Genomic DNA, 144,179 nt, shown 5'->3' with positions numbered 1-144,179 from the left:
TACCTTAATGACCTCTCCCAGTACCTTGCTCTTGAGGGGTGACGGGACAGACACCTCCCACAGGACTACCCTCCTACGGACAGAAAACGAACGAATGAATCAATGGGATGGACGAATGAATGAAATGACAGGTAACTGCCAAAATAAAGGAAACACCAACACAACTTTGGCATAGATTCTACAAGTTTCTGGAATTCTATTGGAGGGATGCGATGTCATTCTTCCATGAGAAATGACATAATTTGATGTTTTGTTGATGATGGTGGAAACCGCTGTCTCAGGCACCGCTACCGAATCCCCCATAAATGCTCAATTGGGTTGGGATCTGGTGACTGAGAAGGCCATGGCATGTGGTTTATATGGTTTTCATGCTCATCAACCCATTCAGTGACCACTCGTGCCCTGTGGATAGGGCCATTGTCATCGTATTGTGTTCCCATAGCCATGGTAGCCAAAATAATGGCCTGCCCAGCATTTTTATACATGACCCTAAGCATGATGGGATGTTAATTGCTTAATTAACTCAGGGACCACACCTGTATGGAAGCACTGGCTGTAACACTAGTAATAACACAAGGGCATCTACTTGGTAAATATTTTCTTGAACTGCACTGTTGGTTAAAGGCTTGTAAGTAAGCATTTCACGGTAAAGTCTGCACTTATTGTATTGGGCCCATGTGACAAATAAAGTTTGATTTGAAGGGTGAATTAAAATGGTAGAAAAAGAATAGAAACAGTTGGAGAAGTCTGAGTATCACCTGTGACAGGCTGGTATGGTAACATAGAGAGCGATGAAGACAATGGCCACCAGTATACTGATGAAGACGTAGAGGAAGGTGGTGATGGACCAGGAAGCTACCAGGAGACATGGACAAAAGATGCATATGTAAGAGTGGAAAATGTAGTTGATGATCATCGATGAGAAATTGATTAGTGTCTGGATATTCCTGTCTGTCATGTGAACTGATTGAGATGGTCGTTGGTTCAAGAGAACAAAGTCACATTTTATCAGCTCCTGTATGCTGCCTTCATCAAGTCTAGTCTTAATTTCTTCTTATTTCACTCACCGAACCCTCCAAACGGCGTGTTCAACACATTTCAATATTATTTTCTCATTTTTTTATTCTCTCATTTTTCACATGAAAGCAAATATCGTGGCTGCACATAGGACTGACACATGGAAGCAAAAAAAAACACTCTTTAATACATAATGAAGGTCTTTACATTTGTTTTTGAAAACATTCTCCAAGGGATATGAACTTTGGTGCTTTTTCGTTCAGCATCTCATGAATAGATAATCATATTATCGTTTTTAGAGCTCCGCTATATTGACTCGCATGGCTGGCACGACTAGATGAATTGTAAATAATAAAATATGGTTCACATCCCCCCATTTGTTCTTGTTTCAGTGCAGACTGGTTATCTCTGATGATAAAATATGTTTTCAGAGTTTTTTGAAAAAAATAATAGAATTAGCTTGGTCCAAGTTTGTGCTATTGTCAAGTCCATTGCTGTCATTGTCAAGCATATACAGCAATTGACATGACAATGAGTGACAAGGAGTTGGCATAATAGCAAAAACAGACACTCTCAGGCTATAATAGAATACAACAATGGTTCAGAATACTATTAAAAACCTGCTTCAACCAGGAGATACCTACTAGGTCCATTACCTGGTTGTGTGGTCCACTCCACTGGGTCGGTCCATTCTGAGGGGGCTCCGTCAAAAGTATCACGCTTTCCCGGGACCACCAGGGCTCTCACCTTAACCAGGTAGCACTCAGAGGGGCGCAGGGACACCCCCAGGATGGAGAGCGAGTGGGACCCCTGGGAGACATTGAGGAACGTAATATCCTCCTGAAAAAGAGAAGGTTGGACAGAACCAAGTGAGACACAGTAGAATTATCAGTCATTGTCAAATGATCTATTCATGGGATACTTAAAATTGCAACAGTCTATCTCGCTTGATGAGCGTTCTTTACCTGATGAACTAGAGATGATCAAATGTAATACTGAAAATGACAAGACATTGCTTTTGGATCATCCTACCTGAGTCTCATTACTCCAGTATTGCACCTGATAGTACACATGATCGGTCAGATAAAAATGAGGCGGATTCCATTTTAGAATCCAGTTCCCATCTCTCTCTTCTATCTGCACTTTGAGTGGACGGTTTGGACGAACTGTGTGGAGAGAGACATCAAGAATCAGACATCAAGAATCTTTAAAGAGTTGAACGGGATCTTAAGCACTTCCGAATGTATTTATTTTTTGCAGGACGTAACCAATCGTACAAAATTGATGACGTTGTACACAGTTGTGCACAATTTCCCGGGACCCGTTTTGGCTCATGAGCACTAATTTCTAAACTACTGGCTGAAATGATCCCTTCTAGAAAATTGCGCCTGTAATACCACAATATAAACTCCAGGTGGCAGCACTGATACACAATCACTGAGGTAGTATATTTTCTTTCTTTTTTGCATCAAAAAAAATATCATCATAAATTGAGTCTCAGCTATGAGATTTTATTCTCCCCCAAATATCACCCCTGTCTCGGTGTGAAAATGACTCACTGTTCTTGTGTGTTTTAAACATTTTGCTGTTGCGTGTGGGTACAAGCTCCACCTCTAGCTGCTCTAAGTCTTGGACATGGAAGGAGCAGCTGTATTCGAGCACTGGACCCCTGGATGGAACGCTGACCATGGTGTTATCACAGCATTTCTGGGCTCTGCAGAGATGGCGGAAAGGAAGAGAGAAATGGATGGATGGATGGAGAAGAGGGAGGACAATGCTGTGAAAGAGAGTAGTCATCCATGAGACTGAAGTGTAGTCAACTGTTCTGTCTCATCCATGGGCACGTGCACATGAACGCATGCAGCGCGCACAAACACAAAGGCATACACACAGATCTTAACTCACGGTGCAGTGTGGTTGTGTTTGCAGGACAGGTGGAAGGTAAGGAACTGAGCCAGGTCTCTCTTCACCTCCCAACTGCATGTCACCGCAGTCTCATTATCCAACACACACTGCGCATTGGAGGGGCCTGGCACAGGGTCTGAGTGAGGGAGAGAAGGGAGGTGAGGGAGGGAGGGAGCAGGAGGACAGGATGACAGGAGGAAGAGAGACAGAAAGAGATGGAGAGAGAGAGAGAGAGAGAGGGGGAATTAGGGAGGACGGGAGTGAACAAAAGGAAAGAAGATATTGATGCACGACTGAGCAATGCTAACATGACGCGATTACAACTCCCTGGCAAATCACATGCCATCGCAAGTCCCTCATTACAATTTCATTACAAACTCATTACAATGCCATGAAACTAATACATTTCATTGTATGACATTACATTATGGAGAACGGAGGATGTATGTTTACGTATACGTAGGGTTTCCACTCACCCTCCTCAGTCAACCAGGTCACTAGGGGGCTCCACTCGCTCCACAGTCCCGTCTTCCTCCTTGCCCTCACCTTGGCTTCATACTGGAAGCCGGGCACCTGAGCCTCAGCCTTCACACTCAGCTGGGTGTCCTGAACCTCCACTGCCTGCACAGAGAGAAACAGACAAAGAATATGGAGTCCCAAATGGCATAGTGCCCCACAAGGCTTGTGGTCTAAAGTTTACTTTACTACAAAGGCAATAGGATGCCATTTGACACGCACATTATGTGTGCATCTCAATCTACGAAAGTGGCTCTCCATTGGGCACAGACATCAATTCAACATCTATTCCACGTTGGTTCAACATAATTGAACATAAACATCATTGAAATAACATGGAATCAGCATTGATTTAAGTCCCCAGTGGGTTCCTTTCTTTGTTTCCTTCCCTTCATCTGCACTAGTGTGAAGCACCTGGTCTGGACAGGTGAATGTAGACTTCCTGAAAGAATCTTCCAAACTGCTTCCACCTATCCCGTGGCTTGAATCACTGCATTTGAAAGGGTGGAAACCACTTCAGACTATTGAGACAGAGACCTGATCTTTATGTGACTCCCACCGGTGGATTTGTTTTCTATACTATTGCCGTGTGATATCCTCTCAGTCTTAGATAGTGGCGTGAATTTATTTTGTAGTCAACTGAATGCGCCACTTATACTGAACAAAAATATAAACGCAACATGAAACAATTTCACATTTTTTTACTGAGTTACAGTTATAAGGAAATCAGTCAATTATAATAAATTCATTAGGCCCTAATCTATGGATTTCACATGACTGGCCAGGGGCGCAGACATGGGTGGGCATAGGCACACCCCCTTTGGAGCCAGACCCACCCACTGGGGAGCCAGGCCCAGCCAACCAGAATGTATTTTTCCCCACAAAAGGGCTTTATTATAGACATAAATACTCCTCAGTTTCATCAGCTGTCTGGGTGGCTGGTCTCAGACAATCCCGCAGGTGAAGAAGCCAGATGTGGAGGTCCTGGGCTGGCGTGGTTACACGTGGTCTGCGGTTGTGAGGCTGGTTGGACGTACTGCCAAATTCTCTAAAATGATGTTGGAGGCGGCTTATGGTAGAGAAATTAACATTAAATTTTCTGGCAAGTGCTGGTGGACATTTCTGCAGTGGTGGACATTCCTGCAGCCATTTCTCAGAATGGTGCAATGTCTCGCAAGATCACTTAAGGATGAATTAGTATTCTACATAACAAACCAACTATAATCAAATGATAATGGCAGGCTACGGTTATGCCAAAAACACAATGTAATTTCATATGACAATTTTGAAATGCAGCATTTTTTTTCTCATGCGGTTGCTGTGTTTAACTCTATCTGCTCTAAAATGTGATTAGTTCAGCCGGTTAGCCAACCTTACTTACATATTCAAGAAGATCAAAATGCATATTCCCATCAACCTGTTGGGGATCGAACTGTTGGCATGCATGCAGCATGGACGTTTAACCTGTAAAACGTGAATTATCATTCACGATTGACAGTGATGATGGCCTAATTTATAATAAGGTAGGCCTAATTTGGTGTTTTAGGATTTTCTGAATGAAAGGTTTCACGTTGGTACCAACTTTCATTCAGAAATGGCTTAATAATTGATAAAATGGTGCTCTGGTAGGCTACCTAAAACAATAGCACTGGCTATAATAAATGTAAAGCCATTTCCATGTGTGGTCAACTGATCATTCCAGCACCGTTTTGATTGGGACAACGTGGGAACTCATCTTGATAAATCAATCAATGTCCGATTTTTGGTTTTCACTGAATCTCTGTTTGGATATTAGGTTACAATTATGCTAGGTAATGTTAGCTAAGTTGAGTTGAGTGCTCACGATCATTAGTCTAACAGTTAAAAGTAATGCAGCTGTTCTCTACACACACACACACACACACACACACACACACACACACACACACACACATTAGGCCTATATAGCCTACCTGATGAGCTTCCCTGATGTTTTCCTGAACTTTCCAATACTTTTCTGATGCATTTCAGTCCCTTAGCGTACTGATGTGAATACTCATTGTACACTTTTCCTTATAGTCTATGCAAGTAATTTGACATGTTTTTTGTTGTTGTTATTATTTTAAAAAGTCATAAGGCCTACATCGTTTTAATAACAATATAGCTGAAAACCACTATTGGCTTCATTTGATTTACTGAATTTATTCTCTTGTAATTTTAGGCTAGGCTATTTGCTGCTTGATTATTTAAAATATTATCGTAACAGTAGGCCTACCTATACAACAACCTCATATGGGGTTACTGACCACAATCCACTTAATTAATAATAATAAGTGTTGATTTTTTGGCCTTGGGGGGAGCATAGCACATGGAAGAAACCATAGTGCTGCAGGAAGGGGTACTGGAAGTGCTGCAGATAAATTGAAATTAAATTTGACAAGTGATATAATTACTCCTTGTCTCTATAAAAATACATGAAATATTTATATAATTATTTAAAATAATTGCTGTAGAATGTGTTTTGTCACATTGTGGGCGATTACGGCAAATATAAAACAGCTGATTGTTGAGTTGTGGCTGTCAATGTACAGCAGGCAGCAGCTAGAAGGTATTTCACAATATTTAAAAATACACTTGAGGAACAATTCTGATTAAATTAGTGAGTAAACACTGGAAAGTTGGTGGACTATAATTTCCTCCTCATCTTGTAGACCTAAGATCTGAGTATCCACTCTTTTCATTGGCCTATCTTCTTGTTGCATTTAAGACATGGGTTGTTTGTTTTAGCAGCTTGACATTTAGATACTTTGTGTGGTATAAAAAAATATTACTGTAATGTCTCCAGTCATATAAAATGATTTACAGGAAATTACAGGAAGTGATTTTAGAAAAGGCCCTTTTTTTTCTCACCCACAAACCCCTCAGCCCCTGGTCTTCAGGACTGAGCCCCCAAATGTTATGAAACTCTGGTGATACCACTGGGCATTAAGCAAAGGGGTAGTGATGAATGATTTTAAAGAAGTGATTCATGATTTTGTCACCGAGCAAAACTACCCAAAACTTGTGCTTGTTTTCCGGGGGATATCTCATGCCATGATGAAAAATCTTGAGAGTTAGCATGTTTTTTTTTACAAGAGGGTCGGAAAACATAAGCAATGTGTTTACTAATACTCTTAGAAAAAAAGGTGGTATCTAGAACCTAAACAGGTTATTTGGCTGTTCCCAAGGAGAACCCTTTGAATAACACTTTTTGGTTCCAGGCAGAACCCTATTGGGTTCCACGTAGAACCCTTTCCCCTGGAGGGTTCTACATGGAACCCAAAAGAGTTCTAACTGGAACCAAAAAGGGTTCTCCTAAGGGGACAATCGAAGAACCCTTTTGGAACCCATTTTTCTAAGAGTGTATACTCTATTTATGATGATTCAGAAGCACATGTGGTAGATGAATAGGAGTCTTTAAGAGCACGTTGTATGTAACCTGGTCCCAGATTTGTTTGCGCTTTTTGCCTGCTGTCCTTGACAATGAGTTGGCAATATATAGCACAAACAAGATATGGCACTCAAGCTAATTGTTTGTTACTCCAGCACATACTGTCCAGTCATCCTGGTTAGACCTCCTGTAGTTGACCTGGTAGTTGAGAGTGGGGGTCAAGAGGGATGATGGGGGGTAGGGGCTTTCCCAGCTGAGCAAACGGCCCCCTCTCTCTACACGCTGCTGTGATAGGTGGACTGGTGTACGCACCCTCACTGTAATACACACATGTACACACTGTCAAAAACAAATCAACACATACATGAATAGTGAAATACAGATATAGGACCCTATATATATTTGACTGAATTTGGTCATCTGCTAGCTAACTTGTAACTAAAATGAAACATGTAAATGTAAAATAATTGAGAACCAATGACTTATGACAGGTGTCCTGCAATGTTTAAACTCACCATTCTTAGACAGAAGCAGGGCAGGGGGACAGGAGGTATTGAAGAAGAAGACATGGTTGGTATTGATGCCAAAGTATTTAGTGTTGTACTGACACTGGGCAGTGAGCTTGATGTTGTTGGGATTCCGTGCTCGCTGACCATAGGGGTTACACAAGGACTCACTAGAGGGTCGGAGAAAGAGGGAGACATGAGTTCATTGAGTACATTGTTTTTCGGGGTCCACCTCTCCCTCCCTCCCTCCCTTCCTCCCTCTCTCTCTCTCTGTCCTCTCATCACCCCATCAGCTCTATCCTTACCGGTTCTCAGGGCTGTCCCAGTAGTATAGGGTTAACGGCTGTGAGGACGGGTGTGGACTCTCCTCCCAGCTACAGCGGACGTAGGATCTGTAGTCATTGTAGCACTGCAGGGACTCAAGCACAGGGGACACTATGGGAGAGACGGAGTGGGAAGAAGGATATAGACAATATAATTAGAACACATTGTGCTGTATGGTGTACAGTTCTCTCTATATGGGTAGAAAATGTGATCTACAATCACTTCTGGAAAAAACACATTTCCAAGTGGGTGGCAGTGTTGTGCTAGTGTCTGTATCTTAATGAGACTTTCTATAATGTCCACAATGAAACATCTAACCATATGTCTAAATGATACATTTTGTTGTCATCGATATCTGCTAAAAAAATAGTCTTAGACTTTGACCCTACCATGATATTGTGTGTTGTCCTGGATGGTGCAGCATTCTTGTCCATTATTGCAAAGGACCAGGAGAGGGAGAAGTGATCCACAAGACATCCAGAAGAGGAGCATGTTTCCCGGGGAGCGCAGGAGGACAGGTCCCCTGGAGCAGAAGAACATGGGTAAGGTTCAGCAGGTGGGTCTCAGTAATTAACCTTCTAGATCTAGACCATCCTGGGCCCGCATTATGTGGACTGACTGCTATACCTGTCAGAGTTCAGAGAAAAATGGCTCAGATACAAAAAGTCTTACTCACTCACTCTCTCTCTCTCTCTCTCTCTCTCTCTCTCATGAACGTGCCACACACGCAAATATCACAATTCTCGGAAAAAATGACATCATTACCACTCACTTCCCTTACAGTATATTCTTCACTAAGTGACTCTGATGTTCCTCCCACCATCCGCTGTAACCACACATCCGTTCGTGTTCCAAATGGCACCCTATTCCCTATGTAAAGTGCACACTACCCTATGGGACCTAGTCAATAGTATAGAACTTTATATTATGGTGGCATTTTGGACGTAGCCTCTGTTTCTTATGATTGTGTTACTGTCTTCACTGTGATGTCCTTCTATCAGGCACAGACATTTTGGAAGAGAAGCATGAAAACAAAGTGGCAGAGAGTTGTGACTGTAGTGGCGTTGAGAAATCCCCATCAGATACTGTGTGTGCGTGTGTGTGTGTGTGTGTGTGTGTGTGTGTGTGTGTGTGTGTGTGTGTGTGTGTGTGTGTGTGTGTCTGTGTCTCTGTGTCTCTGTGTGTCTGTGTCTGTGCGTGCGTTTCTAAATAAGCATTCTAAGAATACATTGTGGGATAGAGGTTAAAATACAAAGAGATGGTAAGAATCCCACCAAAATTAACACTTGTATATAAGCCAATTGATACAACTTAAGTTGTTCTTGCCTAGTCTCCTATTCAGTGTTCAGTGAATTCTGTTGTTCTATTTCCAAGAAGTTATGATGTGCGAGGAAACGTCAAGACTCATGCCAAATGTGTTCGGTCTGTTGCCTCAACCTTATCTGCTTCCTCTTTTCATTTGGCTGTTTACCATGTGGTCAAAAATGACACTTAATCAACAGTGTGATCCGTACGCTCCCAGTGAGCACAAAAAAAGCATTGAAAAAACACTTTTCAACCACAAATACATAGTTTCAACCAAAAGGGTATCTTTTCAACATTTTCAACAAAAAAGGTGTCTTTTCAACATCATTTCACGTATTGTGCTCAGAGGGCTATAGTATGGAATGAAATGCTGCCCCGAGGGTAGTATAAGTAGCTTGGTCTGTAAAGTATGCATAAATTATGAATATCACTTTCAAACAATTTATCTAAAATAACATATTCCTTTTCTGTCGTCTTATAATTGTCTTGCTGTTACACAAGAGTGAGCTTCTAGCCCAGGCCTTTCATGGGTGATGGGGATTTCCAGTGACGTGCTACTGAACAGTGTGAAGATTGATCAGTGAAGTGTCTTAGTTGGTTCAGGCAGTGTCATGTCAGTACAGTAATTAGCTTAGTCCCAAATGGCACCCTATTCCCTATATAGTACACTACTTTTGACCAAAACCCTATGGTCCCTGGTCAAAAGTAGTGCATTAAATAGGGAATAGTGTGCCATTTGGGACACAAACCATTGATGTCCTTTATGTCCCTTTGGCTTGCCAGGACTGCACTTCAGTAGCAGAGCAAATCCACTGTATAATACACCAGTCCTTAGCTAGCACACAGACAGACAGGGAAACGCCTGAGTCTGGATCCAGTGTCCCAAATGGCACCCCATTCCCTACATAGTGCACTACTTATGAACAGAGGTCTATGGGGTGCCATTCAGGACGGGAGTCTGGAGCTGTGCTGGGCTGCTAGAGCAGCTTATCCTGCTCACTGTGGCGTGAAGGGAGAGGCTCGATATCTGTAGAAGAACTCCTGTCTAGTCCCTAGCAGGGTGACGATTTGACTCCGTTAAGTGTATGTTACTCACATAGACCACTGATGAGGTTTTTAAGCTGACTCAAAGGCCAAAACCTACAATCGAACAACATTACTGCGACACAACACAGAAAGAACAGTGACAATTGAGAATAATGATAAAGCAACACAAGTTCCAAAGAAAACACCGCCATAAATGCAGCAACAGAGATACGCCATCCATAGCCATTTTAATGATGGTGTGTGGTGCTGTCTGTAGATTATGGACTGTGTGGCTGTCTTATTTAAGGCATATTTTGGCATACTGAAGACCGGGGATGGTTGTAACACAGGATAGTTGTAACACTCAATATCTCTCATCAGGAACAAGCTAGAATCATGTGACTCACTGTGCACATGGTCAGTTTAGTCCTCAATCCTCATGTGAAGAAACAAGGCCCTGTGATAGACTTTGCAGATTTTATTGACAGAAATATGATTTTGAGGTAAAAACAACAAATAATCTAATGCCATTACCAAATGTTTGTTGGTGATGGCATCGCCTGCTTTGTTGTTAGAATCACAAAACCTATATCAGGTTTATAACCGGTGTGTGTAGATATATTTGATGTAAGTTAGCAATGCTAAAGTTTGAACTTAGCCTAACTTGAAGATAACTAATGGCTGCAAGGGTCAGGGTTAGTTGTAACAAGCCTAAGGGAATACAAATTATGGGCCCTCCAAGCTTGTACCCCAGTACTACCATACCAAGGTTACAACTGTGACTCTGTGATTCAGTGAGCATGTCCAGCATTCACTCATACACACACACACCAATCACACACAAACATGGAAAGACACATGTGGTTTTGGAAAACTTCCCATGTGACATTTCACATGTCATTTGCTGTGTTTTTAGAACACTTCACATTTCCAAAACGAATGCAATCACTATTCACCAGGGGCAAACTCCTCACACCGGGGCAACCTGTGTCCGATACTCAAATCCCCTCAATATCTCATGTGAGGTGTTCCAAAAACACATTTGCACATTATTTCACATGTGAAATTCCACTTGCACATGATTTCTCATGTGACATTTCACAAATAGTGTAGTTTCGTGGTATCACATGGTATCACATGTTGAAATTTTGCATCCCCACATTTATTTAACATGATTATCATGTTCTCACATATCACATGTGTAGTTTCATGCTATTACATGTTGCTTCGCATGTTGTCACGTTACCACATTAACTTTACATAAAAGCACATGTGATCCCTCAAGATCACACGTGTTTTTTATTTTTATTTTTTATTTCACCTTTATTTAACCAGGTAGGCTAGTTGAGAACAAGTTCTCATTTGCAACTGCGACCTGGCCAAGATAAGGCATAGCAGTGTGAACAGACAACACAGAGTTACACATGGAGTAAACAATTAACAAGTCAATAACACAGTAGAAAAAAGGGGAGTGTATATATACATTGTGTGCAAAAGGCATGAGAAGGTAGGCAAATAATTACAATTATGCAGATTAACACTGGAGTGATAAATGATCAGATGGTTATGTACAGGTAGAGATATTGGTGTGCAAAAGAGCAGAAAAATAAATAAATAAAAACAGTATGGGGATGAGGTAGGTGAAAATGGGTGGGCTATTTACCAATAGACTATGTACAGCTGCAGCGATCGGTTAGCTGCTCAGATAGCAGATGTTTGAAGTTGGTGAGGGAGATAAAAGTCTCCAACTTCAGCGATTTTTGCAATTCGTTCCAGTCACAGGCAGCAGAGAACTGGAACGAAAGGCGGCCAAATGAGGTGTTGGCTTTAGGGATGATCAGTGAGATACACCTGCTGGAGCGCGTGCTACGGATGGGTGTTGCCATCGTAACCAGTGAACTGAGATAAGGCGGAGCTTTACCTAGCATGGACTTGTAGATGACCTGGAGCCAGTGGGTCTGGCGACGAATATGTAGCGAGGGCCAGCCGACTAGAGCATACAAGTCGCAGTGGTGGGTGGTATAAGGTGCTTTAGTGACAAAACGGATGGCACTGTGATAAACTGCATCAAGTTTGCTGAGTAGAGTGTTGGAAGCAATTTTGTAGATGACATCACCGAAGTCGAGGATCGGTAGGATAGTCAGTTTTACTAGGGTAAGTTTGGCAGCGTGAGTGAAGGAGGCTTTGTTGCGGAATAGAAAGCCGACTCTTGATTTGATTTTCGATTGGAGATGTTTGATATGGGTCTGGAAGGAGAGTTTAGAGTCTAGCCAGACACCTAGGTACTTATAGATGTCCACATATTCAAGGTCGGAACCATCCAGGGTGGTGATGCTGGTCAGGCGTGCGGGTGCAGGCAGCGAACGGTTGAAAAGCATGCATTTGGTTTTACTAGCGTTTAAGAGCAGTTGGAGGCCACGGAAGGAGTGCTGTATGGCATTGAAGCTCGTTTGGAGGTTAGATAGCACAGTGTCCAAGGACGGGACGGAAGTATATAGAATGGTGTCGTCTGCGTAGAGGTGGATCAGGGAATCGCCCGCAGCATGAGAAACATCATTGATATATACAGAGAAAAGAGTCGGCCCGAGAATTGAACCCTGTGGCACCCCCATAGAGACTGCCAGAGGACCGGACAGCATGCCCTCCGATTTGACACACTGAACTCTGTCTGCAAAGTAATTGGTGAACCAGGCAAGGCAGTCATCCGAAAAACTGAGGCTACTGAGTCTGCCGATAAGAATACGGTGATTGACAGAGTCGAAAGCCTTGGCAAGGTCTATGAAGACGGCTGCACAGTACTGTCTTTTATCGATGGCGGTTATGATATCGTTTAGTACCTTGAGCGTGGCTGAGGTACACCCGTGACCGGCTCGGAAACCAGATTGCACAGCGGAGAAGGTACGGTGGGATTCAAGATGGTCAGTGACCTGTTTGTTGACTTGGCTTTCGAAGACCTTAGATAGGCAGGGCAGGATGGATATAGGTCTGTAACAGTTTGGGTCCAGGGTGTCGCCCCCTTTGAAGAGGGGGATGACTGCGGCAGCTTTCCAATCCTTGGGGATCTCAGACGATATGAAAGAGAGGTTGAACAGGCTGGTAATAGGGGTTGCGACAATGGCGGCGGATAGTTTCAGGAATAGAGGGTCCAGATTGTCAAGCCCAGCTGATTTGTACGGGTCCAGGTTTTGCAGCTCTTTCAGAACATCTGCTATCTGGATTTGGGTAAAGGAGAACCTGGAGAGGCTTGGGCGAGTAGCTGCGGGGGGGGGGAGCTGTTGGCCGAGGTTGGAGTAGCCAGGCGGAAGGCATGGCCAGCCGTTGAGAAATGCTTGTTGAAGATTTCGATAATCATGGATTTATCGGTGGTGACCGTGTTACCTAGCCTCAGTGCAGTGGGCAGCTGGGAGGAGGTGCTCTTGTTCTCCATGGACTTCACAGTGTCCCAGAACTTTTTGGAGTTGGAGCTACAGGATGCAAACTTCTGCCTGAAGAAGTTGGCTTTAGCTTTCCTGACTGACTGTGTGTATTGGTTCCTGACTTCCCTGAACAGTTGCATATCGCGGGGACTATTCGATGTTAGTGCAGTCCACCACAGGATGTTTTTGTGCTGGTCGAGGGCAGTCAGGTCTGGAGTGAACCAGGGGCTATATCTGTTCTTAGTTCTGCATTTTTTGAACGGAGCATGCTTATCTAAAATGGTGAGGAAGTTACTTTTAAAGAAAGACCAGGCATCCTCAACTGACGGGATGAGGTCAATGTCCTTCCAGGATACCCGGGCCAGGTCGATTAGAAAGGCCTGCTCACAGAAGTGTTTTAGGGAGCGTTTGACAGTGATGAGGGGTGGTCGTTTGACTGCGGCTCCGTAGCGGATACAGGCAATGAGGCAGTGATCGCTGAGATCCTGGTTGTAGACAGCGGAGGTGTATTTGGAGGGCCAGTTGGTCAGGATGACATCAATGAGGGTGCCCTTGTTTACAGAGTTAGGGTTGTACCTGGTGGGTTCCTTGATGATTTGAGTGAGATTGAGGGCATCTAGGTTAGATTGTAGGACTGCCGGGGTGTTAAGCATATCCCAGTTTAGGTCACCTAACAGAACAAACTCTAAAGCTAGATGGGGGGCGATCAATTCACAAATGGTGTCCAGGGCACAGCTGGGAGCTGAGGGGGGTCGGTAGCAGGCGGCAACAGTGAGAGACTTATTTCTGGAGAGAGTAATTTTCAAAATTAGTAGTTCGAACTGTTTGGGTATGGACCTGGAAAGTATGACATTACTTTGCAGGCTATCTCTGCAGTAGACTGCAACTCCTCCCCCTTTGGCAGTTCTATCTTGACGGAAGATGTTATAGTTGGGTATGGAAATCTCAGAATTTTTGGTGGCCTTCCTGAGCCAGGATTCAGACACGGCAAGGACATCAGGGTTAGCAGAGTGTGCTAGAGCAGTGATTAAGACACACTTAGGGAGGAGGCTTCTGATGTTGACATGCATGAAACCAAGGCTTTTTCGATCACAGAAGTCAACAAATGAGGGTGCCTGGGGACATGCAGGGCCTGGGTTTACCTCCACATCACCCGCGGAACAGAGAAGGAGTAGTATGAGGGTGCGGCTGAAGGCTATCAAAACTGGTCGCCTAGGGCGTTGGGGACAGAGAATAAGAGGAGCAGGTTTCTGGGCATGGTAGAATATATTCAGGGCATAATGCGCAAACAGGGGTATGGTGGGGTGCGGGTACAGCGGAGGTAAGCCCAGGCACTGGGTGATGATGAGAGAGGTTGTATCTCTGGACATGCTGGTTGTAATGGGTGAGGTCACCGCATGTGTGGGGGGTGGGACAAAGGAGGTATCAGGGGTATAAAGAGTGGAACTAGGGGCTCCATTGTAAACTAAGACAATGATAACTAACCTGCACAACAGTATACAAGGCATATTGACATTTGAGAGAGACATACAGCGAGGCATACAGTAATCACAGGTGTTGAATTGGGAGAGCTAGCTAAAACAGTAGGTGAGACAACAACAGCTAATCAGCTAGCACAACAACAGCAGGTAGAATGGCGATTGATTAGGCAGAGAGGGTCGGATTAACTACACACAGAGCCTAAGTGCGGCTGGGGCCGACAGATAAAACATAAACAAGCAGAATGGATTACCGTGATTAATGGACAGTCCAGCATGCATCAGCTATGTAGCCAAGTGATCAGTTCACGTGAGGAATTCAAATGTTTAGTCCAAATGTTGTTGATTAGTTGTCAGATGTTGTTTAGTTGAGAAGGGACAGCTAATGGAACGTAAAACGTAGGATTTGTATTATTATTTTATTATTTCTGCCGCACAAAATTTGAAACATGGCAATGTTATTGTAGTATCTGGGATCTACATCTGTTTATATTAGTTACTGTGCTGTTACTAAGCAGTAATGCATTACGGCAGTGTTACATTACTACACCTAATAGGAAATGCACATGCGCACTGGGGTGCCGGGAACTGTAGAGCACGAGGGGTTTTGACTAAACGAAAACGAGCTGTACTCCCGTCTCCTGCCTGGTCATTTCTCCACAACACAAATATTACAGTGGCGACGAGGTGATTAAACTACATAAACGGACATTGCTTGAAGGGAAGAAGGTTGCGTGAGTAATGAAACTCAAAATAATTATGTAATTCGTCAGTTGTTTTTTTTTCTTTCGCCAGTAGAGAAGGCTAAGCACTGCTAGCACTGCTAGTACAGTATGCCAAGTAGCAAGACTATTGGAGTCCAGAATAGCGACACTGCCCTCTGGTGGTTAAATAAATAAAAAACTGTCATTGAACCCATTGAAATTAGGCGATCTCAGTGGAGAAATATTGTCAAAAAAGGAAGAAGGAACGTAACACGGTAATTGCAGAAACTTCGGAAGTGAAGAATTAGATGAAAATTAAGGAATTAACAATTAACTGTGAAAATGGCAACCAGTTTGAGGCTACAAAAGAGGATTTTGATTCCTATTTGGAGCGTTTTGAGCGTTGGCTGGCTGCAAATGAAATCAAAGATGGAAAGAAAGCAGACGTTTTTCTCAGTGTTTTGGGTCCAACTGAGTATGGATTGCTGAAAGGTCTCATTGAACCAATGAAAGCAGTGGAGTTGAACTATGCAGAACTGACTGAAACGCTTTCAAGGTATTTCAAGCCTAAGCCAATTCTCATTGCAGAACGTTTCAGATTTTACCAACGTCACCAGAGTCAAGGGGAAACCGTGGCTGACTACATCCTTGCTTTGAAAAGGCTGGCAACGTGAGTTTGCACGATTTCTTGATGATGCTCTCCGAGACAAGTTTGTATGTGGTCTCACAGGTGAAGCATATCACAGAAGGCTCCTGTCAGAGAAGGACCTGACCTTTAAGAAAGCCTGTGATATAGCACTTGGACTCGAGCTTGCCCACAGGGATACTATTGAGCTATCGGGACATGCAGAACGTCAGAAAGGTGTTCACAAGGTCAGTGATGCACGTGGTGGAAAAAGCTCACAAAAGTCACACTTTTTTCAGTCCCGTCCTCAAGGTTACACAAGAACAAAGCTGCCCACATCTCAAAGGTCTAAGCCAAGTTGCTACAGATGTGGGGGAGATAATCATCAGCACAGTGAATGTCGATTCCAAAATGAAAAGTGCCACAATTGTGGAAAGGTTGGACATTTACAGAGAGTGTGTAAGGCCTCAAAACGCACAGCAAGAGCGCACAAAGTGTCAGACGCAGCACAAGAAGAGGAAGGTACAACTGAAACAGTATTGGAACTGTTCACAGTGTACACAGCTCAACAACTAAAAGATGGAATCTATCTCAACATGGAGTTAGCGGGAAAACCAGTAAAAATGCAGCTGGACACCGGAGCGTCTGTATCTCTGGTTCCAGAGAGACTCTACAAAGAAAAACTGAAAGAGTGCCCTCTTCAGCCCGCGTCTATCCGCCTTTCTTCATACACTGATGACACTATTCCTGTGTTAGGGCAGATCCAGGTACCAGTCCGGTATGAGGGGAAGGAGTGGACGCTACCGCTTGTCATTGTTAAAGGAGAAAAATCAGCCTTGCTAGGCAGAAACTGTCTACAAAAGATCAAGTTGAACTGGGGAGAAATCTTCAGTCTCAGAAATGACAAACCAGTGAGTCAGGCTACACTCCCTAACATGATGGAGACGCACAAAGAACTTTTCAAAGATGGCTACGGTGAAATACAAGACTTCACAGCAAAAGTCAGAGTGCAAGAAGGAACCAAGCCTATCTTTCACAAACCACGTCCGGTTCCCTATGCTCTTAAGGAAGCAGTAGAGAAGGAACTGGACCGCCTACAGAAGAATAACATAATCCCGAAAGTATCGAGGAGCGACTGGGCCGCTCCGATTGTTGTAGTCCTAAAGAAAGACAAGACCGTCAGAATGTGCGGTGACTACAAGGTCACAGTAAATCGCTGCATACAGAGGAATATCCACTACCAAACGCTGAAGATCTGTTTGCCACTCTAGCTGGTGGGAAGGTTTTCAGTAAGCTGGACCTGGCATTCGCTTATCAGCAACTGAAGCTGGATCCAGAGTCAGAACAGTATCTGACCATCAATACACACAAGGGGCTATTCAGATTCAATCGCTTGGCCTATGGAATCTCGACAGCTCCAGCGATATTCCAACAAACAATGGATCAGATCTTGGACGGTATAGACCATGTTGTGTGCTTCATGGATGACATCCTCGTGTCAGCACCAACCATTGGAGAGCACCTTGTAGTGCTGGACAAAGTGATGTCAAGACTGGAGAAATACAGAGTGAGAATGAAACGCAGCAAGTGTGAGTTCCTCCAGGACTCAGTGGAGTATCTCGGATACAAGATTGATGCACACGGTCTGCACCCAACCAACAGCAAGGTGGAAGCAATCGTAAACGCACCAGCACCCACAAATATCTCAGAGCTGAGGTCATTTTTGGGGCTCCTGAACTATTATGGAAGTTTGTGGCAAACTTGTCCACATTGTTGCATCCGCTTCACCAACTGCTGCAGGCCGATACAAAGTGGAATTTGTCCCCACAATGCGAAGAAGCATTCAAGACTTGCAAACAGCGTCTGCTAAAGAGCAAGTGGTTTGCCCACTACAACACAGAGATGAAGCTGAGACTCGCGTGTGATGCATCTCCATACGGAGTAGGAGCCGTCATCTCACATGTTCTACTGTCAGGTGAAGAACACCCTATTGCATTTGCATCACGGACTCTGTCACCAAGTGAGAAAAAGTATGCTCAAGAGAAGGAAGCCCTGAGCATAATATTCGGAGTGAAGAAGTTTCACAAATACCTCTACGGAAGGAAGTTCCAACTGCTGACAGATCACAAGCCTCTGTTGGCCATCCTTGGACCAAAATCAGCTATACCAACCCTTGCTGCACTTCGAATGCAACGTTGGGCTCTGATATTGTTAGCCTACGACTGCGAGATTGAGTACAGACGATCCAGTGATCACGCAAATGCCGATGCACTATCAAGACTACCATGCAATAGTGACTCCGACAGTGAAGATGATAGAGCAGTCTTCCAGATCTCTCTCATTGATGAACTGCCCATATCTGCTTCTGACATAGCAGAGGAAACAAGGAAAGACCCAGTGCTTTCCAAAGTCTTGGACTTAACATTAGGCGGTTGGCCAACCTTCGTAAATGACGATAACCTTTGTCCATTCGTCGACAAGAAAGACCAGTTGTCCACTGATCAAGGGTGTGTTCTGTGGGGATGAAGGGTGGTGGTACCTCACAAATTCCAGAGGAGACTGCTATCTGACCTGCATGAGGGACATCCAGGGATCACTCGAATGAAAGCACTCGCTCGCAGTTATCTGTTGTGGCCTGGACTGGATTAGGACATTCAACAGCATGTAGGCCACTGCTCACCTTGTGAAGCTGTTCGCAACAGCCTGCTGCTGCGCCTCTTCATCCATGGTCCTGGGCTGCTACACCTTGGGAAGGCATCCATGTGGATTACGCCGAAATTGACAAGCAACATTTCCTTGTTGTCGTTGATGTCCATTCCAAGTGGATGGAAGTGTTCCCTACTCAACTGACCACAGCTGAGAAGACCATCAATCTTCTCAGACACCTGTTTGCATCCTTTGGACTAGTCAAGGAGCTCGTATCGGACAATGGCCCTCCGTTCACGTCAAACGATTTTGAAATGTTTCTCAAGAACAATGGAGTAAGGCACATCCTGTCACCACCTTACCATCCGGCATCAAACGGAGCAGCGGAGAGAGCCGTGCAAACCTTTAAGAAGGCCTGGACTAGACTCGAGGTTCAGTCTGTGCCCACCCACCAAAGGCTTCCGCGTTTCCTGTTTACTTACCGTAACACACCACACACAGTAACGGAATGTACACCAGCTGAACTGTTTCTGAAACGCCAACCACGTACCCGCCTGACATTGTTGAAACCAGACTTGTCAAGCACTGTGGCAAAGCACCAGCTACAGCAGAAGAAAGCTCATGACAGACACTCAAAGACTGTCAGAGAATTCAAAGAAGAAGAGAGGGTGATGGTACGCGATTTCAGACACCCTAAGCGCCTGTGGAACTCAGGTGTGATCTTGCAACGCAGAGGACCTTTGACTTACCAAGTCCAAACTGGTAATCGCCAGGTCAACGTTCATGTAGATCATCTGCTACGGTCCAACGCCCCAGCAGAGACATGCCGAGAGAACAAGAACAATAACGACCCCCAGGACTATTCTCCTGACTGTGGACGTACGGGAGAGACAGAGCCTGACCTTCCACCCGAACCTGGCCCACCTCAGGAAGCCCAGGAGGAGCTGAGATATCCTATTCGACAGCGAAGGGCACCTCAAAAGCTTGACCTGTGAGTTGAGCTGGTTAAGGAGGTAACAGACAGTAAAACAAACACTTTAATATGTCCTAGATAAAAGGAAAGAAAAAGGACATTACCTGGGTTAGTTATTAGGACACAAACTCCATCTTCGGGGCAGAATAATCCCCTGGATTTGTGCTGGGCTCTGAAAAGTCTGCTTCAACCCAGTAGTTGAAAAATGTTTAAGAATGCATTGTTCAGATATTGCATTAGTAGTTACCTAACATATTTACCTTGTTCTCTGGGAGTTAAACACTATGGGGGAGGAGTGTAGTATCTGGGATCTACATTTGTTTATATTAGTTACTGTGCTGTTACTAAGCAGTAATGCATTACGGCAGTGTTATGTTACTACACCTAATAGGAAATGCACAATGCGCACTGGGGTGCCGGGAACTGTAGAGCACGAGGGGTTTTGACTAAACGAAAACTAACTGCACTCCCGTCTCCTGCCTGGTCATTTCTCCACAACACAAATATTACAGTTATGATTTTAGAATTTTTTTCCAAACGGTTACGTTTCACTACCAGCCCTGTTACTGCCCCGGGAGGTGGGGTATATTGTAACATTTCACTCCTTGTATTTGAGACAAAGTCACACCTTGTCTGTTTGATTTAGAGAGTTAATGCCAATTTGTAGCAGACAGATGGAAGCTGTTCCTATCGCATTTTGAATGTACTGTAGTAGCTCCAACAATCTCTGAGAACTTTTTCAAATGCTTAAAGTGCTACAACCTTCCCCTGTCTCCCCTACGTTAGCTGACAGTCGTCAAACAGCGCAAAAGTGAAACCAAAACTTACCTTGACGGTTAAGTTTAGGAATTCATTTTGAGACTTCGCGTTGCCCCTAGTGGATGGTAGGACATTGACATTGAAATAAAATGACACCCAGTGCCGTAATTTCCCCATTTCAATTCATATTCCACTAGAGTCTGGCCTGTGATAAAGTCATGGTCTGCATCACAAATGGGACTTAATTCCCTACATTATGCACTGCTTTTACCCAGAAAATGATTTGCGATGCAGCAAGTCCTTATTATGTTGTTTTTACTTCACCTCCATAACTACCACAAATAAGCCATAGTCCTGCGCCATCTGTCCCCGGCTGTAACCTCTTTGAACAACTACTGTTCTACTGTTGTATTCAAATAAAGTTGTTCTATTCAACTCTATTCAATTCAATTCTATTTGATTCCATTCTCTTTCTGTAAGGCCCCTCACCCCTATCCCTCATGAGCAGCAGTCATGCAGTGCCCTTCTAATGACAAACCTGGCAAACCTTGTCTGTATCCAAGCCACACAGACAATTAACCCCCGAGTCACTGAGCTCAGATCAGATACTCTCAGCAAAGCTGTTCACTTCACTCCCACCAGACCCCACCTGGTCACGTACTCAGAAACACCACTCTAGTCAGTCAGACATGGTTGTTGTTTAGCATTTCAGAAAACACCATTTGACTTTTCACAAAAGCGTCACTTTCTGTGGCTTATCAATTATACTATGTTGGACTATGACCTTGTTGTTTAGGTTTAAGCAAGCTGGCATACTCTTAATCTCTACTCAGTCCAATCAGAAGAGGATGGACCACACGTCTGACCTGGGTCTCCTTTCTATGTTTCTTCCCTCTGCTGAGTTTTTTTCTGGCCACTGTGTTCTCACTTCTGCTTTTTGGTGTCTAGGCTGGGTTGGGTTCAACAACTGCTGATGTTTTGTTTGACCATTATTTAACCAGGCAAGTCAGTTAAGAACAAATTCTTATTTTCAATGATGGCCTAGGAACAGTGGGTTAACTGCCTTGTACAGGGGCAGAAAGACAGATTTTGTACCTTGTCAGCTTGGGGATTTGATCTTGCAACCTTTTGGTTACTATTCCAACACTCACACCACTGCCACCCCGAAGGGCTTTGTCAAATAAATGTGATTGATTGGTTGATGAAAGTCAAAGAGTGTGAATGGGATGTAACAGTACATTGCAGTTTGTTTGTGTTCAACTCCCTTTTCCATTCACCATCTGTCTGCCAATTAAATGCTTTAACATTGTGTAACGTACACGCCGTGAGGAACAAACATGCGCCGTATACTGAACCTGAGAGAAAATAATAACACCTAAGGACTGATAACAACTGAGGGCTAAATAAAGGGGGAGTAATCAAGGTAGTGATGAAGTCCAGGTGCGTAATGATGGGGCACAGGTGTGTGTAATAATGGTTGCCAGGTGTGCGCAATGATGGGTTACCATAACGGAGTAGGAGTAAACGTGACACATTGTAACTATCTGTCATCTAGAGACCGGCAGAACTAGGATCAAAGAGTTAGCCAGATAACTTGCCTAAATATTTTTTAAAATTATTTTTATTTTTTAAAGATGAGCTTGACATGGGTATGGTCTTATTGGCTCAACAACCAAAAACACATATCTAAGTTTAGCTTTCTTAATTAACCAGAAAATCAATAGTTATTTATCAAAGTTAGCTGGCTAGATTCTGCTTTGTAGTATAGCCCTCTGAAGTTTCTTAGTGTGTTGTTGTGTCTCACTTGCTTTAACTTCCTGGAAGCAAGTGCCAAACTAAGCAGAAAGTAGTTCCTCTTTCTTTCTCTGAAATAAATGTTCTCTTAGAATTGTCTTGTGGGTATTCGGTGCCTTTCCAAAGAATGAGATATTCTATCATCAAATATAGTAATTGGTTGCACTGTACATCATTTCACACGTTATCACAGTGTTGAGAAAAATGTATACATACAGTAACTAAGGAGGAGGTCCTTACTGTTCTCAACACAAGTTCACAAAGGCCCTCGCCATCCTAGATTATAATAGTGATTGTAATAGTGATACTGTTACGTTTTTGAAAGGTGTTATGTGTAGTATTGTATTTCGCACTCTGCATAATAGGCGTACTTCTATTTCACCCATATGCAGAGTGCGAATTACAATACTACACATAACACCTATGAAAAACCTAACAGTATCACTATATCAATCACTATTATAATCTAGGATGGCGAGGGCCTTTGTGAACTTGTGTTGAGAACAGTAAGGACCTCCTCCTTAGTTACTGTATATATACATTTTTCTGTGCGAATTAAACCATGACATTCAGGGTCTCTGTACTGAAACATTTTTGTGGGCCTAATAATAAAAAAATGCATGACCTTTTAATGTGGCATGAACACAACCAGTCATGATATTTTCATCTGATTGTCAAACAAATCACTTCAAAAAGTAGGCATGTTCGTCCACTCCAAAATGATTCCAGCATCCAAACGGCGTATACCTGCGCCATTTGATGAATGGAAATAGACATCTGTTACAAAACACCAAAAAGTGTGCCTAATGACATTTGCAGATTGCCATTGATTAGGCCTACATGAATTAGTTCTATATTAATTATGCCTACATGAATTAGTTCTATATTGATTAGGCCTACATTAATTGATGCTCTTGCTGACAAATGAACCTTTTTTATAGCCTGAAAAGCTGGGACACCTGAAATGGGGCTGAAACTGGCCCGGGAAATACAGGATGGTCATCCTAACACACATGGTCAATTTACTAGACGAGGCTACAATGTGTATTACCATGAACTTCAAAAAGACCTACCAGTAGCCAGTGATGTATTGTTCAAAAAATATATGTCAGTAAACTCTGATTACCGGTCGCACGAAAAAAAAAGTAATACTCCCCATACTTTCAATGCATAAAAAAAAAAGTGGTTAACAGTGTTTGCTTGTGTTTACCCTCCACTAGGCGTATACCACTTCCACATGAACACACCCGAAATAGGTAGCCTACATTCAATATTATACTAACTCGAGTTGAATCGAAACATGTTTTACACCCTAGGACATGAGTTGTCCGTAGTTCATGTGTTAATGCTTGGAGTCTTCACAGATCGTGTAACATCCCTTTCTTTCTTTACATTAATGACATTTATGGACAGTGCTATTTGTCATTATTAAGCATTTAACAACTGAACTTAAACACTGTACAAATCAAGGATCTTGGAGATCAACAAAAAAATGCACTGCAGGTCTAAGTGTAAACTATGCCTACGTGCAAAATGTCACGCTTCTAACCGAAAGAGTCAACTATAGGCCAACTGTCATTAGTCTATACTTGTTGAATGGATGTGCATTGGTGTCTAGCTGTAGGCTTGCTGTCTAGTACTATTGTCAACCATCATCAGCTGAGACAAGGAAAGAAAACAAATAATGATAGAAAAGAATGAAGAAAGATAAATGGTCTACTTCCTCTGGACAGACGGCACGGAGAACACCAGTACTCGCGCGCACCTGACAAACAAAAGCAAAGAGCTCTCTTAACAGTTGACTGACAAAAGCAAACAATGATAAATCAATGAATAAATCGAATGCATTGGAATAAAGGCTATTATTTTTTTTAAATCAAGGACGCATGGCAAACAAATGGCGAAAATGAGGACACACAAAGGAAAATCTATGTGCAAAGGAGCTCAGCTGAGGCCGAAATTCAGCACTACTGGATGAACAACTCTGCCACATAAAAATAAATGGTCCTCCAAACCATTACAGAGAGGTGGGGGTGTTTGTTTCATTGAAATATTTTATTTTCATATATACCACTGTAAAACATATTTACCACTGCATTTTAAACAGATTGGAGATTGGTTAAATTAGCATTATTTAGATGTTAACGTCTCATCAGGGAAACTGGCTCCCTCGTTAATGCCCTTACGCCTATAGACCTCTGAAAATGCCCCTAGGCAAACGCAATTTATATTAGCCTCACCACTCCCATCTAGTGACCACAAAACTTTACTCTCATCCAGTTGGTCAGAAAAGGAAATGTCATTTTCAGTTGATTTTCAATGTAACTGTACTCGATACCATCTACTGCATATTGCCTATGCCGTTCTGTACCATCACTCATTCATATATCTTTATGTACATATTATTTATCCCTTTACACTTGTGTGTATAAGGTAGCAGTTTTGGAATTGTTAGGTTAGATTACTCGTTGGTTACTACTGCATCGTCGGAACTAGAAGCACAAGCATTTCGCTAACATCTGCTAACCATGTGTATGTGACAAATACATTTGATTTGATTTAATGTTTATTTTTAGAAAACCATTCCATAGTGAGTTCACAATCATATGGACAGTTTTCCTAATAGGCACTCTTTTCAGAAGAAACCTTCATTTTCAGGAGATACTTTTACACGTCTCGTAAAAAAATGGCTTTTCTCCAGGGCTTCTTCACACTCACCTCTCTCTCTCTCTCTCTCTCTCTCTCTCTCTCTCTCTCTCTCTCTCTCTCTCTCTCTCTCTCTCTCTCTCTCTCTCTCTCTCTCTCTCTCTCTCTCTCTCTCTCTCTCTCTCTCTCTCTCTCTCTCTCTCTCTCTCTCTCTCTCTCTCTCTCTCTCTCTCTCTCTCTCTCTCTCTCTCTCTCTCTCTCTCTCTCTCTCTCTCTCTCTCTCTCTCTCTCTCTCTCTCTCTCTCTCTCTCTCTCTCTCTCTCTCTCTCTCTCTCTCTCTCTCTCTCTCTTCTCTCTCTCTCTCTCTCTCTCTCTCTCTCTCTCTCTCTCTCTCTCTCTCTCTCTCTCTCTCTCTCTCTCTCTCTCTCTCTCTCTCTCTCTCTCTCTCTCTCTCTAGAGACAGCAGGAATGGTAGATTATTATTATTTGACCCTGCTGGTCATGTTATAATCTCCACCAGGCACAGCCAGAAGAGGACTGGCCACCCCTCATAACCCCTCATAGCTCCTCCCACCAGCCTCCTCTGATCCCACAGCATGACACACAACATATCATCTGATCGATTCACCCTATTATTTTCCTGTTTTATAGCAGGTTATTATTCAGTCTTCCTATACGGATAATGAGATCATTATTATAAAAAAAACAAATTTATTTCACCTTTATTTAACCAGTTAGGCCAGTTGAGAACAAGTTCTCATTTACAACGGCGACCTGGCCAAGATAGAGCAAAGTAGTGCGACAAAAATAACACAGAGTTACACATGGGTGGCAAAATAATTACAATTTAGCAATTAAACACTGGAGTGATAGATGTGCAGAAGATGAATGTGCAAGTAGGGACATTGGGGTGCAAAGGAGCAAAAAAAGAAATAACAATATGGGGATGAGGTAGTTGGGTGGGCTATTTACAGAAGGGCTATGTACAGGTGCAATGATCGGTAAGCTGCCCTGACAGCTGATGCTTAAAGTTAGTGAGGGAGATAAGTCTCCAGCTTCAGGGATTTTTGCAATTCGTTCCAGTCATTGGCAGCAGAGAACTGAAAGGAAAGGTTGCCAAAGGAGGAGTTGGCTTCGGGGGTGACCAGTGAACTATACCTGCTGGAGCGCGTGCTACGGGTGGGTGCTGCTATGGTGACTAGTGAGCTGAGATAAGGTGGGGCTTTACCTAGCAGAGACTTGTAGATGACCTGGAGCCAGTGGGTTTGGCAACGAATATGTTGCGCCAGCCAACGAGAGCATACAGGTCGCAGCGGTGGGTAGTATTTGGGGCTTTGGTGACAAAACGGATGACACTGGATCAGGATCAAGGATCAGTAGGATGGTCAGTTTTACGAGGGTATGTTTGGCAGCATGAGTGAAGTATGCTTTGTTGCAAAATAGGAAGCCAATTCTAGATTTAATTTTGGATTGGAGATGCTTAATGTGAGTCTGGAAAGAGAGTTCTAACCAGAAACCTAGGTATTTGTAGTTGTCCACATAGAGACTGCCAGAGGTCCGGACAACAGGCCCTCCAATTTGACACACTGAACTCTAGCAGAGAAGTAGTTGGTGAACTAGGCGAGGCAGTCATTTGAGAAACCAAGGCAGTTGAGTCTGCCTATAAGAATGTGGTGATTGACAGAGTCGAAAGCCTTGGCCAGGTCGATGAATACGGCTGCACAGTATTGTCTTTTATCGATGGCGGTTATGATATCGTTTAGGACGTTGAGTGTGGCTGAGGTGCACCCATGACCAGCTTGGGAACCAGATTGCATAGCGGAGAAGGTACGGTGGGATTCGAACTGGTCAGTGATCTATTTGTTAGCTTGGCTTTCAAAGACTTTTGAATGGCAGGGTAGGATAGATATAGGTCTGTAACAGTTTGAGTCTATAGTGTCACCCCCTTTGAAGAGGTGGATGACTGCAACAGCTTTCCAATCTTTAGGGATCTCAGACGATACAAAAGATAGGGGTTGCAACAATTGCGGCGGATAATTTTAGAAAAAGAGGGTCCAGATTGTCTAGCCCAGCTGATTTGTAAGGGTCCAGATTTTGCAGCTCGGCTATCTGGATTTGGGTGAAGGAGAAATGGGGGAGGCTTGGGCAAGTTGCTGTGGGGGGTGCAGAGCTGTTGGCCGGGGTATGGGTAGCCAGTTGGAAAGCATGGCCAGCCGTAGAAAAATGCTTATTGAAATTCTAGATTATAGTAGATTTATCGGTGGTGACAGTGTTTCCTAGCCTCAGTGCAGTGGGCCGCTGGGATGGTGCTCTTATTCTCCATGGACTTTACAGTGTCCCAGAACATTTTTGAGTTTGATCTACAGGATGCAAATTTCTGTTTGAAAATGCCTTCCTAACTTTCCTAACTGCCTGTGGGGCTATTCGATGCTAATGCAGTACGCCACAGGATGTTTTTGTGCTGGTCAAGGGCAGTCAGGTCTAGAGTGAACCAGGGGCTATATCTGTTTTTAGTTCTACATTTTTGGGATGGGGCATGCTTATTTAAAACCTTTCTGATCTCCCCATCCCGGATCCGGGTTCGTGAATACAGACTCAAGCTCATTACCATAACGCAACGTTAACTATTCATGAAAATCGCAAATGAAATGAAATAAATATGCTAGCTCTCAAGCTTAGCCTTTTGTTAACAACACTGTCATCTCAGATTTTCAAAATATGCTTCTCAACCATTGCAAAACAAGCATTTGTGTAACAGTATTGATGGCTAACGTAGCATTTAGCATTAGCATTCAGCTGGCAACATTTACACAAAAAAACAGAAAAGCATTCAAAAAAATCATTTACCTTTGAAGAACTTCAGATGTTTTCAATGAGGAGACTCTCAGATAGCAAATGTTCAGTTTTTCCTGAAAGATTATTTGTTTAGGACAAATCGCTCCGTTTTCTGCGTCACGTTTAGCTATGAAAAAACCCCTGTATCCAGGATTGTGTAAATCTATCAGCAAGCTCATTAGCATAACACAACGTTAACTATTTATGAAAATCGCAAATGAAATGAAATAAATATGCCATCTCTCAAGCTTAGCCTTTTGTAAACAACACTGTCATCTCAGATTTTCAAAATATGCTTCTCAACCATAGGAAAACAATCATTTGTGTAAAAGTAGCTAGCTAGAGTTAGCATTTCGCGTTAGCATTTAGCGTTAGCATTAGCGTTAGCATCCAGCACGCAACATTAACAAAAACATAAAAGCCTTCAAATAAAATCATTTACCTTTGAAGAACTTCTGATGTTTTCAATGAGGATACTCTCAGTTAGATAGCAGATGCTCAGTTTTTCCAAAAAGATTCCTTGTGTATTAGAAATAGCTCCGTTTTATACATCACATTTGGCTACCAAAAAAAATCCATAAATTCAGTCCTCAAAACGCAAACTTTTTTCCAAATTAACTCCATAATATCGACTGAAAACATGGCAAACGTTGTTTAGAATCAATCCTCAAGGTGTTTTTCACATATCTCTTCATTGATACATCGTTCTTGGAAAAATGCTTTCTCTCCTGAATCCCAGGAGAAAATGCCCGCACCTGAAGATTACGCACAAATTTAGACAAAGGACACCGGGCGGACCTCTGGAAAATGTAGTCTCTTATGGCCAATCTTCCAATGATATGCCTACAAATACGTCACAATGCTGCTAAGACCTTGGGCGAACGACAGAAAGTGTAGGCTCATTCGTTGCGCAATCACAGCCATATAAGGAGAGAATGGAAAACAGAGCTTCAGAAATTCTGCTAATTCCTGGGTGATGCATCATCTTGGTTTCGCCTGTAGAATGAGTTCTGGGGCACTTACAGACAAAATCTTTGCAGATTCTGAAACTTCAGAGTGTTTTCTTTCCAAAACTGTCAAGAATATGCATAGTCGAGCATCTTTTCGTGACAAAATATCGCGCTTAAAACGGGAACGTTTTTTATCCAAAAATGAAATAGCGCCCCTAGAGCTCTAAGAGGTTATTAAGATTGTGGGGAAAGCACTTTTAAAGAATAACCAGGCATCCTCTACTGACGGGATGAGGTCAATATCCTTCCAGGATGACCGGGCCAGGTCGGTGAGAAAGGCCTGCTCGCTGAAGTGTTTTAGGGAGCGTTTGACTGTGATGAGGGGTGGTCGTTTGACCGCGGACCCATTACGGACGCAGGCAATGAGGCAGTGATCACTGAGATCCTGGTTGAAGACAGCAGATGTGTATTTAGAGGGCAGGTTGGTCAGGATGATATCTATGAGGGTGCCCGTGTTTACGGGTTTAGGGTTATACCTGGTAGGTTCCATGATAATTTGTGTGAGATTAAGGGCATCTATTTTAGATTGTTGGATGGCCGGGGTGTTAAGCATATCCCAGTTTAGGTCACCTAACAGTACAACCTCTGAAGATAAATGGGGAGCAATTAATTCACATATGGTGTCCAGGTTACAGCTGGGGGCTGAGGGGGGTCTATAACAAGCGGCCATATTGAGAGACTTATTTCTGGAAAGGTGGATTTTTAAAAGTAGAAGCTCGAACTAATGTAATTTTATAGGACCATTTAGACCAATAGATAGAGAGGGATGGATGGGAGAGAGCTGTTAAGTTCGTCCTCCCCTTTATAGATACATTATTATAATTATAAGGCACTTGGGGTTTTAATCTAACTGAAGTGCTTTGGGGAGATATGGCAGCGGACAGGCAGAGCGGAGGAGATACCTCTCTAAAACTGCATTTGAATTAGATATATAGAGGGGAGCGGATGCGCATCCACAGCACATCGTGTCGACTTTGTCTTAAAGCAGCGCCATTTCTCTCTCTCTCTCTCTCTCTCGCTATCTCATATCCACACATGTGCACGCATGCAAGCACGCAAGCACACTCACACACACACACACACGCGCGCACACACACACAGTTAATGACATGTAGCTGTGAGATATCTGTGTTTTTCCTCTCATTTCCTTCAGGTCCCCCTGAGAATAGAAGAAGAAGGAATGAACATGTTTTGATATACAGTGGGGCAAAAAAGTATTTAGTCAGCCACCAATTGTGCAAGCTCTCCCACTTAAAAAGATGAGAGAGGCCTGTAATTTTCATCATAGGTACACTTCAATTATGACACAAAATTTTAAAAAATCCAGAAAATTACATTGTAGGATTTTTAATTAAGTTATTTGCAAATAATGGTGGAAAATAGGTATTTGGTCAATAACAAAAGTTTATCTCAATACTTTGTTATATACCCTTTGTTGGCAATGACAGAGGTCAAACGTTTTCTGTAAGTCTTCACAAGGTTTTCACACACTGTTGCTGGTATTTTGGCCCATTCTTCCATGCAGATCTCCTCTAGAGCAGTGCTGTTTTGGGGCTGTTGCTGGGCAACACGGACTTTCAACTCCCTCCAAAGATTTTCTATGGGGTTGAGATCTGGAGACAGGCTAGGCCACTTCAGGACCTTGAAATGCTTCTTACGAAGCCACTCATTCGTTGCCCGGGCGGTGTGTTTGGGATCATTGTCATGCTGAAAGACCCAGCCACGTTTCATCTTCAATGCCCTTGCTGATGGAAGGAGGTTTTCACTCAAAATCTCACGATACATGGCCCCATTCATTCTTCCCTTTACACGGATCAGTCGTCCTGGTCCCTTTGCAGAAAAACAGCCCCAAAGCATGATGTTTCCACCCCCATGCTTCTCAGTAGGTATGGTGTTCTTTGGATGCAACTCAGTATTCTTTGTCCTCCAAACACGACGAGTTGAGTTTTTAACAAAAAGTTATATTTTGGAGATTATCAGTGGTCTTGTATGTCTTCCATTTCCTAATAATTGCTCCCACAGTTGATTTCTTCAAACCAAGCTGCTTACCTATTGCAGACTCAGTCTTCCCAGCCTGGTGTAGGTCTACAATTTGGTTTCTGGTGTCCTTTGACAGCTCTTTGGTCTTGGCCATAGTGGAGTTTGGAGTGTGACTGTTTGAGGTTGTGGACAGGTGTCTTTTATTCTGATAACAAGTTCAAACAGGTTCCATTAATACAGGTAACGAGTGGAGGACAGAGGAGCCTCTTAAAGAAGAAGTTACAGGTCTGTGAGAGCCAGAAATCTTGCTTGTTTGTAGGTGACCAAATACTTATTTTCCACCATAATTTGCAAATAAATTCATTAAAAATACTACAATGTGATTTTCTGGATTTTTCCCCTCATTTTATCTGTCGTAGTTGAAGTGTACCTATGATGAAAATTACAGGCCTCTCTCATCTTTTTAAGTGGGGGAACTTGCACAATTGGTGGCTGACTAAATACTTTTTTCCCCACTGTACATCTCCGTAGAACCCATCATGACCGTGTGAAAATAAATGTACGCATGTCGTTTCTTTCCACAGAACTAGAGGAAGGATGATGATGCAATCACACTCTCCATTGCTCGGGCAGTGGCTGAATGTGGCTTTCATAATCTGGCTTCTCATAGACAATTCTGTGTTCTTTTATGTCCTATACTGTTGTAGCGAGCAGCACCCTAAAGCCTCTCCAATCGCTAAGGTAGAATCCACTCTGACTTTTCGACATCTCACTCACTGCAAATCAACTAAGAGACCTTCACCTATTCACAAAGCAACTTATGATAGGGTTGCTAATCAAGGATCAGGTCCTCCCTCAATAATTTTGATCTAAAACTCTAAGTTGATCCTAGACCAGCACCTGCTCTGAGACACTTTGTGAATTCCAGAACTAACACTGAGCCAAGGTCTAGAACAGCCAGCCAAATCTTATAGACTAGACATAACATACTAAATGTAAATCTGGGACACTCAAATTAGTATGATATGTTACGTTTGGTATAGTTGCATAAGACAGACAGGCGTATAATGTGAACGTCTAGCAACCCGGCAGTTGCGTGTTTGAATCTCATCACAGACAACTTTAGCATTTTAGCTAATTAGCAACTACTTACTACTTTTTAGCTACTTTCAACTATTTAGTATGTTAGCTAACCTTTCCCTTAACCCTAACCCTTAACTCTTTAACCTAACTCCTAACCTTAACTCTAACTCTAACCTTAACCCCTAAGCCCTAGTCTAGCTAATGTTAGCCACCTAGCTAATGTTAGCATTAGCCACTTACCCACCTAGTTAACATTAGACACAACCAATTGTAATTGTTAACATATAATTTGAATTTGTAACATATCATATAATTGACTTTTACTATGTTACATCTACCCCTGAGTCCAGGTTGTAAAAGGAACTTCTACTGTCTAGAGGCATCTTGTATAAAATAGCCTCAAAATAGCCTGTTCTTTTCTTCCTCTGTCCTCCTCCCCGTAACCTTCCACTCCTAAGTGCACTCACCCCAGGCCCCAGAACAAACTGACATGCTCTCTTATCTATCATTGCCATTCTCTCCATCTCTCCATCAGCACTTCATCAATATGGGGTTCATCCCTCGCTCCACATTGTACTCCTCCTTCACTGTTCCCTTTTCCATCACCTTTTCATTCCTTTTCTCCCTCAAGTTCTTACTTCCCTCCCTCCTCTCTCCACTCTTCTCCATCTACCTAGCGACCCTCCCTCTCCGCATCCCTTCTTCCACTATCTCCCTCCACTGCTGCAATCCCTCCCTCCTCTTAAACATCACAAAATACCCTCCTATCCCAATCCAGCCCTCTCTCCCTCTCTCCCTCCCTCTCCATTTATCTTTCCCTCCCTCTCGCTTTCTCCCCTTCATCTCACCTCCAGCCACTCAGCGCTCCCTCTTCAGCAGCACCGCCCGCTCTCTTTCTACCTTTTTCTCTCTCTCGCTCCCTTTTCTTTCTCTCTCCTTCTCTCTTTGGCTCACAGAAGGTTCCCAGGCTCCTGGTCCGTCCGTCTGTCCTTCTGCCCGTCTGCCTGACCGTCCGACGATCCCAGTGAAGCTCCAGCACCAACCCGGGACACAGACTCTCACAAAGGTAAGAAATAAGGGAAGATGAGAGGGGCTCTGCTTCCCTCAACTATCACTGATGCTGGAGGCAGACAGGATGAGGGAAAGAAAGAGAAAGGGAATGGGGAGAACCAGAAATGAGAAGAGATGAAGTGGAAAAAGAAGAGGGAGAGGGGATTGGAGAGGAGGGGCGGTAATGCAGTGCACTGTTACTTGTGAGAAGAGAGGAATATAGAAAGAGATGTTTAGACTGAAGGTGTCTTGAGGAAACTGTCTGAGAACAGAAAAAGAGAGAACAGTTTGATGCATGCAGCGAGGAGAATTAGAGAAAGGGAGAGAGGGATGGAGAGGGATAGAGAGAATGTCATGAAAATGTTGGTGTATCAGCTGTGCTGCTGCAGAAAGCAGAAAGCAGCGGGCAGCTCTGCCTCTCCGTAAAATCCCATTCACAAATAAGAACTGAACTCTGGCGACTCCGATTGGTCCCCGAGCGGTGTGTGTTTGCTTCAATGTGCGTGTGTACTGTATTAGAGAATGAGATTGAGAAAGGGTGAGAGGGAAGGAGGGAAAGTGGGAAAGTGGGAGGGAGGAGGGGAATAGAAAGTCTATCAGATAGCTGTTCTGTGGGTCTGGTGCTAATGCTGTGCTTGAGCGGCTGCTCCAGCAGCACACACCATGCAGACTAACAGAGAGAGAGAGGTGGGCTGAGTAGGCGTGTACACTTTAATACAATATGTAATGTATTGAGGAAGGGGGGGGGGGGGGTGTCCAAATGGAAATAATGAGTGATGTCGCTGGTGCGGGTGGGTACGCTTGTCATAATGCAGGCTATAGCTACAGAGACGATCAGTGTGACTTTGCGACAGACTTTGGGACACTTTCCCTCTTCAACTCCCCCCCCCCCTTCCTTTCCCCTTCTCCCTGATTGCCTCATCTCTCACTCCAGAATGCTCCCCTTTCATAACATCTGTAGAAACAGAGCTGCACTCCTGACATGCAAACAGCAGCCTGTAAGAGTGACGTTACATTTCTGGGAAACTGTCGTTGGTGCGGCAAAGTACGGGCAACCTGAAGTACATACGGGAGGGAGAGAGAGGGATGGAGAGAGAGGGATAGAGCGATGGGGAGAACTTCAGCAACCACAAGGGAGCTAATGGGACAGAGAGGAGAGACCGGGAGAGGGAGAGAGAGAGAAGAAAGAGTGTGAGAGAGAGAAGAGAGAAAGAATTAACTGACATATGAGGGTCATAATGAGATGGCAGGAAAAAAAGATGAGGAGGGTTGGGCAGACAGAATAAAAGGAGTAGAGAGAGAGAGAGAGAGCGAGAGAGAGAGAGATGTGTGGAGAGGTAGGCGGTAATGCAGTGCACTGTTACTTGTGAGAAGAGAGGAATATAGAAAGAGATGTGTAGATGGAAATGGTGTGTCTTGAGGAAACTGTCTGAGAACAGAGAAAGAGAGAACAGTTTGATGCATGCAGCGGGCAGAAATGCAGAAAGGGAGACAGGGAAAGATAGGGATTGTAAGAGAGAGGGATGGAGAGGGATAGAGAGAATGTCAAGAAAATGTTGATGTATCAGCTGTGCAGCTGCAGAAAGCAGGAAGCAGCGGCAGCTCTGCCTCTCCGTAAAAACCCATTCACAAAAAAGACCTGGAATAGACGTTGAATTGACGTCGGTGCCCAGTGTGTAGAAAGATACTTCTTTCCCCATCCATCCTCCATCTCTTTTTCACTACATATAGTATTTCACACCCCATCACTCCTCTTTCATTAGAAGTGAACGTGAGGGGTGTGATGCATGACTCTAGTCTATATCATCTCGTGAATTTCTAGGGATTCACTGATTTAGAGGCGAGCGGCTCTTTGGAGTGTGAAATACAACCTTGTGAAATATACCGCCGAAGTGTCTGTCGCATTCGTGGCAGCTGGGATCCGCTGGGATACCCAGAACAGCACAGGACAGGAGTGATGGGGATGTGCACGGGAGCGTGGTGGAAGGGTGGGACTCTGGGGAGATTTCAGGGTTGTGTCAGTGCGGGGAACTGAGTTCTTGGTGGGTACGCCTTACGCTTGGTGGCAGCTATGTGTTCAAGGGTTCTGCCTCTGGTATGGTTTGCCGCTGCAGTGTGTGTTAGAGTGACTTTCATCCTCCTTCTTGAGGCGTCTCTCCACAAACCCTGTCTGAAATAAGCATTCAAGCATGTAATTGTGTGTGTGTGTGTGTGTGTGTGTGTGTGTGTGTGTGTGTGTGTGTGTGTGTGTGTGCGTGTGCGTGTGCGCAAACATACTGGACCAGAGCAGGCCTCTTCAGCGCAATGTGGCACCGCAGTTAATGAAGCACATCTCATCCCCGATCCCTGTCTCTGATTCAGGCACGGGCAGATTAATGACACCATGGAACATGGATGGGATTAGAGTACCAATCCAACAGAGATGATCAATCTAGCCTGCTAGTACCACTACCAGTTCAGCAGCCCCACATACATCAAACTACAGATCTACTTATTATCTATATATTCTCTCCAATTCCACATAGACGTGTGTGGGTGCCTTTCTGCGTGTGCAGCGCACGTATGTTTGAGTGAGTTTGAGTGAGTGGGTAGCTAGCTGGGTGCCAGTGGGTGAAATAATAGGAGAATGTCATGATTGCTTGGAAGAAGAGAAATTTGTTGTGTGGGATTGTGTAGGTGAGAGGTTGTTAGATGTTAAGATAGGACCAGCTAATTGTGTGCGGACGGATCCAGAGTGCATGTTTGAATTTTTACGTGGGCAGCCTCAAAACTGAACGGTATGAAACTAAAGCACATCTGCGTTCTATGGTCCGAAAGGCATCACCCACAACTACACTCTTAGAATAAAGGATTCCAAAAGGATTCTTTGGCCGTCCCTATAGGAGAAACCTTTTTGGTTCCATGTAGAACCCTCTGTGGAAAGGGTTCTTCGTGGAACCCAAAAGGGTTCTTCAAAGGGTTCTCCTATGGGGACCGGAAAAGAATCCTTTTCAGTTGTCTTTTTCTAAGAGTGTGCAGGGATGTGACTATAACATGTTGCCTCCCCCACTTAAAAGGCTACTTGCAAGTAGCCACACCCATTATGTGCATTTCTGATAGATGAAATTGAATGAATTTAAACAAAGCTATTCTCAATTTGCGCTGATAGATTTTGACATTAAAAACAGGGAATTGACACGGAGTTTAATCGGCCTCCGGTGCAGAGCGTTAATTAAAAAACAGATCGCCATCATTATAAAGAGGAGAATAAATGGGGGGGGAGAAAGAAGAGAGTATTTTCCTCTCTCTTTGCTAAAGTGGCAGGCTGTAGTTATACTGTAAGGAAGTGGCAGTCGGTGACGTTTAAGATAAGGAAGGGTCTTTTTTTTAATGAGCATGGCCTTATTTCTATTATAGCATATTGGATGACTGTCGTTCATATTCCATTCACTCAGCTCAATATAACATTAATAGGTTCGGTCTAATACATAATACTCAATGTTCCTTATACCCATCATGAGGATGGTACAACCTAGTCTATGAATGAAAGTTTACAATGTAGGTGCACACTGGCGGAGGAAAAAAATTGGAGACGACAGACAGTGACACATGGACAGACAGTGACACATTCAATACCATCTTGCATGCTCTTGCCTGCATCTAGCTAATCTAGGGTGTAATCCTTAGTCCAACAGTTGCAAACGTTTGCATCCGTTTAAGAAACATTTTTTTCAACAGAATCAGCAGAATGAATACACCCCTAATCACGCGTAAACACAGTTCATTTTCATAGCAGCCACGTTGTATTCCTTCTCGCATCCATGAGCTCTCCTCCTGTCACCTTTTCTCTTTGTTTGTGAACTTCAATGCACAACAAATCAGCTGTATGTGACCAGGTGAAAAAACCTTTTCAAGCCAAACCATATCATAACCTCTACACACAGCTTGCATCGATGTCACCATATTAGCTAAAGTAATGTCATAGTCAGCATAGCTAATAGAACTAATGTGTTAGTAAACCCGCTACAATCATGCAGTAACGCTACAGTGCACAGTCAGTAAGCAGCTCACCTTGACGTGGAAGAGTTCCAGTGTTGTGTTGGAAATTCATAGCCAGCTAGCTAAAATAGCATCCCTCTGTTTGAGCAGGGTATTTGAGTAGGCTAAACTAGCTAGCTGCACTTGCTAGCTAAGTAAGTGAAACAGATTATTTTTTAAATTACGAAATCTCTCTCTCTCTCTATCTCTCTTTTGCTTGTCCTTCATTTTGTAATAAATCAATTTGTTCAAAACTGTTCAACTATTGTCTTTCTCTCTCCTTTAGTCAAGTACTCACCACATTGTATGCACTGCAGTGCTAGCTAGCTGTAGCTTATGCTTTCAGTACTAGATTAATTCTCTGATCCTTTGATTGGGTGGGCAACATGTCAGTTCATGCTGTAAGAGTGTCCTCCAGAAGTTGTCTTAATTACTGTGTAAGTCTATGGAAGGGGGTGAGAAACATGAGCCTCCTACAGTAGGTTTTGTATTGAAGTCAATGTACCCAGAGGAGGACGGAAGCTAGCTGTCCTCCGGCAACACCATGAAGCTACCCTACAGAGTGTTGTTGAGGCTACTGTAGACCTTCATTGCAAAAAAAAGTGTGTTTTAAAAGATTATTTGGTGACATTTGAATATATTTAGTAGAGATTGATTTAAAAAGGATAACTTTTAAATGTTTTACAACAACAACAAAAAAATCACTGGGTAGGATGGTTCTCCTCTTCCTCATTTGAGGAACCTCCACTGCTGTAAGGAGTGGGAAACTCAGAAGCTGCTGCCAGCCTGCCTGTCATCATCATGGGGATTGATCCCAATGTAGTTTGACACTCATGACAATTCATTACTGTGTTGAGACACTCTTGCATTAACACACACACACACACACACACACACACACACACACACACACACACACACACACACACACACACACACACACACACACACACACTTATAAACCCATTCACCTAGATGCACACATAGCGAGAGGTCACACACACCGTTCCGGAGGAGGACGTTTAGTTTTTCCATTGCTCAGCAGAACAGCACAATACCATCTCCATCCCTCCATCCCTCCAGCCCCACCTACATGAACTCTCACGGTCAGGTCACCAAAGCAATGCATTCATCTCTTGAGATTTGGCCAACAAAATTCACTTAGACATCATCCTCCAACTCATAATGCCCATAATGCCTTGGGGTTAGGGTTAGGGTAAGGGTAAGGGTTATGTTTATGGTTAGGGGTTATAATAAAATAGGATTTTGAATGGGACTGAATTGTGTGTCCCAACAAGGTTAGTTATATAAGACTGTGTGTATGTGTGCGTGTATGTATGCAGTGTGTGTGTGTGTTACTGATCAGATGAAAGCACATGTGGGACCAAGTGGCATTGCAGGGCTGGAAGTTGGAAGCCAGAAGCTGGAAGGGAGCCATAACTTTGAGTCACCTGCTAATAGAGAATTACGACTGTTGTGCTAATGTAGCCTGGTCCCAGATCTGTTTGTGCTTTTCCCTGCCCCATTGGCATTCCATAAGGAGTTGGCAAGAGAGCAGAAACAGGTTGGCTCCCAGGCTAGTGCTAATGATGCATGGTGCTGGAACATCAGCTGTTGTTCCTCCTACATTTTGCATCTAGATTTCAGACATTCTAGTTTTACAAACTACCTGTGTTATCTTGCAGTACGTGTATTAATGTGCGGAGGGGGTAAACTGTTGTATTGTTTTGATGGAAGAGGGATTTTTTTCTGTTGTTGAATATCCAGGTGCTGATGTAATTGCCACCACACCTGCAATACCCTCCCTTTCTTGTATCTTCTTTCACTCTCTCTCTCTCTCTCTTCCTCTCGTACTCACTCTTTTTCTTACTTTCTCTCTATCACCGGCGCTCTGCCGGTCCAAACGAAGGTGTGAAAAGGGGACACTTCTCAATTTGTGCCAAAGTTCAGTCGATCTATTTTAGAGATTTGGCCATGTATTTTTTTTTTTAAGGCCAATGTATTTTTAAACCGCCCGAGCAACAGAGGTCACTTAGAGCGAATCTAACTTTAGTAGTGACACAGAGGCCACCGCAGCGCTGCAGGAGTCAGGCCGAGCAATTAAAACCTCCACAAACTCCTAAATGAGATCATTAGTGTGATGGGATGGATGGAAGTCATCTGGGAAGAGGCAGGGGAGACGAAAGTGGATTGAGATTTTTATTTTTATGGGTCACGGAGGGAGGGAGTTTTTGGTGAAATAAATGGGATGATAATGTAACATTGTGACCTATTTTGATGCGGTGTGACTTTAAACTCCTTACTCTTTTGGAGTAAGTAGGAGTAAGAGTCAGTGGATGTGGATGATAAATAAACATAGATGTAGACACATACACATGCACCGCACAGCAAATGACGCTTCTTACCCAACATCATTTGCAAAAGTGTACTCCTGCTCTGTGACCTGAAAACAGCATCCCTCTGCACCACGGTTCATCTACGTGAGACAGGGGGCACTGTTTCGCGGACAAGTGGATGAGTCGATGGAGATGCTGCTGCATTCCCTATATGAGGTCTCAAACTCCATCTCCTCCCAAGGTTTCTCATGGTTTCTCACTCACCGGCTACACAATTAGTCCCTTACAGAAGACTGCTGCCTGGTCCCTGGCTGAACAGTTCATTCTTAGAACTACTGTTCTCTACTCCCTGCATAGAGAATAGATGCCAAGAAAGGACAACTTAGTGGGCAAAATGCAAAAGTTACCAAACTCTATTCTATTCCGTTCCAATGGGTTCTATTCTATTCCTAGCGATGACTACGATGACCAGATGTCATTGCATTATCAGTGTGATACAAGAGATAAGCAGATAAGCAGGACTTGGAATAGCATTCGTTGTGACCAATATACATCATATTCCACATCAGCTGTCATATTATCTGAAAATGCGCAAAGAGGATGATGGACGTTTTTCTCCCCTCCTCTCTCCCATTGCTTTGCCGGCCTGCTAATACATTTTAGACGGGAGCTGGGAGCGTTCCGGACTGGCCCCTGATCATCATAGAGATCATCTGAATGCAGGAAACATGCAATCCCGTCTGTGTCCAAAAATCCTCTATGTCCCTACATAGTGCACTGCTTTTTAATAGTTCTCTATGAGCCCTGGTCAGAAGTAGTGTACTATCTAGCAAATAGGGTGCCATTTTGGATGCAATCGTTATGTCAGTGTGAGCAAGGGGCCTGCAGTATAGCCAGCGCTAAATGTCTCTGTTTATCACGTATTACACTGATGAGCTTATTTCACTTGAATGTCATTCTCTATTTGGGAGTGTTAGGTTGAAGCCTTATCTGTGAATGGGCTTTGGTCATGATACTGTAGTACTGTAGATTCGCACGCACGCACGCACGCACGCACACACACACACACACACACACACAATCATGCCGTGTGTGTGTGCCCAGTTGCCAACAGCCACTTTAGCTCTTGTAGATTGTGTTAATCTCTCTCTATTTTCTATCTTTATGAATGACAACGCATATCGTTCCTTTGTAGAACCATGAATGTGTGCATCCTCTTCTCCCTCTTTCCTCTCCATCTCTCTCCCCATCCCTCCCTCTTCTCTGTGTGAGAGCGCTAGCTGGACACACTCAACTCAGATTGCCCCAGGCTCGGCCCCGGCTCCCACCAGCAGAGTGTGAAGACTGTGTCAGAGTAAGAGAGGAGAGCTGTAGAGGAGGAGTGGAAGCCCAGTGCTGGACTGGCTTTTATGGTGAAAGGTCAATGTAGGGTTTATATAGCCGAGCGTGCACACACACACACACACACACACACGCACACGCACACACACACAGACACACACTTCTGCAAGACAAGAGGCGCTGTCAGGCGGCAGAGTTTCTGCTGCCACTACTGCTGACAAGGCAAGCCACTGTCAATGGGACAGGGGCTTCAGCTTCTCTGTTTGAATACACAGACACACTCCGACAATCTACACTGAAACACACACACGGACACACGCACACACACCCTGACTCACTCACACACTCAGTAAAAACATGAGCAGAGGAATGTGCAGATCTGCGTGGATGGTGGTCACCCACCCAGTCACCCACACTGCACGAGGAAACACATCAAGAGCTAATGCAAATACATGAACACATACTCAATATCTGGTTTATATTTAGTCTGATGCAAACAACCACACACAACAAAACATATTTTAGTGACGTAATGTCATGTCAAAGTTCTGACCGATAGGCCACTTATGTAATGTACTACTTATTAGCCGATAATCCCGTAATTACGAAGACTGAATGACAAGTTATTACGATAACAACACCATTATAGGGTTTTGGGCTTTTGTGTTCGCAGCCTGCAGGACCTTTGGGTTAAATCCCAGACGAACAGAGAATGTGCTGACAATGTAACGCCCAAACAAATTGTATGTTCAACAATTTTAAGCAGCCCACGACTGTGGCTTTAAACCTTGTCTCCCTCTTCCTTCATCTCTCTTCTACCCCCCCCCCCCCCCCCCCCTTCTTATCAAAGACTAGCGCAGAATACAAATTGTGTTGCGCTTTAGTTTTTTGGTACCATAAGCCTAGGGCATGAGGAGAATGGGGAATAGAAGTGAATTTGTCCCAGGAAGAGAAAGAAAGGATCCAGCACAATAGAGAGGCTTAGACCAGCCTGATGCAGACAACAAGCTGAGAGGAGAAGAAATGAGAGAAACAGAGAATAAAAGAGCGGGAGAAAATGGGAAGAGGAAGGAGGAGAACCGTCGAAAGGGAGGTGCTGGAGGGCATGCGAGGAAGAAAGAAAGAAAGAAAGAGAGGAAGAAAGAAACAGATAAGAAAAGGAAAACGCAAACCAGAGACAGAGGCGAGGAGCCAGAGGAGCGAGGGATAAAAGACAAGAAAATAAAGGAAGATTAAGGCGTGTGTGATGGATGGACAGGCACTGTTCTGCGGATGTAGGAATCCTCAGCCTCAGCACCATGCTAGTTGGCTAAGTGGTATCACTTACAGGACCCTGATATCCAGCCCCTCCCCATAGTTTCTTTCTCTCTCTTTCTCTCTCGCGCCTCCCCCCAGGATCCTCTGTCACCCTCTACTCCGCACACAGGGCTGTGTGACTCAAGCCTCAGCAGCCATCCAAACCCATCAGACTCATCCTGGACAGGCCTGGCTGCCACTCACACTATACTAAAGGAAACAGGAATCCCCTTCATACACATAGACACACACACGCACACTTAGACACACACACACACTCTCCTGACACCACCATGACCTCTTTTAGCCTCCTTTGTTCACTACAGTGGCCTACCCCTGTGGATACAGCTCTCCTTCTCTCTCTCTCACACACACACACACACACACACACACACACACACACACACACACACACACACACACACACACACACACACACACACACACACACACACACGCTCAATCACAAACACAAACACACAGCATTGGGGGTGACAACATCTGTCTCACTTGATTTAGTGTCTTTCTCTATACACAAAGGAAAATTGGGGAACAGTAGAGTTTTATAGTTCAGAAGGAAAAAAAAGCCCTTACATCACACCGTGTAAAGGCACTCATGCTTGAAAGGGACTGTGGATTTTGTCCTTGCAGATAGTCCTCTTAGGCGTGTACCTATAGGACACTTTTTTGGTGTGAATAGCTATCTGTAAATATCACGACAATCTAACATTGACTAGTGGAAAGCAGTCATATACATATTGTCCATGAAGGTACAGAAGGGGTTCAATACCGAAAGAGCATTTCCCATCCCTGCCCATCTGGCAGTTGTCACTCGAGACTCAATCAAACGCTCTTAGCATATTTGGAGGGGGAGCCAATTTGAACCAGAGGAGGCTGGTGGGTGAATAAATAGGAGGAGGGGCTCATTGTAATGGTTGGAATGGAATGAATGGAACGGTATCAAAAACATGGAAATGTGTTTGATACCTTTCCATCCATTCCATTGCAGCTATTACGATGAGCCCATTTGTTCGGGAGTTGTTCCCATGTGGTGAATTGATGCTCAGTTCAGAGTTGTTCTGAGTACTCCTGCCCCCCTGCTGAGACGAGACTTGTCACATACCGGCTGTCCATAAACCCTTCACTGCCAGGGGATTACTACAGACTTAAACTGTTTACCCATAATCATAGAATATGTATGTTTATATGGGAGATCACATGTCATGATGTCGTTACCAATAAAGGCAAATCAGATGAAGTAGCAGCGGAATAACATCACAGGAGCACCTAAATATAAACAATACCGGCATCCAAAATGAACCTGTTTCAGTCCAAGTCAAGCACTGCATGACAGTGATGGAATGGTCTTGAGTGCTATTGGAAATACTGGCTCTTAAAAAAAAAAGTTTAAATTGTAATTAACATAATGAAAAAAATCCCCACCAAAATCCGTCTGTTTAAGCTAGACAAATCTGTTTTGTCTCAATCCAGCACATCCGCCGAAGTCCGCCTTCCACAACCATGGTGGAAAGTGGCAGAGCTACAGCTTTGTTTGTCAGACCAGGAGACATCCCGAAAATCGATCCTCTCACAAAAATGGGACTCGTCTCATGGGACTCGTCTGAAGTCGGTCCAACTTCTGTCTGTTAGTTTGGCCTAAAGACCAACTATGATCTCACGGGACTGTTCTGAAGGTAACCTGGTACTGGTTTTAAAAAAATACGGAAGTATGTAAGTCGTTTTGTGCAAATATGTTAAATATATGTGTCAAAAAATAATAATAAATAATTCCTGAGCTTTTTTATATCACCTAGATATAAGACATTATGATTTATTTTTGGACTGTCTGTTTTGCCATTTATAAATTGGTTATTCAATACATTTCTATAGGCTATAGCAATAAAGGCCCATTTATATACAGTACCAGTCAAAGGTTTGGACACACCTACTCATTCCAGGGTTTTTATTCATTTTTACTGGTTTCTATATTGTAGAATTATGGTGGACATCAAAACTATGAAATAGCACATATGAAATTAAGTAGTAACCAAAAAAGTGTTAAACAAATCAAAATATATTTTATATTTGAGATTCTTCAAAGTAGCCACCCTTTGCCTTTATGACAGCACTCTTGGCATTCTCTCAACCAGCTTCATGAGGTAGTCACCTGGAATGCATTTAAATTAACAGGTGTGTCTTGTTAAAAGTACATTTGTGGAATTTATTTCCTTCTTAATGCGTTTGAGTCAATCAGTTGTGTTGTAACAATGTTGGGGTGGTGTACTAAATATAACCCTATTTGGTAAAGACCAAGTCCATATTATGGCAAGAACAGCTCAAATAAGCAAAGAGAAACAACAGTCCGTCATTACTTTAAGAGATGAAGGTCAGTCAATGTGGAACATTCCTAGAATTTTGAAAGTTTCTTCAAGTGCAGTCACAAAAACCATCAAGCGTTATGATGAAACTGGCTCTCATATGGACTACCACAGGAAAATAAGAACCAAAGTTACCTCTGCTGCAGAGGATAAGTTCATTAGAGTTACCAGTCTCAGAAATTGTAGCCCAAATAAATGCTTCACATAGTTTAGGTAACAGACACATCCCAACATCAACTGTTCAGAAGAGACTGCATGAATCAGGCTTCATGGTCAATGGATCATCTCCGCATGTGTGGTTCCCACCGTGAATCATGGAGGAAGAGGTGTGATGGTGTGGGGGTGCTTTGCTGAAGACACTGTCTGTGATTTATTTAGAATTCAAGGCACACTTAACCAGCATGGCTACCACAGTGTTCTGCAGCGATCCCCGCTGGTTTGCATTTAGTGTGACTATCATTTGTTTTTCAACAGGACAATGATCCAACACACCTCCAGGTTTTCTAAGGGCTATTTGACCAAGAAGGAGAGTGATTGAGTGCTGCATTAGGTGACCTTGCCTACACAGTCACCCGACCTCAACCCAATTGAGATGGTTTGGGATGAGTTGAGTGAAGAGTGAAGGAAAAGAGTGAAGGACAAGTAGCCAACAAGAACTCTTTCAAGACTGTTGGAAAAGCATTCCAGGTGAAGCTGGTTGAGAGAATGCCAAGAGTGTGCAAAGTGGTCATCAAGGCAAAGGGTGGCTATTTGAAGAATCTAAAATCAAAACTATGTTTTGATTTGTTTAACACTTTTTTGGTTACTACATGATTCCATATGTGTTATTTCATAGTGTTGATGTATTCACTATTATTGTACAATGCAGAAAATAGTAAAAACAAAGAAAAACCCTTGAATGAGTAGGTGTGTCCAAACTTTTGACTGGTACTATATATACCGACAGGGGTCCTACAAATCCGAATCAAATAGCTAAATGAGCCATGGTATGACCATCTTTAAACAAGGGTTATTAAAAGAGAAGATGTATTTATCCATTTGGAAAGAAAGAGAAGAGAGACCGGAGAGAGGGAGCATTCAGAAATAGTGTATCTAGTAACGACTTGGAAGGAAACCCGGGAGTGTTCGTGAGGAATTCACATTTGTCACCCAACTGCCTGGCTTCCACCAAGAGAGGAGGGGGCGGGGGAGAGGGGATGACTAAGCAAGGAGAGAAAAACAAAGCAGAAATTACGTAACATAAAAACCAGGGTCATATTCACTAGATAACAAACTGAAGAAAACAGATGGCAATGGGAAGGGACTGCCTGAACTTATAAGGAACGCTTGTTTTCCCGCTGCAAAACAAAGTGCAATAATCAGTGGCGGATTTAGGCGTTAGCGACATTGGCAGCCGACCAGGGCGGCACGGGGCGCTCTCACCAAAAAATTAAATAAATAATAATAAACAAAACAAATCGTAATGGTGACATGTGCGCAATCATTTTTCTATTGCTCATTTGCATGTCACGTCAATGATATCATGTCACCATATGGGACTGTGGGTCAATTAACCTTATCGGAGTTGGCACCCTGATTCTAGTTTGTGAGCTAGGCAGGCTACTGCCTGGGAAGGTCTCCCACTCAGAAGTACGAGATGGGGAGGGGGGCGGGGGTTGGTTGACCTGAGGTCTCCCCACTGAATGCCCGAGGTAGGGGGAGTTATATCTAACCCACCTAGAACAGAGGGGGCAGGAGCCAAATGATACAGTCATGATAATGGATTGAGAGAGAGTGAGTCAGTGAGTGAGTGAGTGAGTGAGTGAGTGAGTGAGTGAGTGAGTGAGTGAGTGAGTGTGTGAGTGAGTGAGTGAGTGAGTGAGTGTGAGAGTGAGTGTGAGAGTGTGAGAGTGAGTGAGTGAGTGAGTGAGTGTAAGAGTGTGAGAGTGTGAGAGTGAGTGAGTGAGTGAGTGAGTGAGTGAGTGAGTGAGTGAGTGAGTGAGTGTGAGAGTGAGTGTGAGAGTGTGAGAGTGAGTGAGTGAGTGAGTGAGTGAGTGAGACTTTTTGTATGGATTTTATTTATGAGTTTTTATTTATGACTTTATATTTATGAGTCTTATTTTTGTATATATTTTGTATATTTATATAGTTTTAAATGTTATGATGGTTCACCCAGGGAGCCATACAAGTTAGAACCACCACTGGCAATAATGAATACGACCCTGATGTTATGTAATGTAAAGCCACCGACTCTCTGCCAAGGTACATCTGGTCCTCATTGTTATTATTATATCTAACCCACCTGGAACAGAGGGGGCAGGAGCCAAATGATACAGTCATGATAATGGATTGAGAGAGAGAGAGAGAGAGAGAGAGAGAGAGAGAGAGAGAGAGGTTATAGTCAACATGGCTGGCAGACAGTCACATAATTTCTTAATATCTTAATCTCTGCTGTTTCAAGAGGCTCAAGAGAATCTCCTGAGAAGGCATTTGACAAATAGATAAAGAGCAAGCAATCAATAAAGAAAGCTAAAGAGAGAGAGGAAATATGTCAGAAACCGGAGAGAGGGAGCCAAGGACTGGAGAGTTGGATGCAACAAACCAAAAACTATTTGAAGAAGGAGCAGAGCGGAATATATATATATATATCTTTAATAAAGAGTAGCGAATAAGTAGAGTCCTTCAAATGGGCTGATTAAACATGTACTGTAGCTAGCTGAGGCATCTGCGAGAAGAGACTGGTGATTCCATATGCATAACAGGCCCTTGACAGGGAGAGGGCAGGTGAGGTGCCTCCTGTCTGGCAGGTAGAATACTACTGAGCTCCATAGATTTCCACTCCATTTGTACAATAGACAGAAATACAGGGGGCAGAGGAGGAGAGGAGAGTAAAAGAGAGGAAATGCACTCTTGCATTTCATTTGGCGCTGGTTGCATTTGGAGGAGCAGAGCGATGAGGAGAAAACTCAGCCAAGCCAGCAGCATGGCACCTCAATCACACCGTATCTATCTCTGCTCAGAGCAGCATCCACTGGGCTGTTACTGAAGCAGTTTAGCTTATCAGCTCCTCTCCTCCGAGGCTTCCCTCACTTCCATTCCTCCCTCCGGGGCGCTGCCACCTCACAAGCCTCACACGCCTCTCCTAATTATGCCCCCCTGTCTGTCTCCCAGCCTCCCCTTCCTCCCCTCTCCCTCTCCCCCCACTCATCTTGTCACCTCCAATTCTAGTTCAGGTGGCTTATTGGCAGGGCCACTTCAGGTTAAAAACCAATGCTGGCATTCTGAGCAGATTCCAGTATCATCACGGCAACAGTTGGCAACAGGTTGGTATCAGAATGGTAACAACAGTGGCCAAATTCAATAGATTATCATTGCTCTGAACCCTGGTCAGTTCCTTGGGATTACCTTGTTTAATTGGGGGCTGTTTCGAAATGCAAATAGCCAAGGTCATGCGCGAGCACTAAGGCTGAGAACGATTGCCATTTATCAATGGTGATCTCCTACCGGTGTGTTTATGACACTCATACGCGTATGAACATTCTGAATTCCGTTCGTAAATAGTATTTGAGATAAATTGATATATGAGGCCCCAGGTGATCCTTGTCTATGTTCTGTCGACTTACCCACTGCCTATGCTCTGTAAGAGGAAGGAGACATAGAGAAAGTACTGGTTAAAAAGTTTGGCTGCATCAAATGTCCTTACAACCCCCCCAAAAAATATTTGTATTTTGCCCTCAGTCTGATAGTCTTTATCAGGTGTGTCTTTCACCAGTGGAAGAGCTTCTAGCCAAGCCTGGCTACAGATGAACTAGTCCCGTCTTTGTGTTCACATTCAAACCCCTCTGCCGATATCTGTGAGACTAAGATATAGAGAGAGAAATAGTGGAAGACATGAAAAAAAAAAGTGAGGGAGAGCAAGCCGGTGGAAGGATATGAGAGAGAGACAGCTCGTGTGAAAGTGTGGGCATCTAAGTGCCTCGGGAGAAACAGGCAACATTAGTATGTGAGTAACTGAGCTGAGCTCTCGTGGCTCTCTGCTCTAGCGTGATGTCTTTAAAAAGCAGGCTCCTTCTCAAATGCATTGTTGTCCCTCCACTGGCTTGCCTTTTGGCCAGTGAGTACAACCTCCAAGATAACTCATATCCTTTCACCAACCCGTAATTGTGTGGAAAGAGTCACAGTATAGTTTACGACTCAGTTAGTTATTATGAGTCTGTATTATCCAGGGTTGGGGTTAATTCCATTTAATTTCCAGTCAATTCAAGAAGTACAATGACATTCAAATTAACTTCAATGCTTTTCAATTAGGAAACATTTGAACTTGAATTGGAGTTTGGTTCACTTTTTTAGAATTGACTGGAATTTAAATTAAATTGACCCCAACCCTACACTACACTACACTTGTCCCCTCTCTCCTCTCCTCTCCTCTCCTCTCCTCTCCTCTCCTCTCCTCTCCTCTCCTCTCCTCTCCTCTCCTCTCCTCTCCTCTCATCCCTAGGCGACGTGGACCCATCCTACATGTTAACACGACAGTGATCCTCATCCTACACCGACTCACTGACTTCTGACCCGAGGGGCACCAACAGGGCCATGAACCATCCTCATCATTATAGGCAGGCCTATAATGTGAGCCGAAATGGGTCTTCTCTATGACTCCATCTCTCTGTGTAGGCAGAAGAAAACACAATGTACTGGCAGATAGAGAAATATACACGGCAGGCATAAAAAATTGCCTACAGTGGCGCGGTAATCTAAGAGTGAGCACTATCGGGTCCTTGCTCGCTAGCTGCTGACAGTATGGGCGTAATATCAAACCCTAGTCCTTCCTCTGACCGTCAGGCTCTGTGAAGCATGAGAGGGTGTGAGCGGGTTTAAAGCTTGATCAATAGCTCGACCTTTGGGCCGATATGGCTGAATAGTATCCGTTACTCTCCCGGGACTCTGCGTCCGTTCGTTTGTTCAACGGCCAGAATCAAAAAGTTGCGCAGGCCAGGCGAATGTCAATGTTCTTGACTTCCAAAAAGAGTGTGCATGTGTGTGTGCATGTGCACGTGTGTTGTGCACGTTTAATAGTGCTCTCTGTCACCTCCGAGAACAAAGAAAGAGTAATAGAATGCGTAGTAAAAGGACATATGAAGATGGCAGAGAGAAAGAAAAAGAGAGAGAGAGAGAGAGACGGCGATAGAAAGGGAGAATGTGTGAGATATAAAAAGAGAGTTGAAGAGAAACCACATTTTTTAACCATATTATTCAGTTTGTTCAACGGCCAGAATCAGAAAGCTGCGCAAGGCGAATGTCAAATGTTCTTGACTTCCAAAAAGAGTGTTTCAGACCCCTTGACTTTTTTACATTACAGCCTTATTCTAAAATTGATTCAATAAAATAGTGTCCTCATCAATCTACACACAATACCCCTAAATGACAAAGTGAAAACCAAAATAACTTATTTACATAAGTATTCAGACCCTTTACTCTGAGACTCAAAATTGAGCTCAGGTCAATCCTGTTTCCACTGATCATCCTTGAGATGTTTCTACAACTTGATTGGAGTCCACCTGTGGTAAATTCAATTGATTGGACATGATTTGGAAAGGCACACACCTGACTATATCAGGTCCCACAGTTGACAGTGCATATCAGAGCAAAAACAAAGCCATTAGGTCCAAGGAATTGTCCGTAGAGCTCCGAGACAGGATTGTGTCGCGGCACAGATCTGGGGAAGGGTACCAAAAAACAAGATTCTCTGGTCCGATGAAACCAAGATTGAACTCTTTGGCCTGAATGCCAAGCGTCGCGTCTGGAGGAAACCTGGCACCATCACTACGGTGAAGCATAGTGGTGGCGGAGCAAAGTACAGGGAGATCCTTGATGAAAACCTGCTCCAGAGCGCTTAGGACCTCAGACTGGGGCGAAGGTTCACCTTCCAACAGGACATTGACCCTAAGCACAGAGCCAAGACAACCCAGGAGTTGCTTCAGGACAAGTCTCTGAATGGCCTTGAGTGGCCCAGCTAAGAGCCCAGACTTGAACCTGATCTAACATTTCTGGAGAGACCTGAAAATAGCTGTGCAGCGATGCACCCCATCCAACCTGACAGAGCTTGAGAGGATCTGCAGAGAAGAACAGGAGAAACTCCCCAAATACAGGTGTGCCAAGCTTGTACCGCCTTATTCAAGAAGACTTGAGGCTGTAATTGCTGCCAAAGTAGCTTCAACAAAGTACTGTGTAAAGGGTCTGAATAGTTACAGTGCAGTGCCTTGCAAAAGTATCCCCTTGGCATTTCTACTATTTTGTTGCATTACAACCTAATTTAAATAGATTTTTATTTGGATTTTATGTAATGGACATACACAAAATAGTCAAAATTGGTGAAGTGAAATGAAAAAAATTACTTGTTTCATCAAACATTCTGTGAATCATTTTCATTAAGATTCTACCAACTTTTAGGGCAACATACAGTGCCTCCAGAAAGTATTAACACCCCTTGACTTTTTCCAAATTTGTTTTGTTACAGGGTGATTTAAAAATGTATTAAATATAGATTTTTTTTTTACGGACAATAGCCCATATTGTCAAAGTGGAATTATGCTTACTAATGAATTAGAAACGAAAAGCTGAAATGTTTTGAGTCAATAAGTATTCAACCCCTTTGTTATGACAAGCCTAAATAAGTTCAGGAGTAAACATTTGATTAACAAGTCACATATAAGTTGCATGGACTTACTATGTGTGCCGTAATAGTATTTAACATAATTCTTGATCTCATCTCTGTACCCCACACATACAATTATCTCTAAGGTCCCTCAGTCGAGCCGTATATTTCAAACACAGATTCAACCACCAAAAACAGGAAGGTTTTACAATTCTTCGCAAAGAAGGGCACCTATTGGTAGATGAGTACATTTTTAAAAAGAAGACGTTGAATATCCCTTTGAGCATGGTGAAGTTATTACTTACAGTTTGGATGGTGTATCAATACACCCAGTCACTACAAAGATACAGGCGTCCTTCCTAACTCAGTTGTAGGAGAGGAAGGAAACTGGGATTTCACCATGAGGCCAATCGGGATTTTAAAACAGTTACAAAGTTTTATAGCTGTGATAGAAGGAAACTGAAGATGGATCAACCACATTGTAGTTACTCCACAATACTAACCTTATTGATAGAGTGAAAAGAAGAAAGCCTGTACAGAATACAAATATTACAAGACATGCATCCTGTTTGCAACAAGGCACTAAAGTAAGGCTGCAAAAAACGTGGCAAAGCAATTCACTTTTAGTACTGAATACAAAGTGTTATGTTTGGGGGAAATTCAATACAGCATTTTACTGAGTACAACTCTCCATATTTCAAGCATTTTGTTAGCTGCATCATGTTACGGGTATGCATTTAATCGTTAAGGACTGTGGAGTTTTTCAGGATAAAGAATAAATGGAATGGAGCTAAGCAGAGACAAAATCCACAGGGAAAATCTGGTTCTGTCTGCTTTCCACCAGACACTGGGAGATTAATTCACCATTCAGCTGGACAATAACCTAAAACACCAAATATACACTGGAATTGCTTACTATGTTGTTTCTACTGAACATAAAGTATGTACAGTATGTATGTATGTATAGAGCATAATGTATTTACAGTTTTATTCACATGTTTTCAAGTTCTGGTGACAAATCATGCTTTCCGATTATTGCATAGATTGTAATGGACACTTATGATGTGTGTAAAATACTTTTTTGAAGGTTGTACTAATTATAATGAGCTAATATTAATAAATTTGCCAGCCATGTTTGTTGACATTATACAATGCATTCTGGGTGTCACGTAAACGTCTATCAGACCAAAGATGTTGAAGGAATGGTTCACTCATCTTTCTAATAAACTTACGCTATTGAATGAAGGGAAAGGAATGATCGTATACGACACACCCCCTTCAACATGCATTATGCAAACAGACCAAACTTATCTTGTCTCCTTGTATTATCTTTGGTTGACGTGAAAAAATAAACATGGTGGCATGCACAAACTACCCATCATTGGAATCCTTTTGATTTCTAGAAAGTGTTTTACTCAATCATTTTGATCAATGTTGATCTCACCAGTGATGCGATTACTTTTAATAGTAATTGCTATTAGCTAATTCATATTGTAGTTTCTGTCAGCCGAGAGTTCTATAAATATGACCGCTTGTGTTATGTCAATCTTTCCTCAGTTAGCGATAGGATTAATGTGCTCTACATTTTCCGGTTCGGATGATTGTGTATGCTGTCGCTACTTCTGTGAATGTCTGAACATTGCATCCAAAAATAAAGTGGTCACGTCCTGACGGAAAATGTAGAGCACATTACTGTGTTTGTGCAAAAACAGCTAGCTCAAATGCTGGCTGTCGTGTCCATCAAAACTAGATGCTCTAAATAAGCGTTCTAATCACACCGGTTTGAGCGTACGCTCCAGGGACCACTGTAGAATGAACACACCCATTTGTTGGTGCATGTGAAAAGGTTCAATACATTTTAATCCCAGTTTGTAACACAACAAAATGTGGAAAAGTTGAAGGGGTGTGAATACTTTCTGAAGGCACTGTTTTTGTCAAAATTGCTCATTAAAATTATTTGATGAAAAAAGTATTTTTGGCCTGCTATTAGCCCATACAAACTAATTGGATAACATATTCACTACATGGAACCACAGATAGTCCCCCAAAAAATATCAAAAGGAAGTTTGCTCTGAAGTGTCTCTCCTATATCTGAGAGATATAAGAAAGATCAGGAAACATTTATTTGTATTTAACTCCATATTTTTGCCATTAAACAGTCTCCATATATGCTATACTTCCAGACATGTTTTCAACTGGTAGCGGGACCTTCAGACGAGTTTTGTGAGGCCTGTGGGTGTTCGTGAGAGTCTCCCCATTGCACAGAGGAGGGAGTCCAAACGGTATTAGTGGGTAGCCCAAACGGTATTAGTGGGTAGCCCAAACGTAGTCCAAACGGTATTAGTGGGTAGCCCAAGCGTAGTCCAAACGGTATTAGTGGGTAGCCCAAGCGTAGTCCAAACGGTATTAGTGGATAGCCCAAACGTAGTCCAAACGGTATTAGTGGGTAGCCCAAACGTAGTCAAAACGGTATTAGTGGGTAGCCCAAACGTAGTCAAAACGGTATTAGTGGGTAGCCCAAACGTAGTCCAAACGGTATTAGTGGGTAGCCCAAACGTAGTCCAAACGGTATTAGTGGGTAGCCCAAACGTAGTCCAAACGGTATTAGTGGGTAGCCCAAGCGTAGTCCAAACGGTATTAGTGGGTAGCCCAAGCGTAGTCCAAACGGTATTAGTGGGTAGCCCAAACGTAGTCCAAACGGTATTAGTGGGTAGCCCAAACGTAGTCCACACGGTATTAGTGGGTAGCCCAAACGTAGTCCAAACGGTATTAGTGGGTAGCCCAAACGTAGTCCAAACGGTATTAGTGGGTAGCCCAAACGTAGTCCAAATGGTATTAGTGGGTAGCCCAAACGTAGTCCAAACGGTATTAGTGGGTAGCCCAAACGTAGTCCAAACGGTATTAGTGGGTAGCCCAAACGTAGTCCAAACGGTATTAGTGGGTAGCCCAAACGTAGTCCAAACGATATTAGTGGGTAGCCCAAACGTAGTCCAAACGATATTAGTGGGTAGCCCAAACGTAGTCAAAACGGTATTAGTTGGTAGCCCAAACGTAGTCCAAATGGTATTAGTGGGTAGCCCAAACGTAGTCCAAACGGTATTAGTGGGTAGCCCAAACGTAGTCCAAACGGTATTAGTGGGTATCCCAAGTGGTCCGGACGATACAGACAGAAGCTGTGTTAGACTTTCTGTAAGCACTGTATTTTTCCCCCCAGTCACTAGACTACGCTTGACAAGCAGTTCCCTTATTCCACCACTTGGCACTGTGTGTACACATGGTCATGGCTGTGTGTAAATGTACGCACCTTCTCAAGCAAACATTTATATGGATAAATCTCACACTTTGAGTGGAAATGATCTCACCCATGGTTTACACACAGATTTAGGCCTATGCATGACTGAGAAATGAGGTCCCTGGTGTGCAGTCAGCCAATCAGTCAATCTTAAAAGATTAAACTGAAGCTGGGAATATTTACTTTTATTTTGTTTCAAAAAATTTATTTTATCTTTTTTAACCAGTGATCCCTCTATGACTTGTCTCAGATGTAACAGCATGGGTTGGATATTCTATATTTTTGATAAAAGATTCATTGTTTCCGTTTGTTCATACAAATCATGAATGATTCAGAAAGAGAGTTGTTCAAAGACTCTGAGAAATATCACCCGATACCCCAATTAGAAGACAATGGCTTGTGTGTGCATGCGTGCGGTGTGTGTGTGTGCGTGCATGTGTGTGTGTGTGTGTGTGTGTGTGGCCCATTAAATTGGGATTGTGTCGACTGGAATTTCCCAAATAAGTGTGAATAAAAATGAACCAACATTTTGGTTAGTTTCTCCGAAACTGAAATGTGATATTTTGTGAATGTAATTTCTTCTGAGCGAGATAACAACAGTTACTGGGGTAAAGCCCATTCCCTATATTGAGCACATCTGAAAAACCACTTCAAAATCTGCGACACACTTTCAAACCTAAAACGTAACACCGCCTATACTTTACATACAGTATATGTTACTAAATAAATAGCCCAAAGCAATTAATGCTTCTTTAGGTAATTACACTATGGTGCTATTGCGTCGACCATGATAAATATAATGGGTACATCCCAAATGACACCCAATTCCCTATATAGTGCCATTATGGACACACTCTAATGACTGGCACTGCTGAGGGATATTAGAGTATAGTGGATCGATGTGCACGGGGGTGCATTAACTTGGCTTAATTGCTCTATGGTGGCCACTCCTTGGCTCCCATACACTGCCCACACACACACATAAGTACACACACACACACACACACGCTGCCCATACATATACACACACACACACAGAGAGCGAGAGAGAGAGAGAGAGAGAGAGACACACACACACACACAGAGACACACACACCGCCCTCATAGCCCATGTAACAGCTAATTGATTGTGTGAAGTAATAATACAGACCTTCCCAACCAAGCGACTCAAGGCATCCTTCACCTGCGAACAGACTTCGATTTTAACTGCAATGCGGCTGGGTCCCGGGGAAGAACAGGGAGCGTAGAGTTAACGGCAGTGGTTTGTTAAAGGGCCCTTCAAGAAGCCTATTGTATTTGTTCACATGTGAAGAGACTCCAATCCAACATCTTGTCTGTGTTCTAAATGGACGTAACCCTGACTGAGTGGATGTGCGGGCCAGTCGGTCGGTGTTTGATGTTTCAATTTCAAGTGGTGTGTGTTCTGTCTTTGTGAGCGCTGCCGTCTCTTTAATGTTTTTATAATGTGGTACATTTGGCAACACAGACAGAGATAGCATATCCCCCTAAATGGACACGTGTCAGAACCAACGGCAGCCTTTCAAATCTGTTCAACAACAACTATTACTGAACAAAAATATAAACGCTACATGTAAAGACATTTTCCGTACGCACAAAAAGCTTACTTCTGTCAAATGTTGTGCATAAATTTGTTTACATCCCTGTTAGTGATCATTTCTCCTTTGTCAAGATAGTCCAGCCACCTGACAGGTGTGGCATATCAAGAACCTGATTAAACAGCATGATCATTACACAGGTGTACCTTGTGCTGGGGACAATAAAAGGCCACTCTAAAATGTTCAGTTTTGTCACACAACACAATGCCACAGATGTGGAATTGGCATGCTGACTGCAGGAATGTCTACCAGGGTCACGTTGGCATGAAGGGTCGGGAGGCAGATGCAGGAATGCGTAATCATTTTTTAAAATTAAGCCCAAATTACGGCGTGCCGTGTAAAGGCACGGGGACAAAGACCAAACAAACACGGAACAAAACACAGGGTAGAAACAAAAGAGCGAGGAGTATCTTGAATAAATAACACATGAGCACAATGATTAACCCACGGGACGAGACCTGTAATCATCTGCGCAATCCACAAGGGCACGAAAGCACAAAACACACAGCACAGGTACTCACACGCACCAACGGGCATTATAACAATAATCGTCAAAACCATGGAAAACAAAGGGCACATATATACAAATAGTAATCAGTGGGAATAGGGGACAGGTGTGCGTGATGAAAGTTCCAGAAGGATCTGTGACAACCAGAGCTTTTGCCAGATAATTGAATGTTAATTTCTCTACCATAAGCCACCTCCAATTACATTTTAGAGAATTTGTCAGTACATCCAACTGGCCTCATAATCGCAGACTATGTGTAACCACGCCAGATCTCCACATCCGGCTTCTTCACCTGCGGGATCGTCTGAGACCAGCCACCTGGACAGCTGATGAAACTGAGTATTTCTGTCTCTAATAAAGCCCTTTTGTGGGGAAAAACTCATTCTAATTGAAAATCCTGGCTCCCCAGTCTATGCCCTCCCACCCATAGCTGCGAACCTGCCCAGTGAAGTGAAATCCATAGATTAGGACCTAATGAACTGATTTCCTTATATGAACAGTAACAGTAAATTTGTTTAAATTGTTGCATGTTGCGTTTACATTTTTATTCAGTATACATTTAGGGGAATAATGATCATTGTAGTAGTTATTATAATGCTGTGGTGGCCATTTGGGGGTGCAGTTTAAGCCTGACTGCATCTAATGTCAAGTGAACTTTAGTGCTCTTGCTGCCTCAGGCCTCGAGCTGGTGTTGTGCTCTCTGTATATATTAGAGCTACTATTTACAGTCTTATCACAGTTCATTCACACTACATACTGCACCCACACATCTGACACATGTAGCCTAGGACTTCAAGGTCAAACCGATCTTGGTGTGCGTGTGCGTGTTTGTGTGTGTGTGTGTGTGTGTGTGTGTGTGTGTGTATCAACATGCATGCTTGCATTTTTGTGCTTGCGTGGTGGTGTGATTCTCAAGTGACACGGTTATAAATGTCATGTTGTCAGTTGGCCTACAGAGGAAGAGATGGTATCACTGACTCGCTGACATCCTTCCTAAAACAAACAGGAACACACTGATATTAGAACCCAAGGAGAGCTACAAAATGTATGACAAAAATGCAAACTGGCCAGCATCCAACATTAGTTATGACGACATCGCCAGGGATACAGTGTCTGTCTCCCATAAAACATTTGTAGCATCGCCGGGTGCAACTCAACACCTATCTCTTGAGTTGTAAGTCGACAGATGCTCCTGAGGAATCTCCTCACCCCTCTACTCCATCTCCCCCACCTCCCTCCCTCCCTCCCTCTCGCTCACTCGCTCTCCCTCCCTCCTCAAACTCACATTTCCTCACCTTCCTTTCACTTACACCTACCTCTTCAAATCCCCACACCCTTCTACTCTCCCTCTCTTCCCTCTCCTCATATCGCTTTCCCCGTGTTCTTCCTCTTTCCTCATATCTCCCCTTCACAACCTCATATTCTCCCAAAGCCTGTCTCTCTGGTCCCAAGGCACCTGCTGAAGGGATTACACACCTCCCTGTGCCAAGTCCAGTACAGACCAGCTCTGATACTCTCAGCGTCCCAAATGGCACCTTATTCCCTACGTAGTGCACTACTTTTGGCCAGAGCCCTTAGGACCCTGGTCAAAAGGAGTATATTGCATATAGGGTACTAGGGTACCATTTGGGACGTATACTCCGTGTGAATAACCCACCCCATCGTCTATGTTGAGGTTCAGCTTTTCTATTGCGGCCACCGTCATCTCAAAGGGCTTTCAAGACTTATTGAAATTATTTAGTTCAGATTTGTTGGCGCGATTCACATTGGTTGTCCATACTGGTGTGATGAACGGGGTCTGTTAGCCTGCTAAGCTAAAGCCTAAAGCCTAACTTGAGGAGCTGACACAAGTCTTCAGGTCTAAGAAAAGGTTAGGCTACTAATCATGCGAGGGCAGTTCACCGAATCACCTCCATTACACTGTCCATCGTTGGTAATTGATTGAGGTTGACGACAAGACACTGGCATCCATCTTATTTTTTTCCTTATAGATTGAGAAACCTTCCTTCATCACATCCAACCAAAACTCTATTTGACCTCTTTTACTCCCTGCCTCTTCTTTCTCTTTCTTCCTGTCTCTTTCCTCTGTAACTTCTGCACACTACTTCTCTCCTAGCCTCCTGACTGGCCCATCATTCTTCCTGTCTCTTTCCTCTGTATCTTCTGCACACTACTTCTCTCCTAGCCTCCTGACTGGCCCATCATTCTTCCTGTCTCTTTCCTCTGTATCTTCTGCACACTGCTTCTCTCCTAGCCTCCTGACTGGCCCATCATTCTTCCTGTCTCTTTCCTCTGTATCTTCTGCACACTGCTTCTCTCCTAGCCTCCTGACTGGCCCATCATTCTTCCTGTCTCTTTCCTCTGTATCTTCTGCACACTACTTCTCTCCTAGCCTCCTGACTGGCCCATCATTCTTCCTGTCTCTTTCCTCTGTATCTTCTGCACACTACTTCTCTCCTAGCCTCCTGACTGGCCCATCATTCTTCCTGTCTCTTTCCTCTGTATCTTCTGCACACTACTTCTCTTCTAGCCTCCTGACTGGCCCATCATTCTTCCTGTCTCTGTGTGTCTCTTGGTATTCCTCAGCCCTGCAGCATTCTGTCTTTTCTTGCATCAGAAGATGCTCGCGGCGCGAAATAGCGTTACATCATTGCAACGGGACGGCTGATCATGCGGAGTGAGAGAAGAAGCCCAGCCGTCTTCATGTTTCAAATGCAGACTCCTATTTGATAAGGCTAAGGGAGGATCCCTGCAGATGGACGACCCAGTAGCTCCTTTATTAAATAACTAATTAATTTCTGTCCCATGGGCGTCCAGCTCTCATTCTCCTCTCATTCCCTCTGTCAGGACCCATGGATGTCCTTGTCCATCTTGTTCTCTCTCTCTCTGTCTCTCTCTCTCTCTCTGGACAGTATCTCATTCCATTGCCTCTCCATTTCCTACCCTTGGTCTTTCTCTCGCTCCTTACGCCTTTCATGTTCCCTTCATCCATTGTTCCCTTGTTCCCTTCATCCCTGTCAGTGTCATTTTTCGCTCTGCGTCTCCCTGGGAGAAAATGCTGAAGCAGAGAAATGTAATAGTTGAAGGGAGGGCTGTAATGGGTCTGTCATGTGATGTCCCACAGCAGGCCAGACAGACGGTAACAGTCATGCCCCTACATACCCACACCTAATGCCAGGTGGCAAAGACTCAGCACAGCACAGCTAAACAAGTAAACAATGCATTACTTTCAGTGGTTTGTTGAAACAGACTTCACCAGTATTTCACTGGATACTGATGATACAGTAAATAAACCAGGTGGCAAGAAAGAGGTAGTACTCCAAAATGTACATAAAAGAAAAAGAAAAAAATGCTAACGTGTTTATTTAAACTGTGGTTGTTGCAAGCCTTATTAATCGTCCAACTTTTCATCCAGACCCACACTGTTCTGCAAAGATGACATTTGGAGATCCCATTTACCTCTCATCTCACCCTGGACCAGCCGCACAGCCCTGACTTCTGCTTCTTCAAAAAGCTGTCCGTTTCAAAGGGAATGAGATTTTGTCTGTTTTAGCTGAGCTTTTTTTTAGGACTTTTTCAAAGTTTCCCTCCGTCCCAGTCCCCTCTCTTTCTCTCCCTGGAATTCGGCTTCCTCTAAAACGTATTCAGTTTTATTCTCTCACTTTGTCTTCCTCGGAATAACTCTGTCTTTGTTATTCCAGGCAGGGAAACGGGGAAATATCTAAACATGTTTGTGCTTTCTTCAGCCACAGGAAGTGGCTCTCGCTAGGAAGTGTGTTTTAAAGAGAAGGCCACCAGAAATGTAAAAAACTAAATATGTGGTTTGGAAAAAGTGTGTTTCATATTACAACTTTGTTTAAGAGTAGGCCAAGTGTGAACATGTCAGTGTGTTCAACAAACTGGCCGAGACAGACTGAAATCAAACACTCAAAAGACCTTTACTGGAAATGACTTACAACTGAACTCATTACAGTTTGAAATCAAATCAAGTGTTATTTGTCACATGCTTTGTAAAGGACAGGTGTAGACTAACAGTGAACTGCTTACTCACGGGCCCTTCCCAGCAATACAGAGGGGAAAAAAAGAGAAATAGTAGAGAAAAAGATCAAATAATAACAAGCCATATTCTAAAATGTCTTAAATAATTTTTTCCCCTCCTCAATCTACACGCAATACCCCATAATGAAAAAGCTAAAAACAGATTTAAAAAAAAAAAATATGTGCACATTTATTACATTTCCACAACAGCCCGTCGATGTGCATTGTGTGCTTTGTTGGGGATAAACAACAACTCTTTAAACGAACCAACAAGGAACTTTTGATTTCCTCATTAACATGCTAGTCAGAACACATTTTATTGATACATCCATTTTCAAGTCAACCTCAACAAAAACCTTTCAAATGAACAGAAATGTAAATAAAAAGTAATTTTGAATCAAAGAAGCAGATAATTATATCACCTTCCATAAAATCCCTTACAAAACCACGACGTGTCAAAATTTGTTATATTATTTTGCTCGAAAGGTTTTTGATGGTGTCTGGTGGCATGCCTGTTAATAACAGCTAGGGCATTGGGGTAGAGGTTGAGATTTGGAAGAGAACAGATGTCATTTCACCCTCCACCTTCCAGGCCCTGACACCTTGGGGTGAAAAACCCCCGGTCAACACTGATTTCCATTCAACCTGTTTATGTATCTCACCACCTTTCGGCCTGCCTTTCTGCTTCCCGCTTCCCCCTAGCACCACCCCTCCACCTTGGGAAAGTCAGTGACCAGAAACCGGCCGGGCATTTCCTTGAGGTCCCCACACCAACCCATTTTTTCTTTCCAGACCCTTCAATATTAGCCCCCCCAAAAATGTATCATCGACCCACTGAGCTAAAGATGGTCCAGCCTCTCTGTTATTTTCCCGAGCTTCCCTATGGCCAGTCCGTTTCTGCCACCACCCTGGCTTCACCACTGAGCACCACTGTCATCCCTCCCCGAGAGAGACCCAGACAACAAACAAGCACACTGTGGGGTTAAGTCAAGCCTCTTGGCTGCATGGCCCTGAAAGTCAGAGAGAGGAGGATGATACATTTAGTCTAAGGAAGGTTGGAGAGCACACAAGTTTAGTGGAAGAAATGAAGAAAGGGGCTCCTTAAAAGGAGGGTACTGTATATACCTCTTCATGCAGTGAACGGAAGGCGGAAGGGATGCTCTCTTGAAGGGAAAGAGAGGAGAGAAAGAGTTAAAAAAAGATTAAAGTGCTTGAGCGCATTAGAATTGGACGGGGGAATAACGTTCCCATGAGTGGTACCAGAGGGAATAAGGGACAGGAGAAACAGAGGGAGAAATTATAGAGTGGTAAATGATAGTGGTAAATTGTAGAGAAGTACAGATGGGGAGGTGTTCCACATCAAAGTCATTGATTGGAAATATGTCACGATGACTCGACGTCTAATCAAACTGTGTGATTAACCTCGTTTGAGAAATGCATGTCATTCCAGAAACAAAACTTTATCCGTTTTTTTTTTATTTTATTTTTTTAAGTACAGCATCTGCTCCATAAACGGTCCCAATGAGGTAAGGTAAGAAGGTTTAATAGCAACAGTCACTGAGGTCCCCTACAGAGCAGAAAATCCCTCCTCATCACACCATGTCCCAGTACATTTATACATGGGAGCTCAGTGGCCCACACCACCACAACCACCACCATTACACCCCCCCCCCCCCCCCCCCATCCAATAGTAAACCTGTTTCTTGCTCTCTTTATGTACAGTAGAGTTGCACTGCAGCCCACATCACAGTCCCTATCTCTAGCCTTCAAAACCCACCTTTCCAAAGGTCAACGACTAAACACACATGCATGCTTGCGCACACACACACACACACACACTGTACACACACACACACAATCCCCCCCCATCCCCCCCACCCAAACACACACACTTCAATAATATCACAGACATGGAAACAGCTGATGTGTGCAGTCCACTGGTACAGCTATAATCAGTAATACATATCTATATACGACAGGCTTTGGAGATTCCTGACAGGGTGCTGCTTGCGCCAGAGTGACCCAAGCCTCTATGTTTTGTGGTTAATTGATGCCGAGACCCTGTTTGGATTCTCTCCCCACAAATTAATATAGCCTGTGTCCCAAATGACACTCTGTTCCCTATATAGTGCATTACTTTTGACCACACCTACACTGTACACACATAACATCTTAATTTGATCACTCTTTTGTTGCTGAGAATTCACATTTAAACATGTCAACAGTATTGCACTTTTCATGTAGTCTCATTTTTACCAGCGGTATACAGGAAATAGGGTGCCATTTTTTGGACAAACTCATATGAGCATAGCGCATAAGGTAGCCCACGGATATCAGATTTCAGTTACAGTTATGATCATGGACGTAAAAATAAGTCATGATTGTTCAGGATTTACCTCCAGTTTGGCTTTGCCTTGTGTCTGCTAAATATAGATTCATTAGGGACAGACAAAGAAAGGAATAAGATAACGAAGGTGGATATAAAGGGACGGATTAAGGAAGTTGGCTAATGGTTTTAATCCCCCATGAGAAAGAATGGTAGATGAGAGAGACTTTGAGATAGGGATGGGCGTAAATTAGAAATTACAATTAGAAAACAAAACTGCAAAATAACCTAAAGACCAATGTATCAAAATAAAATATAAGATACCTTTGCAAAGTATTGTATCTTATTGAAATACATGTCTTTTGTATTAAAAAATACAGATATACATTTTCAACTAACCGGACAAACAGAAACAACATTCTCAGTAATGGTTACAGAAACGTCTTACTTGCTATGACTGTAATATGTTGTTGTTTATCTACCTTACTTAAATGCACTGTCACTCTGGATAAGAGTGTCTGCTAAATTACCAAAATGTATATATGAAAATTAATAACTGCAAAGCACACTGGGTATTGTAATTGGCCTTGTTTCGGGGTGGTGCTCATTAGAATAATACTCAGCGTGCCTTGCAATTGTTCATTTTTACATATACTGTACATTTATATTAAGTTAATTTAGCAGATAGCCTTATCACTCCATAGTGCCGTCAGACTTTTGATAACAATGTAGGGTGAAAGAGGGCCACAAAATATTTTAACTTCTATAAAGAAATGGTATAGAAAAGTATTTTGTCATTTGAAAATTACAGCTTTTGAAAATATATTGTTACAAAGTACATTGGACTGTATTTCGGCCCAGTGTAATACAACGTACAAAATACTCAGAAGTAGTTCAAATACGTATTTCAAATACATGTAACAGAACTACTACCTATCTCTGCTTTGAGAATGGTTAAGTGTGAGAGACAGGGGATGTTGGCGGACAGAGGGCTTAGGAGATGAAGAGAGTGACAGAGAGAGAGAGAGAGGAGGAAAGAGAGAGATATAACACAGAAAGAGAGAGTTTGTGAGAAAGAGTGACATCAAAGGAGGATTTAAGGACAGAGCCCCCTGAGCGGGAGAAAATAAGGTAAGAAAATCAGATGGGTGGAGGGAAGGCAAGAAAGAGAGAGAGTAAAGAAAAAGGTGTCAGGTGGAATGGGTGCTGGAGACTGAGCAGGTGATTATTAATAGCAGGGGTTTGATTAGTTAAGTGTGGTTTAAAGGAAGCGATAGGGTTTCCATCTTTCCTTCCTAAAATAGGCGGAGGGGAGGAGTATAAAAAAAGAAAGGAGTGGACCCTCGTCTCTTTATCAGACCTCCACCCTACCTCTCTGGCCCATTTCTCCATCTCCTCCATACTACTCCTCACCTTAACTCAGGTAAGGCTGCGTGCTTTGGTCAACAACCAGGATTGGGGTCAATTCCATTTTAATTCAGCCAAATCAGGAAGTAAACATTGGGATTTCAGTTTACTTCCTGTATTGACTGAATTGAAATGGAATTGACCCCAAACCTAGTAATAACATGGAAGAGGTTTCATAAATTGGTCACCACAGTAGAGAATATCTATTATAAGCTCTTGTTTAAGTATGTAGGTAGTTACGTGTTGGAAAATAGCATGAGTAGGTGCAATTTGTGGTATTCGTTGTATAATGGGAATGGCTACTGTATAAAGAATATGAACCAAACGACCAAACCTTTCAATAATGTAGAAGAGGACATTAACTAAGTATGGTGCAAATTGCTGACACTGTGAAATTGTATTTATTAATTACATTTTTGAACTAAGTCGCCTCTCGGGACCATAACCTTCCCTCATTATCATTCTGTATGTGATTACGTTGAGTCGTTGAGTATGATTAGTGCATTTGCATGATACTCATATCTCTATGTTAATGCATATTCATGGAGTCAGTGAACTGTTTTAGTGGCTATAGCCCTTGTTAATTAAACAGAGACAAATAACAACTCAATAGGGCTCTGGTCAAAAGTAGTGCACTATATAGGGAATAGGGTGCCATTAGGGACATTTTTAATGTGTTGTTTGTGTGTCATAATGAAATATGTACAACTTCAAGACTTCAGATTTTGATTTAAATGCTAATGGATAGCTTAAGCGACTTACACATTTCTATTTATTTAATAATATTATATTATTCTGTTTGTGTTTTATGTAAATGTCTCGTGACGTGGTTTCGTTATTGACATGTTTGGAATTTGCATGTAGATTATTGATTGTCCCATTGTCCAACATTTAATTATGAGACGATGTGATTAGTTGATTAGACAAGATTACATTATCGTAGCGGCACCTTTCTGTGCCAGCCAGGAGAGTCCCTACTACTACACAATGCCTATTGTTGTGGCTGCTCAGTCATTGAATTGTGGGTACTTTGGTATCCAGACCTGGGTTTGGATACTATTTTAAATATTTTTATCAGCCTACCTGGACAACAAGATGGGCAAGGTTTGCACTCGGACAGCTCTATTGGTTCCATTGCAACAGTCAAATTTAGTCAAGTACAGATTTTTGAAAGTATTTTAACCCCGGTCTGATTGTTTAGTTGTACTGTGGTGGTACAGCAGGTAGGTAGCTCAGCAGTTATTTTCAGCACCAATGCCGTGAGATAAGATAGTGGACTTTGGTGTTATGTCCAAAGATGATCCCCCACAATCCATCTGGGTGTTGTTATTATGGCCGTGCCACTAGGACCACTGCTCTTTGTGTTTTGGTATTGTTAGCATGACGAGAGTCTGACTCCACTTTTTTTATAATGAAATCAATGACTTGCTGAATCAATAGCATTTGTTCTGATGGACCGTGAATAGCAAACATTAGATTGGATACACTTAGCACAAGATAGCAGCCATAACTAAAGACATCATTACTAAAGCCATAACTAAAGACATCATTACCATTGGAGCTACAGCATTGTATTGTAGCCACCCAGTTGACCTGTTCTCGACACACTTTCAGCTATTCATTTACAAGTTGGCTATTATTCTGAAACAAAATCCTCCAATGAAATGTTTCTGCTGTAAAGTATGCTAAAAACAAGCACAGTCCCCAATTTGTTTAAAATCATTCTGATTCACTTACATAGTGAGTATTTACATGTCAAATCAACTGTAAGTAAGAGCTCTACGAGGTACAGTTGAAGTCGGAAGTTTACATACACTTAGGTTGGAGTCATTAAAACTTGTTTTTCAACAACTCCACAAATGTCTTGTTAGCAAACTATAGTTTTTCCAATGATTGTTTACAGACAGATTATTTCACTTATAATTCACTATATCACAATTCCAGTGGGTCAGAAGTTTACATACACTAAGTTGACTGTGCCTTTAAACAGCTTGGAAAATTCCAGAAAATTATGTCATGGCTTTAGAGGCTTCTGATAGGATAATTGACATAATTTGAGTCAATTGGAGGTGTACCTGTGAATGTATTTCAAGGCCTACCTTCAAACTCAGTGCCTCTTTGCCTGACATCATGGTAAAATCTAAAGAAATCAGCCAAGACCTCAGAAAAAAAATGGTAGACCTCCACAAGTCTGGTTCATCCTTGGGATCAATTTCCAAACGACTGTAGGTACCACGTTCATCTGTAAAAACAATAGGACGCAAGTATAAACACCATGGGACCACGGAGCCGTCATACCACTCAGGAAGGAGACGCGTTCTTTTTCCTAAAGATGAACATAATTTGGTGCGAAAAGTGCAAATCAATCCCAAAACAACAGCAAAGGACCTTGTGAAGATGCTGGAGGAAACAGGTACAAAGTATCTATATCCACAGTAAAACCTGAAAGGCCACTCAGCAGGGAAGAAGCGTCTGGTCTGATGAAACAAAACTGTTTGGCCATAATGACCATCATTATGTTTGGAGGAAAAAGGGGGAGGCTTACAAGCCGAAGAACACCATCCCAACCGTGAAGCACGGGGGTGGCAGCATTGTGTTGTGGGGGTGCTTTGCTGCAGGTGCACTTCACAAAATAGATGGCATCATGAGGTAGGAAAATTATGTGGATATATTGAAGCAACATCTCAAGACATCAGTCAGGAAGTTTAAACTTGGTCGCAAATGGGTCTTCCAATGACCTCAAGCATACTTCCAAAGTTCTGGCAAAATGGCTTAAGGAAAACAAAGTCAAGGTACTGGAGTGGCCATCACAAAGCCCTGACCTCAAGCCAATAGAAAATTTGTGGGCATAACTGAAAAAGCGTGTGCGTCAAGAAGGCCTACAAACCTGACTCAGTTACAACAGTCCTGTCAGGAGGAATGGGCCAAAAATCACCCAACGTATTGTGGGAAGCGTGTGGAAGGGTACCCAAAACGTTTGACCCAAGTTAAACAATTTAAAGGCAATGCTACCAAATACTAATTTAGTGCATGTAAACTTCTGACCCACTGGGAATGTGATGAAAGAAACAAAAGCGGAAATAAATCATTCTCTCTACTATTATTTGGACATTTCACATTCTTAAAATAAAGTGATGATCCTAACTGACCTTAGACGGGGAATTTTTACTAGGATTAAAAGTCAGGATTTGTGAAAAACTGAGTTTAAATGTATTTGGCTAAGGTGTATGTAAAACTTCTGATTTCAACTGTATATGAGTCCAGACACACAATGTTGCAAAATATTATCTCTCCAACAGCACACAGACGTACATATATGCATGTACAATAACACACACAAACTCATCCCCACCCCATGGGAGCATGCACACACACACACACACACACACTCACTCATAACCCCCCCATGTGCACACCTAACCTATACCAAGCACAAAGATCAAATCTAAGTTCACACACGTCACAGACATATTAGCAAAGCCACACATTTATAGACACTCTCACTCACACACTGACACTACAAACGACCGAGTACAAACTTACACATGTTATAGTAAACTGAGATCGAGGGGGCTTAATTTAAGGGGCTCGGGTTTCTTGAGACGCAAGTGCATTCTCCCTTGATCCCCAGAACCCTTCATCCAAACGCACACACACACACACACGCCATGCTGCTGATGTACTGAAGGCTAGGAGTTGGTCCGTTCTCCTGAGGAGCGGTTGGGTTTCCCTCACCTCTGGGTGAGAAGAAGGGCACAGCCGGCTCTCACGCAGGAAAAAAGGAGGGTTTCATATTTCTACTTTTCATTGGAGCCAAAGGGTTAGCCAAATGGAGGAGTGTTAGAAAGGGGTTGGGTGGAAGAAAGCTCTATATCTCACTAAGATGAGGCTGACTGTTGAGTCATTCGCATAGGACAAACTGTGGAAAGAGGCTAACTACTAAATAGGGTCTTGTAGGATCCCATAGACAGCAATAGTAATGGCATCTTTTTGTAGGCACTAACTCCACCATGGCTCATTGGCCAAAGCCTATGGGGAAATGAATGGGGTGTTTGGAGGGGTTTTGGATAAACTGCAAACATAAAGTCTGTGGTAAACAGGCTTAGGAGAATGTGTACTTTTTGTTCACTTTCTGTGAATTTTGACGCATTTATTTAATCAAAACAAACATAAACCATATAAGCCTTACGGGAAAACCTGTGACCATGGTAAGACATGCGAAATTATGATCTCATGGGAAATAAATGTGACAACGTGGGGATGGCATATTTCAACATGTGACACCATGAAACTACACGTGACGACATTTGAGCACGTGAAAACACAGGCGTCGGATGTCATTGAGAATATTTGACTTTAAAACGGCATAATTGACATGCATTCAGTTTAAACAGTCATGGCCCCCTCCAAGTGTAGTCTAGTTCCCAGGACATCACCAACAACCTTTTAAGAACCTTGTGTCATAGTCCTCTGGATTACTTGGGACTAAACCTCAGTTGTGATTTTAACTCACAACTTCTTTGTTGGTAGGTACCTGAAGTTCCTCCAGCGCCACTGGGCCTGTGGACATAAAAGAGATTGGTCATACATACTGTATATTGTCAAGAATACATGTTTGCATTTTGCCTAAAAGTATACAACAACTTCAAGGTGTTATTTCTATACAATGACAGTATGCTGCTGTATTCGGTTTTCAATTAGTGTGACCACAGTATAACCTCTTCATTGGTAGCCATCTGAAATGTCCAGCTACACCACCAGGTCTGTGAGCATAAAAGAGATAGGGCTACAGACTTATTGGCAATAATACATTCCTGCACTTTACTAAAACCTGCCCAGAATCAAGTCAATAATTGCCCAATTATCACCACCAATGTTGCATTAACCTAAAGCTAGCAGTGCTAGACATAGAGTATACATAAATATTTGGGGGATTTAAACGTTCAACCGCTTGGTTGAGTGCATCAAGGTTTCTGCAGTGCCACCGGGTTCATACTTATTGCTTGGAACGTGTTAAGACATACAAAAAAAATAAGGCTATGGTTAGTGTACAGTGTTGTTCCCTTGGTTACAAAAAAAAAAGTGTCAGTGCTCAACTTTAACATGTGTTGACAATACAACAGAACAGATTAACCGGAACAGCATTTACTTTCACAGGTGGCCAAAAAGAACTGAAAGCCATGCCTCCAGTATTCTGTATTCTGATCTGACATGCTGGATCATAGCTCAATAACCCAACACGTGTTCTGTCCACTATTTAGCCAGCTATGGGTTGCTTTTAACCCAGCATTTTTTGGAGTGCAGTAGCGATTGCACCTAGAAAGAATTACCATTATACTAGATTATCCACACAAGATATTGACCAGTACCCAGGGCCATATTACGAAATCATTGGCCCCGGTGCCACAAGCTGTATATTTGGTGTGCTTGCTTGACAAAAAAGTTGGCCTTTCCGACTGTAGGCAACAAGTAACTGCCAAAATAAAGCAAACACTTGAGTAAACGAGGAATTCAAATGATATGTTATGGTCTGGTGTGCATTTTACTGGCATGGTTTGTTTTAGGTCCACTTGTAGTCTTTATGCCAAGGCGCATTGAAGCTATTCCGACAGCTCGTAGCCAAACCCTTCATAGACACTATGTTGGTGTTTCCTTTATTTTGGCAGTTACCTGTATGTGCTTGTGATAACATTTTATCCACTGTAATTTTTTTGAAACTATTGTTCCTCTGTGGCTAAATTATGCTCTCTGGTGTATTTTGAGGACGGGCTCCTGTGGTTGAAAAAAAAAAACATGTATATATAATAACTGGGTCCCTTATGGGCTTGAGCCCCTGCCCCTGACTCACACAATTGACCAGTCACATGAATCTCCAACCTTGATCTAACGATTACCAGGGTGGCACCAGGCAGCAGCAGGCTATCTACACTCATTGAGAGTGGGCTCCTGAATCCTCCTGAGGTTGGCAGTTGCAGAATATTATATATATAATATATACTATGTATTGTTGGGGTAAGCCCCTGCATTTAGCCGGCCCTGCCAGTACCATGTGAATTCCTGTGTATCTCCGAAGGTACCTTATGTGTACCTTTGACCTTTTTTTCTTGCCTATAAATCTATGGCCACATACCCGAATTCACATGTGGAAAATCACATGATAAAATGCGAAGTGTTCCAAAAACACGGTTTCACATGATTTCACATGTGAAATGTGTTTTTTCTGAAAGGGAAAGGCTTCATAATTCATAAAGGTCATTTTAACTAACTGATATTATCTTATAGAACAAAACTTATAAGATCTCCTAAGCCTGCGTTAACCTCAGACCTTATTTTTGGCGTTCATCCCAAAACCCCATTCTTTCCCTATTAATTTCCCCCATAGGAATTTCTGAACGAGCCAGAGGCAACGCATTTCAGTTTTTTAGGACTACAAGCTGGCGAGCTCTATTGTACTATATATGTCTAGCTGGGCCTTTTTGCTCACTCCCATGAGCCTTTGCTTCAGCTGTGTCTTAGGGAAATATCTTAGAGCACCCTACTTGGCCCTGCGGTCCTGACGTCCTGGAGTAGAGCCACCCCTCGGGGGCCATTGCAGACGTAAACGAATCCAAAAATAGACTATAAATTGCCCTCGCACGATATCATAGCATGGCCACCACACGGCAACCATACCTCAACCCACTAATCCATTCCTCAATAACCCCTTAGTCAACACCACTCACTCCCCAGCTCTCCTCTCCTCGGAGACAGATGGGCGCTGGGGTAGGAAGGGTAAGGTGATACGTTTATAAGTAAGAAGCAATTGACTTCAATGGCACACAGAGTTGGACACACTGCTTGCCTTTCAAAGTGTGAGACAGAAGGAGCCCCCGGCCCACACTATAGCTCTACACAGCTCCAACTCTGCGGTATGTCCAACGGCCTCCTAGCTCCACAGCTCTTGTTCTTGTTCTATGGTATGTCCGACACAGCACAAGGCACAGATCCTATGGCACTAACCTTGCTGAGTAGAAGCCTGGAGACCAGCCATTTTTCTCTTATAATAACCCCAGCCCCCTCCCAAAAAAAACACACACACACACACACTAAATGGAGAACTGAGCACCTCCACCGCCCTCCAGTTTCTCCTCCTCCCTCCTCTCCCTCCTTTCTAATTTGTTCTCTCAATATCTCGCTCTCGCCCTGATTTCTTGCTCTAGTTCACAAGTCTCAGCAGTGTAATATGAGAATGTCTCTCTCTGTTCCCTTTGCTCTCATGTACCCTTGTGTTTAACTTGGTTCCCCCCTTTTCTTCTTCTCCCCCCCTTGACGTTCCAGTTGCAGAGATGGCGATGAACAGTATTCTCAACGCTGCCGATATCAAGAAAGCCCTAGACGCATTCGCAGGTGACCAAAACACCTTTTACTCCATTTTATTTTCTTACATCACATTTAGGAACAGTTTCCCAGACATCCATTAAACCTAGTCCAGGACTAAGAAGCATTCTCAATGAAGATTCTCCATTGAAAGTTTTCCTGTTGTTGTCCAGGACTAGGCTTAATCTGTGTATGGGAAACCATCCCATAATGTGTAAACAAGAAAATACTGAATAGAGGCAAAATAAATGGCTAATTATACTTAGTAAAGGTCAAATTAATTTATTGTATTGCACGTTAGTGGCTAATATGTGTTCTCTATACTAAAGTGTTAACAGGAGGAGCTCCTTGGTCAAACATACACATTTTACGTGTCCCAAATGGCACCTTATTCCCTATAGTGCCCTCCTATATAGGAAGTAGGGTGCCATTTGGGATCAACACATTTTTACATAATTATGATACTGTAATAGCACATCATATCTAACATAATTATGATAGTGTAATAACTGGTATTGTGTAACACATCTGCCAGAAGATGCCAGCTAGTCCTGGTGTTGGCACAGTCCTCTAACCTGATCTGATATGACCACTGGCACAACAGAATCCACACACGCACATACACGATGATACAACGTGTGTCTGAGTGTAACAATAGTAATTTCTTAATGATTGTTTAGCATTAACATTTAGCCTCTGGAGTGCTGTGTCCAGGCAGCCACCCATGCTGTTTTTTGTGTTTTGTGTGAGTGTGTGCGTGTGCAAGCATCCGTGCGTGCCTGTCTCAAATCAAATCAAAGTTTATTTGTCACGTGCGCCGAATACAACACGTGTAGTAGACCTTACAGTGAAATGCTTAATTACAGGCTCTAACAAATTGTGCAAAAAAGGTGTTAGGTGAACAGTAGGTAAGTAAAGAAATAAAACAACAGGCTATAAAATAGTGAGGCTACATACAGACACCGGTTAGTCAGGCTGATTGAGGTAGTATGTACATGTAGATATGCTTAAAAAGTGAATATGCATATATGATGGACAGAGTAGCAGTAGAGTAAAAGAGGGGTTGGCGGGTGGTGGGTGGCGGGACACTATGCAGACAGCCTGGTTAGCCAATGTGCGGGAGCACTGGTTGGTCGGCCCAATTGAGGTAGTATGTACATGAATGTATAGTTAAAGTGACTATGCATATATGATAAACAGAGTAGCCGCAGCGTAAAAAGAGGGGTGGGGGGTGGCACACAATGCAAATAGTCCGGGTAGCCATTTGATTACCTGTTCAGGAGTCTTATGGCTTGGAGGTAAAAACTATTGAGAAGCCTTTTTGTCCTAGACTTGGCACTCCGGTACCACTTGCCATGCGGTCTGTCTGCGTGCGTGCATTTGTATGCGTGTGCCTGCCTCCATTTGTGTCTGTACTCTGTGTGTGTGTGTGTGCGCACATGCGTGTGTGTTCACTAAACTGTGTGTGTATTATGCCGTGCAGCGGCTGACTCGTTTGACCATAAGAAGTTCTTTGAGATGGTGGGTCTGAAGGCCAAGTCAGCTGAGGATGTGAAGAAAGCCTTCCTGGTGCTGGACGCTGATGCCAGCGGATTCATAGAGGAGGAGGAGCTCAAGTAAGAGACACACACACAACCAGAAAGACATAGACAGAGAGATACACACACCGACACTTTGACTAACTACACCTTAATTTATTAAATAATATATAGTGCGTGGTGACTATCCAGTGACCACACGGACATGCATCCACATCCCATATCCACAAACAAACACTCACGTTTAACTGTTTAGGCACCAGAGCATTCCTAGTTGTTGTACTGTCTCTATTCAAATCTCTCTGCCATCCTCCTGTTGTCCATAGGTTCGTACTGAAGGGATTTGCCTCAGACGGCAGGGACCTGACCGACAAAGAAACCAAAGCGTTCTTAAACGAAGCCGACAAGGACGGAGACGGCATGATCGGCATCGACGGTAAGTAAACTATTTCTCTGACCGACGGACACATATACTCACCTGTGTCATCATAGTGTCATCCGATTTCCCAGACTCCACAGAGTGCTCTAACCTCTGGTCTCTCCTTGTTCTCTTTCAGAGTTCGTTGCCCTGGTGCACGAGTAATAGACACATCCCTAAACCGACTAGCGCTCCACCACCCGGCCCCCGATATTCCCTCTCTCCCAGTCTGCAACCCCCCCCCCCTCACCTCATCCCTCCACCTGCCCTCGCTGACACCCAGCTCTCTCCCACTCAAGCGCACTACTACTACTACTGCACTGGAGGAATGGGGTCGTGGCTCCCGCCCCCCCACCCCGCTAACTTACCCCTCTCCACCACTCCCACCCACACCCTATTTATTTTTTTCCTTTTTATACAAAACGTATGTGTTTCTGTTTACGTATAGTTATCAGACCGCCTGGAAGGCCAATAACCTCAAGTTAAAATAATAATGTAGATATTTCAAAATGAGAGAAAGTCATTTTACTTCACCCCCCTTTTACTCTGTCCCGCTTCCCCCACTCTTTATCTGTCCATCTCCACTTCAACTTTCTGCCACTGCTCCTTTCCTTTCCTTTCCTCCCCTCTCTCCTTTGGTAATGAGCTGTTGTAAAAACACACCAAAAGATGAAGCTGTGAACGAACAAACTAAAATAAATTTTAAAAATGCCTCAAGAACAACTGACTCACTCTGAATGCTTCCTCTGTTGGTCTCCTTCTCTTCTCAGATTGGTATTGCTGAGTGATTAGTGCTTTTTGGAGGTCGGTTCAGTTTTGGTTTGATTACAAAAAAGGTTTTCGATTTCGGTTTCAATAATATATTTAGCCTGTTACTGCAGTGGGCTAAATCAGAGTCACACAGAGTGCTGGTTAAACAAATCTACTTTGAAACAAAAGTATACCCCTCATTCACATGTTTATGGGTTTATGACACCTGTACCGTGTCAGATATAGAGTTGAAATGTGTTCAATTTTGAGTTTGCTTCCCAATATTACATCACAGACGATAGAAATATAGCAAAACCGTTTGACATAGATTTTCGGCAGCTCCTTAAAAAGGATGTTAATTGTGAAATTATAAAAACTATTAATAGCATTCCACCTCCGAGACCACAAGACGGGCAATTTTGTCCTTTGACTGCAGGGATGGGGTACGCATTAAATGCATTACGAAATAAAACAATTTAAATGATTTTAAAGCTTTTTAATGGAAATTAAAAACCAAAAATAGTGAACATTATACTGTCAAAACATTTCAAATATTCCATAGTCTCTGTCAAGGTTCACATTGGGTAGACATCCATTGAAAAATAGAAAATTACTATCATAATGATAACATATTTCAGTTGTGTACATTATTTCATTTTTATCGGGTGTCTATCATTTTTCATTCCTTAAAGTCATCATCTCATCTCTGCTCAAGTAGTAGCAGCCAGCCAGTGCTTCATATACCATACTGTCTTTAGTCATCCTATTTAGCTAGGCTAGCCTGTCTAACAATGTCGCAGAGCAGTCTGTTAAAAAAATACATTTTTACTAGCTCTTCAAACAAGGTAAGGCATACTTTCACAAATTGTCTCCGTCCCCTCTCATCGTTGTGTTCTGTACATTCCTATCATGCGGTCTATTTGGTCTGTGTGTGTCTAATCTAACATCCAAGCCGGGAAGTACAGGCGCAATGGATTATGGTCATTGTAGTTAATCACCAAATTTCTGTGCTGAATTAGGTTTAATACTACAGCCAAGCGTCCCACATAGTTCTTGACTTGATTTTGCTCGTGAATTATTGGATTTCTCTCTACAGAAACGGCGCGTTGGGCTCACACACAAAAAAAGAAGAACTAAATGGAATTCAAATAAATGAACCGACGTCGGTTAATTTGTTGTTCAATACATTTCAGTTAATCGCTCAGCACTACCGATTGGCCCTCGATAACTAGAAAAGAAATGTGTCAAATATCAACAGCAACTAAAAAAACAGAATCAGAGGATGTATTTCTGTCTGATTAAAGGAATCGGAAACAATGTGAAAAGCAGCTACCATTTTTATTTTAGCAGTAAAGTCAAAAGTCATTGTTTTGTTGGAGCTATTACATTAGCTCAACACTCTCACATGGCAGCCATTCACATAGCTGAGTACACACTAAGGGTCATTTAGGTTAAGTATTCCCATTGGTGGATTAGAATTGACAAACCCCGGGATCTTCACTAGAGTAGTAGGCCACCCTACTGCCTGCACGAGCAAAAAAAACACACAAATCTCATTGTACATTTACTAAAGGCACTGGACCAAACAGCACTGTAAAGTTAAGCACTAAAACTCACTTGTCATAACAATCTACCTGCATGGCATTCCTAAGAGAAAGATTAGCTCACTGTAGTTCACTGTAGTTTAGCATCAAAGTGAAGTATTGGTTTAAATTGGCATATTGTTACTGTACAAGCAAAACTAAACAAAAGTGCTACTTGAAGAAAACAATGCAAAAGGCTTTGATAAAAACAACACCTTCTACCACGATATTTCCTGTACCCGACATGTACAGTTGAAGTCGGAAGTTTACATACACCTTAGCCAAATACACTTAAACTCAGTTTTTCACAATTCCTGAAAATCCCTTTCAGTTAGGATCACCACTTTATTATGAGAATGTGAAATGTCAAAATAATAGTAGACAGAAGGATTTCAGCTTTCATTTCTTTCATCACATTCCCAGTGGGTCAGAAGTTTACATACACTCAATTAGTACTTGGTAGCATTGCCTTTAAATTGTTAACTTGGGTAAAACATTTCGGGCAGCCTTCCACAAGCTTGGGTGGATTTTGGTCCATTCCTCCTGACAGAGCTGGTGTAACGGAATCAGGTTTATAGGCCTCCTTGCTCACACATGCTTTTTCAGTTCTGCCCACAAATTTTCTATAGGATTGAGGTCAGGCCTTTGTGATGGCCACTCCAAATCCTTGACTTTTTGCCCTTAACTCCTCTTACCACTTGGGAGCCGGCCCGTCAGGAAGACCAGGACCCAGTTGCAGAGGGAGGTGTTTAGTCCCAGGGTCCTTAGCTTATTGATGAGCTTTAAGCCATTCTGCCACAAATTTGGAAGTATGCTTGAGGTCATTGCCCATTTGGAAGACCCATTTGCGACCAAGCTTTAACTTCCTGACTGATGTCTCGAGATGTTGCTTCAATATCTCCACATAATTTTCCTACCTCATGATGCCATCTATTTTGTGAAGTGCACCTGCAGCAAAGCACCCCCACAACACGATGCTGCCACCCCCGTGCTTCACGGTCGGGATGGTGTTTTTCGTCTTGTAAGCCTCCCCCTATTTCCTCCAAACATAACAATGGTCATTATGGCCAAACAGCTCTATTTTTCTTTCATCGGACCAGCGGACATTTCTCCAAAAAGTACGATCTTTGTCCCCATGTGCAGATGCAAACCGTAGTCTGGCTTTTTTATGGCAGATTTGGAGCAGTGGCTTCTTCCTTGCTGAGCGGCCTTTCAGGTTATATAGGACCCATTTTACTTTGGATATAGATACTTTTGTTTCCTCCAGCATCTTCACAAGGTCCTTTGCTGGTGTTCTGGGATTGATTTACACTTTTCCCACCAAATTACATCCATCTCTAGGAGACATAACGCATCTTCTTCCTGAGCAGTACCAGACATGTGGAGGTCTATAATTTTTTTATGAGATCTTGGCTGATTTCTTTTGATTTTCCCATGATGTCAAGCAAAGAGGCACTGAGTTTGAAGGTAGGCCTTGAAATACATCCACACCTCCAATTGACTCAAATTATGTCAATTAGCCTATCAGAAGCTTCTAAAGCCATGACATTATTTTCTGTAATGTTCCAAGCTGTTTAAAGGCACAGTCAACTTAGTGTATGTAAACTTCTGACCCACTGGAATTGTGATAATGAATTTTAAGTGAAATAATCTCTCTGTAAACAATTGTTGGAATAAGTACTTGTGTCATGCACAAAGTAGATGTCCTAACCAACTTGCCAAAACTATAGTTTGTTAACAAGACATTTGTGGAGTGATTGAAAAACTAGTTTTAATAACTCCAACATAAGTGTATGTAAACTTCCGACTTCAACTGCATATGAAGTCAGAAAATATTCCTGATTCTGAAGGAAAGTGCATAAAGGAGCGCCCTCAAAGATTTGTCTCGCTAATTAAGTAAAAAGTATTAATGCACTTGCGAGGTCAATCAGTGCACCAAGCATCTGTCATTGCCAGCCGAACTTCCTTTAATCGCTGTAGTCATCCGATAAACTCCATCATATTTTGAAATAACCAACTGTACAAGATTGGTATTAGGGGCTGCTTTGAGAACGTGTGGGGCAGTTTTAAGACAGTTTTCAACAGTTTGGGAGGATTCAGGGCAGTTTTAGGGCATCAACCCTAAAACCCCTGCTGCATTTGCATGACTACATTTCAGACACCTGCCAGATCTCACAACGCCTGGATAGGTATGAATTTAACATATCAGTGAATCATATGATATAGCAGTCGACTGCACAGTTGATAATGCGGAATGAAACCGTTTGTTGATGCAATGCAATGACTGAAATGTAGTCGAACTGGAACGCGCCCAATACCTCCCAAGGGCGTGACCTCTTCACCGACGGAGCCGTGGAGCAGATCTGTCATCGGTGGACGTGGGCTTCAGCTTGACAGTGGCGAAAGGGTTGGTGCCCCTATACAACAAAGACAGTGAGGGAACAGAGATATGGTAGCTCACGCATTATGTTTTAACGAGCCTGAAAGAAAACCGAAACTCACACATAGTTTGTTAACCAGCATAAACAGTCCAGAATGATGAAGTTGTCATTTATTTGGATGAACAGTGTACAGCAGCACTAACCCAACGCACACGGCGCCTCTCCAAAACTAACTGACCAAGCATGGCCCAGCCTCATCACATACAGTAACTCATTTGCATAACATTGTGTGATATGCTGAGAGCCATTTGAACGTGCGCGCAGATTACAATATCCCCAACAAGCTCCCACAGTCTCACTGCAGAACTAGACATTTTTCCACATTCTCCAAATGTCCAATTTTGAAGTTGCTCCAAATGTTTTTGACACCCTGAGTTGACTCCTGCTGCTCTGTATCGTTCCATTTCTCAAAACGTCACATTTCAAAGTTAAGGGATGCGTTTAGCCACTCGTTCCAAAGGTTAAGGTAAGGGTTAAGGTTTGGGATAGGGTTAAAACATTACGTTTAGGCACTCATTCTGAATGGTTAAAGCGGGGAGAAAAAAATAAAAAGCAATCGCTACATCCATTTTTGGACTTATACATTTATGACATGTACCCATTGATTCTTGAGGAATAGATCTTAGAAATGCCTCAGAGGCTTAGTTCGACGGTCGTACCCCAATAGAACTTAAAATATCAGCTTTTTTTGCTCAACATTTGTAAACAAAGAAAATGTTAACATGGTTAAAAACTCTCATTTTGATATCATGGATGGTCAGTCTTTGTATCCATAGTCTGCCTATGAATTCGAGAGTGATTGCATTTCTCCAGCCCCATCCCTCAGCTTTTTACCGAACCAGTGGCAGGGAGTCCGCTTTGTTATTGTTTCTACTGCTGATTGCTGCTTTAAGGTAAGGGTTAAGGTTTTGGATAGGTTATATACAGTGCCTTCGGGAAAGTATACAGACCCCTTGACTTTTTCCACATTTTGTTACATTACGTTAATCCATACTCTAGAATGAATTAAATAAAAACATACTCAGCAATCTACACACAATACCCCATAATGACAAAGCAAAAACTGGTTTTAAGAAATTCAATTGATTGGACATGATTTGGAAAGGCACACCTGTTTAAATAAGGTCCCACAGTTGACAGTGCATGTCAGAGCAAAAACCAAGCTATGAGGTCAAAAGAATTGTCCTTAGAGAGCCGAGACAGGATTGTGTCGAGGCACATATCTGGGGAAGGGTACCAAAACATTTCTGCAGCATTGAGGTCCCAAGAACACAGTGGCCTCCATCATTCTTAAGTCGAAGAAGTTTGGAACCACCAAGACTCTTCCTAGAGCTGGCCGCCCGGCCAAACTGAGCAATCGGGGGAGAAGGGCCTTGGTCAGGGAGGTGACCCGATGGTCACTCTGACAGAGCTCTAAAGTTCTTCTGTGGAGATGGGAGAACCTTACAGAAGGACAACCATCTCTGCAGCATTAAATCAAACAGGCATTTATGGTAGAGTGGCCAGACGGAAGCCACTCCTCAGTAAAAGGCACATGACAGCCCGCTTGCAATTTGCCAAACGCCAGCTAATGACTCTCAGACCATGAGAAACAAGATTTTCTGGTCTGATGAAACCAAGACTGAACTTTGTCACGTCTGGAGGAATCCTGGCATCATCCCTACGGTGAAGCATGGTGGTGGCAGAATCATGCTGTGGGGATGTTATTCAGCACCAGGGAGTGGGAAAGTAGTCAGGGTCGAGGCAAAGATGAATGCAGCAAAGTACAGAGAGATCCTTGATGAAAACCCGCTCCGGAGATCAGACTGGGGCAGAGATTCACCTTCCAACAGGACAACCCTAAGCAGGACGATCCTAAGCACACAACAGGACGATCCTAAGCACACAACAGGACGACCCTAAGCACACAGCCAAGTCAACGCAGGAGTGGTTTCGGGACAAGTCTCTAAATGTCCTTGAGTGGCCCAGCCAGAGCCCGGACTTAACCCAGATCGAACATCTCTGGAGAGACCTGAAAATAGCTGTGCAGCAACAATCCCCATTCAACCTGACAGAGCTTAGAGGATCTGCAGAGAAGAATGGGAGAAGCTCCCCAAATACAGATGTGCCAAGCTTGTAGCATCATACCCAAGAAGACTCAAGGCTGTAATTGCTGCCAAAGGTGCTTCAATAAAGTACTGAGTAAAGTGTCTGAATACTTATGTAAGTTTAGTTTTTCCGTTTTTTTTTTTTTAAATTAGCAAAAATATTAAAAAAAAACTGTTTTTGCTTTTTCATTATGGGGTATTGTGTGTAGATTGATGAGGGAAAAAACAATTTAATCAATTTTAGAATAAGGCTATAACCTAACAAAATGTGGAAAAAGTTAAGGGGTCTGAATACTTTCCGAAGGTACTCTGTATAAAAAAAGTGTCCACAACTGGGATCGAACACACAACCTTCTGACCCAGGATCATGGGATTACACCCAGCCACCACGCCCTAGCAAAACCCAATCCTACTTGATGGTAATAGCGTTCACTGTTGCCCCTAGTTGCCGGTTTTGATGGCATTTCCCTCGGGACATGGATAAACATCCAATTTCGACGTCAATCTTGAACGATCTCTCTAGATATCACTTCTTAGTAATGAATAAACACAAATAAGGCTGATAAGAACTGCAATGGCTGTTCCTTACTTTGGAAAGAGGTTTGGCCCAGGTCCACCATGATGCTCTCCTCTCTGCAGGGGGAGGAAAGAACACAACTTTAAAAGGTGTCTTTTCCAACCCATGCAAACATGTTTACATATAGAGCTGTAACCCAGAGAGGGGGGCAGAGCACCTACGGGTGTGCAATCCACACCATGCACAGATCCAACACCATGCAAACACACACACAAACAGACACACACACTCCTCACCCCCCTACACTGTCAGCAGCTGGAGCTTCCCCCCTGCATCCACCAGAAGGAGGGCTGTGGCGTCATAGAGAACAGCACATTGCCACAGTGCCCCTGCTGGCCGGAGGACAAACATGCCACCGATTTTAAATACTAATTTTCATTAAACCTTTTCAGCTTTAACTCCATTCTAACTAGCTTTGAATGACTTTCACTCAGAGACTTTCCTCAGACTATCATGTTAACAATAACAAACCAACATTGATTTGTTAGAAACACCACGTTAGTGTCGTACAGCAGGCTCACCATAGCGTAAACAGTGTAAAGACTAGATTTTAAGAACTTCATGGCCAAAATCGATCCTCAGTGATCATTCACCCAGGCAGCATTACCTTATTGTCAGAGTGAGACTCCGCCCTTCTATCCATGCTGGGTGTGATTGGACGCATCTCTGTCTGTCTATTGGGTGGAGGCGGCGGGGGCGGGGGTCTACCGTGGCTGCTGCCTCCTGATTGGTCCAGCAGGTTGTCCATACTGTGGGCGCTCCTAAGGGTGGAGCTACTGAAGGGTCAAAGGTCACCAAAAGTCAAAACAGCATTAGCAACTCATTAGCAACTATCTCTCAGAAGGGACAGTTTACACAAATTTCCCCTCAAGGGAAATTATTATTTGCTTATTTGCTTGAACTGTCCCTTTAAGAGCTAGTGGATCACCTGGAGCCAGTTGATCTAGGGGCCTCCTCCAGTGTCCCCACATAGGCAGCTGGGAACCAGCCCTGGCTGTGGGGGGAAGCAGAGAAGAGATACATTTCTATGAGTTTCTATGAAGGACAGAGAGCTATGGCTTGCTAGCATTCAGCACGTCATAAGCAAGTTGGCTAAAAAATATATATATTAAAATTATATTTTCCATTTCATGGTTCATATCCCAAAGACTACAGTATCAAGTGGAGTATCTCTTGAACAGATTTAAGTTGTCCTTATACAATGTTGTTCTGTGAGGGCAGCTCTGCCTCAAAGGCAGGAGCATCTCTCTCTACCTCCCTCTCCCTCACCGTGAGCTGCTCTCTGCCCGGCCGTAGAGCCAGCCGTTACGGGGCTCCTGCACCAGCACGCTCACCACCTCCCCCCGGGAGAAGGGCAGCAGGGTGGGGTTGCTGGAGTTAGCGGGGTGGGATACCAGAGCTCTCATAGGTCTCCCTCCACCACCTCCACCCAGACCTAGGGACTCGCCAAATGAGCTGGAGCGGGAACGGATGTTCTGGGGTGATGGGCCTGGGGGCGGACGGACGGACGGACATGGATGTGTGAACATCAGAGGGCCAGGAAGGCAAGTCATAGGAGAGGAAAAACACCTGAACACCATGGGTATGGCATGTACATAATAGTTATCCAGATAGACTTAACCTGTTTTAGCATGGACATTGCCATTGATGGCTTCCACCAAAGTAGTCAACTGGGCACGAAGATGAGTACTCTATCTAACACTATAGGTTTGGTATACTGTAGTGTAGATATACAGTATATCATGCCCCCACCTCTGGAGGGCACTCTTCCCAGAGGCTGCTCCTCTTTGCCTGACCATTGGCTCCCCCTGTCCTCCTCCCTCGTTCTGGATGTGTTGTCCTGGTCCAGGTGAGAGGGGTTCCGGGATCCAGGTCGTCTGGTGGCGTTGACCTGGTCTCTCCATCCATCAGCTATCTGCTGTAGGCCTCCCCCTGCCCCTGTCTGGCTCATTGAACACACACACACATTGCATTACTTTCATTCACCTTGTTTATTCATTGGCTTTCATCTAGGTCAGGAAACTCACTCTCTTCTCTCTTACTTACCACTCTCTCTCAAAAAAAAATAAAAACAGAAAGCAACACACTAGGTGGAGCCTCTACTTATTCATTCCCTTCAAATCCACAAATTGGAGATTTGGAAAAGGCCAGGAGCAGGTGGTCATATTGCAAACCAGCCACGGTTCTTTCTATGATGAATGTGGTTTATGGGTCGTCCTCTGTAGCTCAGTTGGTAGAGCATGGCACTTGCAATGCCAGGATAGTGGGTTTGCTTCCCGGGGCCATCCATGTGTAAAATGTATGCATCCCTGACTGTAAGTCGGTTTGGATAAAAGTGTCTGCTAAATGGTGTATATTATTGAGTGTGTATGATTAAATTAGACTGTAGTCCAATGAACTAAGCTACACTACCTTGTTCATGAGGTAGATGATGGACTGAGTGAGACCACAGTGTTTCTCAGCCAGGAAACGGTATCGCCTTTCTTCCTCCATCAGAGCCTCGCGCTGACTCTCCCTCAGGAAGTGAATGTACTCATCCTGTGAGCACACATGCAATGTGTAAATATAGAACTTCCTCTGACACAGACACGCACTGTGTAAATACTCTTTATTTTATTTTACTCATACTCTTTATCTGACACACACACACACACACCAGTGGAGGCTGTTGAGGGGAGGACAGCTCATAATAAATGGGCGGAACTGAGCAAATGGAATGGCATCAAACACATGGAAACCATGTGTTTGATACCATTCCACCTGTTACGCTCAAGCCATTACCATGAGCCCGTCCTCCCCAATTAAGATGCCACCAACCTCCTCTCTCTCTCTCTCTCTCTCTCACACACACACACACACACACTGGATTGACCTGGTGAGCCCCTCTCCTCAGCTGCCTCTCCAAAGATATGGCCTGGCTCTGTACCTCCATCTCATATCGCCTCCTGCTGCCCTGGAGGACACATTACATCAATGCCAGATACATTTTACACTGAGTGTACAAAACATTAGGAACACCAGCTCTTTACATTACATAGACTGATCAGGTGAATCCAGGTGAAAGCTATGATCCCTTATTGATCTCACCTGTTAAACACACTTCAATCAGACAGGTTAAAGAAGGATTTTTAAGCCTTAAAACAGTTGAGAGCTGGATTTTGTGCCATTTAAGTGCCCTTGCCAGACACACCAGTTTGAGTGTGTCAATAACTGCAACGCTGCTGGGTTTTTCACGCTCAACAGTTTCCCGCATCAAGAATGGTCCACCACCCAAAGGACATCTGTGGGAAGCATTGGAGTCAACATGGGCCAGCATCCCTGTGGAATGCTTTCCATGCCCCCAACAAATTGAGTCTGTTCTGAGGGCTAAAGGGGGTACAATTCAATATTAGGAAGGTGTTCCTAATGTTGTGTACACTCAGTGTATACATAATAACACCACCATAGTCTTTATGTAAAAGTATCAGTAAGGATCAAACAGGAATGGTCCGGGCACTGCCCACTACTTCTGTACTACTTTTGTACATTCGGACTCTGTCTGTGTGCCAGTCCATGATCTTTACTACACTACTTCTGTACTGTCAACACAAGGGGGTACAGTATGTGAAAGGGGTATGTGAAGGAGAGTGGCTACTCACTGCTATGTAGTCCTTATCCAGTCTGACATTGTTGTTCATCTCCTGTAGCACCTCAGTGTGGAACCAGCGGAACTAGAGCAACACAGAGAATGGTTATTATGATCGCAGTAGTTGAAACACCACTGGTAAGCCAAACAATCACATCTCAAATTGTCAGATTACAGAGTCAACTGTGATGTTACACCATCTGGTAAAATATACAGTAGAATATATTAATAAGTGGGTTGCTTAGTTGTGAGTTGTTTTGACAGGTGTATAACTACAACCCCAGGTACAATTGCAATACACTCGTAATTCTTCCTTTTGAATTCTAATAGAGTAAAAGAACTAGTGCAGTGCCACTGTTCTACTGTTTGATGAGGAGTGTAAAGTAACCTACTATTCCTTCCAGTTCAGTGGTGAGACGCTTCTGGTTCTCTGAAATCTGAATCAGAACATCTCCTGTGAGACACAATGAGAAATTATTATCATAGGCAGACATTGACACACACACACACACACACACACACACACACACACACATCCCAGAAAAAAAGACAGTGTCAAAACACGCATACAGTCCTACCCCGCCACCCCCTATACACACACATTGAATGAGAGCCTGCTTTTATCATCTTTAACAACATCCCAAGGCGCATCTCTCTGACTACACTGTAAGACACTTCTGTAATTTCAACAGTGAAAAACACGGTAGAATTCACAGTAAAATATCGTAAACAAGTTTTAAAGCACATTGTAAGAGTTCTGTCATTTTACATTCACATTTGACATTTTTGTCATTTAGCAGATGCTCTTATCCAGAGCGACTTACAGTTAGTGCATTCATCCTAAAACAGCTAGGTGGGTCAACCACACATCACAGACATAGCAAATACATTTTTCCTCAATAAAATAGATATCAGAAAAGTCAGAGGTAGAAAGATGGCCAAGGACTGCTGTGCTAGATTCCGGGGGACGCTGGTTCCACCATTGGGGTGCCAGAACAGAGAAGAGCTTGAACTGGGCTGAGTGGGAGCTGCCCACCAATAGGGTTGGGAAGGCCAAAGGACCAGAGGTGGCAGAAGGGATTGCTCAGGTTGGGGTGTAGGGTTGGATTGCTCAGGTTTGGGTGTAGGGTTGGATTGCTAAGGTTGGGGTGTAGGGTTTGAGTGTAGCCTGAAGATAGGAAGGGGCAAGTTCCTCTTCCTGCTCCGTAGGCAAGTACCATGGTCTTGTAGTGGATGCGAGCTTCGACTGTAAGCCAGTGGAGTGTGCGGAGGAGCGGGATGACATGGGAGACCTTGGGAAGGTTAAATACCAGGCGGACTGCAGCGTTCTGTAAAAGTTGCAGGGGTTTGATGGCACAAGCCAATAAAAACACTGTAGAATGCACAGAAACATACCTTAAATATGTTTTACAGAACACATGATGGTGCATTGTGGGAAAAAGCTGTGGGCGGGGAAATAATCTCATTAACATATTTTAAGGCATGCCTTGTAAGAAGCTCTAGTTGAGTGAGAATGTTCTGCCCCCAGAGAATACAGTAATATACAAACCTTGTCCCAAAAATGTACAGTAACTTACTGGTCAATTTCTGCCAGTAATTCACTGTTTTGCAAAATACTGTATCATACTGCATTTTTGGAGCGCAAAAACTTTAACACCAGTGGGTGCATGGTGTTGTTATTTCTGACTCATTAACATATTTTTAGTTGTGACTTGTAAGAGGCTCTATTTGTTGCACCCATTAGTGAGAATGCTGTACGGATTTAACTGACATATTGTAATCAATCAATCAACTGTATTTATAAAGCCATTTTGAAATCAGCAGATGTCACAAAGTGCTATACAGAAACCCAGCCTTAAACCCCAAACAGCATGCAATACAGATGAAATTTTCCAGGTTTTCCAGAAATCCCAATTGGAAGATTCCTGGATATCATTATCCTATTAACTCACTTGGTGAAGACCAAATTACTGAAAATGAACAAATTACACAACTGTGTCTCTTTTTCCCTGTAGTCACTGTCAGTTTCGAAGCCTTTGTTAAGGCCCAAAGTACAAGTGATATAAAACACCAAATATCAGTTGGTATGCTGTAATATAGAATTACATTTTCACTATTAGCAATTGCTGAATAGCTTTTCAGTACAATTCAACAATAAAGTACTGTATTGATTTTTTGCTGTAAATAAATATTGCTGTGGTAAAATATTGTGGGAGGGACAAGAATCGCTGGCTCATTATCATACAAGGCGTGAACCCTTGACTTTTTTCACATTTTGTTATGTTACAGCCTTATTCTAAAATGGATTAAATAGTTTTTTCCCCTCATCAATCTACATGCAACACCACACAATGACAAAGCAAAAACCAAGCCACGAGGTCGAAGGAATTGTCCGTAAAGTTCCAAGACAGGATTGGGTCGTGGCACAGATCTGGGGAAGGATACCAAAACATGTCTGCAGCATTGAAGGTCCCCAAGATCACAGTGGCCTCCATCATTCTTAAATGGAAGACGTTTGGAACCACCAAGACTCTTCCTAGAGCTGGCCGCCCGGCCAAACTGAGCAATCGGGGGAGAAGGGCCTTGGTCAGGGAGGTGACCAAGAATATAAATAGTAAAGTAAAGTACAGATCCCCCAAAAACTACTTAAGTAGTACTTTCAAGTATTTTTACTTAAGTACTAAGTACTTTACACCACTGGTTTTGACAGTAATTGATTAGCTATCTAGACACTGAAAATGCTGTTCAACACCCCAAGTATCACTAACTAACCAATTACTTTCTAATCAAGTAACGCTACTGTTCAAATATGCAAAAAATTGCTCAGCTAGCTAGCTTACTTAAGGCTAACGTTAGCTACTTTCAGTAACGTCAGCTCAATTAGTTAGCTACCGTATCTGTTGAAAAATAAAGCTTGATAGTTGAATTAACATTTTTTCCCAATTTATGAAAGATAGGAAATTCTTGAGGAAGAGGGCTAGAGATGCAGCTCACCAAACACAGAGTGAGACGGTTGTTGTATTTGCAGGAGTAAGTGAATAGATTTTGTGTGTGTGTGTACACAATACAATTATTTAGCATCTAGCTACATAGAAGGGTTGGCTGATAATGTTACGAAAACGATGTGTGCACTTCCATGGGGCAGAAGTCAGCCTGTTGTGATTCTGGATTGCCAGATTGCTAGCAAGAATGACAAACTGCCATGTGAGGAATCGTAAGTGGCTCATTTTAGCATTTTTCATCATATTATTGATACCATGTCTTGTTTTGAAGTGTTTTGACTGATTTCATGTCAATGCAAATATTTGCTAGCTAGCTAACCAACAACTGTAACAATGTATTTGAGACAACAGGTGGTCATTGTGCAAATGTACTCGTTTGCAATAAACATTGGAGACAAAATATAACTTACATGTCAACTATATAAGCCAACCTTATCTGTTTTGCCACATGGTTGAATACATGTCGATTTTGTTGCTAAATCGACAGAGAGAGAATGAACACAGGTATTGTTAGTGAAGGGTAAGATAGTTTAATGTTAAATCAGGTTTACGATTGAGTGAACTGCTAATATCAATACGGAACAGAAATTATCCCAGAATTGACCTTTAGCTCAATTCAGGTAAACATTATTTCAAATCAAAGTTTATTTGTCACGTGCGCCGAATACAACAGGTGTAGTAGACCTTACAGTGAAATGCTTACTTACAATGCACTAACAAATAGTGCAAAAAATGTGTTGGGGCGGTATCCAAACTGAAGTGGGTCTAAGGTGGCCGGTAAGGTGGAGGTGATATGATCCTTGACGAGTCTCTCAAAGCACTTCATGATGACAGAAGTGAGTGCTACGGGGCGGTAGTCATTTAGTTCAGTTATTTTTGCCTTCTTGGGTACAGGAACAACGATAGCCATCTTGAAGCATGTGTGGATAACATACTGGGATAGGGAGCGATTGAATATGTCCGTAAACACACCAGCCAGCTGGTCTGCGCATGCTTTGAGGACATGGCTTATCCCTATTCATGGCTTTATTATGCGTGCCGACGTCGGCAACATGGCTACAGAAAAATCGCCATGTATAAATCCAAACTGTACAAAAATGCAAACGCAACATGCAACAATTTCAAAGATTTTACTGAGTTACAGTTCATATAAGGAAATCAATTCAATGAAATTAATGTATTAGGACTTAATCCATTGATTTAACATGACTGGGAAGACAGATAATATTTTAGTCAGGCAATGTCCACGTTATTCTCACATATTTTAGAATGTAATTATAATGTGAATATCAAGGCCTAAAAAATACGTTGTTAAAGTGGTAACAGTATAATTTTTATTTTACACTTTTTGCATGGATGGGGGTTCTATATTAAGCCCTATTAAGTACAATTACATAGATTATACAACTGTATAACATTCATGTACTTATGCTGCAGTAGTTTATGTGTCGGTGGGCTAGGGTCAGTTTGTTATATCTGGAGTACTTCTCCTGTCTTATCCGGTGTCCTGTGTGAATTTAAGTATGCTCTCTCTAATTCTCTCTTTCTTTCTTTCTCTCGGAGGACCTGAGCCCTAGGACCATGCCTCAGGACTACCTGGCATGATGACTCCTTGCTGTCCCCAGTCCACCTGGCCGTGCTGCTGCTCCAGTTTCAACTGTTCTGCCTGCGGCTATGGAACCCTGACCTGTTCACCGGACGTGCTACCTGTCCCATGCCTTATTAAACCTCAAATACAGTACATGTTTTACATTTCCTACATTGCAGGAAAGTTCTCCTTCAACAGGGTGATCAAATTAAGATCCTACATCTGTAACTCCTTTTAGCCTCAGAGTGTCTGAGTGGCTAGGTTCAGGATGGGTTAAATGAACTAAACAGGACCCACAGCCTGTTACACTCTATTATGCATACGGCTCTGAAGACTAGTCTGTCACCTGATTCCACTGCTATAGTACAGATAACACCCCCTAACAAGGGCTCCGGTTACATTATACCTCTTATTAGGGAAATGGGAAGACTGACTCTGGACCAGTTGTTATGGTTAGACTCAGTAAGAAAAGCACCACTTATTTTTAAATTAGGAATCCAATGTGCCAATTGTTTATTTCTGTGTTTACCTGACTAATGCTACTACTTTTTGGAAAATGTGTTGTATAATGTATAACATGTTGTCTTGTTACCTCAAAATGCATCAACATTACAGTCACACTGATGTGGGCAAAGTTAATTTTAATGCATATTCCACTATGGGGTAAAAAAACAACATAGAAATACACACCTATGCGCTCTATAACTCTGCTCTATACAAACAGGAACAGACATACTGTGTATGGCACAAAAAAAACACACACATACAGCACAACTGCTATTCAACCCAACCCAGTGTCCACCCTCTGTCACATACACACACATACACACACACCCTCGTCTAAGAGAGCTCCAGAGGTATTGTGACGGTAAAAGGAAGTGTACCAATGTGCTGCCTGTCAGGTAAACTTTGCTCTATGTGGTTCGGTGAAGGACACTGCATTGATTGGGGTAATAACCACAACCATAAACAGCACAAAGGACCCATACAGTACATCGGTCCTTCGTGTTTCTCTAGCTTTGTTCCTGCATCTCTAACCTTTCTCATACTCTGTAACTGACCTGACACACACACACACACCATACGGCAGACACATGCACATATGTAATGTACACACGCACGCACACACACACAGTGAATGAAGAGGTTCTTACCAATAGAGCGAGACGACATGGTGTGGAAGGCCTGCTCCCCTATCTTAGCAAGGGTGCTGAAGTAAGCCTCACTGGTCACAGCAAGGGCTAAACACACACACACAGAAACAAACAAGCAATTGAATTGCATATCCAGTTGATATGATTCACGCTGCTGACATGCCAGAGTTAGACTCATGCCAGTAAAAGCACAACAAACACATGAATCTGAAAGCAGCAAATTGCAGAAAGTTTGTTTAATATGCGTCGACAGATTCATCTATAATTGATTCAAATAGTTGGGCCCATCGCATATACATGTTCCATATCTCATTGCTTTGGAGTGGAAAAGGACTGCTGCAGACAGAACATAAACTGGACAGACACATTTACATTCAGCAGTTCAACCAATAGAAACATGTGTAGGTCATATTATGTCCTATAGGTTCATCGTAATAAACATTCCCAAGTGATATGGCAGTACTTTTACAAGGGAAACCTTATGAACTCTGTTGACAAAATGAAAAGTAATTTGTATTTATTTCCAGGTTTGTTGTGTAGAAGGGAGGAGAGGCGACAAGGAAGGGCACAACAAATGATCTCTCATTGATGAGATGATATAGTTCTGAGAAGAATCTCTAGTATAAATCAGTCATATACTAACTGTAATGAGAATGACTCTTGTCACAATGTACTCTATTTTATTTGAATGCTTCATCGTATTCAAATGCATGCCACAAAGGTCATCGGTTTCACTTCCTTTCTTTCTCACCTTGGAAAGCCTGCATGTAGCTGTTTCCCAAAGACACTAACTTCTGTAGACTTGGGTTGAACTGATCCATCAGGCTCTGTTGACACACACACAGAGACAGGGAGAGACACACACAGAGACAGACACACACGGTGAGACATTGAAAGGTGTGGTCCTTATCTTGAACAGTAAGCTGTATACATATACCCTGTTCATAAGTGATATTGTATTTATCCATAGAATACTGTACTGCTCACAACTATAGTGCGCCAAATTGAACAGAATATAAGAACAACAAATGTGCATTGCAGATTAGGCCTACAGGTGAAGCTTATATCTAGGGCTACGCAACAATTGTCAAGATTTCAAACCAAATCTCACTCACCGCGTATATGCCCAAAGTAGAGCGATGCAACTGGTCGCTGTTTTGTCCAGACATTCTGACGCTCAAAGTGTTCCCACTGGCTGCCTATGAAACATTCAATCTATTTATTTATACGTTGTGAAAATGAAGGGTGACAGTCCCGAAAGTCCCCTATCCGTATCAACGCGGATGTTCTAATTCACAGGAAACTGGGCGGGGAGCAGAACAGAACGTGTGAGTAATTGACACTGGAGCTCAGAGAGGACTGTTGTCAATTATTAATCAAGTCAAAGCTATAAACGATTCAACAACACAAAACACGCAGCGACTAGTGACCTAAGCTTTACAAAGATAGGTTATTTGTGTAAGTAGGGGACTTAAATGGCCATTTATCTCCATTACAATACCAGTGTCTACATATGTGAAAAAAAGTGAATTTCTACGTTTTGTAGAAAAATATATAAAGTTCTACCCGATGACATCATCAAAAGTTAAAGCGTTTTAAAGATTGTGTTTGAAAATCACAATGGGTTTCGGGTGACGTGGGAAGCAAGAAAATACCGATCCCTCTGGCTAGAAACTAGTTGCCGGTTTAGAAAATCTGTCACGCCAGCTCCCGCTCCCCCTCGAGCGCCAGGCTGCCGGATTGTCAGGCTCCCACGCCTCAGCTGGCTGATCAGGCTCCCACGCCTCAGCGGGTTTGGCAGGCTCCCAGGCTCCCATCATGCCTCAGCCGGCTCGCCAGGCTCGCCCAGGTGGGATGCCGGGTTGCGCCCCTAGAGGGGGGGGGGGGGGGGGGGGGGGGCTACTGTAACACCTGTTTCCACTCCTCCGCTATGCCCATCATTACACACACCTGTCATCATCATTACGCACATTAGCGCATCATTGGACTCATCTGAACTCCTTCACTTTGTTGATTGCTCCCTCTATATCTGTCTGTTCCTCAGTTTGATCCCGGCGTCAGCATTGATGTCGTTATGTTTTTCATGTCCAGACGCTGACATGTCTTGTTTCATGTCTGTTTATTAATTAAATGTTCACTCCTGTACTTGCTTCTCGTCTCCAAGCGTCTGTCCTCACAAAATCAGGTTTACTTACTTTTAATCCTACCCTGTGATGTCACAGAGAATAATTGTTTACGTTTTTAACCACAGATCAAAGAAAGACACCATGTAGACACTGGTATGACGCTGGAGATAATGAATACAAGGTTGAAAAGTGGCAGAATTGCCCTTTAATAATACATTTAATCCATCATCAATACTCATCAGATGTCAAAGTTAACTGGAATGATTCAATGAGTGAATTTTATAACATTCACAATCTGATTAGCATGTGCTCATGTTCACACCCAGGATAGTGTGTGCGTGTGCTCGGGTGTGCGTGTGTGTGAGCTATCCCAGCATGAGGGTTCAGATGTATCACCAATAGGAATGACTTATCAGATTCTCCTGTGACCTCAAACACATACAACTCTCAGGTATGTGAGCTGAGGCAGTGAACTAGTCAATAATTATCCCATCTCCCCACGAACTACTGTTACCAACCTTTCTGTTCACATATAATACAGATTATTACAGAAGCTCGTGATAGTAGCTAGAACTATAGTTCCCAATTTCCAACTACGAATACGATTAATTATTATTATATTTAATATGACAATATGTTAGAAGAATCATTGTATTTCCTATTTATGTCCTGCTAACTGCCAAAATGTATTATAAACATGAGGATACTCTCGTCTATTTAGGTATTGGTTGAAGCTCACTGTTAAATTCAAATCTCCCTACCATCATATATCTAGGCTAATAGGACACCGATTTCAAATCAACTTGATTGGAGATACACAACTCACTCTCTGCCTCTTGTCATGATCAACGCATTTTCAAAAAAAAAATCGACTAGCGACAAATCTAGCGACTTTTTCTGGTGTTATTGGAGACTTTTGTAGATCCTGACGTGAAAGCATGTATCATTCTTACTCTTCTCAACGAGCAGCAGGTGCTACCGTGGGCCCCACCCCCATCCCAAAGCACTCACAGGAGGCCCAGTCCTCACAAAGCAGTCACTCCCAGCTGCAGCCAGAGCAGGAGATGTTCACCCCTACGCGTCCAGACTGCAAATGAATCGTGCATGCGAGAAGCCGCCACTGGCTGATCCCGCCCTGGCTTACATTCAGCGCGGGATGTAAATGGGATGTAGATGTAAAATGTTCTTTGTCTAAAATAAATCACTGCACTTACTCACCTTGTCCACTGTGTGTGCGCCTCTCTGTAACATAAGCTAAACATCTAGCTGGCTAGCGCATCATGTCTCAGTCTAAACTGTACACTCAAAAATACAGAAAGGAGTGGGAATCAAACCCTGAATTCAAAGGCTGGTTGAAGCCATTTATTGGAGATGATACATGGGCATACTGCCTGTATTGGAAGGCTGATTTCTACGCCAAACTTAGTGATGTAAAAAAAAACACATGACAACTCAAAAACATACTCAAAGGGCAAAGCCTCATAACAGTTCCACCCAAAACAAGCTGCCATTTATGGTTAAAAAAAATTGACTCTGCAAAAAAGCCTGAGGCCACCATGGCATTAGCTATCTCTGAACACTGTTCCATGCTGGCATGTGATCACATTGGAGAAGCATGTAGAGCAGCTTTCTCAGACTCCACTGCTGCTACCCACTTCCAAATGCACAGGACAATGTGCCCAGAAATTAATAATGATGTTCTAGCACTTTACATTCTGAAAAGTTGGTCACAGATGTGGGAGACCAGCGTTTCAGCCTCCTCCTTGATGAGTCCACGGATGTAAGTGTTTCTAAGTACCTGGGGGTTGTGTTAAGGTAATTTAGTGACACCAAGCAGACAATTGTATCAACATTTCTTGCGCTTGTTGAGTTGGAGGGTGGAGATGCCAAATCTATAGCCCGTGCTGTTGTGGCTTTCCTTGACAAGTGTTGTCTTAAAAAAGAGAAACCCCTGGGGATAGGGACTGACAATGCCTCTGTTATGGCGGGGATTAGCAATGGGATCCATAAAGTGCTGAAGGAGGAGTATGGCCTCAAATATCTGGTTCTTATTCGCTGTGTGTGCCACTCTCTGCAGCTTGCTGTAAGTCATGCTTCCAATGACACCATCCCCCGTAGTGTGGAGTACTTGGTACGAGAGACTTATAACTGGTTTTATGTGTCTCCAAAGCGCAGGGAGGCCTACAAGGCCTTATATGAGACCATCAACTGGGGAGAGAAACCTTTACAGATAACCAAGGTGTGTGCCACACGTTGGCTCTCCATTGAACCTGCGGTTCCACACATTTTGGTCCAGTGGGAGGAGCTTAGGCTGCATTTCTCAGTCACCGAGTCCAGTGAACACTGCTACATGGCTGAGGTTTTATACTCCATGTACAGTGATCCTTTTTTGAAGTCAGTGCTGGGTGAGGTACAGTTGGCCATCAAGGCTTTTGAGGGAGAGCAAGTAGATCCTCTTAAGCTACTTGACAGCTTGGTTAGCCTGATCAAGTCTGTGAGCAGCAGGGTGCTGAATCCACTGGCAAATGTTGATGTACTCAAAGGGCCAATAGATGGATACATCAGTCCCAAACCGCACCTTGGTTACCTTTTGAGTCAAAAGCAGCAGAGCTCCACCTTGCGCCCGAGGATGAAAACAATGTCTGAAAGCGGTGTGTAGCCTTCACCATCTCCCTCACTAATGAGTTGAGGGTGAGACTGCCGGACAACATCGAAGCGGTGTGTAGCCGTCACCATCTCCCTCACTAATGAGTTGAGGGTGAGACTGCCGGACAACATCGAAGCAGTGCATTACATGTCCGTTTTCAATGTGGAGGAAACTCTAAAGCACAATAAGAGCCCTGGAGAAATTGAAAAAAATAGCCAAGCTCCTTGGCTACTCCCCTGCAGAGATAGACAAGATTGTCCAGCAATGGCGTGCCATCCAACTTAGTAAATGGAATGAGACAAAACACACACTGGGTTCTGGAGTGAGATTTGGAAGTTCAGGGATGCAGCTGATATCAACCCGTTTCAAGAACTTGCCATGGCTGCTGTGTCTGTGTTGTCCTTGCCACACTCGAATGCTGAAGTCGAGAGAGTATTCAGCCAGATGAGTGTGGTAAAAAGCAAACTTAGAAATCGGATGTCCTTGCAGACCCTTAACTCCATCCTGTACATTCGATATGGACTGAAGCTGTCTGGTGAGGCTTGCTATGAGCACCAGCTGCCTGATAATATTTTGGAGCTGATTTTGGCACATTAGCTGCTTACTCATTTAAGTCAGCTCCCTCAGTTGCTGAACCTGCCATAGAGAGCCTTGACCAAAATGATGATGACCCACTCTTTCTGTGAGCCAGCACAGCCTGTGTGTGTGTGGAGGGGGGGGTCTGGAAAAAAAAACAATTAACCTGAATTAGGGCCAGACTTGTTACCATAATTTTCTCACATTGCCATTGACAGTTTTTTCTATTGTCTCTTTTTGGTTCATTTAGATTGTTAATGTAGATTGTATACAAAACAAAATAAAAAAAATGTTATGGGTTAAACATGTTAATGTTTTACTGTGACTTGTTGTAGGCTCCTAAGTGGACCATAAGGTTAAAAACCAAACCAAATTAAGAAGAAAAAAAAAAGAAAAAAAAAAACTAAGTAACTCCGCCAGAGTGTCTCTTTTGGGTCACTTTTGCCAGTCCCAAGCCCTGATAAAGGAGGAGGGTTGGAATTGTGACATAAAAAAAACAAGAATCAACAGAAGAAAGTTCATTTGTAGTTCTAAACATATTTAGGGTGTTGTTTTACTCACTTTTAGTCTCTCCCACGACGTGATTCCTCTCCTACAGCATCCATCACAATTACATACACTTATGCAAATTAGGCGATTACGTCATTTAGCGACTTCTAGTTACTTTTAGGACAGCCAATAGCTACTTTTATAAGAACCACATACCATATTTTTTTTAACATTGTCATTAGCAATTGAGTATTTATTGTGGCTACCTAGCTCAAATTCTAGAAGTCGGATTAAAAACGAGACTATAGCGTCCATTGAATTTAAACTGTCGGATAGGCTAAATTTGTAAGTGCAGTTTTTATGAAATGTATCATTTATCACGTGCACATTTCCTTCAATTAGAAAACAATGATGTGCTAACTTTTTGTAACATTTCTAATCAATGCTAACATATTTTTAGCTGAATCTCAGAGTGCTCAGCAACTTGCCAACACAAACAGGTCGCCGCCTCTACCAGCCAGCCATGATAAGAAGTGGTTGAGGACAAACCTAAGCTACTATAGATGTCTTGAATACCAACATATAGCTGAGGTTAATCAATACATGCACACAGATAATTGTCCAACATGAAAAATGGGTTGGTTGTTATTAGTGAGCTGAATGTGGTTTTGTTTTGATTAGCTAATGTTAGTTAGCTAGCCAGCAGCTGTAACATTAGATAACTAGCTAACATAACGTTATACCACAGCATAAGTTACCTGTCAGATGAGAACTAATGTTGGCTAGCTTGCTAACCAACAAGCGAGGAAAGCTACCTACCTATATTTTTCCTGTGAAGGTGTTTTATAAAGCTGAAGTCATCTGTGTAAACTAACAGATAAGCTAGCTAAATGTCCTTGCCTGCTATAGTCAGTTAGCTAACTAGCAAAAACTCAATGTTGACCATAACTTAGCTAGCTATATCCCACAATATTCCACATAGCATAGCTAAGTAAAGTTCATAGTCAACACCAAACTTTGGAAAACTGCCACACAGCTCATTTATAATACATTGTGCAATGGGCATTGCTCATCTAACGTTAGCTACTCCATAAAGTAAATTTGGCTTGCTTGCTAACGTTACATGTACAACCAGATTTCAATTTATAACATAACACCTGCTTGCTCATTTAACATTAGCTAACGTTACAGACCTTACCCTATGCATTGATTCAGTACGCGCCCTCCTCTCAATGCAATTGTCTTCCTGTCATTATAATCCAAATTTGCACTGACTGATCAATAGTGTCAAATTACTTTTCAGTGTGTTCCCAAAAATCTGAATTTGCCACACGTGCACCCAGTTAAAACGTGCTAGTGCAACCGAATCTGAGCGCAGTTTAAAGAAAACGCTATGCTTGCTAACCTGGTTAGAGCTAAATCTATATATGACCTAACTAAAATGATGCTGTTTTCAACACATCAACTGTCTAAGACAATTTATTTTTGAGCAAGCAAGATAAATACACGTTCAATCAGTACTGAGTGAATGAACAACAAAGACATTGTGCAACAAAAGCTTCCAGGCGCATGTCCACAATCCGCTACTCTGCCATACAGCACTGTTTCACTGGGCAGTACTGTAGGGATGGCGTGAATCTCATGGATGAGGGCAACGACCTCTTCCTTCCTTGAGAGTCTGAGAGCTGGTCTCTCCTCCGTTCTTGCGAGACGGATGCAGTAGTACATACCAGCCCACTCACTGCCTCTTGCCTGCCAGTCCACGAAACCAATTAAAACTATACACTAAAGAGAATGGTCAAACTGTGTCCTCAGTTCCAAAGACGGCGACGCTAACCATTGTTATAAGCACATCAACTTGACACTATTTATATGGACTGTCTGGCCTATTTAACTGGACATGCTGATGATGACAGGAGTTATCAACATTGTTCTTGATGATCCACAGCGTTATGTAGGCTTTTCTGATCAAGCAGTGCTACAACACCTGATTCTACTACTCAGCTGTTCACTGAGACCAATAATAGTATAATCAGGTGTGGTAGAACTGGGCTTGAACAAAAAAAGCCTGCATAAACCTGTAGCTTCTCAAGAGCAGTTGTGGCCATCCCTGAATTGTATTTACAAAGTTGACTATACATTTTGTTGTAAATTTGATATTTAGTTATAACTCACTTTTGTTTACAGGTAGTGTAGTACTAGGCCTTTCTTCAGTAAACTATAAGGTACAGTTTCATGTAAATAGTTAATGTGTACATGTTGATTATGTGTGTATTTTCCAGGAGGTTGTTCGATTGTCTTAAAATCTAAGTAACATGATTTTAAAAATCAGAGGAAAGGAAAGAAAGAAAGATGTTGGTGGGAAAGGGTGGGGAGAAGTTGAGAGGGGCAGAGAGAGATATAGTTGAGGGGCAGAGAGAGATATAATGAGAGAAAGAGAGATGGAGAGAGTTAAAGAAACAACAGAAGGGAAAGAGAAGAGAGAGAACTGAGCGAGAAAGAGGTCTGACAGAGAGAGAAAGCTGAAAGTGGGGGAGAGAGAGAAAGTGAGAAAGTGAGAGAGCGAGAGAGAAGGCCCTTGAGCTCTCATAAAACTAGTGGCGCAGTACTCATGGTCTGTCTGTCTGATGGCTATTTGTACACTAGGTGGCACCATAAAACCACCGGAGACATGACTGGAATTTTAAACATCATTGACTCTCTCGCAGCGGCGCTGTAGCATACCCTACACCAAGGGCGGGGCAAAGTATGGCCTGCCGGGCACTTCAATACGGCTTGCGAGACATAAAAAAAATTAAAATAATGATTTTAACAAACAATTAGTCCCCCGAAAAATGTGGCCCTCCGTTGAATTTCAAAATCCCGATGTGGCCCTCGAGCCAAAAGGTTTTCCCACCCCTGCCCTACACTAAAACCCTTCACAGTTTGAATGGAACCCTAAAGGCTGCCTACAGATATAGATCTTTGCAGCAGCAAATAATATAGCAGTGCCTTAGACTGCTGCGCCACTCGGGAGGATCCCACAAATAGATTTTAACAAACAATTAGTCCCCCAAAAAATGTGGTCCTCCGTTGAATTTCAAAATCCCGATGTGGCCCTCGAGCCAAAAGGTTTTCCCACCCCTGCCCTACACTAAAACCCTTCACAGTTTCAATGGAACCCTAAAGGCTGCCTACAGATATAGGTCTTTGCAGCAACAATACATATAACTAAACTCAGTAAAAAAATACATGTCCATTTTTTCAGGACCCTGTCTTTCAAAGATCATTTGTAAAAATCCAAATTTCTTCACAGATCTTCAATGTAAAGGGTTTAAACAATGTTTCCCATGCATGTGCAATGAACCATAAACAATTAATAACCATGCACCTGTGGAATGGTTGTTAAGACACTAATAGCTTACAAACGGTAGGCAATTAAGGTCACAGTTATGAAAACTTAAGACACTAAAGATGCCTTTCTACTGACTATGAAAAACAGCAAAAGAAAGATGCCCAGGGTCCCTGCTCATCTCCGGGAACGTGCCTTAGGCATGCTGCAAAGAGGCATGAAGACTGTAGATGTGGCCAGGGCAATAAATTGCAATGTCGGTACTGTGAGACGCCTAAGACAGCGCTACAGGGAGACAGGACAGACAGCTGATCGTCCTCACAGTGGCAGACCACGTGTAACAACACCTGCACAGGATTGGTACATCCGAACATCACACCTGCGGGACAGGTACAGGATGGCAACAACTGCCCGAGTTACACCAGGAACGCACAATTTCTCCATCAGTGCTCAGACTGTCCTTAATAGACTGAGAGAGGCTGGACTGAGGGCTTTTGTAAGGCAGGTCCTCACCAGACATCACCGGCAACAACATCGCCTATGGGCACAAACCCACTGTCGCTGGACCAGACAGGACTGGCAAAACGTGCTCTTCACTGACGAGTCGCGGTTTTGTCTGACCAGGGGTGATGGTTGGATTCGTGTTTATCGTCAAAGGAATGAGCATTACAACGAGGCCTGTACTCTGGAGCGGGATCGATTTGGAGTTGGAGGGCCTGTCATGGTCTGGGGTGGTGCGTCACAGCATCATCGGACTGAGCTTGTTGTCATTGCAGGCAATGATGTGGTACCCTTCCTGCAGGCTCATCCTGACATGACCTTCCAGCATGACAATGCCACCAGCCATACTGCTCGTTCTGCGCGTGATTTCCTGCAAGACAGGAATGTCAGTGTTCTGCCATGGCCATCGAAGAGCCCGGATCTCAATCCCACTGAGCACGTCTGGGACCTGTTGGATCAGAGGGTTAGGGCTAGGGCCATTCCCTCCAGAAATGTGTGGCAACTTGCAGGTGCCTTGGTGGAAGAGTGGGGTAACATCTCACAGCAAGAACTGGCAAATCTGGTGCAGTCCATGAGGCGGAGATGCACTGCAGTACTTAATGCAGCAGCTACAGACTGTAACTTTTGATTTTGACCCCCCCTTTGTTCAGGGACACATTATTCAATTTCTGTTAAGTCACATGTCTGTGGAAATTGTTCCATTTATGTCTCAGTTGTTGAATCTTGTTATGTTCATAGACATATTTATACATGTTAAGTTTGCTGAAAATAAGCGCAGTTGGCAGTGAGAGGATGTTTCTTTTTTTATGATGCATGTAATCCCTTATGGAAAAACCACATGAATTCTTGTGTGAAGTTAGTGAAATAACATGTGACAACATGTGAAGCAACATGTGATAACATGAAACTGCACGTGGCAACATGTGAGAACATGATCTCATGTTAAAGAAATTTGACAACTTGGGGATGCAACATTTCAACATGTGATATACCATTCAACTGAAATCATATGTTTTTGGAAAACGTGATATTCCATGTGAAAAAGTGTTTTTGAAACATTTCACACCTTGCTCAAGGACACATCAACAGATTTTTCACCTTGTTGACTCAGTTATTCAAACCAACGACCTTTCAGTTACTAGTCCAACGCTTGAACCGCTAGGCAAATCATGTGCAAGTGAAATTTCAAATGTGGAATGATGTGCAAACATGTGTTTTTGGACCCCTTCACATGAGATATTGAGGGGATTCGATTATCTGTCACGGTTTGCCCCGGTGGGAGGAGTTTGTACCAAGTGATGGCATAAGTTTTAGAACCAGGCTGAAGCCCATGGCAAAGATGGCTCAAAGCAAAAGTTATGTAGATTAAGCATGTGGAATAATAAGTATAATTCTGTGTTTTTACATGCAAAAGGGAGTAATTTTGACAAAAATGTTTTATCTGCCTTAGAAATTAAAACTAGTTTGAGAATTCAATCATATTTTTTATGGAAAATAGATGTTTTATGTTTCTGGACCATGCACCACATTACCTTGTTGACAAGATGACCGAGCGGAGAAGGTTACTGTTCCATTTGAGATGGGAACTCCTCCCTCAACGATTTTGCCTGTTCACATCACGGCCATAGCTGGGTGCATCGTGGCTCATGTTAATAGAATTCCCTCTATGTTGTCACATGTTTAGATTCATCAAATCAAAGCAAATTTTATTTGTCATATGCGCCGAATACAACCTTACAGTGAAATGCTTATTGACAAGCCCTTAACCAACAGTTCAGTTTTAAGAAAAATACCTAAAAAAAAACAAGAAATAAACTAACAAATAATTAAAGAGCAGCAGTAAAATAACAATAGCCAGGCTATATATAGGAGGTACCAGTACAGAGTCAATGTGCGGGGGCACCAGTTAGTCAAGGTAATTGAGGTAATATATACATGTGGGTAGAGTTATTAAAGTGACTTATACATAGATAATAACAGAGAGGAGCAGCAGCGTATAAAAGAGGGGGGGGGGGGGGGGGGGGGGGGGGGGGCAATGCAAGTACCCTTTAGCTCAGTCCGGATGCTGCCTGTAATCCATGACTTCTGATTGGAGTATGTACGTACAGTCACTGTGGAGACGACATCATCGATGCACTTATTGATGAATCCAGTGACTGATGTGGTGTACTCCTCGATGCCATTAGAAGAATCCCAGAGCATATTCCAGTCTGTTGTAGCAAAACAGTCCTGTAGCTTAGCATCTGCTTAATCTGACCACTTTTGTATTGACTGAGTCACTGGTGCTTCCTGCTTTAATGGTTGCCTGTAAGCAGGAATCAGGAGGGTAGAATTATGGTCAGATTTGCCAACTTGAGGGCAAGGGAGAGCTTTGCACGTGTCTCTGTTTGTGGAGTAAAGGTGGTATAGAGTTTTTTTTTCCCTCTGGTTGCACATTTACATGTTGATAGAAATTAGGTCAAACGGATTTAAGTTTCCCTGCATTAAAGTCCCCGGCCACTAAGAGCGCCACCTCTGGATGAGCATTTTCTTGTTTGCTTATGGCGGTATACAGCTCATTGAGTGCAGTCTTAGTGCCAGCATCTGTCTGTGGTGGTACGTAGACAGCTACAAAAAATACAGATGAAAACTCTCTTGGTAGATAGTGTGGTCTACAGCTTATTATGAGATACTCTACCTCAGGCGAGCAAACCCTCGAGACTTCCATAGATATCGTACAACAGTTGTTGTCTACAAATATACATAGACTGCCACTGCTTGTCTTACCAGAGGCTGCTATTCTATCCTGCTGATGCAGTGTATAACCCGTCAGCTGTATGTTATTCATGTTGTCGTTCAGCCACGACTCAGTGAAACATAAGATATTACAGTTTGTCATGTCCAGTTGGTAGGATATACACTTGAAGTCTGATGTTTACATACACCTTTAAACTCAGTTTTTCACAATTCCTGACATTTAATTCAAGTAAATTCCCTGTCTTAGGTCAGTTAGGACCACCAATTTATTTTAAGAATATGAAATGTCAGAATAATAGTAGAGATAATGATTTATTTCACATATATTTTCATTCTTCACATTCCCAGTGGGTCAGAAGTTTACATACACTCAGTATTTGGTAGCATTGCCTTTAAATTTTTTAACTCGGGTCAAACGTTTCGGGTAGCCTTCCACAAGCTTCCCACTGTCAGGTATGCGTAAACGGCTGTAAGGGAGTCAGGTGCAGGAGAGCAGATATTGGGTTGCCAACGGAGCCTTTTATTTAGGTGAACCAAAAGCACACGGCAAAGTGAACACGAAATAACAACAGCGCAACAAACTAACGTGTGCATAACATGAAATAAACAATACCACACACATACTTGGGGGTAACAGAGGGTTAAATACACAACACATAATGAGGGAAATGAGAACCAGGTGTGTGGGAAAACAAGACAAGACAAATGGAAAATAGAAAATGGATCAACGATGGCTAGAAGACCGGCGACGTCAACTGCCGAGTACCGCCCGAACAAAGGGAGGCATCAACAGTGACAGTACCCCCCCCCCAATGCGCGGCTCCAGCTGTGCGTTGACACCAGCCTCGGGGACGACCCGGAGGACAATGCGCAGGGAGATCCGGATGGAGACGGTGGAACTCTCGCAGCAGCGAAGGATCCAACACGTCCTCCACCAGAACCCAGCATCTCTCCCCCGGACCCTACCCCTCCCAGTCCACGAGGTACTGAAAGCATCGAGGGGGCGGAGGAACCTCCCACACCTCAGACTCCTGGAGCGGGCCAACCACCACCGGCCTAAGGAGAGACACATGGAATGAGGGGTTAATGCGGTAATCGGGGGGAAGCTGTAATCTGTAACAAACCTCGGTCACTCTCCTCAGGACTTTAAATGCCCCCACAAACCGCGGATCCAACTTCTGGCAGGGCAGGCGGATGGGCAGGTTTTGGGTTGAGAGCCAGACCCGGTCCCGGGGTCTCACTACAGTGACGGTCTGCGCCAACTTTCTGGCAGGAGCCAGAACCGGCTGATAGCCCAATACACACTGAAAGGGGGAGAGGTTAGTGGAGGAGTGGCGGAGCGAGTTCTGGGCCATCTCTGCCCAGGGCACGAACGCTACCCACTCCCCTGGCCGGTCCTGGCAATAGGACCTCAGAAACCTACCCACATCCTGGTTTACTCTCTCCACCTGCCCGTTACTCTCGGTGTGAAAATCTGAGGTAAGGCTGACCGAGACCCCCAGACGTTCCAGACCCTTGAAGTGAACTGGGGGCCTCGATCAGGCACTATATCCTCAGGCACTCCATAGTGCCGGAAGATGTGCGTAAAAAAGGCCTCCGCAGTCTGTAGGGCCGTAGGGAGACCGGGCAGAGGGAGGAGACGGCAGGACTTAGAGAAACGATCCACAACGACCAGGATTGTGGTGTTTCCCTGTGATGGGGGAAGATCGATCAGGAAATCGATCGACATATGTGACCATGGCCGCTGTGGAACGGGTAACGGGTGTAACTTACCTCTGAGCAGGTGCCTAGGGGCCTTACACTGGGTGTACACTGAACAGGAAGAAACATAAACCCTCACGTCCTTAGCCAAAGTGGGCCACCAGTACTTCCCGCTCAGACAGCGCACCGTCCGACCGATGCCTGGATGACCAGAAGATGGTGATGTGTGGGCCCAATAGATCAGCCGGTCACGGACAGCAGACGCCCAGGAACATACAGACGCCCAGCAGGACACTGGAGGGGAGCGGGCTCTCTACGCAACGCCCACTCAATGTCCGCGTCCAGCTCCCACACTACCGGCGCCACCAGGCAGGAGGCCGGGAGTATGGGAGTGGGATCCATTGGCCGCTCCTCTGTGTCATACAGCCGGGACAGTGCGCCTGCTTTCTCGTTCTGGGAACCTGGTCTGTAAGAGAGGGTGAAAACAAAATGGGTGAAAAACATGGTCCACCTTGCCTGGCGAGGGTTCAGTCTCCTCGCCGCCCGGATGTACTCCAGATTGCGGTGGTCAGTCCAGATGAGAAAAGGTTGATTAGCCCCCTGAAGCCAATGTCTCCACACCTTCAAAGCCTTGACGACAGCCAACAACTCCCGGTCCCCCACATCATAGTTTCGCTCCGCGGGGCTGAGCTTCCTCGAGAAGAAAGCACAGGGACAGAGCTTCGGTGGCATGCCCGAGCGCTGAGAGAGCACAGCTCCTATCCTAGCCTCGGACGAGTCCACCTCCACTATGAATGCCAAGGAGGGATCAGGATGAGCCAGCACGGGAGCCGAGGCAAACAGAGCCCTCAGGTGACCTAAAGCCCTGTCCGCCTCAGCTGTCCACTGCAAGTGCACCGGGCCCTCTAAAGCAGTGAGGTAATGGGAGCCGCTACCTGACCAAAACCTCGGATAAACCTCCGGTAGTAGTTGGCAAACCTTAAGAACCGCTGCCCCTCCTTTACCGTGGTGGAAGTTGGACAATTACGCATGCGGTCACTCTCCATCTCCACCCCTGAGGTGGAAATGCGATACCCTATGTCAGAATGTCATCAATATACACCACTAAAACCTGCCCGTGCAGGTTCCTGAAAATCTTGTCTACAAAGGCTTGGAAGATTGATGGAGCATTCATCAACCCGTACGGCATGACGAGGTACTCATAGTGCCCAGAGGTGTTACTGAAAGCCATCTTCCCTCCCGGATATGCACCAGATTATAAGCGCTACTGAGATCTAGTTTGGTGAAGAAGCGCGCCCCATGCATTGACTCTATCACTGTGGCTATGAGCAGTAGCAGGTAACTATACCTCACAGTGATCTGATTCAGACCCCGATAGTCAATGCACGGGCGCAGACCCCCCTCCTTCTTCTTCACAAAAAAGAAACTCAAGGAGGTGGGTGAAGTGGAGGACCGAATGTACCCCTGACGCAGGGATTCGGAGACATATGTTGGGTGACCAGCAGGTTATCCAGCCGAATGGACATGTCCACCAGCTGGTCGAAGATAAGATTGGTATCCTTGCAGGCCAACTCCCAACAGACATCCTCGCGCAGGCTGCAATGGTAGTGGACTTTCTACTTTTAAACTCGGACAAAACAGAGATGCTTGTTCTAGGTCCCAAGAAACAAAGAGATCTTCTGTTGAATCTGACAATTAATCTTAATGGTTGTACAGTCGTCTCAAATAAAACTGTGAAGGACCTTGGCGTTACTCTGGACCCTGATCTCTCTTTTGAAGAACATATCAAGACCATTTCAAGGACAGCTTTTTTCCATCTACGTAACATTGCAAAAATCAGGAACTTTCTGTCCAAAAATGATGCAGAAAAATTAATCCATGCTTTTGTCACTTCCAGGTTAGACTACTGCAATGCTCTACTTTCCGGCTACCCGGATAAAGCACTAAATAAACTTCAGTTAGTGCTAAATACGGCTGCTAGAATCCTGACTAGAACCAAAAAATTTGATCATATTACTCCAGTGCTAGCCTCTCTACACTGGCTTCCTGTCAAAGCAAGGGCTGATTTCAAGGTTTTACTGCTAACCTACAAAGCATTACATGGGCTTGCTCCTATCTATCTCTCTGATTTGGTCCTGCCGTACATACCTACACGTACGCTACGGTCACAAGACGCAGGCCTCCTAATTGTCCCTAGAATTTTTAAGCAAACAGCTGGAGGCAGGGCTTTCTCCTATAGAGCTCCATTTTTATGGAACGGTCTGCCTACCCATGTCAGAGACGCAAACTCGGTCTCAACCTTTAAGTCTCTACTGAAGACTCATCTCTTCAGTGGGTCATATGATTGAGTGTAGTCTGGCCCAGGAGTGGGAGGGTGAACGGAAAGGCTCTGGAGCAACGAACCACCCTTGCTGTCTCTGCCTGGCCGGTTCCCCTCTTTCCACTGGGATTCTCTGCCTCTAACCCTATTACAGGGGCTGAGTCACTGGCTTTACTGGGGCTCTCTCATGCCGTCCCTGGAGGGGGTGCGTCACCTGAGTGGGTTGAGTCACTGATGTGGTCATCCTGTCTGGGTTGCCCCCCCCCCCCCCCCCCCCCCCCTTAAGTTGTGCCGTGGCGGAGGTCTTTGTGGGCTATACTCAGCCTTGTCTCAGGATGGTATGTTGGTGGTTGAAGATATCCCTCTAGTGGTGTGGGGGCTGTGCTTTGGCAAAGTGGGTGGGGTTATATCCTTCCTGTTTGGCCCTGTCCGGGGGTGTCCTCGGAGTGGGCCACAGTGTCTCCTGACCCCTCCTGTCTCAGCCTCCAGTATTTATGCTGCAGTAGTTTATGTGTCGGGGGGCTAGGGTCAGTTTGTTATATCTGGAGTACTTCTCCTGTCCTATTCGATGTCCTGTGTGAATCTAAGTGTGCGTTCTCTAATTCTCTCCTTCTCTCTTTCTCTCTCTCGGAGGACCTGAGCCCTAGGACCATGCCCCAGGACTACCTGACATGATGACTCCTTGCTGTCCCCAGTCCACCTGACTGTGCTGCTGCTCCAGTTTCAACTATTCTGCCTTATTATTATTCGACCATGCTGGTCATTTATGAACATTTGAACATCTTGACCATGTTTTGTTATAATCTCCACCCGGCACAGCCAGAAGAGGACTGGCCATCCCACATATGCTCTCTCTAATTCTCTCTTTCTTTCTCTCTCTCAGAGGACCTGAGCCCTAGGACCATGCCCCAGGAATACCTGACATGATGACTCCTTGCTGTCCCCAGTCCACCTGACTGTGCTGCTGCTCCAGTTTCAACTATTCTGCCTTATTATTATTCGACCATGCTGGTCATTTATGAACATTTGAACATCTTGACCATGTTTTGTTATAATCTCCACCCGGCACAGCCAGAAGAGGACTGGCCACCCCACATAGCCTGGTTCCTCTCTAGGTTTCTTCCTAGGTTTTGGCCTTTCTAGGGAGTTTTTCCTAGCCACCGTGCTTCTTCACCTGCATTGCTTGCTGTTTGGGGTTTTAGGCTGGGTTTCTGTACAGCACTTTGAGATATCAGCTGATGTACGAAGGGCTATATAAAATAAATTTGATTGAATTTGATTGATAGTGGTCGATGAGGGCCCTGTCGCTCCATCCCGCTCTGGCGAAGACTGCCCAGAAGGTTGCAAGCCTCCCCCTTTTTCCTCCAAACATAACGATGGTCATTATGGCCAAACTTTTTCTTTCTTTTTTCATCAGACCAGAGGACATTTCTCCAAAAAATATTTGCATTTTCCTGTCCTGCTAAGCATTCAAAATGTAACGAGAACATTTTTGGAGTAAAAAGCTGATTATTTTCCAAAGGAATGTAATGAAGTAAAAGTAAAAGTAGTCAAACATACTACTAGTAAAGTACAGTACAGATACCCCAAAAAACTACTTAAGTAGTACTTTAAAGTATTTTTACTTAAGTACTTTACACCACTGACTTATATGTATGTTGAAAACACTGTATGTGAAAAGCACTGTGTGTATCATAACGACACATTTTTGTTGTCACATGAAGTGTTCCAAAAACACATATTCACATGTGAAATGTCACATATTCACATATGTTTTCATATTCGAAATGTCATATATGAAGTGTTCAAAAAACAAATTGGCGAGTTCAAATCCATTACATGTGAAATCATGTGCTTTTGCCTTAAGGGATTGTATCCAAATCTAAATGGTGATGTGGTTTAATAAATACTGCAATGTGATGCCACAGCTGTATGCTTATATTGTCATTACATGCATCACCTGTGGTGATCCAATGAACCCTCTGAACTCTCCTGGACTGGATTCAGGCAAACTATGTATTTGTTTATGGATAATCTGTAGCCTAAAATACTTCATATTTGAGATCTATTAATGGAAATGATCAAATGTAAAACGGATTCATGCCCCGTTACTGTTGGGCTGTCATCCATATAATTTATCTCCCTTTCTGACTATTTTTAATCTGAATTCACCTTCAACCTCGATCTCTGAGAAAGAGCCAACGTCAGCCTATTTTACTATTCTTCTATTATGCGAACCCAGAGCCTAGTGTTGGCGCACTTCGAGTCTAGGCCATTTTCTTCTCTCTTCTCTCACCACAATCTCCCTTTGCAGTCACTTATGTGAGAGAGCGCGCTCTCACACACACACACACACACACACACACACACACTCTGCACCTATGTGCTGTGTTTAGCTGAGATTGCCTTTTCTAAAAATGACCCGGTCGTGCTAGGAATGATCTCATGGTTATGATCGGGTTGATAGGGTTTATCACGCTTTCTCGTTATCCTGCACCAACGCTCACAACACAAACACCATCAGTCTTCCTTTCTCCCGTGAACCTTGTATTTGACTAATAGGGGCGCACGCTAGATTGTGTGCTATCGTCCCTGACGAGAACGATGATGACCCGCTGTACGAGCGTGATTCCCTAGGATACTACAGTACCACGGGTTGTCCTGTTTTGTTATTTAGGTTATGCATTCCTCGCCATAAATACATACCATCAAGCGATCACAGCATATGAAAAGCACAAACAAATCGAATGCTTATCACTATATTGTTATTAAACCACAAACTGTTGAATTATTGTAATCTCGATCTACATTTTGTGTGACACGAGACACCGTCTCATATCATTCTTACCATCTCCCGTTCACGTCTCTTGATATTGACTTGCATGCTGTTGCGCTCTCTCTCGCTCTCTTTCTCGCTCTCTCTCTCTGGTTGTCTATCTCTCTCTCTTTCTCTCTCTCTCTTTCTCTCTCTCTCTCTCTCTCCCTCTCACACTCTCTCTCTGGTTGTCCTTGTGATAACGAGATAAAGAAGCCGAACAACACTGAAGCCAAAGAACAGAGGGATGAGATAGACACGGTTGGATCAAGTAGCTGTACTCATTATAGCCGAATTATTAAATGAAGTGGAACATAGCCTATGTATTGACTAATAGCCTAGCAACGCCATAAGATGCGTCTTTCGTGATATCTTCACGGATCTTTTGATCTGCCAATTTTTTTTTAGACTCAGACTGCGCTTTTTCAGTGTTGTTGAACTAGATAGACAAATCCTATGTTTTTTTCTCATAACTATTGATTTCTGACGCCGCCAACCTGAAGTTCATCGTTATCATCTTGGCCGCCGGGATGGTGGCCTTCGTTGGAGCAGTCATCTGCATCATCGCCGCGGTCCATACCGGCTCCGCTGCCGAATCTCAGCAGCAGCCTGTGGCAGACAACCAGTCCCAGTCTCCGGACGCTGGAGTGCAGCAGACTTTCCCCGGGGGCTCCGTGGCGCGAGCGGGTCCACTGGGCGCTCTCCATGGTTCTGAAACGCAGGACGGAGAAGCGCCCACTTTCTTCCACGTCCCCAGCGGCTCAGACGGCATTGGTGGAACTAGGCAGGTTAGCAGACTTATCTGCACCCCAGTCCCCGCCGGAGAATGCAACCCCAAAAACTTTCAGCAACAAGCCGACGACCCGTCGCTGTTCGCGGGTGAGGACTGGGGATACCTCCGCACCACGGCAGAGGAACTCAAACAGACAGTTCTCCAGCAGAAGGACCAGATTATCACCGACCAACGGACCATTAGGGATCTGTCAGGCAAGCTTTCGGAGTGTGAGAGCGGGATAGAGGGGCGTAGAGTACCGGAGAGTAGCGCGGGGCTCTGGGGAGGTAAGAGGGTAGATGAGGGCCGGCTCATGGTCCGGGACAGTGCTCCGTCGTCGTCTGTGGCACAGCTGCTCACCGCCCAGGCTGTAGGCGAGCTGGAACAGGCTATCGTTCAGATGAAAGACCGCATAGAGAAACTGGAGGTAAGGGGGAATGGGAGAAACATGTGTCATGTATGTTGGTGTTGAATTCCACTATCACACATCTTCATTTTAAACGAACTGTTATCGTATCTGTAAATAAAGCAGTGAATAGGCTAATTCTGACCCTCTCGTGCTTGGCAGACCTCGATAGCACTCACTCTGAATTTCTACTCACGTATCTGATGGCAATATGTCCGTGTGGGTGTGGCTACGTGGTTTTACTGTTTAATTGAGACCATTTCCAGTTAATAGAAATCAGGAACAGGTTAGATGACCACCTACAGGTAACTGCCAAAATAAAGGAAACACCATCATAAAGCGTTGGACCACCGCAAGCTGCCAGTGAGTCTTGGCATAGATTATACAAGTGCCTAGAACTCTGTTGGACGCTCCAGAATCTCCCATAAGTGTTCCAAAGGGTTGACATCTGATGGCACGCACGCACACACGCACACACGCACACACGCACACACGCACACACACACACACACACACACACACACACACACACACACACACACTTTAAACTTCGTATGCTCCTTTGAGCCTCCATCTTTCAAAGTCACTGAGATCTATTTTTGTAGACATGGTTAAAATAATGGTTAGTGCTATCCGGAATCCTTGGGACATCCCTATCCTAAACCCTAACCTTAATCCCTAACCTTACCATAGCCCTAACTTTACCATAACCCTTACCTAACCCTGAACTTAACCCTGACCTAAACCACTTTAAATTTCAACTTCAAGGGGTTAATGTCAAAGTCCCAAGGATCCCGGATAGCAAGGACTTCAAATAATGGACCACTGGGCATTTTTATGCATGACCCTAAGCATGGGATGTTAATTGCTTAATTAACTCAGGATCCACACCTGTGTGGAATCACCTGCATTCAATATACAATATATCCCTCATTTACTCAAGTGTTTCCTTTATTTTGGCAGTTACCTATATATCAATGTCTTTAACTTATTGTCCCTGAAAATTGATTAGATGCATTACATTACAATTGATTAGATGCATTATATTCATCTTAGCAATAGCTTATTAGAGTTCAAAATAATGTTGAGGAACCAATCAGTTACTTCACCAAAATCTATTAACATATTTTGGTATCATTTGTGGCTATTGCACCATTACAATGTCTTCTCAACCTGCTTCACAACTCAAGTTAAATTTAGCCAGTTTGATTAATGGAAACCCCAAAACAAGAACGTTGTAGGATAATTTATTAGCCCTAATCTACAGACACAGGAGAATGTGTTGTTCCAGCCACCTCTGCTTCCCACTATGACTAACCCAGGGGAGGAGAAGAGGAGGGGTGGAGGAGGGAGGGGAGGGTAGAGTAATACGAAGCTGCTTTATAGCTGCCTGCCAAGCAACATGTGATGTACAACACCGTTTCTTCTGGAGAAAATATCATAAAATATTCATCCGACCAGTTACCTATATTTGTCAAGAGCAGAGACCATCATATTATTTTTGCAGCTTCTGCCTAGCACACTACTGTTATACTGTATCAGTGGTGTACCTCTGTATCAGTGGTTCCCAACCATCTTTGGTCACTGAACCTCCAGTCAGTGTTGGAACTGATCTTAACAAAGAATAACACATTTACTACTTGTGGAAAGGTGAGGTACCTCCACGGGTACTAGTACCTCATGTTGAGAACCACTGCTCTGTGTGTAACTTACAGCATGTGCCTCACTGTAAATAAGACGTGGCATTGTCTGTGTGTCTATTTGACTGCACTTCGTTTTGCTGCAGTTGTAGTGTTTTTTCTCAGCTGACTAATGACTGAGCTGACTTTTAATTATTTGTTTTCCCAGCATTTTTTTTCTGTTTTTCGCTGCACATAATTGATTATGCATAATAAAAAATAAAACGAACTCCAGAGATTAGAGTGCTTATCTAACACGAAGGCCCACATTAATCACAGCACATTAAACAGTGTGAGTGCAGCTCTGAAAACCGAACTGGCTTCCAGTGTCGCGTTCGAGACCGGAGAAAGGGGGGGGGGGGACTGAATCAAGACCGAGACCAGAAGAATTTGAGTCCAATTCAAGACCATGATTTAATTTATTTAGTCAAATTGCCACCATAATAAGAGTTCAAAATGTCCAGTATTTCTGTCTTTGTATTTCAGGCGAACATATGGATTTCTTAGACATTCAGAATGGTGAAAAAAATGCATGCTGAGGGCAAATAGAGCCATTCTACAAATTATTACTAATCCAAACACAGTGAGGAACAATGGGAGCCGTCTACACCTTCAGAGATGGGCAAAGGATTTATAAAATAATAATAACAACAATAATTCAAATTTGTATTATTATTTTCAATTATGTTCTGATTTATTTCTCTTCAATTTTTGTTGGAAAGGAAAGGGTTAACACTGAAGAGAAAAACATATTCAATCAGGATTTTTCTTTGGTCATCTCTGGGGCTAGCTAAGTCAGCCAGCCATTGGCTAGGCCATCAGAACCTAGATAGAAGGCATCCGCCATTCAACTGTATTAGGGCAACATTTTGGAGTGACAGTGGAATCAACCAGTCACATTTTGACTTGTAATCGGTGGGATCGTTTTAACAAAAAACGTTCTCTTCTCACAGGCCAACGCGCAATAGCAAGCAATAGTTTTCCCACAGTCTAGCTTTTGTTGTAGACTAATTTTCAGCAGCTGTTATCAAAGAGGATGTTGTTGCAAATGTTTTATTTGATTTAACTAGGCAAGTCAGTTAAGAACACATTCTTATTTACAATGACATTCTACCCCGGCCAGCCCCTAACCCGGACAACGCTGGGCCAATTGTGTGCCGCCCTATTGCACACCCAATCATGTCCGGTTGTGATAGAGCCTGGAATCGAACTAAGGTCTGTAGTGACACCTCTAGCACTGAGATGCAGTACCTTTGACCGATGCGCCACACGGGAGATTCTCCATTTTCAAGAATAACTTTCAACAAGAAGTTAGCCTTTTACTGCAGTGGGCGTAATCAGGGTCACACAGAGGGATTCTTGGTAGTCAAACAAATCTACTTTGAAACAAAAGTATACACCTATACACATTGTCAAAACGTACAAATGAAATAAAAAACCTGTACCATGTCAGAAATAGAGTTGAAATGTATAAAATGTTTCGTTTGCATCCCGATATTACACTTTACTGTATGTACACCACAGAAGACTGAAATATAACAAAGCTGTTTGACATAGAAACACCGGATTGTAGTAAAAAAAAAAAAAAAAACTTCATTAATTATGAAATTAGGACAAATATTAATAGCATTCCACCCATGAGGCCAAAGAGGGTGCTTTTGGTCATTGACTGCAGGAAAGGGTTCTTTCAAATGATCATCATCTGGTGAGTGGAACTGTGTTTTTTTGTAATAATAATGTATTATTTTTCTGTTTTTGCTCAATCTGATTGGGTGGGATGGGCCAGGGGATGGGCCCGTGTCCACCCAGGCCCACTCATGCCTATGCCCCCGATGCAAACAGCTCATGATGACTGCATTGCACATCACAAATAATCTACAAAACCAAGACTTCGTACCAAACTTTTTCAATACCTGGTTTACATACCCATTGTTGCCTTAGTTAGCATTTACTAGTAGATATGTTGAAACGTCTGTCCTACCCTACCTGCTACCGATGTCATTCTTCTGTGAGCTGCTCCATGATAAAACCAGTTGACAGCTGCACACTCCTGCTGCCTGCAGATGATATTCCTCTGAAACTAGGCTGTGTGTGCGGCGCGCATGTAAATATATTTCACCTGCTTTGCAATTGTGTAGGCTACATTTTGCATGATTTTACTATTGTACGACATAATTGATAAATTTTATACCTCCACTGCACTGGAATCCCTCCCTCCCACAACTCCTTCCCTCCCACACTCCCTCTCTCCCACACTCCCTCCCATGAAGTCAGATATCGGACCGCTGGCGCTCTCTCACAACCACACGGATGCAGCAACTGCGGTGACTTCAAGAGGGGCAGGTGGTGGTGGGCTCTCTGAGGCCCCTGATCGTTGGGGTGAGGCAGGGCTAGTGGGGCAGGCCCGGACAGGGGATGGACCAGAGCAGTGGCCACGGATGGAGGATCTGGAGGGAGAGCTTGAGAGGAAGCTGGAACTCCTGGAGAAGGAGAGGAAGGCCCTGCGAAAGGAATCCCAAAGACACAGGCAGGAGATTGACCAGGGGATCAACTCCCTACACCACCGCATCGCTGGCCTGGAGGAGGGTGAGAGAGGAGGGGCAGAGGGTTAGATGTAAGAGAAGATCAATGGTTATGAGTGATACTCATACCTGAATGACATTAATTGATATGGTGGGGGAGGTTACAAGTCGGGGACAATGAACCATAGATGATCTACCTGAAAGGTAACTTAATATCAATCTATGAAGATGACTTCAACACATTATGTCACAGAATAAGAAAAAAAAAATCCAAGTGGAAGTATCATAGAACAGAGATGAGATATCCTGGGGGCAGGAAGGAAGTCAAATGTGTGATGTAGCCATTGCATAAACCCCCAAAAGACAGTACAAAGTCCTAATAAGAGAAGTTTATTCAATATTCCCCCTACCGAATTACCTCATTACTCAAATACTCTTTCCCTCCCTCTCTATTTCTCCACCCATACCTCCTTACCCCAGGACTCTCAGAGTACACCTACCCCGAGGGCTACAAGCTGTCCTTCCCAACACGTACCAACTATATGTACGCGGTGGTACAGCACCCCATCCCTGAGCTGCGTGCCTTCACCGTGTGCCTCTGGCTGAGACCCGCCGAGGGGGGCATCGGCACCCCTTTCTCCTACGCTGTGGCAGAGCAGCCCAATGAGCTAGTTCTACTGCAGGGCATGCACACCCCTGTGGAGCTGCTCATTAACGACAAGGTAATGGAGGAAACAGAGTAGCAGTATTTTAGGGCACGCTGAGTTAGACACAGCACAAATTAAGCTGTAGCTATTACAGTACCTGGGAGCCTACTGTGGAATGATGTCTACGACCAAAATGGCACTCTATTCCCTATGCAGTGCACTACTTTTGACCGGAGCCATGGTCAAAAGTAGTGCACTACATAGGGAATTGGATGCCATTTGGGACAGAGACAAAGCACCGTTTAGGCTAGAGCTGGGAGTATAGTGTAGATTAGCATGATGTCACTATGGTAATACAATGCCTGGAAGGCATAGAGAGCTACCTAGCTGGCTGTGCCCTTGAGGAAGTGCCTTTGAGAAAGTAATGCTGCAGTCCCCAAATGTTACTGTAATAAAATGATTGCCTCAATGTATTCCAGGAGGAATACTCCACACAGTGTGTTAAGCATCAAGATATCAGCACTTTAAAAGCACTCTATTTTATCTAACATAATATTGAGTTTTAGTCTAGGATACTCTGTACAACACATGGTTAAGGGTCAGTACTAAGAACCACTTCATTGTATGATTGATTGTCCATTGATTTGCTGTTGTTGCTATTTGAAATACTTAATTTGCACTCTAATATAGTATGCGGTATCACTGCATTACCTGCAGTATAGCACTAACACTCATACTAACCCGCACTGTTGTCCTCCCACCCCTAGGCGGCAGAGTTACCTCTGAACCTGTCCCGGGGCAGCTGGCACCACATCTGTGTAAGCTGGAGCCAGAGAGGCGGGGCGTGGCAGGCCTACCAGGGGGGCAAGCTGAGAGGAGAGGGGCAGGGCCTGGCAGCCTGGCACCACATCAGGCCTGGGGGAGTCCTCATCCTGGGGCAGGAACAGGTAAGACTTGGAGGGGTTGGTATTTTGGTGAGGTCAGGAGTGATTGGTGGAAGAGACAGCAACGGCATAGACCTATCGGGGGTTGTTGTTTTTAAAGGAGAACATATTTTATTGTTCATTGAGATATAGACCCAGGGGTGAAATGAAAGGGGGCAGATGAGAGGAACATGCAGAGTTGAAGTGGGGGACTTGAAGATCAAACCCCAGTCTCTCAGGGCAATGCCAAGTCCGGAGTTACCACTAGACCAAACTCTGAAACATCCCTTCTTCTTTTCACCCCTTTCACTCCTCCACCTCCTTCTGCCTGTAGGACACTCTGGGCGGACGTTTCGACTCGTCCCAGGCCCTGGTGGGGGAGCTATCCCAGTGGAACTTATGGGAGAGGGTCCTGACCCCCAGCGAGGTGTCCAGCCTGGCCCACTGCAGCCAGCACGGCCCCCAGCCAAAGGGCAATGTGGCCCCCTGGACCAACCGGGAAGTAGAGGTGTTCGGAGGAGCCATCAAGGTGCCCAGGGAGCCCTGCGCTGCTAAACGCATCAACACCTCACTGTGAGGGGAAGGGAGCCAGGGACCTTATTCACAAAGCGTCTCAGAGTAGGACTAGTGATCGAGGAAAAATCAATACAGTTACATATTGCAATACTATTTTGGACATATTATAGCAATACTTTGTGTTATTGTTGCTAGGTAGCGTTACCTAGAGCTAGTCAGCTATGCCTGCGTCAAAAATCAGTTTTTTTTGTTGCTCTCCATCTTCTTTTTAAATAGTGAGGCAACATGTTTTCAATGCTTTTATTTCCATGACTGGTCAAAACTCATTTCTCATGCTCTCTTGTCTCTCTGCAGCAGACATTTTGAGAGCAATATCTTTGGAACATCAAATTGCAATAAAATCGCAGTATCGAATCAAAATACATATAGAGTTGTGAGAATCACAATACATATCGTATTGTCACCTAAGTATCGTGATAACAGTCGTGAGATCCCTGGCAATTCCCAGCCATAAGTAGAACTGTACATGTCATATGTACATGTAATCTTATTTATTATGATCTAAGGCAAAGCTGATCTTTCATCAGCATTTCTACTTTGAGACTGAGAGCCCAGAGCTGTGTTCAGTAGGGCAAAAACACTGCGGAGGTAACGTATTTCTATCTGAACGACTTGTTATGTAGAACAGCAGGAATGCCTAACTGACATGTCGATTAAGGAATCATGTGAGCTCTATTCATCACATTTCTATCTGCAACGTTCAGCATATTGTGCATTTGTGAATTTGTGAAGTAAATTGGCGGGTGGAGCTCGGGTGAAAGGGAGTCAGGGAATAGGGGAATGAAGCACATTGTTAGAAGTGGGAGTAACACTGGTTTCGTAACTACTCATGAAGACTATTTATCCCACAAGGGGAAATGTTGTTCTGCTTTGCATGTTTTATTTATCTATGTTTTACATCTATTGTTGGTGAAGTTTATTCAGAGCTACAGGACAGAGAGTGGGTAGGCTAGCCATACCTACGTCTACATTTGAACTGCTGCTTTGGACTTGGTCTGTGGCCAGGCACTAGGCCCTAGGAGGCCATTTTGTTTCCTCAATAGGAGCTAAATATATTGGGTAAATAAATAAATAAATTAGCTTTCTCTATCCTCTGACTTGTGTCTAACGGAAGGGGGATAACTCAAGTGTACATTATGATTTTATACAGCATTTTATATGCAGACATTAAGAACACACAACCGTGTCTGTATTGCATTGGTTTGTTAAAAACATTTTTTTTGTATCAACTCGCTTGAAAACAGCATTCTTACGGTCTCTCTTTTCATATTCCTTCTCGTTAACATTTGTATAAATCGTCTGTATCTTAGTAGTGCGGCACGGCTAATCATTCCCTATGACTAATAAGAACTACAGATATATAGATATGACCTCATTTAAATTCAATAACTGTACCCAGTAATGTGAATGTGTGGCTTGAATTGATCCAGAAAATACGTCTTAGTTTTTGTCAGTGGTATTACTCAAGCTTACTGGCTAACTTTGTTGCACAATAAGGTAGAGCACAAGGTTTGATACTTTCTAGACCACCAGAATAGGTATTGGTACCAAGTTGTACCGAAATGTATAAACTGTGTTATTTCTATAATGCCTTTATATTCAAAGTAAAAAGTCATAGAAATAACAATGGGTTTAAATGCGTCGTTATGTATCAATGCACACCCATATATAATTCAATGTATGGAATCCCCCTTGATCTTCGACACCTTGTGACATGCGGTGAAGTCTGAGGCCGGGTAGGCACATTGAATAAAAGCTGTGTTTATCGGTATGACACGATCACAAAGATAACCATCAAACAACCACGACCAACCATCAAACAGCAGCAGATAGGCGGCGCAATCATTCGACACTCTTTCATGGGCTGTCATTGCTTGTGCCCCACACAACAGCCCTGCACGAACAGGCGACTTTCAGCACCACAGACAGCGACCCAAATGCTAGCGAGTAGGTCTACTTGTAGACAGCGCGACACACACAAAATGCCTAGTAGTCAGCACTACTGACTGAGATATATACTTTCACTTCTCTGGGCTATGTGATAGACATGTAATGTCATGTAATGTCATTAGACATATAATGTCATAACAGTAGGCAGCGCTGCTGTTTACCTGTAAAAAAATACATTTGTCTATCCTTCTGGGTAAAGACGTCAGTGACTGAACTGTAAAACTCCTCCCTGTTGGCCCTCAGTTTTCAAAGTCTCTTGGTCTCAATGCTATGGAGATGATGGCAAGGGGTGAGAGTGGTCCTTGATCGCTCTGGCTTTCGACTGTATGTCTTTATCTGTATCAGCGCAGAAAATGACTTCTCAATGGATGCTGCTGTGGCTGGTGTGGTGAGGACCAGCTGCAGTGACTTTGTTGCCTTGTGACAGTCTGTGTCAGGTCACGCTGGAACAAAAAGCTGAGGAGCTGTCCAGTATCATTTGTGAACTGTACAATCTGACAAGATCAGCCTTAAGTCTAACAAAAGTACTTGGCCATATTTAGACAGGCTCTTGTTTGCTGGTGTCAAATTTTTGTGACATTGTTTCACACTTTTTGCAGTCCACTAAGCCAAGGAAATTAAGTTCACCAAAGTGGCCAAACCTGGCTCTCATCTGAACATTGAGATTGTCCAGTATGTTGTTGTAGATTTTTCCCCTCTCTACTCTGATCGGCTGTTTTACTACGAGTTTCGTGCCAGGCCCAGATCATTGCATTTCTGCTCAAATCGCTCATTGAAACGATCAAAGTCGTGTCACTGCCGTCCCAGTGCATTCATTGTGTCACTGATCTGGGTATGGCAGACACCCATATCCATCAATTTGTTCTGCAGAACACGGGAGAGCGCATCAGTATCCTTGAATATTCAATCATAGGTCAAGAGCAAAAAGGAAACACGGTGGCGGTCTCTAGATGGGTTGCTAACTGGTGTGGTGGAATTATTGTAATCAAAAGGAGAGACTTTTAAGATTTCTTCAAAACAATCAAACTTTATTATTTAATTAGTGCAGTAATGGAGCTGGTCGGTAATCACCCCTGGAGGTGATCACTGAGAACTCAACGAGCTAGTTTGAGCCACGGCATTTTATAGCAAAATCCATTCTCCTTCAGTCTGCATGACACACAACAGGTGTATGGAATGTGTCACAAGGTTAAGATTTGTATGAAAGACACTTATAATTCACAGCAGACAGTATCTGCCGTAAAATCATCAGAACTCATTGTGTAGAGACCAGTGTTTGGCCCCCCCCCCCCCAACTCCATACTGGAGCCATGTCTCCCTGGTTCCGTATGGAACAGGAACATTAACTCATGCTCTGGAATGCGGTATCCCCAAAGACATTGCAAATCTTCCAGAGGCCCATCCTCAGTAGAACACACAGATGAGCATTCTAACAACCCCGTATTATGTTGCATAAAACAACCATTTGATGCAATAACAGCATTATAACATAATCTTGTTATTTCCACCATACTGTAAAAAAAAACATTCAATAAAGGAATTGAGTAGTTCCACATAGAGGCACCTAGGCCTGTTTGATGTGCTGGCACTGTCATCGTTGCCGCAAAATGCCAACTTCTGTTTACCTTAGGTAGCATGCTGTAACATCAATTAGCTAGGGCTTTCAAAATCTCCCGGTTCTCTTCGACCTTTGCATTGTGCATGCCGATGTTCAATCTCCGTTGTTCATTCAATGTCAGATCTATCCGCCAGCTGCCAAATGTCTTAAGAGCTATCTGGCTTTGGAGGTGAGACAGGTTTCTCATAGGCAAATTGTGCAAGTCGCAGTAACCGACTCTTGTCCACAAACTGTCGCTGGTGTAGAGCAGCAGGCAGGGGAAGGAGTAGAGCCGGCTGCTAGCATTGCAGCCACAGAGCCAGTCTTTCTGTTGATACCACTCAGATTGAAATGAGCGTGATACTTTCTGTCCCTTCTTTAGATGCCGGTCCCTAAACTCAGGTGTTGGTCTTCACACCGTTTCGCTCGAAAACTATTTCAGATGCAATGTGTTAGCCATCCTAATCAGCTGACTTTAGCTAGAAGTCAAATGAATATAACCACCAAAAGGCAGCAGATAATGTGTGTGACATCCGTAGGCAGGGGCGAGCTCTGACTATCCTCTTGCAAAGCTCTCTGCCTGCCTTTCGGCATCCGTTAGCTGGCAGTATAAGGTAGAAACACGAATGTGCAAATCATGCCAATGCCTTTCATTGAGTTTGAAGTGCTGGAGAAAGGTACAGGGCGAGGTTGCCTTTCCCCTGGCCTCCTTGTGCATTTTGTACCAGACCACTGCACATTTGGGAAGTAGCAGTACTAGTACTGACATCTATTTGATCATGCAGAATTTTTTAAATTATTGATAACATTTATATGTATTTATTTTTCATTAGTTATTTTTTTCATTTGTCTTCACACTGCCTACCCTGCCTACCCTGACCGCACGTCACTGTCGCTGTCCCTGGTTATGACTTAGTGGCAAGTGCCTGTCCGGGTATCTTTACCCATATTAAAATTAATGTCTATTCATTTCTCTGCTGAAGTTATGATTCCAACATCATTTTGCAGTCTGATCAGTGTTTTGCCTGCCTCTGGTTTGTTTGGCTTATGTCTGCACTTCTATGGTCTATGTGATGTTGTGGCAAACTGTACAGCTTAGAAAATGAATAAGCCAGATCTTGATTAACCAAACAATGTCTTATAGCCGGTGTTTGGAAAATTACTCTTTGAAATACCTGTATTTTTTAACAGGTTTTTACTTCATGTGTAGGTCGATGTTTAGGCAAATTTGGCATCTTTGTCTTTTTCCTCTCTTTTCCTGTCAAAGTTGGTATACTCTATGTGTGATTATGTCCTTGTCTTCACTGGTTTTGAAATGCACAGCCCGAAAAGCTCAAATGGCCAAAAGTAAAGTCTATTTCGAATGTGAGTACTGTGTATTTCCTTTCTTTTCGTCTCTGTGTCAATTAATAACCTACTACATCTCCCCCAGTTTCCAAATGATTGATCATAATGTCAGCCTTAGATGGTGGCTATAACACATGAATAGGAAATTATATTAACTGATTTTCACTGTGCATGTTCTACATGTGATTGCATGTATTTGGACTTTGTGTGCAGATGAGCTACTATGTGTGTGTTAGGCTACTTAGTGACCATCCTGTTACTCACTGACACACAAACCCTCACACTGCTGCCAGTCACATCTTGTGCTGTCCAGGACACACGCCACAGGCTCAATTTAAAACACCACTGCTCTAAACACACTGAATTGTAAACACACACACACACACACACACACACACGCACACACACACACACACACACACAGCATCAGTTTGAAGCCCTTTCTTCAAGCCACAGGTGCTTGAATAGGGCAGGGTCAATGGAAACCTGAGATGGGTACAGGATATGGAAAAACACAACACAGGATGATAAAACAATATATAGCTTTTACTACAAAGAATCACTGTATACATTTATGAATATGGCTGAAATTCACAACCATTCTTCTTCATTTTGTTCTCTGGCAGACTATGTGCTGGACTGTGTATTCGTGCCTTTCGCAGGTCGGGGAGCGGAATGCACATTTTGGTCAACCCCCCCCCCCCCCCCCCCCCCCCCCCAAAAAAAAAGGAAAAGGGGAATGGGACAACTTAAATCCCACTACCATGTAACCCTGCATTCATACACCATACCACTAACCTACCACCCCATCCCACTACCATGTAACCCTGCACCTACAGTATACACCATAACCTACCACCCCATCCCCATCCCACTACCATGTAACCCTGCACCTATACACCATACCACTAACCTACCACCCCATCCCACTACCATGTAACCCTGCACCTACAGTATACATCATACCCTACCACCCCATCCCACTACCATGTAACCCTGCACCTATACACCATACCACTAACCTACCACCCCATCCCACTACCATGTAACCCTGCACCTATACAGAATAGCAAAACCCCAGCACCCCATCCCATTACTTTGGCCCTAAACGATCCTACACCAGATTGTCAGCCTGGGAGGATGGAACACCTCCTCTCAGAACTTTCTGTAGATCTTCTGCACTAAAATCTCTCACACCATAATATTCCTCTGCTGCTGCAACTACCACATCTATCTTCTGTGATTTCCGCTCCATCAGTGCAGTTGATCACCATGGCTATAAATGCAAAAATCCAACCTCACTATAATGAATCTTCTCTGGCGCTCTCTCTTCAGTCCTACTCACTTGGGGGCTACCAGTCGACTCACTCACCCTCATTGCTTCAGCATAGGAAACTTTCTTCCCCACTCAAATTCTAACAATCTCAACCTGTCTCTCTCTCACAGGGCAGGTAGAAACTCTGCGTCATAGCTCAACAAGGCAGACAAGGTATTCTTAGTCTCATCATTACCACCGGGTCCACATCACATTTAAAGGTGGGTGTCACAAACACTAGGAATATTCCTTTTCATTTGATCCACCTCTACACTCCACATTGCCCCACTGAGCACCCTGTTTAGCGGCACCCTGCTCCGGAGCTGCTCCGGAGAGCAAAGCAGGCCACAGTTTGAGCCCCGAGCTGTGTGACTCGAAGCACCCACTTCCTCTGGGAGGCAGATACACAAAAATCTCAACAATTCCACTTCTCAAAACTTTCACAGATGTAACCATTTCCAGTTTGTCTTTTACCCAACTTGACACAACATACGGGTCGGACAAAAAGTAGGAATCCCCTCTTTCCAAAAATCTCACTCCTACCGGTCCAAAATCAACTTTGGTAAGACTCTCAGGGCAAACGCTGGAAGTCTCTACCACACCTGATGCTGCAGGTAGACCCACTACATCCTCAACTGGCTCAACTTCAGAGCGCTCACCACTGCCGACTGACTCCATTACTAGATCATCAAGGTTCTCAAGAGAGCATGAAGACTTGTAATGATACTAGCCACCTAGCAATTTTATGAAGTTGGCTTTAGCTAGCCCAGACAGGTTCCCGATCTCCCAACCTCATAACTAGCTACCAAGAAGCCATTTTTAGGCTATCAATCAAGTTAGAGTAGCTTGCTTGACTAACTATTTTAGCTGGCATGCCTGCTCTAAAGGTTAGTTGACTTTAGAAAAGTAAGACATTACTAAATCTACTGAATAAGATTTACACTCCTTCAGTATTTTACCGAGATTTTGGCAGAGATGCAGCTTAGCATATTTAGTTTCTTGAAATAAATATCCACCAGTCAGGAGGATACAGACACCTTGAAAGGTATGCTTAGATATGCAGAAAAATAAACATGTTTTTTACATAGAATTAAGCATAATGGAAATGTTTTAAAGTTTGGTTACTAGCTAGCTTCCCGTCACGCTGTTGGCATCAGTTGCTGGGACAGCTACTAACTGTCCAGTTATCCTGCTGACCAAGGCAGGGTCTGAGGAGCTGCTTGGTGTAGCAGCTAGCCTAGCTGCTAGCTAGTTGCCTATCAAGCTAGCTGGGTTTTCTTGAGGGCTAAAACGCAGCCCGCAATGCGGTTAGCCATTGTGGCTGGGACTGCGGATTGACCCAGGCTTGTGGCTGTCTAGATCTCTGCTATTTGTTGTTGTTATTTCCAATCTTCCCTGTGACCTGCCCTGTCTGGAACTGCGAGGAGTAACAACGTAACCTAAATTAAGGATATTTTAAATTAACAAAAAGAGTTGTTACAACAACAAGAAAATAGCTGTGCCCAAATACTGGGAGTCAACTAATAAAATAATGGATGACCTGACAGAGAGTTCCAGGACCTGAAGAACAGTTTGCAGTTCTCCCAGGGTCAGCTCGATGAGTTTAAACAGGAGAACGGCAATATGACAGCAAAGTCATTGAGAGTGGACATCAATTCTGTATGTGAATCCATGATAACAATGACAGAGAAATCTGATTATCTTGAGGGACAATCAAGGCGGAACAACACGGAATTGCAGAATCTCCATATGAAACCTGGATGGAGTCTGAGGACAAAGTGAGGGAAATTATCTCGGAAAAACTGAACATGGACCACAGGATGATTGAGGTGGAGTGCCCCCACAGGACTGGAAACACCACCACCACCCCAGGTGACAGGCCCAGGCCGATAGTGGTCAAGTTCCTGAGGTTCAACGACAAGGTAGCTGCTATGGAAACAGCCAAGAACTTGAGAGGAACATACAGCATGTCTTTATCAACAATGACTATCCTGAAGCTGTGTGCCAGAAGAGGGATGAACTGATCAAATCAAATCAAACTGATCCCAGCCATGAAAGCTGCCAGAGCACGTGGGGACATTGCTTACATACACTATCAATCAATCAAATGTATTTATAAAGACCTTTTTACATCAGCAGATGTCACAAAGTGCTATACAAAAACCCAGCCTAAAACCCCAAACAGCAAGCAAGGCAGATGTAGAAGCACAGTGTAGAAGCACAGTGGCTAGGAAAAACTCCCTAAAAAGGCAGGAACCTAGGAAGAAGCCTAGAGAGAAACCAGGCCCTGAGGGGTTGCCAGTCCTCTTCTGGCTGTGTCGGATGGAGACTTTAGGAGTACTTTAGGAGTACATGGCCATTTAAGGCCAGATTGTTCTTCAAGATGTTCAAACATTCATAGATGACCAGCAAGATCAAATAATAATCTGTGGTTTTAGAGGGTGCAACAGGTCTGTATCTCAGGAGTAAATTGCAGTTGGCTTTTCATAGCTGAGCATTCAGAGGTCGAGACAGCAGGTGTGGCAGAGAGAGATTTGAAAACAGCAGGTCCGGGATAAGGTAGCACATCCGGTGAACAGGTCAGGGTTCCCTAGCCGCAGGCAGAACAGTTGAAACTGGAGCATACTGTACTAAAAATCACACAGGACACCAGATAAGACAAGAGAATTACGTTAGATATAACAGACTGACCCTAGCCCCCCAGCACATAGACTATTGCAGCATAGATACTGGAGACTGAGACAGGGGTTGGTTCGGGGGACACTGTGGCCTCGTCCGACGATCCCCCCCCCCCCCCCCCCCCCCAAAAAAAACCATTGTTCTTGACCAAATACAATGGTATTTCTCTGTAAAAAAAAAACAGACTTTCAGCATGCTTAATGAGAAGGGCACAGAGGTCAAACATATTCTTTAAGTTTTCACAAGGTTTTCACACACTGTTGCTGGTATTTTGGCCCATTCCTCCATGCAGATCTCCTCTAGAGCAGTGATGTTTTGGGGCTGTTGCTAGGCAACACGGACTTTCAACTCCAAACATTTTCTATGGGGTTGAGATCTGAGTGGCTAGGCCACTCCAGGACCTTGAAATGCTTCTTACGAAGCCACTCCTTCGTTGCCCGGGCGGTGTGTTTGGGATCATTGTCATGCTGAAAGACCCAGCCACGTTTCATCTTCAATGCCCTCGCTGATGGAAGGAGGTTTTCACTCAAAATCTCATGATACATGGCCCGATTCATTCTTTCCTTTACACGGATCAGTCGTCCTGGTCCCTTTGCAGAAAAACAGCCCCAAAGCATGATGTTTCCACCCCCATGCTTCACAGTAGGTATGGTGTTCTTTGGATGCAACTCAGCATTCTTTGTCCTCCAAACACGATGAGTTGAGTTTTTAACAAAAACTGTAGGATTTGAGTCCCTGGCGGCGTAGTGTGTTACTGATGGTAGGCTTTGTTACTTTGGTCCTAGCTCTCTGCAGGTCATTCACTAGGTCCCCCCGTGTGGTTCTGGGATTTTTGCTCACCGTTTTTGGGATCATTTTGACCCCACGGGGTGAGATCTTGCGTGGAGCCCCAGATCGAGGGAGATTATCAGTGGTCTTGTATGTCTTCCATTTCCTAATAATTGCTCCCACAGTTGATTTCTTCAAACCAAGCTGCTTACCTATTGCAGATTCAGTCTTCCCAGCCTGGTGCAGGTCTACAATTTTGTTTCTGGTGTCCTTTGACAGCTCTTTGGTCTTGGCCATAGTGGAGTTTGGAGTGTGACTGTTTGAGGTTGTGGACAGGTGTCTTTTATTCTGATAACAAGTTCAAACAGGTGCCATTAATACAGGTAACGAGTGGAGGACAGAGGAGCCTCTTAAAGAAGAAGTTACAGGTCTGTGAGAGCCAGAAATCTTGCTTGTTTGTAGGTGACCAAATACTTATTTTCCACTATAATTTGCAAATAAATTCATTAAAAATCCTACATTGTGATTTTCTGGATTTTTTTTCTCATTTTGTCTGTCATATTTGAAGTGTACCTATGATGAAAATTACAGGCCTCTCTCATTTTTTTAAGTGGGAGAACTTGCACAATTGGTGGCTGACTAAATACTTTTTTGCCCCACTGTAGCTATCTATCTAATAGAACTCAGAGATTTTTTTAGGGAAGCTTTTCTAATTCAAACATAATTCAAAAGTGTGGTGTACCGTAGGGCAGCTCTCTAGGTCTTCTACTCTTTTTTATTTTTACCAATGGCCTGCCACTGGCATTAAACAAAGCATGTGTGTCCATTGTATGCTGATTATTCAACCATATACAAATCAGCAACCACAGCTAATGTAATCACTTAAACCTTTAACAAAGAGTTGCAGTCTGTTTTAGTAATAAACTGGTCCTGAACATCTCCATAACTAAGAGCATTGTATTTGGTGCAAATCATTCCCTAAGTTCTAGACCCCAGCTGAATCTGGTAATAAATGGTGTGGCTGTTGAACAAATTGAGCAGACCAAATTACTTGGTGTTACCTTAGATTATAAACTGTCTTGGTCAAAACATATAGATTCAATGGTTGTACATTTTTTGGACATTAACAACTGTTTTCATTGTTGACTAGAGACTACAGTGAATACAATTAGTTGTGGATTTCATGGAAGTTATTTCCAGAAGTTATACCCTCACTTGCTCGTTCCTCTATGGAATGAAAGAGAAACACTGGGCTAGTTTGATCGGTAAGGTGCAAGCAACCAACTGTAAGTCGAGTGAAGTAGTGGGAGGTTAATCCGCGGCAGCCGACAGTCGGGTACTGATGTGGTTTTCCAACAGCAAAGCTCAGTGCAACAAGTCAATGTTGCCATTGTTTATTATAATAAACATTTCTCCAACCCCCATATCACAAACTTGAAAATAGAGACAGTTGAAGTCGGAAGTTTACATACACTTAGGTTGGAGTCATTAAACCTTGTTTTTCAACCACTCCACTAATTTCTTGTTAACAAACTATTGTTTTGACAAGTCGGTTAGGACATCTACTTTGTGCATGACACAAGTAATTTGTCAACAATTGTTTACATACACTAAGTTGACTGTGCCTTTAAACAGCTTGGAAAATTCCAGAAAATTATGTCATGGCTTTAGAAACTTCTGATAGGCTGATTGACATCATTTGAGTCAATTGGGGGTGTACCTGTGGATGTATTTCAAGGCCTACCTTCAAACTCAGTGCCTCTTTGCTTGACATCATGGGAAAATCAAATGAAATCAGCCAAGACCTCAGAATAAATTGTAGACCTCCACAAGTCTGGTTCATCCTTGGGAGCAATTTCCAAATGCCTGAAGGTACCACATTCATCTGTACAAACAATAGTACACAAGTATAAACACCATGGGACCACGCAGCCGTCATACTGCTCAGGAAGGAGATGTGTTCTGTCTCCTAGAGCTAAACGTACTTTGGTGCAAAAAGTGCAAGTCAATCCCAGAACAACAGCAAAGGACCTTGTGAAGATGCTGGAGGAAACAGGTACAAAAGTATCTATATCCACAGTAAAAACGAGTCCTATATCGACATAACCTGAAAGGCCGCTCAGCAAGGATGAGGCCACTGCTCCAAAACCACCATAAAAAAAGCCAGACTACGGTTTGCAACTGCACATGGGGACAAAGATCGTACTTTTTGGAGAAATGTCCCTTGGTCTGGTGAAACAAAAATAGAACTGTTTGGCCATTGTTATGTTTGGAGGAAAAAGGGAGAGGCTTGCAAGCCGAAGAACACCATCCCAACCTTGAAGCACAGGGGTTGCAGCATCATGTTGTGGGTGTTCTTTGCTGCAGGAGGGACTGGTGCACTTCACAAAATAGATGGCATCATGAGGTAGGAAAATTATGTGGATATATTGAAGCAACATCTCAGGAAGTTAAAGCTTGGTCGCAAATGGGTCTTCCAAATGGACAATGACCCCAAGCATACTTCCAAAGTTGTGGCAAAATGGCTTAAGGACAACAAAGTCAAAGTATTGGAGTGTCCATCACAAAGCCCTGACCTCAATCCTATAGACAATTTGTGGGCAGAACTGAAAAAGCGTGTGCGAGCAAGGAGGTCTACAAACCTGACTCAGTTACACCAGCTCTGTCAGGAGGAATGGGCCAAAATTAACCCAACTTATTGTGGGAAGCTTGTGGAAGGCTACCCAAAACATTTGACCCAAGGTAAACAATTTAAAGGCAATGCTACCAAATATTAATTGAGTGTATGTACACTTCTGATCCACTGGGAATGTGATGAAAGAAATATAAGCTGAAATAAATCATTCTCTCTGCTATTATTCTGACATTTCACATTCTTAAATAAAGTGGTGATCCTAACTGACCTAAGACAGGAAATTTTTACTAGGATTAATTGTCAGGAATTGTGAAAAACGGGGTTTAAATATATTTGGCTAAAGTGTATGTAAACTTCCGACTTCAACTGTATGTGTGTACATTGTACAATCAATTGGTGACAGAGAGAGACTCATATCACATTAATTTGTACATAATCGACTGTATACATGATTTGTGGCAAAGTTGGTTTCGGTTTCAGTCACATCTTCGGTCACGTTCGTGTGTGTCAAACAAAAACACCCTAATGATTGGCTGACAATAGAGCCTCCCACAATGCAGGTGATGGCTGCAGGATGAAGTTGCTGTTGATCAAGTGATTTTTGTAAAGTTCATGCAGTCGACAACTATTATAACCCCATAATGCAATGATGGTAACCGACTTGACAAATGTGGTCTGCTCAAACACGGCCACTCTTTCCATGCCATTTTGATACAGCTACGACCGGAAGTTACTTTTTCATAGCAGGTTAGGAGAACTTATGGAGCAGGTCAGGAGAATTTATTCAACAGAGTAGGATAATTAGGTTAAGGTTAGGAAAAGAGTTAGGGTTCAGCGAAAATTTTCTTCTAACCTGCTACGAAAATCACTTTTAGTCGTAGCTGTATCGAAGTGTTTTGAAAAGAGTGAGTGCATTCGAGCAGATCACTTTTGTCAAGCCTTGCATTATGGGGATAGAAATTGTGAGACTTACGCAACAACTGCATGAACTTTACAAAAAGCATGTGACCAAAGGTCATGAAGTTATGACTGCAGTCGACTGCAAATGTCTTCAGTTGCTCTTCACCAACTTCATCCTGCAGCCATCGCATGCATTGGGCGAAGCTCTATTGTCAACCAATCATTAGGGTGTTTTTGTTTGACCCACGAGAACATGACCAAAGATGTGATTGAAACAGGAACCAACTTTGCTGCGGTTCATGTATACAGTGGATATGTACAATTGAATGTGATATTTGAGGCTCTCTCTCACCAATTGCTAGTACAACATAAGCACATATATTTACAGTTTGTGAGTGTGTGATATGGGTGTTGAAGACATGTCTATTTCGACATTACAAAGAAACACTTTTGTAAACAATGGCAACACTGCCATGTTACACTGAGCCTTGCTGCAAATAAGGTAGAGAAGGCAGCTCTGAAGAAGGAGGAGGTAGATGTGGTGGTCCTGTTAGGGGGGGATGGAATGTAGGGGCATCATAGTGGAGGGGTTGACCCAGGAGTGACAACGTGAGTGGGAGAGAGAGCAGCAGGGAAGGTATTTTTTCTCTATCCAGAATTCTGTGAGGAGGGTCATAGGTATACCTGGGGAGTGAAAGGAGGGATGGGGTTCTGTTGACAAGGCTAAGTTTGGGTCATTGTTAGTGGGTAAACCCCCAGATTGGAAGTGTGAGTTCTGGGGAGGTAGAGACAGTGAAGCATGTCCTGTTGCAGGCGGTATGCTGAGGATAGGATCACTTTTTCTCTGTTAGTTGGCTGAGTTATAAACACATTTTCGCTTGTAACGATTTTGGGCTCAAATGAGAGGTAGAGCGAAATAGCAAGGAAGCTTCTGTCGTTTCTCCATTCCACCGGCCTGCTACGGGTGTGAGGCTATTACATATTTGAATATGTAATTCGCACTCCGACCTGAGAATGGTAGCAATACGCAATACAGAGTCTAGTCTGCCGGAAACGCACAAGGAGAAGAAGGAGAGCGGGACGAAAGAAGCGGTTGCTATGGCCGACATGTTTCCATGTCAACAATAAATGGACCAAGCTTCTCCTGATAAACTAGCCAGAGGTAAGTAGCTAGCTAGGTTATCTAGCTAGCTATTTAGTTAACTTGCTAGCCATAATCAAGTACATTTCAAAGAAGAATGGCTCATAACGGCGTGCAATGGTTGCAACTAAGAGAACGTTAGTGAGAAGGCAAGACAACAACCCACACAAGATAACTAACTAGCTAACGTTACAGTTTGCTAGTTAGGCAGATACTTTAGTAAGGCAGATACTTTAGTAAGATGTCTAGTTAGGTAGCAGCTACCTGTTAAAGTTGGCTGTCATAGCTAACGTTACACGAATAAAGACTACCGTTACTAGCTAGCTAGCTAACGTTAGCTAGTCAACCCTGTGGACACCTTTCACCCATTTTTGATAATTGCCTAAATATGCTTGACAATGTCATGCACGTCACTTTCCTGGCCATAGTGGCCTACCCTGCAGTCACTACATTCCTTGCTTGTGTTGTCATGGATAGAAGAAGACGAAGTGAGCAGGACTAGGAGCGTCTCTTAAGTTCAGCCTTTTCTCATAGCTAGTACTTGACAAACATTGTGGCCCGAAGGCTAATGCTTCCATTCAAATGTGAGTGTGTTTTCTCTGTAGAAGGAGAGGGGAATGGCAGAGACAACAGAGAGCAAGAAGGAGGAGGCTGATTACAAGAGGCTCCACAGCTTCCCACTCATCAGGGTGAGACAGAGTCTTGCTGCTGTGACATATATGTGGTTCACAAGTACAGGCTTTGTGACTGGGTTTCGTGGAGTAAATGGTGAGTGTTGTAATGTATTGTTCTGATTTCTTCACAGCACACAGACATGCCAGAGGAGATGAGAGTGGAAACGATGGAACTGTGTGTCACAGCCTGTGAGAAGTTTGCCACCAACAATGAGGTCAGGACTCTGTCTGTCTGTCTGTCTGTACACACACTGTTCAACAAGATTATTACAGCACACTCACTATTGCTTTAATCCACCCACTCAGCCAGTCGGGCATTGTGTCAGCCTGCCTCACCACTCATGCCAGCAACCCTGTGTGTCCATCTGGACTAGAACACTGGTTGTCTCTCTCTCCTCCTCCTCTCTGTATTTTACCCCCTCCATCACTTCCTCTCCTCCCTCAAAGGTCCGATTCCAAACGGATCCCTCGTTCCTGTCCTCAGGTGCTTGTTATGGATAAGTGTTCTACCCCCAGTGGGTCCAGTTATTATTGGCCGGATCCCATAACTTTAAACATCTGTGCGTTTAACTCTGAATTTTCGCTAACATCGTGAATTGATGAAAAATTTGCATGAAAATGTACATTTACAGCTTCAGATTTGGTTTCTGTATGTTCTCTAACCTCTCTCTCGCTCTCTCCGTTTCAGAATGCGGCGAAGATGATCAAGGAGTCGATGGATAAAAAGTTTGGCAGCTCGTGGCACGTGGTGATCGGGGAGGGCTTTGGCTTCGAGGTGACACACGAGGTCAAGAACCTGCTCTACATGTTCTTTGGAGGCAGCCTGGCCGTGTGTGTGTGGAAGTGCGCTTAGCACACACACAGGCGCTCACACAAAACACACACAGGCTACACACACACACCCCTCCCATCCAGTCTGTCTCTACCTAACGAGTGTGTTTATATATTTATATACACATCCTGGATGATTCACCCATCTCTGAGCTATGCAGTCTTTTTCTTTGTCATTTACTGATCGTGTATGTGTGGTGGGAATGGAGGGGGTGTGTGTGTACACGTGTTTGCGAGCGTGTGTGATGTCCCTTACGTCATTGATTGATTAGGCTAAGTCACTCTTGATATATTGTATTCAATATCAGCATGTCACACTCTTGACTTGTGTGTGCACATACAGTATGAAAATGACCAAGTCTTATCTGTATACAGATGTGATAGTTTCTACAGAACAGTGAGTTCACTGCATGAAGGAGTCTGGTGTCTCTCCTACTATCCTACTGATGGAATTCAGTGGGGCTGAAACACTTGCACTCTCTTTCCCTATTACTTTCTGCTCTACTTCTTTAACTCGAGGCGGCATGCGTGTTCTCATCATCTCCTCATGCTCACCTTTGGAGAAGAAAAAAAAATGCATCCAGCTCCATGTCTTTCCTCCACACCGCCTGTACGTTGGCACACTGTCGTCTCGGTGGGCTGCCATGCCATCTGCTGAAAAACATCCTTACACAAGCACACACCCTCTCTCAGTCGTTCTTATTGCTCTCAATTCACACACTCTGTTTCTCTAATCCTCTCTCTAGATTCTTGTTGCTCTCAATTCACACCATCTCTGTTCTCCAATCCTCTCTCTAGATTCTTGTTGCTCTCAATTCACACAATCTCTGTTCTCCAATCCTCTCTAGATATATATATATTTTTTATCTCTGTCTTTAGTAGTATAGCTTTAGTCTTCACCTTTCAGACATGAGTCCCATAAGCCACCCTTGTCTGTGTCTCTACTCCTCCTATAACTGATAAGATAGCACAGGGACTTTTATATCCTCTCAATGTACAGTAAATACTTGAATTTGAATGTGAAGATGGAATCTGATTTTGTATAGGATCGTCATGGGCTTTTTATGAAAGAACTTATTGTTGAAATTGTTATTTTCTGTCACACCACTGTTATAAGAATGTCATGGATAGGTGTCGTTGTTCTGAATTTGTATCACAACTGATGATATTACATGAGCTATTCTGCCTCTCTATGCCTAGGCATTGCATTTCAATGAATATCAACCTAGGCATGCAGTCTCATTGCCACATAGAAACCTTTATGTTGCCAACTGTGGATGTCACCAGGTACCATAACACTGATGCGTTGTATTGTTGTTTTCACTTCAACACTGTGTGTTTGCATAAATTCATTGAACATGAAATTATTCCTGAAAGTGATTAAAAAAATAGAGTTTTTTCAAATCTTCCAATTTTGGGTGTTGTTTGTTGAAAGTGAATGACAGTATGTGGACCGGGGATTTATACAGTGCCTTGCGAAAGTATTTGGCCCCCTTGAACTTTGCGACCTTTTGCCACATTTCAGGCTTCAAACATAAAGATATAAAACTGTATTTTTTTGTGAAGAATCAACAACAAGTGGGACACAATCATGAAGTGGAACGACATTTATTGGATATTTCAAACTTTTTTAACAAATCAAAAACTGACAAACTGCAAAATTATTCAGCCCCCCTAAGTTAATACTTTGTAGCGCCACCTTTTGCTGCGATTACAGCTGTAAGTAGCTTGGGGTATGTCTCTATCAGTTTTGCACATCGAGAGACTGACATTTTTTCCTTCTTGCAAAAATGCTCGAGCTCAGTGAGGTTGGATGGAGAGCATTTGTGAACAGAAGTTTTCAGTTCTTTCCACAGATTCTCGATTGGATTCAGGTCTGGACTTTAACTTGGCCATTCTAACACCTGGATATGTTTATTTTTGAACCATTCCATTGTAGATTTTGCTTTATGTTTTGGATCATTGTCTTTTTGGAAGACAAATCTCCGTCCCAGTCTCAGGTCTTTTGCAGACTCCATCAGGTTTTTTTCCAGAATCGTCCTGTATTTGGCTCCATCCATCTTCCCATCAATTTTAACCATCTTCCCTGTCCCTGCTGAAGAAAAGCAGGCCCAAACCATGATGCTGCCACCACCATGTTTGACAGTGGGGATGGTGTGTTCAGTGTGATGAGCTGTGTTGCTTTTACGCCAAACATAACGTTTTGCATTGTTGCCAAAAAGTTCAATTTTGGTTTCATCTGACCAGAGCACCTTCTTCCACATGTTTGGTGTGTCTCCCAGGTGGCTTGTGGCAAACTTTAAACAACACTTTTATGGATATCTTTAAGAAATGGCTTTCTTCTTGCCACTCTTCCATAAAGGCCAGATTTGTGCAATATACGACTGATTGTTGTCCTATGGACAAAGTCTCCCACCTCAGCTGTAGATCTCTGCAGTTCATCCAGAGTGATCATGGGCCTCTTGGCTGCATCTCTGATCAGTCTTCTCCTTGTATGAGCTGAAAGTTTAGAGGGACGGCCAGGTCTTGGTAGATTTGCAGTGGTCTGATACTCCTTCCATTTCAATATTATCGCTTGCACAGTGCTCCTTGGGATGTTTAAAGCTTGGGAAATATTTTTGTATCTGTTAGTGGAATTCTAAATTCCTCTGTATTATTTCCCAATCAGAATTAATTACTCTGTAAATGCATTCTATGGGATCGTAAAACCCATATTATTATTATAGGAATGGACAGAGCCCCAGTCTTAAACTCAGGTAACAGCGTTTATTTCAAGAGAGTACTGGGTACATACACATTTTACCACAGGTTATAAACTGAAAATGACGTCAGCGTTTTCTAAATGTTCTATCTCTTTCATGACACCGGTAGAGAGGCCCTATAGTTTCTCGAGCCTTCCCTCCTCTCCTAAAGCCAAGGTCAATCACTGTAAATCAGCATTCTAGACAGTCTGGAGATAGTCCGTCCCTGACATCTGGAGATAGTTCATTCATTTGTACAAAGGAACAGACCGTCTTTGTTACTAAACTCCTGACTATATTATATACAATTGGGAATGGGAGCAAGAGAGAAAATTCATATATGTACAGTACATAATAGCATTTGGACTAGTCAGTCCTGATTGAAATGTATACATAATTAGTCATCATTGATAAAAATTCCCTTAACAGTATCCAAATCCGGCTTTAAACTTCTTCACAACAGTATCTCGGACCTGCCTGGTGTGTTCCTTGTTCTTCATGATGCTCTCTGCGCTTTTAACGGACCTCTGAGACTATCACAGTGCAGGTGCATTTATACGGAGACTTGATTACACACAGGTGGATTGTATTTATCATCATTAGTCATTTAGGTTAACATTGGATCATTCAGAGATCCTCACTGAACTTCTGGAGAGAGTTTGCTGCACTGAAAGTAAAGGGGCTGAATAATTTTGCACGCACAATTTTTCAGTTTTTGATTTGATAAAAAAGTTTGAAATATCCAATAAATGTCGTTCCACTTCATGATTGTGTCCCACTTGTTGTTGATTCTTCACAAAAAATACAGTTTTATATCTTTATGTTTAAAGCCTGAAATGTGTCAAAAGGTCGCAAAGTTCAAGGGGGCCGAATACTTTCGCAAGGCACTGTATATACAGTATGTCTCTAGTGTCTATTCACTATAAAGCAAATGGGATGAAATGGGGAGGGACCTAACTGAAATTGTCCAGTAAGAATGAGTGATGAGTGAACTTAAGAGCGTCCTATCGTCCTGGGGGTGAGTGAACCTAAGAGCGTCCTATCTCCCTGGGGGTGAGTGAACTTAAGAGGGTCCTATCTCCCTGGGGGTGAGTGAACCTAAGAGTGTCCTATCTCCCTGGGGTGAGTGAACCTAAGAGGGTCCTATCTCCCTGGGGTGAGTGAACCTAAGAGGGTCCTATCTCCCTGGGGTGAGTGAACCTAAGAGCGTCCTATCTCCCTGGGGGTGAGTGAACCTAAGAGCGTCCTATCTCCCTGGGGGTGAGTGAACCTAAGAGCGTCCTATCTCCCTGGGGGTGAGTGAACCTAAGAGCGTCCTATCTCCCTGGGGTGAGTGAACCTAAGCGGGTCCTATCTCCCTGGGGTGAGTGAACCTAAGAGCGTCCTATCTCCCTGGGGGTGAGTGAACCTAAGAGCGTCCTATCTCCCTGGGGGTGAGTGAACCTAAGAGCGTCCTATCTCCCTGGGGGTGAGTGAACCTAAGAGCGTCCTATCTCCCAGGGTGTGAGTGAACCTAAGAGCGTCCTATCTCCCTGGGGGTGAGTGAACCTAAGAGCGTCCTATCTCCCAGGGTGTGAGTGAACCTAAGAGCGTCCTATCTCCCTGGGGGTGAGTGAACCTAAGAGCGTCCTATCTCCCAGGGTGTGAGTGAACCTAAGAGCGTCCTATCTCCATGGGGGTGGGTGAACCTAATACCGTCCTATCGTCCTGGGGGTGAGTGAACCTAAGAGCGTCCTATCTCCCTGGGGGTGAGTGAACCTCAGAGCGTCCTATCTCCCTGGGGGTGAGTGAACCTAAGAGCGTCCTATCTCCCAGGGTGTGAGTGAACCTAAGAGCGTCCTATCTCCATGGGGGTGGGTGAACCTAATACCGTCCTATCGTCCTGGGGGTGAGTGAACCTAAGAGCGTCCTATCTCCCTGGGGGTGAGTGAACCTCAGAGCGTCCTATCTCCCTGGGGGTGAGTGAACCTAAGAGCGTCCTATCTCCCTGGGGTGAGTGAACCTCAGAGCGTCCTATCTCCCTGGGGTGAGTGAACCTAAGAGCGTCCTATCTCCCTGGGGGTGAGTGAACCTAAGAGCGTCCTATCTCCCTGGGGGTGAGTGAACCTAAGAGCGTCCTATCTCCCTGGGGTGAGTGAACCTAAGAGCGTCCTATCTCCCTGGGGTGAGTGAACCTAAGAGCGTCCTATCTCCCTGGGGGTGAGTGAACCTCAGAGCGTCCTATCTCCCTGGGGGTGAGTGAACCTCAGAGCGTCCTATCTCCCTGGGGGTGAGTGAACCTCAGAGCGTCCTATCTCCCTGGGGGTGAGTGAACCTCAGAGCGTCCTATCTCCCTGGGGGTGAGTGAACCTCAGAGCGTCCTATCTCCCTGGGGGTGAGTGAACCTCAGAGCGTCCTATCTCCCTGGGGGTGAGTGAACCTCAGAGCGTCCTATCTCCCTGGGGGTGAGTGAACCTCAGAGCGTCCTATCTCCCTGGGGGTGAGTGAACCTCAGAGCGTCCTATCTCCCTGGGGGTGAGTGAACCTCAGAGCGTCCTATCTCCCTGGGGGTGAGTGAACCTCAGAGCGTCCTATCTCCTAGACTAGAGAATTAATGATATACTGCTCAATACTCCGCCTCACACTGTTATTGAGTGCAAGCAGTAAGAGTGGTTTTAAATCGTAGCTTTCTTTTCCTCTTCTAAATCATCCCAAATTCCCAGAACCCTCTAGTCTCTCCCTGAGTTATATTTTTCCCTCATGTATTCCTTTTTATTTGTTGCTCTGTCTGCCTTAGTTTCATTTCTCTCTCCGTTTATTCAGCTGGAGCAAAATAATATTGCTTTTCCTTCTTCTCTCTTTTCTGTTCAGGTCTTCTCTCTGCTTCCTCTAATTTGATCCCTTGCCTCTCTCCATCTCTATCCCCCCACATGAAAAAAAAATACCATAGTATACTATGGCATAAATATTACAGTATTCACTATAGTGTTTTTGTGGACATTACTGTAGTATTTACTACAGTGTTTTTTTGCAGATAATATTGTTATATTTACTATAGTATTCTCTAGGATACTACAGAATTCTATAGTAAGTACTACACATGATTGAGGGATACTACATTTTGTACATAGTATTCTAAAGTATACAGTTTACTACACTGAACAAAAATATAACTGCAAAATATAAAATGTTGGTCCCATGTTTCATGAGCTGAAATAAAAGATTCCAGAAATGTTCCATATGCACAAAAACGTATTTCTCTTGAATTTTGTGAACAAATTTGTTTACATCCCTATTAGTAAACATTTATCATTTTCCAAGATAATCCATCCACCTGACAGGTGTGGTATATCAAGAAGCTGATTTAACAGCATGGTCATTACACAGGTGCACCTTGTGCTGGGGACAATAAAGGCAACTTTAAAATGTGCAGTTTTGTCACACAACACAATGCCACAGATGTCTTAAGTTTTACAATTGGCATGCTGACTACAGGAATGTCCACCAGAGCTGTTGCCAGAGAATGTAATGTTAGTTTCTCTACCATAAGCTGCCTTCAACATTGTTTTAGAGATTTTGGCAGTACATCCAACTGGCCTCACAACTGAAGACCACGTGTAACCACGCCTGCCCAGGACCTCCACATCCGGCTTCTTCACCTGCGGGGATCGTCTGAAGGGGGGTGTGGGGGGTGCTGAGGAGTATTTATGTCTGTAATAAAACCTTTTTGTGTGGAAAAACTCATTTTGATTGGCTGGGCCTGGTCCCCAGTGGGTGGGCCTGGCTACCAAGTGGGTGGGCCTATTACCCTCCCAGGCCCACCAATGACTTCACAACTGCTCAGTCATGTGAAATCCATAGATTAGGGCCTAATGGATTTATTTCAATTGACTTATCTCCTTATATGAACTGTAACTCAGTAACATATTTGAAGTTGTTGCATGTTGCGTTTATATTTTTGTTCAGTATACAGTTGAAGTTGGAAGTATGTATACCCTTAGGTTGGAATCATTAAAACTCGTTTTTAAACCACTCCACAAACGTATTGTTAACAAACTATAGTTTTGTCAAATCGGTTAGGACATCTACTGTGTGCATGACAAGTCATTTTACAAGAATTGTTTGCAGACAGATTATTTCACAGATTATTGACTATCACAATTCCAGTGGGTCACAGAACTTTTCATACACTAAGTTGACTGTGCATTTAAACAGCTTGGAAAATTTCGGAAAATACATCATGGCTTTAGAAACTTCTGGTAGGCTAATTGACATCATTTGAGTTATGCGGATGTATTGAAGCAATATCTCAAGACTTCAGTCAGGAAGTTAAAGCTTGGTCGCAAATGGGTCTTCCAAATGGACAATAACCCCCAAGCATACTTCCAAAGTTGTGGCAAAATGGCTTAAGGACAAAAAGTCAAGATATTGGAGTGGCCATCACAAGGCCCTGACCTCAATCTTACAGATGAATTTGTGGGCAGAACTGAAAAAGTGTGTGCGAGCAAGGAGGTCTACAAACCTGACTCAGTTACACCAGCTCTGTCAGGGCCAAAATTCACCCAACTTATTGTGGGAAGCTTGTGGGGGGCTACCTGAAATGTTTGACCCAAGTTAAACAATTTGAACGCAATGCCACCAAATACTAATTGACTGTATGTTAACTTCTGACCCACTGGGAATGTGATGAAAGAAATATAAACTGAAATAAATCATTCTCTCTACTATTATTCTGACATTTCACTTTCTTAAAATAAAGTGGTGATCCTAACTGACAGGGAATGTTTACTAGGATTAAAATTCAGGAATTGTAAATAACGGAGTTTAAATGTATTTGGCTATGGTGTATGTAAACTTCAGACTTCAACTGTGTATAATTATACAGTAAGTACTGTAGTATTATATAATAAACTGTAGTTTTTTTCATGTTAGGGCCTCCCCCTCCTATTTTCCCTCTACTTCCTCCATGCTCTCTCCCTCACCACCAACACACACACAGTCTGACACACTGACACACACATTCTCTCTCTGTCTCTATAGCCAGTGACAGATTGTCCCAGTGGGAGACAGGGAGGATGAGCACTATCCCACAAGCTGTTGCCTTGGAACAGAGAGGGAGAGAGGGATGGATTTGTAGAGAATAAGAGTCAGGGAGTTAAAGAAAAAAGGAATTATGAGGGTGGGATAAGGATGACAGTCCTTTTGGAATGCCGTTATGCAGGATTACACAAGGATTATTTAACTGTGTGGCTATGTGTGTGGAATCTCTGGATCCGTCATATCAATGCAAATTAACACGTTTCCAGCACTATGTCTTGGTATTCCACATGTCCCCTCTTGCTGTTCATTTCCCATGCATGATATTTCCCCTCACTCCATCTACTCCATATTTCTCCCCTCCTTCCATTGCTTTTTTTTCTTACTTTCTCTTAATCTCTCCCTCTCCTCCCACTCTTTTTCTTCTCTCACTCTCTCCATCTATCTCTCTCTCTCTTTCACTGGATTTAAATTAAATATTCATTGGTAGCCAGTGAGTGACTGAACCACCAGCGCAACCCACAGTGACTGCCATCAAAGAGCTCTACCCTCATCTCTCTGCTGGCCCCGCCATCACTTCACCCACCATCTGTAACATGAAACACTCTCCCTCTCTCTCCTGTCTCTCTCTTCCTCTCTCTGTCTCAACACTGTATAAGTAAGTCTGCCTAGTCTCTGAGGTACAACACATTAGTAGATCAGGTCAACGTTGTTCTTGTACCATGCCTTTCTTTCTAGTCCAAATCTACACCTTACAGATTAATCTTCTGGTTGGTTTGAAGTAACAGACTCTCCAATTATGGTGAGAATTCTGGATCGTTTCCAAGCAACCTACATTAAGCTTTAACTGCTCTGAGGGAAACAGGACGGGCTTTGAAGCTTCTGTGTGTCTGTCTTTCTGTGTGAGTGTGAGTGTGTGTGTTTGTGTGTGTGTGTGTGTGTGTGTGTGTGTGTGTGTGTGTGTGTGTGTGTGTGTGTGTATGTGTGTGTGTGTGTGTGTGTGTGTGTCTGTGTGTGTGTGCGTGCATGTGCATGCATGTGCATGTGAGTGAGTGCGTGTGTGTATGCGCGCACGTTTTTGCATGTGTGTCAGAGAGAGAGTGAGAGAGAGAGAGACACACAGAGAATACAGACAACGTTATTTTAACGTATCATCATTATAAGTGCATTTTACAAGTACACATACACCAATAAATAAACAATAAAGCAACACATTTATGCTGGCTCTTTTTGTTTCAACACTTTCCGTACAAAATGCCTCAGGTTAAAAATAATCTATGAACATCTATAGGGAGCAGCCTATAAGTAACATGATATGCATTATTCATGTCATTTCTCTCATAGCTATGGTGTTTCACTATCAATGACTTTGTACAGCATACTAGGGAATAAATTGGACCCACCAGGAAATAATCAGGGACGGAGGGAAGGAATTAAAGGGATAGATGTAGATAAAGAATGCATTTATCAGCAGGTAAGAGTGCTGGAGGGAGGGTAAAAGGAAGCGGGGAGTGTGGAAATTGAGGAGAGATGGATGAAGCTGAGAGGAGAGGCGGAGTACAAATATTTGATCTGGTCTGTGTTCATGGGTGCTTTGTAAAGTCAGAAGAGACGTACCACTACACTATGTGCGCGTGCCTGTGTCTGGAGGGAGGGCCCTGGTGGTCAAAAGGAGTGCACTAAATAGGGAATAGGCTGCCACTTGGCATGCACACTAAGTAGACGGAGGGCTGGGGGCTGTAGACTAATGAGGCTGCAAATAGAGAATGGGAGCCAGTCAATAGAGAATGAGAGCCAGCGCGTGTGTGTCATGTGTAATAAATCATCTACAATTCAATCCAATTGCACATTAAAATATGTATTTCTATTGCAAGTGTCTGGTGTTCTAAAAAAAAGGGGTAAAGTGTATGAATGTCCCTTCCTCACTGTAACATCCATCCAGGGCACTCTAACCTGGCTCCTTCCTCTGTTATGTTTGAACTTGTCAGGTCCGTCATAACGAGTAGACCAAGGCTGAGATGAAGAGATGAATACATCTTCTTTATTTAAATGAAGAACACTGAACAAACTAACAAAATGACCGTGAAGCTATACACACGAGTGCTGACATGCAACTACACATAGACAATAACCCACAAAACCAAAATGGAAAATGGCAACCTAAATAGGATCCCCAATCAGAGACAACGATAAACAGCTGTCTCTGATTGGGAACCAATTCAGGCCACCATAGACCTACATTGATCTAGACAAACCAAAACCCCATAGATATACAAAAAACCCTAGACAAGCCAAAAACACACATACCACCCTCGTCACACCCTGACCTAACCAAAATAATAAAGAAAACAAAGATAGCTAAGGTCAGGGCATGAAAGAACTAGCGTGACCACACAGATAACAGGATCAATATCAGCAGTCTGTCAGGGAGAGAAAGGGAAAAATGGACAAAATGAAAATATACTACAAATGTCATTTTGAGGAGCCAGAGAGAGGAAGAGAGTCTTACAACTTCTTGGCACATTGTGAAAAAACAAAGTTAGTAATGCATTAGCCAGCTGCTGCTTCATACTGTGAATGTTGGAGCGGTGGGCCTTGAATAAAACATTGATTATCTTTAGCGGTGCTTTGATGGAGAGAAGAGATTATTAGAGGTGTTTTTGGAGCACCAGGAATTACTGTGGCTGGATAGCACTAGGTCTGTCTGTCTGTCTCTTTCTGAGGCACCAAGAATACTGTCTGGCTGTTTCTGTCTGGCTGGTCTGCTGCATACTTGTCTGTCTCTTTTTTTTACCCCTTTTTTCTCCCCAATTTCATGGTATCCAATTGGTAGTAGTTACAGTCTTGTCTCATCACTGCAACTCCCGCATGGACTCAGCCACACCAATGTGTCGGAGGAAACACCGTACACCTGGTGACCTGGTCAGCGAGCACTGCGCCCAGCCCGCCACAGGAGTCACTAGTGCGCGATGAGACAAGGATATCCCTGCCAGCCAAACCCTCCCTAATGACGCGGAGCCAATTGTGCGTCACCCCATGGGCCTCCCGGTCACGGACGGCTGCGACAGAGCCTGGGCCCGAACCCAGAATCTCTGGTGGCACAGCTAGCACTGCGATGCAGTGCCTTAGACCACTGCGCCACCCGGGAGGCCTTGTCTGCCTCTTTCTGAAGCACCAGGAATACTGGCTGGCTGTCTTGATAGCTGGCTGGCTGGCTGTCTTTTCTGTCTGTCTGTCCACCTGCTTGCCAGGCTATGTCTCTGTTATATTTCCCCTGGTTTCCTTTATGCCTGTTAATCTGTCATGACTCTCATGACTCGCGAAGAGGATGGCTATGACCGAGCTAATTGGACGTGAAGTGCGTAGACCCAACCCGCCTGGCTGAGGTACCACCTTGGGATCTCTCGCTGGGAGCTGTATGACAGGAATCACCCTAGTGTTGCCGAGGTGACTCAACAGATGGCCACACAACGCATCCTCAGCGCAGGTGAAAGGGTTGAGCAGGG

At 43.4% G+C, this 144,179-nt stretch overlaps 5 protein-coding genes across 11 annotated transcripts in view; 3 read left to right on the top strand and 2 right to left on the bottom strand.

Annotated features, from left to right (window-relative positions):
* The window catches only part of LOC110538012 (cytokine receptor common subunit beta), a 10,815-nt gene extending 2,454 nt beyond the window's left edge, over positions 1-8,361 (bottom strand). The window contains exons 1-11 of the mRNA XM_021624535.2: positions 8,067-8,361; positions 7,659-7,788; positions 7,363-7,523; positions 7,010-7,164; positions 3,399-3,543; positions 2,923-3,058; positions 2,577-2,731; positions 2,050-2,183; positions 1,674-1,857; positions 759-855; positions 4-73 (exon numbers count right to left, since the gene is read on the bottom strand). Of these exons, the coding sequence (XP_021480210.2) occupies positions 4-73; positions 759-855; positions 1,674-1,857; positions 2,050-2,183; positions 2,577-2,731; positions 2,923-3,058; positions 3,399-3,543; positions 7,010-7,164; positions 7,363-7,523; positions 7,659-7,788; positions 8,067-8,217 (1,518 nt within the window). The 5' untranslated portion in view covers positions 8,218-8,361. The remainder of the gene's footprint in view (positions 1-3; positions 74-758; positions 856-1,673; positions 1,858-2,049; positions 2,184-2,576; positions 2,732-2,922; positions 3,059-3,398; positions 3,544-7,009; positions 7,165-7,362; positions 7,524-7,658; positions 7,789-8,066) is intronic.
* A 24,406-nt stretch (positions 8,362-32,767) lies between these two features.
* Positions 32,768-74,228, top strand: LOC110538011 (parvalbumin-7). Of its 2 annotated transcripts, none has more exons than XM_036938075.1 (5): positions 32,768-33,023; positions 71,511-71,579; positions 73,033-73,165; positions 73,414-73,523; positions 73,645-74,228. In XM_036938075.1, exons 2-5 carry the CDS (start codon positions 71,519-71,521, stop codon positions 73,668-73,670), a joined length of 330 nt encoding a protein of 109 aa, XP_036793970.1. In that variant the 5' UTR covers positions 32,768-33,023; positions 71,511-71,518; the 3' UTR covers positions 73,671-74,228. The 2 variants fall into 2 exon arrangements, with proteins under 2 accessions (XP_036793970.1, XP_036793971.1); XM_036938076.1 differs by lacking the exon at positions 32,768-33,023 and adding an exon at positions 64,089-64,209.
* Positions 68,322-97,645, bottom strand: baiap2l2a (BAR/IMD domain containing adaptor protein 2 like 2a). Of its 5 annotated transcripts, none has more exons than XM_036938074.1 (15): positions 97,349-97,644; positions 91,428-91,511; positions 91,064-91,139; positions 90,313-90,399; positions 84,961-85,022; positions 84,582-84,653; positions 83,816-83,896; positions 83,356-83,481; positions 82,696-82,885; positions 82,213-82,432; positions 81,872-81,937; positions 81,551-81,719; positions 80,956-80,999; positions 78,157-78,255; positions 68,322-68,753 (listed from the first exon to the last, which is right to left on the bottom strand). In XM_036938074.1, the coding sequence occupies exons 1-14, from the start codon at positions 97,355-97,357 to the stop codon at positions 78,177-78,179; spliced, it is 1,365 nt and encodes a 454-aa protein (XP_036793969.1). In that variant the 5' UTR covers positions 97,358-97,644; the 3' UTR covers positions 68,322-68,753; positions 78,157-78,176. The 5 variants fall into 5 exon arrangements, with proteins under 5 accessions (XP_036793969.1, XP_021480204.1, XP_021480207.1 ...); XM_021624532.2 differs by lacking the exon at positions 68,322-68,753 and adding an exon at positions 96,223-96,253 and having other exon boundaries at positions 78,158-78,255; positions 97,349-97,645; XM_021624529.2 differs by lacking the exon at positions 68,322-68,753 and having other exon boundaries at positions 77,548-78,255.
* An 11,948-nt stretch (positions 97,646-109,593) lies between these two features.
* Positions 109,594-121,995, top strand: LOC110538009 (neuronal pentraxin-2). The gene is made up of 5 exons (XM_021624528.2): positions 109,594-110,753; positions 114,682-114,997; positions 115,414-115,655; positions 116,348-116,527; positions 116,838-121,995. Exons 1-5 carry the CDS (start codon positions 110,085-110,087, stop codon positions 117,078-117,080), a joined length of 1,650 nt encoding a protein of 549 aa, XP_021480203.2. The 5' UTR covers positions 109,594-110,084; the 3' UTR covers positions 117,081-121,995.
* Positions 121,996-131,286: 9,291 nt separating this feature from the next.
* LOC110538008 (dynein light chain 4, axonemal) lies at positions 131,287-134,320 on the top strand. Of its 2 annotated transcripts, none has more exons than XM_021624526.2 (4): positions 131,287-131,432; positions 132,017-132,100; positions 132,217-132,300; positions 132,774-134,320. In XM_021624526.2, the coding sequence occupies exons 2-4, from the start codon at positions 132,029-132,031 to the stop codon at positions 132,936-132,938; spliced, it is 321 nt and encodes a 106-aa protein (XP_021480201.1). In that variant the 5' UTR covers positions 131,287-131,432; positions 132,017-132,028; the 3' UTR covers positions 132,939-134,320. The 2 variants fall into 2 exon arrangements, with proteins under 2 accessions (XP_021480201.1, XP_021480200.1); XM_021624525.2 differs by having other exon boundaries at positions 131,318-131,432; positions 132,001-132,100; positions 132,774-133,355.
* The last annotated feature ends 9,859 nt before the right edge of the window (positions 134,321-144,179 follow it).

Source organism: Oncorhynchus mykiss, chromosome 12, assembly GCF_013265735.2.
Source record: "Oncorhynchus mykiss isolate Arlee chromosome 12, USDA_OmykA_1.1, whole genome shotgun sequence".
Lineage (NCBI taxonomy): Eukaryota > Metazoa > Chordata > Actinopteri > Salmoniformes > Salmonidae > Oncorhynchus > Oncorhynchus mykiss.
This window is presented reverse-complemented; position numbering and strand designations above follow the sequence as displayed.

What these genes read in the sequence shown, in the direction of transcription:
- LOC110538008 (XM_021624526.2), top strand. Translation starts at nt 132,029, where the DNA reads ATGGCAGAGACAACAGAGAGCAAGAAGGAGGAGGCTGATTACAAGAGG. An exon ending in ACAGCTTCCCACTCATCAGG is followed by an intron (nt 132,101 to 132,216) that starts GTGAGACAGAGT and finishes ATTTCTTCACAG; the next exon opens with CACACAGACATGCCAGAGGA. An exon ending in AGTTTGCCACCAACAATGAG is followed by an intron (nt 132,301 to 132,773) that starts GTCAGGACTCTG and finishes TCTCCGTTTCAG; the next exon opens with AATGCGGCGAAGATGATCAA.
- LOC110538009 (XM_021624528.2), top strand. Translation starts at nt 110,085, where the DNA reads ATGGTGGCCTTCGTTGGAGCAGTCATCTGCATCATCGCCGCGGTCCAT. An exon ending in CATCGCTGGCCTGGAGGAGG is followed by an intron (nt 114,998 to 115,413) that starts GTGAGAGAGGAG and finishes TCCTTACCCCAG; the next exon opens with GACTCTCAGAGTACACCTAC. An exon ending in AGCTGCTCATTAACGACAAG is followed by an intron (nt 115,656 to 116,347) that starts GTAATGGAGGAA and finishes TCCCACCCCTAG; the next exon opens with GCGGCAGAGTTACCTCTGAA.
- LOC110538011 (XM_036938075.1), top strand. Translation starts at nt 71,519, where the DNA reads ATGGCGATGAACAGTATTCTCAACGCTGCCGATATCAAGAAAGCCCTA. An exon ending in ATAGAGGAGGAGGAGCTCAA is followed by an intron (nt 73,166 to 73,413) that starts GTAAGAGACACA and finishes TGTTGTCCATAG; the next exon opens with GTTCGTACTGAAGGGATTTG. An exon ending in CGGCATGATCGGCATCGACG is followed by an intron (nt 73,524 to 73,644) that starts GTAAGTAAACTA and finishes GTTCTCTTTCAG; the next exon opens with AGTTCGTTGCCCTGGTGCAC.
- baiap2l2a (XM_036938074.1), bottom strand. An exon ending in TGAGGAGAGGGGCTCACCAG is followed by an intron (nt 83,482 to 83,815) that starts GTCAATCCAGTG and finishes GTGTGCTCACAG; the next exon opens with GATGAGTACATTCACTTCCT. An exon ending in GGGCCAAACCTCTTTCCAAA is followed by an intron (nt 78,256 to 80,955) that starts GTAAGGAACAGC and finishes TTTGTTGTATAG; the next exon opens with GGGCACCAACCCTTTCGCCA.